Source organism: Zootoca vivipara, chromosome 13 (assembly GCF_963506605.1).
Source record: "Zootoca vivipara chromosome 13, rZooViv1.1, whole genome shotgun sequence".
NCBI classification, from domain to species: domain Eukaryota; kingdom Metazoa; phylum Chordata; class Lepidosauria; order Squamata; family Lacertidae; genus Zootoca; species Zootoca vivipara.
In genome coordinates, this window is record NC_083288.1 from 36,374,489 (window position 1) to 36,475,577 (window position 101,089).

Sequence of the window (101,089 nt, forward strand, 5' to 3'; positions counted from 1 at the left end):
GGGCATGCGTAAACCAGGTTTCCTAACAGCGCAATCCAAACCCAAGATCCAACAGCACGAGATTTGGCAGGTGTTGGTCTTTCCTGGCTGAGACTGGGCAGGCACAGCTGGGGCTATGCTGGCATAAGTCCCTAAACTTAGCTCTGCTGGAGATATACCAGCTTAACTCCCTAAATTGGGGCACAGCTGGCAGAATTTAAAACTGGTGTAACTTATACCAGCATGTCCCCAAAAAGGAGTATTCCAGGGGCAGGGCAAGGATTTGCACCTATTCCAAACACCTTTCAACTCTGGGACAATTTAGCAATCCAGCAAAACATAGCCAGAGAATGGATGGTGTAAGAAAAATTCATCCTGGATGGAGTTTGGGATAGGGGTAATTCAGGCATATAATTTACAGTTTTCTATATTTAGGATTGCTCTGTTAAGCCGGAACAAGGCTGTGATCCTACCCATGTTCACTGGGGATGGGAGCAAGCCCCTCTAAGCTTATGAGGATTTACTACTCAGAGTGTGTTGGGTAGCCTGCACCCAACTCCACTTTAACTGTGTTGTGAATCATAGCCTGAACTTTTCTCCAAAATGTGGCAGGGATGATCCAAATTCTCTCTGCTCAACCAACATTTGAAGTTCTGTTCAAGTGGAGATCAGCTAAACCACACGGGGTTGCATCAATTTAGACTACATTCCTGGACAAGATCCGGACATGGAAACTTTGTAGGAATCTCTGGTGGATTCATCTGGGCAAAAGTGGCTAAAAACGAGGCTGCTGCTGGACTGTCACTATTTTGGTCTGAGAGTCAATCACATTTCAGTCAATTCGGGCTGTGTTTCTAAAGATTTGACACCCTGATGCAACAAATGTGCTTCTCACCGGCACCACCAAATTGGACCTTTTGTTGCTTCCTGATGACCTGTTCACTGAATATTCGTCCTGATTTATTTGCACAGAGTTTGCAGGGTGTTAGATGCCATTTGCTATTTATAATGTGAAGAGGTCCTGCTATTCACCTGGCTGCAGTTTGGTCGAGTTGCTGCTGCTTGGCAGGAGGTAGAAGGGGAGGAGCGAAGCAGCAGCAAAGTAGGCTCAGTGCAAATGCATCAGCAGAACCAATCTCACGCTCCTGCTGCCATGTTTGCACACCAGACCATGCTCCCTGCTGCCTCTCCCCTGCACCTCTCAGCAAACAGGGTGAAGGGTGTCACCCCACCGTCCGCTTCCCTTCTTACTCCCTGGTCATGATGCTTAGGGAATGCAGCCCAAATCCCTTTCATCCAGTATGACAACACAACATCGCGCCAACCAACACAGAGACAGAAAGGCAAGGCACACTGTGGGTTGGATAAATATCTTTTATATTGAAATGCATAGGTGAGTCCATTAATCTATGGTACTGGATACAGGGAACCACAAGCTGAAGGGAAGGAGGTGTGGGCGGGTTATTCCCAAGCTGCGGGAGTGGGAGGAATTTCAGCAAAGAGAAAAAAAGACCGAGGCTGGAAACTGGCGGAAGACTGGTGTGCTGGAAGGATCAGGCAAACCAAAGGGGAAAGAGCTCTGGAAATGACTCAGGAGAACAATTCCGGTCCTATCAGCAATCTTACTCATCTTTCATGAGCGCAGCAGTTCTGGATCCCAACATCTTCTGGTCTAAAGACAGGCTATCTCTTCCTTAGGTAGGTTCAAGGTACTTGCGGTCTAGCTCCCATGCTCACTCTTAGCCCCATGCCCTTGCTGAGTTAGGGATGGGCTGAAGAGGGCTACCCACTTGATGCCCATTTGCCCCAGCTTATAGCCTGCTGGGTGCTTGATAAAAAACCCTCTGCCAGAGAAGGAGGAATGAGGTCCACATAGAATGGGCAGGCATGAGGTGACAAGAGGCCAAATCTAGCTTCCCCCAATTTCAAAGTGAGAGGAGACAGGTAAAGAGGGGCTGCTGGCCCAGATGCACCAAAATCTGCAGCCTGATGCATGAAGGGAAGAGAATGGCATTGAAATTTTTCGCTTAGCTCATCATGTCCTGCCAGCAGAATATAATTATTTCTCCGCTCATCAACCAGTCGCCAACTAAGACCAGTTTTTGTAACTTTTGGCACGCACCCATTTAACATGGCGACCACTCGCTCTTATGGAAATCATCCGCACTGGGCAAATCAGGACAAAGACTAGTTTTCGATGGGTTTCCCCCATGAGGTAAAAACAAATACCAGTCTTTTGCCACATAATGAAAAATATTCACAACACAAGCTTGATAGGGTGTCTTTCCCACATAAAAAAGCAACAGGGTATTCATATGATAAATGAAACGATCTGTTAAGAGGAGTCCCCAGAGAAATTTGGGGGGGGGCGTTGCATGGGGGGGAGGTGCCATCTTCAGTTTACCACACACCTCGAGTTTTAAAGCTGGAAAGAGGCCGCCAGGTGTTAACTTGGGAGAGCAGATGCAGAGGGTTGGCGGTGTCCACTGAGCAGGATGGAAACGCGGAAGATAGGTATAAATAAATAAATAAATAAATAAATATACTATAATGTCCATGTAATATAGTCCATGCACCAGAGAAAGAGAGAGAGAGAGAAAGAACGAAAGAAAAGTCGCATTTGGACATGCTGTGTGTTACTATAAAGGAGGGCGATATTTTCTCCTTGGAGTCTAGCGTGCCACCTCTGTTGCTGTCATCGCTTCCTTTCCAAAGTCTGGTTTTCAACAGCTTGAGTGGGAGATGCAAGCAGCCATGTTGAAGGAAGCAAGGCAAAGGTGTCAGTGCTGGGGGCCGGGGGTGATGGAGGACCGAGCCATCGGGGCTCAACAAGGGCAGAACTGTGTCACAAAGAGTGAGGTTAGGGGGTGTAGAGGAAGGGCCTATTTGGGATTCTACACTCTTTTTGTGCAGGCAGGCATCCTAGCTATGCGTGAAATCGAAGGGCTCCAACTAGTTTGGGTAAGATCTATCGAGTTCAAGGTTACGTCGTCACACTGTAGCAGGTAAGGAAAGCACCCCGGGGATGAAATTTAGGACTAGGATCTGGGAACAGGGCAAGGGGCGAAGACTGGAAGGGTTTTCGGAAATTATCTGAGCAGTCAATCAGCAGGGGAGGCAGGGGGAGAGAGGGAAGGAAGGTGGTGCTTCCTGACATTTCCCCAAATTTAAAAACTACTTCCAGGGCAAACAGATACACAGGATCATTAAAATGTAGATTAGGCATCCCTTCGTATTTTAAGCCTGTACGTAGGGACTGAGGAAGCTGCCATATACTGAGTCAGACCGCTGGGCCAATCTAGCTTTTGTCCTGTCTGCACTGACTGGCAGTGGCTCTCCTTAGGGTTTTCAGACTGGGAAAATTTCACAGCCCTAGAGAAGCTAGAAATTGAACCCATGGCCTTTGCTCTACCACTCAGCCATGGCCCTGTGAAGGAAAGCACATCCTTTAGAATGCATGATCAGGACAGACAGCAGTGAAAGGGTGGGCTCTCCTCCCCCACCCCCACCCCACTTTAGTGCAAAGCAACACATGGAATAATAATTCTTCAAAAGGCTGCTATTTTGGTCAGCGATCACATGCTCACCTTATGGTTGCTTCTTCGATTCCAGAGTATAATTATGCCCGCTGCATTCCCCTTATCCATTAGAGAAACAAAACTCATCAAAGAAAAATCTGCAGGGGCCAAATAAATAAATAAATAATCGCATGGCCTTTTGTAAGGGATGAAAAAAAAATACACGTTGAGCTAAGGACTTGCACGACTGCTTCCTGTTTGGATCTCTGTGTTTGCAACACACCTTCATTTCACTGCCTACTCAACCCATTTGTCAGAACTTTGCAGCCATGTGGCCAACCTGGATTTAGGGCAGAGGGCATGTCTTCTGGGCAGATTTCAGCCACAATTTCCATCGTTTTGTCACAAAGTGCGTGCAGTCCTGTCTATTGCCCCCTTGCCTGCTTAGGCCATCCCATGTTTTGGCCAATTTAGAGGAATTTCTGATGGTGTGAAAGCTATCCACCGCTCTGATTATAGGAGGAAAAACCTTGTAAACACAGTACTGAAAGGGCCATTTTTACAGAAACGCCTGGCAGTTTTCTCTTTGTGCCAACGCAAACTCCATTTAATTGGGTGATGCTCAAAAAAGATTAGCCTTGACCTAGGGAATATTCCTATTTCATTGGGGCGGTGGAGTTTAAAAGTCCCTCTATAGATATATGTGTGCTTTCTTAACCTCACTGATCTGGGTTTCACCTAGTGGAGGTAAGGAAGGAGGGAAGCAACTCACTGGAGACAATTAACAAAAAAAAAGAGTGTTTTCTAGGGGAGGCAGGGGTCATAAGGTCAAGCGTAGGGTTTATAGGGCTGGGCTCTGAGCAGGAGTCATGCTCCCGGGAGCAGAATTCTAAGGGCGAGGCTTGAATTGGGGTTCTTAGGGTCAAGAGTCATCCGGGAGACACTCTCACACCAGGGAGGTTGGGGGAGGGATCATCCCGGTCGGAGAGAGGGGCATGCTGGTTGGAGAGAGGGGCATGCTGGTCGGAGAGAGGGGCATGCTGGTCGGAGAGAGGGGCAGGGCTGTTGGGGAGAGGCTCCCCTGCCGCAACGTGGACGGGTGCACAAACTCAGGGTTGATGTAGGTGAAACCCTGGAACTCGCTCTGATCAATGCTTGCGAGGACCAGCTGGTCTGGGGGTGTCAGCGCTGGAGGTGCCCGTGTGAAAAACTTGTCAAAGTTTTCGCCGCTCCGGCCGCACTGGATGGGGTGACGGGGGCAGAGAGAAAGAAAAGGGGAATAGGAGGGATGAGGGGAACAAGGAAAATGGAAAGAGAAAGGGAATAAGAATTATCTCTGTTGGTTTCTTTAACACAACCCCTCCCTCTCCACTTTTTAATCTTTCTTGAACTTGCTACATCTTCATAACGTTTCCGGAATTAAAAACCTAACACAACATCTGAATTTTTAACCTTAAAAAACCCCACCGCTCTGTTAGCCTTTGGAGTTTTGTTTGACATTTCTTTCCATCTCAGGGAGACAGTTTGAAATGGATCTACGGGTATGACTAACATTGGATACAGCCCTGAATCTTGATCACCGTTTTATATCTTCCTGGTGCATGTCATTATATTGTGCTGTGTGAAGATCCCTGCATGCTGTAGCTCATATATCCAGAGCTGGTGTCTGTGAGTGTTTACTGATATTAATAGATATGAAATGCAGTGTTGTGTAGTAGTTTAAGAGTGTTGGAATAAGTCTGGGGAAACTCAGGTTTGAATCCTCATTTTGCCATGAAGGTGACCTCGGCCAGTCACACACTCTCGGGCTGATCTACCTCGCAGGGTTGCCGTGAGGATAAAATGGGAGGGGGCACAATGTACACTGCCTTGACTCCTTGGAGGAAGGCATACAGAAAGTAAATATACTAATAAACTGATCTATGCACATATGCACATTGCAATGAATGTGTGAAGAGGTTCAGATTTGTAGATAGGCAAAGTTCTGCCTGAGTAATGTACAGCAATGCATGTGTTCTTAATGGAGGTATGTGACACTGTGGTCTGTAGGACAACATGAGTGTGCCCATCCACATGCACAAAGACAGGTGTGTGCCTATTCACACCTGGTGACAGGAGCCTGCACAGCTGGATGTGGCTGAGCTCATTTGGGGACCCAAAGCTACTCACTGGACGGGGGATGAATGGCGGGGGGATTTCCAGCTGCTCCAGCCTCTCCCAGTCCATCCAGCGGAAAAAGCCGTGCTCCCGGATATCCCGTTCCCCTTCTGGTCCTGAGCCCAGGCGCTTCAGTGGATGCTTGGTCAAGAACTGGGGAAAGAGAAAGAGATCTGCTAGGAACACCCTCCTCTTCTAAGGGGTGCGGACCACAATCCGAGATTGGCTATTGCTGGATGAAATTTGGACTTTGTCTCATGTCTACCAATCTGCATGTACCAAGACAGGGAGGAGAGGTGAGAGCAGTGCCGCATTTACATACTGTCAGAGGTTCTTGTGACTACTCTAGAGTAACGACGCTCCGCATGCTTGTCTTTCAGCAGTTTTTATTTAGTGCAGGCTAATTACAGTGAGCTGGGTATGTACAACATGTCCGCTCAGTCCGATGCAGAATCCAGCACTAGACCGCCCCTGGACCTCCTCCAACATAAGAGTCTCGGGACAGCAAATCTCTTTCCCCGCCTTCTCCTGCGTAATTCTGGAACCGGAGGGGGAAAGGGTCTACGCTCCATGTTTTCCTTCTCCCCCCCTTTACCCCTCTCTCTCTTCCTCCCTCCTGTGTAGCAGGGGCTCTCCCATGCTGCCAGAGCCCTGGCCCTCTCTCTCCACTTCCTGACTGGACTCCTGAGCGTCCTTGCTGCTATCGCTACTTGTGGAGGAGCTGCTTCTGATGCGGGGAGGAGGATCCCTATATTCTCTTCCCCTTACACATACAATGGTACCTCTGGTTGCGAACAGGATCCATTCCGGAGGTCTGGCCGCATCCCGAGGAATTCGCAAGCAGGTCAGCGCTTCTGCGCATGCGCACGCGGCGAAACCCGGAAAAATACTTCAGGGTTGGCCACGTTCGCATCCCGAAGTTTACGTATCCAGAGGGATACACAAGCAGAGGTACAACTGTATAAGCTAAACAAGCTATAGCTGAGGGCCCCCCAAAAAATTAAAGGGAAAACGTACATTTCCAAAATATAAGATAAGTTCAACAATTAATTTGATAAAGTACATATTTTGTTATGTGCAAATGGCTTTAGATACCTATTAGGTCCATAAATTACCATATAGCATATATTCAACACAAAAAATGGTGACAACTCGTTGTTGACAAAGGACAGCTGGGCATATAAAGGGCCCCATTACCTTCAGTAGCTTAGGGCCTCATCAAACCTAAATCCAGCCCCGGGTGAGAGAGAGAAGCGTTTAACCCTTTACAACCCTGCCGATTCTCCCCTGCGGATCCCTGCTCCCCCATTACCAATTGCTGTCCTTCAAAAATGTCCAGGGGCAGAACAATCAGCTTGTGAATTCAGAGTTAAGCACCCCCCCCAACACACACACACCTTTTGGCCAATTTCCCCCTGAAAGTCCCTCTATTCCCAATGAGAGTCACCCATTGTTTCACTCACAACCACCTGGTTTCAACCTTCAGGGCAGCAAAAAGGAAATGTGGCACGAAGCCTTTCCCCTCTTTGATGTGCCAGGACTCACCCCTTTGCAGATGGAGACAGCCTCACGCGAAAGAGATTTGGGATAGGACACCGTGTGCTCCATGATCGACTGGAAGAGTTCGTCCTCGTCCTCTCCATCAAATGGTGGCTGTGGACCAGGAGCACAGGTAAAGCTAGTGTGAGAACTATGGCAGGTGGAATCTTTAGACTAAGAAATTAATGCATTGAGGTCTCTTGGCAACAGCCACAAACCATCCCCTGATACCACAAATGTATCCCTTGAACTGGACTGAATCATGGAAAAAACCCACCTCAACATACTTACCTGCCCAGCTAACATTTCATACAGAAGGACACCAAATGACCACCAGTCCACTGACTTCCCGTATGGCTGATAGGCAATAATCTAAGATGGGTAGAAATGGGAGGTTAGGTCCTTTAAACCTACAGACCTTTTCCATTCCATTTTTTTACCCAACATAGCTGCCAAGTTTTCCCTTTTCTCACGAGGAAGCCTATTCAGCATAAGGGAAAATCCCTTTAAAAAAGGGATAACTTGGCAGCTATGTTACCCAAACAGGTCCAACAAAGCAGCTTACAAAAATAAACTCTAAAACCATAAGCAACATAGTAAATTACAACCAATAACAGAAATCCAAACCATATAAACCAAGAAGTTCCAAGAGAAGCAACAAACAAGATTCAATTGATCCCAAATTAGAAATTAAGCTGCCTTTGCCCAATGTCTGAAAAACTAGTAGAGAAGTAGCAAAGCGAGCCTGTCTGGGGCGTAACCTCATCTATAAGTCACCAAGGCATGCATTGGAGAGCTAAGATCCAAGATTCCTGGCAATGGGGTGAATTGGGATAGGATATTCATTCATTCAACAACCTGCTTCGTCCCGAATGCTCTGAGGGTCAAACGGGATATGAAAGGGGCACAGCAAATTAAGGCAGGGGAGGAGGTCAACTATTCCACTCACAACCCCACATATTTAACTGTAAAATTAGACCCCAGGCACAGGATAATGGGTGTGCCTGTCACATACAGTTGTTTTGGATCCGAGCATAAGAGGTAGGGATTTGAAACCAGGACTCTGGAGTTTTTAGAGGGCAACAAGTCTAACCTATCAGGTTAAATTCCTGGGGAGAGTTTAGATTAGAGCAGAAGGAACCTGGTGTTTCTTTGGAAGGGTGGTGAGTTGTGTGATTGGGGATGGGAGACTTAGGAGCATTCTGTACCTCTGGAGCGATGTAGTCCGGTGTTCCACAAAAGGTCCGTGTGGTGATGCCAGGAAAAATGTTTTCTTTACACATCCCAAAGTCAGTAATCTTAATGTGACCATCAGCATCCAACATTACATTGTCCAGTTTCAGATCCCTGGGCAGGAAAGACAAAGCAAGCAATAGGAGTGCTGTCCTCCCAGCAGAGGGTGCCAAATTACAGCTGGGAATTACGTCCTTCAAGTAAGGAAGGGATGGGCAGATTCATCAATTTCAGCTTCTCACAGTTTCTCATTTTTCCAGTTTGAAATTCAGGCTTCCACATTAGTTTGTGATTTTTGTCTTGTGAAAATTCACCAGCAGTCTAGTATGATTTTTTTTTCTTGATGTGCACATTTCTGCAAAGCAATTTCCCCTAATATAATGCATTTTTGTAAGTTATTTTCATGTGTATGTCTGCATCTTTGTGCATACTTTATCTTAGAATATGCATCTTTGTGCACATTACTTGGCTGGAGAACATTAGGAGAAGCCTGCATTTCAACCACTATGTTTCAGTTCGTGCAGTGTTATAGAAAGTGCAAATAAGGCAAGTCCACCTTTAAATGCAAACTGAACTCCTCCCCCATTCCTAGTTCCAAGAGGACAATCCAGAATGAAAGATGATTTGCCTATTAGAATATCTCTTAAAAAAAATAAATCCCCGTTTTACAATTTCAAATAAACATTTTACATACAGAATATCCAATGACTTCCCTCCTTCTCTTTCCATGGTTCATTTTGCATATCTTATATCCCTGCATTTTTTTACAATAACTATTCAAATTGGTTTTCCACTGTTACATCCATCAAAACTTATTTACTCTGTTGAATTTATTGTAATGCTGCCAGCATTTTTTGCCTGCTAGAATCTTGATAGTGGAAGGAAGGAGTCCTGTAGAGATTTGTTGAAGAGGGGGCAGGGGGGCAGAAGAGATGGAGCCAGAACCCCTGGATTCTTAGGGGGGGAAGTGGGGTTTTGCAGGCAAGTCTGGGACCTATATAGAGAACAGAATAGACTCACCTGTAAATAATTCCTTTGTTATGCAAAAAGAACAGGCCAATTGCAATTTCTGCAGCATAAAACCTGTAACAGAGAAGAGGAAAAGGGTGAGGAGGGTTAAGGGGGGGGGAGAGGGAGGAAGGGAGAGAGATAACATGGCAAAGATTTCATTGGCAGTGGCACTGAAGTCATCCTGGTGGCTCCGATGGCCACTTTTCACATGATGTTTGAAAAATACAAGCAGGCATACTCACTAGCCATGCCATTCCTGTACCATACAGCTCCTCCACCACAGTACTTACCACCTCCCACACTCTCCACCTTTGGAATAATACTCATACAGTATCAGAAAGGTAATATGTTATTTTGTACATGATCACTAGAGAGCTTTTTATTCTACGTACAAGTGGCTGGAAGTTACTGTGTGTAGGCCTGCCTCCTGCTGCATTAAGTTAGGATTAAAGCATAGTCCACGTACAGGTACCAACCTTTACATGTTACCAGGGACGTGGGTTGGCAGGCACACAGGTTAGTATTCATTCTTGTGAATTTAAAGGTTTTCCGTTATCTATATGGCACCAGCAACATGCATGGTGCTGTACAGAGCAGTAAGAAGGTAGGTCCCCGTGCCGAGGAACTTACAATCTGAAATCAGACCCAGTGGAGGCAATAGGGGGTGATGCAGGCAAGGATAAATAGGAAGAACAATGTATGTATGTATGTATGTATGTATGTATGTATGTATGTATGTATGCGGGGAGACGGGGACACGGGTGGCGCTGTGGGTTAAACCACAGAGCCTAGGGCTTGTCGATCTGAAGGTCGGCGGTTCGAAGCCCCACAACAGGGTGAGCTCCCGTTGCTTGGTCCCTGCTCCTGCCAACCTAGCAGTTTGAAAGCACATCAAAGTGCAAGTAGATAAATAAGTACCGCTCTGGCGGGAAGGTAAATGGTGTTTCCATGCACTGCTTTGGTTTGCCAGAAGCGGTTTAGTCATGCCGGCCACATGACCTGAAAGCTGTACGCCAGCTCCCTCGGCCAATAACACGAGATGAGTGCCGCAACCCCAGAGTCGGTCACGACTGGACCTAATGGTCAGGGGTCCCTTTACCTTTACGTGGGGAGACTGTGCAGAATGTAGTGGTTGGAGCAAATATGGAGAACCTCCAGCCCACAAGCCTATTTAGGTCCAGCAGTGATCTGGAGAGGCTATTTTCTCCAGCTGCACTCACCAGCCCTACACCTATGTTGGCTTTGTTTTAGAAGGAGATAGGAACACAAGAAACTGCCTTCTATCAACTCAAACCAATGGTCCGCCTAGCTCAGTGTTGTCCACCTAACAGTGGCTCGCCATCGTTTAAGGCAGGACTCCTTTAACATGGGACCTTCTGCATGCAAGGCAGAGCTAAGATAAGGTTAGAGGTATGAAGTGGTCCCAGAAATGCATACAGGAGAATGGCCACTCCACACCCCAACATCACCAGGAACAGCAGGGCTGCTACATACATCATACATCTAAAGCACATGACTTCCCTCAAACGATCGTGGGAACTATTGTTTGTTAAGGGTGCTGCCAATTGTAACTCTCTAAGGGGGTAAACTACAACGTGCATTAAATGAATGATGTGCAGGCAGCCTAAGACTCTGGCTTTTCAGACAAAAGGGATCATATCTCCAACATAGCTACCTGCCTTGTCATTCTCACATTCCATATGCATGACATTTTAAGACAGGGGAGCCTCTTGCAAGAATTGGTAGCCTAAGCTTACTTCCCATGGTTCTTCTCAGCGGCTTGGACAGAGGGTGGGTGAGTGGGTGTTTTAAACTCCTTGTCAATTATGTTTCTTTTTAGAACAAGTGGACGCTTGTTGATTTCACATTCAGGTCACTCAATTACACAACTTCACTGGAGTGTAATAATTTCCCATGAAACTGAGCTCTGGCATATGTAAGCATGCAGAATAAAGCAGTAGAATCCCGAGGCCGTAGAGCAGACTGTACCACTTCAGACTGCTGTGAGAGGGTGGTGTGTGTTTGTGTGTCACATTTTTAAACACTCATCCAGTTAAAAACTCTCCACAAGGAGAAATCTAGTACGTCAGGGAGAAAAATCCTTGCCCAGCTAACTCCCTGCCGTGCTCGTTTGCACGTGCAGGAAGTGGGTGCTCCTTGCTTTCCTTACATAGAAAGGTATTTAAATATGAGGTCTCACCTGCAGTTTGAAGTGGTACAGACCACTCTACAACCTCAGAACTCTATTAATTACTTCACTCCCACTTCATTCTGCTGCGTATGTGGAGCACTCCTGATTCACCTGACACAGAGGTGGATCTTCAAACACATGGCTCTTAGGACCAAAGTACACATGTCAGAGGGCCTGGTATGGCTACTCTAGAGTAACGACTCCAGCATGGTCTTTTAAGGCTTTTATTAAGTGCTGATTATTTACAGTGTTCAGAGCAATGAAAATGCATCCTTAAGGTGAGGTGTCAGAACCTCCGAATGGCGATTGGCGCGTTTTCTTCCAGCACCACAACTTTGGCAGACCCAACCTCTTCCCCCTACGTTTGCGTCGCAATTCGGGAGTTGGGGGGATTGGCCTCCCCCCCGCGCGTCCAACTTCCTGTCCCACCTGAGGCATGGGCTCCACAACCCTGCCTGAGCCTCGGACACCACTTCCTGACTCTCCGCTGGAGGCAGAGCTCTCCTTACTCTCTCCAGCGCTTGGTGATGGGCTGGAACTTAAGATGGGAGGGACTTCCCTGTATCCCTTGTCCCTCACATCCACCCCCCTCCCAGGCTCCTCTCTCCCCCTCCCTAGTGGCTCTCTGCTTGCTGGGGACGAGTGAAATCCCAAGAAGTCAGTGGCATCCGAGCCTGTGGGTGTGAAAATTTCCCCCCAATCCTGCGATCTCTCTCCTTCCCCCTGAGAAGACGGAAATCCCAAGAAGTCAGTGGCATCAGAGCTGGTGGGAGTAAAAATGTTCTGCCAGTCCTCTCCTGCCTCTGACGTCGTTGACCTCGGTGAAACCCACACCTCTTCTTCCGTGTCCTCAAATTCCGCTTCCCATCTCCATGGGGAGCTGCTGCCTGCTATCCCTTCCTCCTGCTCCTCCCCCTCTCCCTCCCTTTCCATGTGCCAGGGCTTGGGCCTGTGGGGGAACAGGGCGTGGAATTCTTCCACTAAAAATTCCTCAGGTACTTCCGTGGCCGGTATCCACTCATTGTGGGATGGCGGAGTGTCCTCCCATGCTATCAGGTACTCCAGTCCTCTCACCCCTCTCCTTGAGTCTAAAATCTCAGTTGCCTCATTGAGCTGTCGGGCGTTTCCCGTCTCCCCCCCTCCCTCTGGAGGTTGATCGCTGTCCCTGAACCTGGTACTTTCCCTGTACGGCGACAGCAGTGATCTATGAAACACTGGGTGCACTCTCATGTCCTCCGGCAGTGCTAGCCTGAAGGCTACCGGGTTGACCTGTTGCGTGACCGTGAAGGGGCCCAGCCTCCTGTGTGCTAACTTTCTGCATCGCCCCCTGGTGGGAAGACCTTCCGAGGATAACCAAACCTTGTCCCCCACCCTGATGACCTCTCCCGGCCGCCTGTGGCGATCTGCCCCCTTCTTGTACGCTTCCTTGGCCCTCTCCAAGTGTTCTCTGAGCTGTTGGTGCACCGTCTCCAGGTCCTCTGCCCAATCCTCGGCCTGTGGGCCCTCTTCCTCCTCCTCCCCCTCCCTCTCCGGGAAAGATCTGAGGTCGCGCCCATAGTTGGCCTTAAAGGGCGACACCCCTGTGGAGACGTGCACCGCATTGTTGTAGGCAAATTCTGCCAGTGGCAGGCGATCCACCCAGTCCGTTTGCCTCTGGCTGACGTAACATCTCAGGTACTGCTGCAGAATGGCGTTGACCCGCTCCGCCTGTCCATTGGTCTGCGGGTGCCGAGCCGTCGACAAGCTGACCTCCACCTGCAGGAGGTTCATGAGCCGTCGCCAGAACCTGGAAACAAATTGGCGGCCACGATCCGAAATAACTCTTAAAGGCAATCCATGCAGTCGGAATACGTGGTCCACAAACAGTTTGGCCGTCTCTTCTGCCGAGACCGCCCTGGCACACGGTATAAAGTGGCACATTTTGGACATGAGGTCCACCACCACCAACACTGCGGTCTTGCCCCTGGACGACGGCAGGTCTGTGATGAAGTCCATGGACACTACTTCCCACGGCCTGTGCGGTGTGGCTACTGGCTCCAGCAAACCTGCTGGTGGCGCTCTGACCACCTTTGCTCGCTGGCAGGTGTCACATCCCCTGACATAATCCCGAACATCCTCCCGCACCCCTGGCCACCAGAAGTGTCTCATGACTAGGTGAGTGGTTTTGTCCCTTCCGAAATGACCCGCCGTTGGGTTGTCGTGCATCTGCTTGAGAACCTTACCTCTCAGCTGTTTGGTCGGGAGGTACAGGGCTCCCCTGTAAAAAAGCAAACCCCTCTTCTCCTCAAAGTCTTTGGCCTGCTCCCTCCCCCCTCTCAGGTCTCTGAAGATGCGGGTGGCAAATTCATCCGCTGCCGTCGGTGCTGTGAGTTCTGCCTCGCTCACCACTGCTGCACCGCATGACCATGCAGATGGGGGGAAAACGTGCCTGGGTGCTGGTGGCAACTCCTCCTCCATGTACTCTGGCTTGCGGGAGAGGGCATCCGCCCTGACGTTCTGCTCCCCCGGGATGTAGTGGATGGAGAAGTTGAAGTTCGAGAAGAACTCTGCCCACCGTATCTGCCGCTGGTTGAGCACCCTGGCCGTTCTCCAGAACTCCAGGTTCTTGTGGTCTGTGCACACCTGGATGGGGTGCTTGGCGCCCACCAGGAAGTGTCGCCAGTGCTGGAACGCCGCGTGGATCGCGAGAAGTTCCCTATCAAACACTGTGTAGTTGCGTTCAGGCTGGGTCAGCTTCCTGGAGAAGAAGGCACAGGGTCTCCACTCTCTGTTGGCGTCCAGTTGCAACAGAATCGCTCCCACAGCTTTATCAGAAGCATCTGTCTCCAGGCGTAGGGGCGCATCCTGCACCACGTGGAACAGGTGCTGGTCTGACGCGAACACCCTCTTGAGGCTTTCGAACGCTGCTTGTGCCTCTGGTGTCCACCTGAACTTCTGCTTGCCTCTCAGGCAGTCGGTGATGGGAGCCGTGACCCGAGAGAAGTTCTGGATGAACTTCCTGTAGAAGTTAGCGAAGCCTAGTAGTCGTTGGGCATCTTTGCGCGTCCTGGGGCTGTGCCAGTCCAGGATGGTCTGCACCTTGTCCTTGTCCATTGCCAGCCCCTTGTCTGACAGCTTGTAGCCCAAGAAGTCCACCTCCTTGGTGTGAAACTTGCACTTCTCCAGCTTCACATACAGGTGGTTGTCCTTCAGGCGCTGCAACACCTCCCTGACATCCTTCACATGCTGCACTGGGTCATTGGAATAGATAAGGATGTCATCCAGAAAGACCAAGCAGTTCTTGAAGAGGAGGGACCCCAGGACGTGGTGCATGAAGGCCTGGAAGCAGGCTGAGCCCCCTTGCAACCCGAAGGGCATCACCAGATATTCAAAAGAGCCCAGAGGCGTGAACATCGTGGTCTTCCATTCATCGCCTTCCCGGATCCTGATCAAGTTGTACGCCCCCCTCAGGTCTAGCTTGGTGAAAATCTTGCCCCTGCGTGCCGCTGTCAGGAGATCATCCACTCTGGGCATGGGGAAAGCCACTGGCTCTGTCACCGAATTCAGCCGTCTAAAATCCACCACCAGGTGGCGCTGTTGCGTGTCTTTCTTGTCCACCCAGAAGACCGGGCTGCCCCCTGCTGCCTTGCTTTCCCTGATGAACCCCCGCTTGAGGTTCTTGTCGATGAAAGCGCGCAGATCCTCCAGTTCCTGGTCTGACATGGCGTACAGCTTGGCTGGGGGTATAGTTGCCCCTGGCACCAGGTTGATCTGGCAGTCAAAAGGCCTGTGCGGGGGTAGGTGGTCGGACTCCGCTTCGCTGAAGACCTCCTGCAGGTCCCAGTACGGCTTGGGTATCGCCTCACCCCCTTTGACGTGCATGGTGGCCACCGTGGCTATCGGAGGCCCCTCCCCTGGTTGGTGCTGCATGCAATGTTCCAGACAAAAGTCCGACCCAAACGTGATGCATCTCTGGTGCCAACTTATGGAAGGGTCGTGGCGCGCCAGCCAGCTCATTCCCAAAACGATGGGGGGGTCTGAGATGGTCGTGACGTTGAAAGCCAGTGTCTCTGAGTGCCTTCCCACAGTCATTCTCATTGGGGGGGTTTGATGAGTGATGGCCCCTCCCAGCAACTCTCTGCCATCAATGGTGGCCACATGCAGGGGAAAATCCAGCTGCAGAAGTTGGATTTGGTGCTCTTCTGCAAAGTTTCTCGAGAAGAAGTTGGCAGATGCCCCACTGTCAATTAAGGCGAGGACTGTCAGGGGGTAGCCATTTGGGAGCGTCAGCGTGACTTCTAGAACCACTCCTGCTCTGGGAGGGGTGGGCTGGCTCTGCTCCTCTCTGTGCGGGTGGGCGGGCTGGGGCTGTTCACTGCTGACTGTGCCTGGCTGCTGCCCCTTGTCTCCTGCAGCCAGGCTGTCTCGTTTCCCTGCTGTGGTGCTACGTCAGTGGGGGAAGGTACAACCGTTCCCGCCTTTCCTTGCCACTCCCTGCGATGAGGGCAGTCTCTGACGCGATGCCGGGGGGAGTTGCAGAGAAAGCAATTCCCGCCTCTTCCCTCCTTGCGTTTTGGCGCCGCCGGGGTTTGAAAAGCCCGCGCGCGCGCTCCCCCGATCTCCATCGGTTCCGGCTCTGGGCTTGGTCTGGGCGGGTCTGGGGGCGGTCCCTGGGGTGGGTTTTGGTGATGTGGTCTGTCCTGAGAGCGTGGGAACCAAGGTTTTGCTGCGCGCGTCGCTTGTTTGTCATACCATCTGGATTCCTGCCTCACCCCCACCGCTAGCGCCGCTTTGCTGAGCTGATCCATAGTCTGCGGTCTAGGACCTCTTGCCAGCTCATCCTTAACGTCTGCATGCAAACCCAGGTAGAAGGCTGATTTCACTGGCTCACTGTTCAGATCCCACCCCAGTTTGTGCACCAGCATGGTGAATTTCGCCCAGTAGTCTCTAACTGTCGATTTTCCTTGTGTTAGGTCATGAAGCTCCTGTTTAGTGGCCTCCATTTCACTGTCGCTAGCGTACATTAATTTTAAAGCTTCTAGAAATAAAGTTGCGTTCTTCATGCAAGGATTTTTTTGCGCGATGAGCGGTCTTACCCATTCCCGGGCGGCCCCCGTCAAATGCTCTATGATAAAGTAGACTCTGTGCGCGTCATCTGGGAATTCTGCTGCATGCAATTCCAGCGCATAATTTATCTCAGTCTCGAATCCGAGGTACTCCCTCGGGTCTCCGCTGAACTTGGTGACTAGGCTCTGTCCCCTTCTCACTTGGACTAGCTGCGGCTGGGGTGCCCCCCCACCTCTAGCGGCTTTCTCCTCTTCCAACTTTTTCTGCAGGTCTAATACCATCACCCTTAGCTGTTTCTCAGTCTCCTCTTTTGTCCTCACCTGGTCCACCAGCTTGTTCAGCTCCTCCTGCGCCCCTCGCGCTTCCTCCTGAGCGGCATGCAATTGCTGCTGTGCGTGCGCTGTGAGGTTCTGTAGCTCCTGCTTCGCTGCTTCGGCCTCCAGCCTCCAATGCTCAGCCTCTTGAGCGCTCATCGCTGCACTCCAAAGTAGCCAAAAAAAGATTCGGGAGTTGCTGTCAGAGGGCCTGGTATGGCTACTCTAGAGTAACGACTCCAGCATGGTCTTTTAAGGCTTTTATTAAGTGCTGATTATTTACAGTGTTCAGAGCAATGAAAATGCATCCTTAAGGTGAGGTGTCAGAACTCCCGAATGGCGATTGGCGCGTTTTCTTCCAGCACCACAACTTTGGCAGACCCAACCTCTTCCCCCTACGTTTGCGTCGCAATTCGGGAGTTGGGGGGATTGGCCTCCCCCCCCCCGTGCGTCCAACTTCCTGTCCCACCTGAGGCATGGGCTCCACAACCCTGCCTGAGCCTCGGACACCACTTCCTGACTCTCCGCTGGAGGCAGAGCTCTCCTTACTCTCTCCAGCGCTTGGGGATGGGCTGGAACTTAAGATGGGAGGGACTTCCCTGTATCCCTTGTCCCTCACAACACACTTCACCAGGAATCCGCCTTTGAATTCCAGACATTTTATTTTATGCTTTTACTAGTGCATTCGCAGTGAGACTGCATGCACCATGCTGGAATGCTTTCAGCCACAGAGCAAACAGCGAGTGTGCATGTGTTCGGGCAAGGGAGGATTTAGATCAGGAAAACAGCACAGGAGGTGTAAGCATTAAACATCTACACCCCCAAGCTATTTCTCTGATCCAGCTAGCACCCCATAACAGCCTTTAGTTACGCAAAGGATTTAGACACCGGTCATATGTAGTTTGTCTCTTAAACAGTGTTAAAACTATGTTCGAGAGATTTTGATGATATGACATAACAGGCACGTCCAACAGGTAGATCCTGATCTACCAGTAGATCACTGGACGTCTGTGGTAGAGCACTGGTAGATCACTTGTTCCCCCCAAATAAGCTCAACAACTTTGGCTCCCCTAAACAAAGCTCAATTTTTTGCCTGCACCCCCAAAAAACAGAGCTTTCCCCCGCCCTAAAAAAGGTCAACAACTTTGACCTGAACCCCAAAAAAGGGGGTAGATCACTGCCAGTTTTTAACTCTGTAAGTAGATCACAGTCTCTTGGGAGTTGGCCACCCCTGACATATAAGATCCCTGTTGAGAGAATGCCAAAAGTAGGTAGTAAACATATAGAATATTCGTAAGAATACTAACTAGGCTTCTGGCAACAGGAGAAGCAGGGACAATTACATGATTTCTCTTTGTATGAAAGTCATTGTGTTCATTTAATGTACGTATACTATTGCAAAATCAATAAAAATATTGGGGGGGGGGGTTTGGCAGTGCAGGTTCCAGGATTTGGGGAATCCCTAAATTAAGCATCTTCAGTGGGTCCCCTTGAACTGAAAGAGGTTGGGTGTGCTGTGACATTTGGGGCTGTGGGCCCATTAGCCAAATGCGAGGCCTTTGCAAATGCCCAACCTGACCACCCTTTGAAGCCACTCCCGGTCTTTAGATATGTAAGAAAAGCCGTTCTCAGGTGTCATCATGTTTTGGACTGGAGTGACTATGCAAGTAAAGGCAGGCAGGCAGAGGGTACTTCTGGACAAGGACAATTTAGCAACGCGCACTCATCGCTGTCCTGCTTTAAGCCGGAAGTGGAATAGCAGCTCTGGCTTACAGACCTCTGGCATTCTGTAGCCAACTGGGCAGTCCCTCTTTCGCCCGTTCCAAATGTTGCCTTGCAACTTTCATTGGGATCATTATGCAGGAAGAAAAGGTTAAAGACTCCTTCTCCACCACTCCCCTTCCAATAATGGTAGCGCCCACACGCACACGCACACATACCCCTCTGCAATTTAGGGAGGAGGAATAAAGATATAGAAAGCCAAAGCTATTTGGAAATGCAAGGAATGAAGTGGCAGAGCTGATTCTTAGAGAGGGAAGACAAATGATTGAGAAGGAAATGGCTGGAGGACATCCCAGGAAACAGCTAGAGCAATCTAGCAGGATGGAATAGCAGCACATAAGCTGTCTACAGTGGGGGGAATTGTTCACTGAGTTGTCTACAAAAAAAAGGTTGGGTTTTACGAGCCCCAAGAGGAAAAATGTAGGGAAACATGAGATGTGTTTAGTTAATGATAAATGCCCTGTAAGAAAGAACTGAGTGAAAAAGCAGAGCTGTTCCAGTGTGAGAGCAGAGAGAGAGAGAGAGAGAGAGACCCATTCCCAATCGAGTTCCCCAATAGACTCACGTACATAGCATGAGGTTCCTTGAATTTCCCAACCTGCTGGATATGATACATCAGGTCTCCTCCATTGACATACTCCATGACAAAATAGAGCCGGTCCTTGAAGGAAAAAAAAACCCAAGATGTGTGTCTGTTATTGCCACAGGCAAAGTGAAAGATCCAGATACCACAGGATGCCCCCTTCCCTCTCTGCAACGCTTAGTCAGTTAAATCAATTAAGACAGGGATTCCCAAACTTTTTTTCCTCATGGGCCACTTGAAAATTGCTAAGGGTCAGGCTTCCTGTTTCCGGCGGTGAGAAATGGCTGACTCCCACAAGATCAGACCTCAGCCGTGCCGGTAATTCAGGCTCCCCAGGGTGCGGGAGGACTGTCTCGTAGAACCACAGACCGTCCGAGATTGGCAGCTTGCATCAAGGTGCAAGTGGCAGGACTCTGGGTCCAGATGCTATATAATTCTAAATTGTATTTTTATTGCTTCTTTTTTTTTCCCTTTATTGTATTACAGTTTGGGAATGCCACAGAATTCATATTGTGTGTGTTCCTCACGGACATGCCGCAGACCGCCTGAATGGAGCACAGTGACCCATTTGGGAACCCCTAAATTAAGATACATTTTGATTGAATGTGACTCAATTAATTGGACAGCAAACTTTTGAAACTTATTTTATCCATTAGTTCTAAAAAGATATGGCTGCCATTTTATAAGAAAACATTCCCTCCTATGCAAGAGAGATGAGGGGAAATGCCTCTTCCGAGATAATGGTGTGTCATATGCATCCATCCATCAAGAAACAAAAGTTTTCTCTTGCATGCAAATTTAAGTGGATGCAATGAATTACTTAATCAACAAAACAGCATACAGTTAAATAGCTATGGTTGCTTTAATCAAGTAAATAACCACACGCAATTACTGCGGTTTGGAAGGTAGAGTGCAGTTGGGTTAGGAAATGTGGGCGCTCCCCCATGGCCAAAACTCTCTTTTCCACCATAGTACATTCAACGTCGTCATCTTGGATGATCACGTCTTTCTTGAGGATCTTGATGGCAAACAACTCGTCCGTTCCACGGCGCTCTGCCAGCATCACCTATGGGGAGAGAACCCCAAAAGCTTTGGGTCTTGCCCACACCTACCCAAAAGGAACTCATGGCAACCTGGGCTCCTCTAACCCTTCAGGGAACACACACACCCCAACCCTTGCACAGAACTTACTTCCCAGGTAGGGATAGTAGTTGTTTTTTGTTTTTTTACGGAATTCAAGGTGGCATGATAAAAACACTGTTTTCCTATGAGCAGAGACAGTAAGTGGTGCTAAATGAAAACAGCACACAAACACCCCTAACACAAATTGAAAGCCTCATTGGCAGGTGGTGGATTTCTGTAGGGAACATTCTAGGATGTTTCATAGGCCAAAATTGCCAAATGATTTATGGAAGGGACATTTCCATGGGGAGGCGGATGAGGTTTAGTTATTCCTTCCCCACCCCTCCTTAAACTTCTTTTAACATTTTGCAAAGTGCTCTTTTGCACCTGGAAGCTTCCATTTACTTATTTGTTCTTTTCCTGAAATACATTTTGCCTTTCCACTTTAAAAAACAACAACCACCAACCAATATAACTTTTTACAATACAACAGACAACCGCCACATGGCACAATTAAAAACTTTAAACAATTTAAAGGCAGAGAAAAGATGGAAGATAAAAAAATTCACAAAAATTCCTGGGAGCAAAAGCACCATCAGCTTGATGACAGGCCCAAAGTCTGTCAAAATGAAGCAGTTTTCTTGAGATGGTGAAAGACCATCAGAGAGAGAGAGAGAGAGAAAGACAGGCTTCCCTAGGCTGTGAGTTTTACAACATAGGTGTGGGCACAAAGGAAGCCCTCCCATGCTCCCCAATCAATTGCACGTCTGATGCTGGCACACAGAGCACCTCCATACATCCTGTTTGTCTAGCCTTCCTCCTGATTATTATACGTGGTGTCTCTTAAAAGCTTTAAAGTAGCACAAGCTTCAATATGATTAGGAAGGAAGGAAGGAAGGAAGGAAGGAAGGAAGGAAGGAAGGAAGGAAGGAAGGAAGGAAGGGTGGTAGGTAGGTAGGTAGGTAGGTAGGTAGGTAGGTTGAAGAAGAAGAGTTTGGATTTGATACCCCGCTTTATCACTACCCGAAGGAGTCTCAAAGCAGCTAACAATTTCCTTTCCCTTCCTCCTCCACAACAAACACTCTGTGAGGTGAGTGGGGCTGAGAGACTTCAGAGAAGTGTGACTAGCCCAAGGTCACCCAGCAGCTGCATGTGGAGGAGCGGAGACGCGAACTCAGTTCCCCAGATTAGGAGTCTACTGCTCTTAACCACTACACCACACTGGCTCTCACACTAGTAGGTAGGTAGATGATAGATAGATAGATAGATAGATAGATAGATAGATAGATAGATAGATAGGCAGATAGATAGATAGATAGATAGATAGATAGATAGATGATAGATAGATGATAGATAGATAGATAGATAGATAGATAGATAGATAGATAGATAGATAGATAGATAGATAGATAGATAGATAGAGATAGATGATAGATAGATAGATAGATAGATAGATAGATAGATAGATAGATAGATAGATAGATAGATAGATAGATAGATGATAGATGATAGACAGATAATCTATAATCCTCTGGGTGAATGAGAGTTCCAGCACTGCAGAAGGGTGTGCTCAGCCTTCAAAGAACCAGAGGAGCAGGTTCTCCAAATCCCGCAACAATTCTGCAGGGGAAGCAGGTGGCTTTACACACTTTCTTGGAGGTGAAATATTTTGCACACATACATCCTTTTCTCACCATCACACTTCCTCAAACGGGAACATGTTCAATGCATTGCTGTGCCTGCAGTTGCAATACATTCCCTGCTCCTCTGCGCAGATCCCTACCTGGCTGCTTTAAAAAAAAAAAAAAGCAGGCCTACCTTGCCAAAACTGCCCTTGCCCAGCACCATCAGGAAGTTGAAGTCGGAGATGTGGAAGCGGTTAATGCCAAAGAACCCACCACGCTTGGGGTCTGTGGGGCTGGGGGATGGTGATGGGATTGGGCCGTGGCGAACCTTCTGCAGGGCGTGCCGTGGTTCGAGGCGGGGAGGAAAGGAAAACACAGACATGGATATGCATGAGTACCACCTCCTCCTTAAGCTCAGAACAAGGGGCAGGACAGCCAGCGATACAAGTACTCCAGTATCTATGCCAATAGTAGCACACTGGCTGATTTTAGTGAATATGTCCCCTGCCCCATGTTTACCCACTTGTTACCTTATTACACACTCTGTATGTTAGCAAGAGTTTCTGAAACTTGTGCAAAAGCTGTAAAGTAGCTTGGTTGTAAGTGTAGTTCCTTATAAACATTTATAAAGCAGGGGTTGTGCTCAGTTTGCGGAGTGCGTGCAACAAAGAGGGGATGTGCAATGGCTCAGTGATTTGCATGCAGGTCTCGGGTTCAACCCCAAGCATCTCCGGTTAGCGGGATCTCAAGCCTGGGAAAGCACCTCTGAAACCTTGGAGAGCCACTGCTAGCTAGAATGACCCTCACTGGACCAACGGCACCTGGCACAGTGTGAGGCAGCATGCTATGTTCAAAGGCCTATCCTATACGGGAGGCCCAGGAATAGCCAGTCCTGTCTCAGAGCCTTCTGCCTTTCTTTCTTTCTTTCTTTCTTTCTTTCTTTCTTTCTTTCTTTCTTTCTTTCTTATCTTTAATCCTTTTGCCCCACAAGTACTTTTCTACCTTCTGCTCACCTCCTTTAGGAGGTTCCGGGCAGTCAAAAGGAAATATTTCTTCTCTGTGCAAGTGTGGATTCAAACAGCAGCTCAGGGTGGCCAACTCATAATAGAGGGTTTGTATCAACAAAAGGGCCTTCTCGGTGGTGGCGCCCATCCAGTGGAACGCCCTCCCATCAGATGTCAAAGAGAAAAACAGCTACCAGATTTTTAGAAGACATCTGAAGGCAGCCCTGTTTAGGGAGGCTTTTAATGTTTAATAGATTATTTTATTTCATTTTTCTGTTGTAAGCTGCCCAGAGTGGCTGGGGAAACCCAGCCAGATGGGCGGGGTATAAATAATAAATTATTATTATTATTATTATTATTATTATTATTATTATTATTATTATTATTTATTACTATTATTATTATCATCTGTGGCTATGAGCCATGATACGTAGAGAATGCAATGTCTGTGTTCAGAGGGATGATATATATAAATATTCTGGGGAAAACAATAAGGGGGTGGCTTTCTCCACTAGGCACCTGCTTCTGTGGCTCAACTGCTTTAACATTTCTGCTATGTTAGAGGGGGGACAGGGGGGACACAGAAATAAAACAGAATTTGCATCTGCTGCCCTACCACTAAATACACTGACTTGGGAATAAGCACCACTTTGTTGCAGAAAAGGATAATTGAGTGATTGATTGATTGATTGGTGTCTGCAACCATGTGCATTTATAGCCAGCTGCCCCCTATATAGAGTGCTATTATGTGTTTGTTTGTTTTTTTAAATAGTAATAAAAGGAAAGGATCCCCATGCCAGCACAAGTGCAGATGCAGGGCCTGTTTGCTGCTGCGCTCAACATCAGTACCCTGAGATCCAAATCTGTGTCACTGCTTGGAGCTGCCCAGGAATGGCTCGCACTGGGCACAGCTGGTCTTGAGGGACTTTCCCCCCATCCAAGCGTAGCTGTTCCTCTTACATTGCTACCCTCCCACTCTATAAAGCCCTTGAAATCAGCTCCAAGACTGACTGGTGTCCTTACGGGCAGCAAATGGGAAACCAACTTCGCCCCCTCCCCATCTCATTGCACCAGGAAAAAGGTAGAAGAAACTAAGGGAATCGCAGGTACCTCATAGAGCTCCAATGGGAAGTTGCAAGCCTGGAAGACCAAAAATAAAAATAAATCAGGGTTTAGGACAGATGCACAAGTAACCTCTGCCTTATTCCTATCTCCTGGCTAGGAATACCATTTCAGGTCAATTGCCAGTTATCCAGTCCGACCACCCTCTCTCCCTCCCTTGGAGTCCTAAGAGAATAAGTGATTGAGAGGTATTCCCTCCAACCTGGCTCCTTTCATCACAGCAGTAGCCCTACCACACCACCCCCAGCTAGGGGTGTGGTTTGTGTTTTTGGGCTGGATATGGCACATGGTTGGCAGGGGCAGACCAGGGGGGTGCCAATCCAAGCGGGGCCGGAGAACCACAAGGTTACCTCAAATTTCTGCAGCAGCCCACAGTTTTCTGCATCGGCCACAGGGACACTATAATATTCGCCCTCCTCCTGATTGAGCAATTTGTACCTGGGACAGCAACGCAGACAGGGACACCAGGCAGGGAGGAGGAGGAAGAGGATGAACAAGAGGAGGGGGTGATTAAGGAGAGAGGTGGGTGGGGAGAAATGCAGAAGGAAATGGAAACAGAAGAGTAGGGTGAGGGGTGGGAGGAGAAATGAGGGGTATTTGGTGGATTAGATAAGAAGATAGATCAGTAGTTAAGGTAGATAGATAAAATAGATAAGATAGATAAGGCAGAGAAGATAGGTAGATAGATAGACAGATTGGATTAGATAATGGAGCCATCCAGGCAAACAGATAAAACCCAAAGAGACGCCAAGACGGACGGGGAAAGAGAAAGAAAATGAGCCAGTGGTGGTCCCCCGAGTTGCCCCATCATTCTCTTCCATCTTTGCTTCTCTCCACCACCACCACCCCACCACCACCCTGCTCCCCCACAGATTTCCCCTTACCAGCCTTCCAGAGGACCCTTGAAAAGCTCAGACACCCCAAAGGACATGGCTCCCATGAAATCATTGCGGGTGGTCCGGTCCCAGTCCCACACCTCGATGGAGAGGCGCCGCTCCATGTCCCCCGGCTGCAGCATGCTGGGGAGGTGTATATAGAAGGTCAGAGTCTCCCTCCCTCTCTCTCTCTCTCTCTCTCTCTCTCTCTCTCTCTCTCTCTCTCTCTCTCTCTCTCTCACACACACACACACACACACACACACACACACACACACACACACCAGGGCTCTGGCCTCTAGGTCCTCCATCACATCCGCAGGACTTACAAAGTGAAGGTTTCATTCCACACTGGGTTGAGGGTGGATCTAACGGTCCGAGTCTTTTGCTTTGTTAGGTTCTTAGGGTCAGGGATCAGCTTGAGTTTCACATAGGGGTCCGAGAGGCCATTGGGATCCATCGGGATCAGGTTAAGGGCTTCACCAACTAACAAAGAAAAGGAGGGGGGGAGAAGGGGAGACACACATATTAGCTTCCAGCAGAGGATTAGCTTCCAGCAGAGTAAGTACCGGAGGAGAGGGCGAGTGGGCGGGAAGACAGACCTCCTGCGTTCCCTAGTGGGCGGAGGGAGGAGGATCCACTGGCTTCCATCCCAGGCCACCTGCTGCGGGCCAAGGAAGTTGCTGTGGCAGCAATTGCTACCACCCTCATATGTAGCTTGTGTGTGCGTTGGGGGTGGAGAACGTGAAGGAGATAGTAGAGGGGTGGGTGAGGAAATCCCTTTCCGTCAAGAAAACTGCAGCAATGGCTTTCTTCTCACCACCTACATGCAGGGTTCCAGGAGGGGGGGGGAGGGAAACGAGAGCGGGGAAGAAAGTGTGCAGAGAAAGAAGGTGTGAAAAGCAGAGGCGGGGGATGTCAAGTTCTGCAGCTAGGAATAGAACCCAGGCGTCCTGGCTCTCAGCCTTCACAAGCTCAATCCATCCCACTCGCCGCCCCAGCCAGAGCCACAGCCAGGCCTCCTGCTCCCATGCTGTTCGCCACCCGCCTCAACCCCAAAAGGTTTTCTTCCCTGCTGAAGGTCCCAGGGCATCTTCTTGATGTTCCAGCAGCCCCATTATCTGGCCTGGCTGTTCTCAATAGCAATGCCGTCCCTTATTGTCACTATTATCAGAGAGCAAGTGTGGTGTAGCAGGTAAAAGTGTGGAACTAGGACCTGGGAGACTGGGGTTCAAATCCCCCGTCGTGAACCTAGCTAGGTGACCTTGAGCCAGTCACCACCTCTCAGCCTAACCTACCTCACAGGGTTGTTGTGTGAATACAATAAAGAAGAGGATGACTTTGTGCACCACCTTGAGCTCCTTGGATGCTACATGGGATATAGATGCAATCAATCGATCAATATATTGTATTATAATAATAGCGATTACTGTTATTTTGAGGTAGATATAAAGAAAGGAAGAGAAATAAATAAAGAGTTACATACTCGTGTTGGGCTGTGACTGAGGGACACAGGGTGCCTTTGACTGAGTCAGACCATTGGTCCATGTGGCTCAGTATTTCCTACACTGACTGGCAGCAGCTCCCTAGGGGACAGAGGGTGTTTCCCCCCCCCCCAACCCTAGCTGACTGTGCCAGGGGACTGATCCTGATAATTTCTACAGGCAGAGCAGGTGCTTTACCACTGAGCTACCGCCCTTCCCTGTGCACAAGAACGCACATTCAAAGATTTGGCACCAAGGCAGTTTTCAGTCCAAGAAGCTCCTGTGATCTGTATGAATCAAGCAAACGTTGCATGAATTATGCAAATCAAGCAATTGTGCATGCATTTGCATAATTTATTCCATCCCTGCCTGCCTGCGACGGTGAGCCAGAAAAGGCTACACGGAGCTCTGAATCACGGCTCCAGACCCCTGGAAGTCTACGACAGCCCACTTTCCTGTCTATCATTCTCAATTCACCTGACACCAGATGTATGCAGAGCAGCATGCCTGGAGTTTGCGTCTACATCAGCTAAGACTTAAAAAAAATAAAGAAATAAAGAAGCTTTTTAATTTGTGGCATGACAGTTTCCGTTTAAAAAGTGTGGGCTTGCTTTTAGAATACTGTATGAAGATTTCCAGTTAAAAGATATCCCTGATGGCTGGTACCTGCCAAAAAAACAAGTAGTACTGGTGGCCCAAACTGCACCCCTCTGCAAGAGATGCAGAGAGATGAGGCTGCCTTGCCTCTCCATCAAGCTCTGCTGAAAGACCAGGAACTTTTGGCTCCCACCCCAATTTTTCCATTCCTGCTGTTCACTACAAGATCCCTGTAACTAAGAATTAGTGCCTGGGCTTGCTTTTTCCCTACTCCCTCCCAACTCCCTTTTTTCTTTTGTGTCGTGTCTCTTAGAATGCAAGTGCAAAGGGTGGGATTTGTCAGCCACTGTGGGAGACTTTTTCAGCTGAAGAAATGACGTTGTTATGCAGTTGTACCTCCTCCCCAACCTCTCAAAATCACTTGGGCAATGGGGCTGCCTTACATGTGTCGATGGTCCCTTACAGGCAAAAATCAAGCACCCTGAACATCTCAGCTTTTGTTTTAATTTTATTTAATAACAACAATTCTAGTCCTCGTCTGCTATAGCAATAAGCTTTGCACAATGGCTATATGAAATGTCAGTCGCTAAAGAAGGGCTGAGCAGGATTTTTCCCTGGCCAAAGGGCAGAGCCTCTGATCTAGCTACCCCATCACATCTTGTTTGCTCCCTTAAATATGAGACAACTGAGAGAACTGAGAGCAGCGTAAGAGGAAAGGAAGGGTTCTCATCCTAGTTCATCACACGACCAGGCAAAAAGAGCTACTGCAGTTTGCCATTGAGAAGAGATGGAGCCAAACACTGGTTTTCTCTTAAGAAGGCAATCCACAACTGGAGCACCATGCCAGAGAAAGCGTAATTCTGTATTGTTGTCACCCACCAATGAAGATGTTAACAAAGAGTCGGCTTCAGGTGAGAGCAGGCCGACCTATTCCTCTTCTTCTTCCCCACTTGCCCCAGTTGCCACCATTCTCTTCTTACCAGTCACATGGATCTCGTCACTCCCAAATGTCTCAATGTGGAGCTGCAGGCGTCCTCTGCGTTCTGTGTGGTCCACACCGCACAAGCTGGGCACACAGTGGACGCAGCGCTTGTGTACATTCATTTCACAGCCTGCAGGGGGTAACAGAGGTGGGCAAGGTAAGCCAGGACCAGATAACCATAGACAGCAACGCTACCATTCCCTCTGCAGCATTTAGGCTGCCATCCTAACCCCGCTTACCCGGGAGTAAGCTCCATTTAATTCAGTAGAACCTACTTCTGAGCAGACATAGGAGTGTGCAGGCAAATAATTGGTTAGTTGTTGTTTTTTTACAAAACAAACAGAAAAACCAAGGACTTCCGATTCACTACAATTGTGTTCTATTAATCCAACAGATTTTTAAGAAATGTTTTGATATAGGATACACAATATACTTGGCTTACATAAAAATTGGCAATTTCAATGTATAGGTGGTGGTGATTCAAATTTGATCCATTTGGCAGTTTCACGTGCACAAATTTGCAAACTTCACAAGAGCCTGTCCATGTATGTTCAGGACAATCTGTAGGTGCTACCTTGCGATAGTGATGTGTGTGAAACTGCATCAGACTCCTCTTACTCCAAATATAAATGTGGGTATCGATCCAGCTGTTGTTAATAATGACTAGCTCCCACTGAAATCCATGAAGCTTAATTTAGTGGTTAAGCTAGACCTACACATGCAGAAGATGAAGGTAGGATAGGAGGAAGCTAGTCCATATGGGCGAATGGGACACTTCCCTCCGCCTGCCTGCCTGCTTTCTTTCTTACAACTGGTTTAAGAGGTGGCACTGCTTGCCAGCTTCCCCCTCCTGATTTCAGTACTGCCCTTGTAGAGCAGAGAGGAGAACAACACTGCCTGTCGTTGCCTCTAGCTCCACTTGCTGGTGGTCTTTTTGTCTTCCAACCTACCGGTACCAATCCCAATGGGGATCGGCCCACACTGGGTGGGAATGATGTGATATAACAGCCTATATACCAATTCAGACTGCAAGCGGGTGAATCTCTCCTAGGTTTTCTGACTGGGTATTGTTTACTTGAGGAAATCTCCCCCCTGCTGTTGTCTTCCTAAGAGGCGCAGTCTATTTTCTTTCATCTCAGGGCACCATCATCTTGTCCTGCTGCATATGTAGATCCAGCCTCAATCACAGCTAATTTTCACTACACTGTGGCCATGGATAATATACCCTCTGCATTATCGGTCCACTTTGTAAGACTAGTTGACATGTATGCATGGGCGTAGCCAAGAAGGGGCAGAGAGGGGCAACTGCCCCCCAATCATTAAAAATCAATTAAAAATACATAGCTAACTGAGGTTCTGCCCTCACCACCAAAAGGCCCGCCCACCCCCCGCCACAAAAATCCTGCCTACACCCATGCATGTATGGACCACATCTCCTACATCATTGAAAAGATGGACATATGCAACCTCAGCCACTGTTGAGGCAACTCTGGAACATAGTCTTAATAGTAGCACCACGACAACTACCTCCACATTGCAGGTGTAGAGCGGAGGTTGAAGAATACCACCTTACCTACCCAGTGCACTCATGATGCAGCCAGTTCTGAATTGAGGATTTCCTGTTCATAGCACACACTCTTAACCCCAACGCTAAAACAGCCCTCTGACAAAAGAGGCTTTTGTTCTGGAGATCCCATGACACAGTTAGCCTTTACAGCACCACAGGATTGATTGATTTCTTTTTTGCAGAAGGCAAATGGTTACTCACAGGTGCATTTCATCCCCTGGTGCACCAGCCCATAGAGGAGTGAGCCGCAGTGATCACAGAAGGTTGGGCTGCTGTAGCTGTGAATTTTGAACTTGTGCTTGCTCCGAGGATCCTGTCAAAGGGGAAACGCGCAGAAGCACATCATCTATGACGAAGGGAACCTACACATGATTCTCTAAAACTCTTGCGTCTTTTGTCCTAGTCCCATCCATACCAACACCACCCATAAAAACCTCTGGCATGCAGGTTGTTAGGGGAGACTCAGCCCCTCCCCCCCCCGCCCGCCTTTTAGAGGTTGGAAGTGAGAATGCAGAGTTGTTAAGAAGCATGTGGAAAGAAAAGGTAAGTGAAAAGTATGTTTTATGAGAGTGCTCATGGAGTGCAAAGGACGTTTTATGAGAGTGCTCATGGAGTGCAAACAAGTACATGAGAAAAAGGGAGTGCACAATGTACATTGTGACACCCGGGGTAGCACTAGAAGCTGCAAGTATTATTTTTCTTTTACTCCAATATCAGCCCAGTGACTGGGGCAACCCGCCACATGGACAGAGTATAAATAACAAATTTATTATTATTATTATTATTATTAGCCATGTTGGAAGGGCAATAAAGATCAGAGTCATGGTGTATGGAGGGCTTAACCTCATCTTTCCTCTCCCTACAAAGGTACAATTCATCCCAGGAGGAAAGCTCACATTGAAGCTCCCCTCCCAGATGTAATAGCAACTTGGGAGGATTTTAATTGGGACCACATCACAAAGGTAAAGGTTAACCTCATGAGCAGCTGCTATTTAAATGGTGGGGGTGAACATGTTGGGAATACATGTTGCTTCCAATGACACATTTAGCATCATGTGTAGTTTGGCCCTAAGAGCCTTAAAAAATAAATGCTAGGGATTGATTCTGGGACATCAAATATAGATGCTACGTGTCCTCCTACCACACAATTATGCATTATGAACATGAATTGGGGGTCTATGGGTGTGGATTTCCATGACTATTCTATGAATATGTACACAGTACATTCCACAAGCATATGGCACTGCTTAGATATTTCAGTAAATAAGCAGTATATAAATAGCTGCAATAAATAAACAAATAGGTCTACATGATAGCACAAAAGCATACTCAACAATGTCACAATTAGGGTGGCAGCAACATGTAATTTCAAACAAAACCACACAGTACTAAATGCTAGATTTTTAAACACGTGTGCTTAACAACTCTGCCTTTAGGGCCTGGGTGCCACCAATGCATCTTCTTCTCACGTAAGAACATGCAGGTCTGGGCATGTAATGGGCATGCATGTTACAAGCTTGGATGCAAGTGAAGTTGCATGACACATGCCTCAGTGCATGCAACTGAGAAGGCACTCGGGGAACAGGTAATTCTGTGTGAAGCAGTTCTGCAAGGCAATTTGCTTGCAATTGAAGGAGCGAGTCAGGCAAGCCCTCCCATCCTTCCTTATTCCTTCCCTGGGATTTCCAGGCCAAGGACAACAGAAATGGGACAGGGTCAGCCTCATGAAGACATCCACTCCCCACTCCCCCTCTCTGCAATATAAATAGCAAGGAAACCGGGACACTCACCTGGAGTGGAGGAGTGAGGCCTGAAGTCCTGGCTGCCAAGCCCTCCCCACAGTACTCTGCCCACCAAAGTCACGGAAACAGAAGTGGTTAACTTATCCATTTCCCCTGCCCCCCAACCCAATTTTTATACACACACACCCCCGACAAATCCCCATCAATTTTGGAGGCAGCAGCAAAAAGAATTATAAGTAGCCACTTACAATTTGACAGTATGAAGGGGTTCACTTACATCTGTCTGGGGTCCTTTCCCAGCTCCTGGGCACTCAAAAGTGACAAATTCATGACATCTCTTGTGTAAGACAAAGCTGCACACTAAGAAAGGGGACGGAGAAAGAGAGAAAAGTTTACTGGGGAAAGGGTGGGGTGGGGGGGATTAAGTGCTGAGTAGAAAACCAAACATGGCAGAAAGGGGGGGGGAGAATGAATGCTTGTTGTTCTTTATTGGAGGAAACTGCATCATGAAACCATACCTGTCCCAGGTGTCTAGCAGCACAAAAACCTGACCATGTGAAGTTACCATATGATGAGGGCAGACCATTGGTCCTTCATTCCAGGTTGCATACGAACCACAATTAAAGCACATGACTTCCCTTCCCCCAAAGAATCCTGGGAGCTGTAGTTTTGCTTTGCTTTTTGAATTGTGATGGGTAAGCTACCGTTCCCATGGTTCTTTGGGGGGGGGTGTACACAGCCCCCGTGTTATCTATTCTGACCGGCGGCAGCCTGCTAGAGTCCCTTTCCTATCCCTGCTACTAGATCATGATGCACAAAATAAAACCTGGACCAAACACGAGACCTTTTGCTCGCAAAACATGAGGCCCACCACTGAGCTATGGGATCTCCTCCCGACGCTGTAACTTAGTACTCTGTGTTTAATGCTGTGGCGAAAACTATCACCTCACTGGCTTCTGGCACCCTCAATGGCAGATTAGAATTGTTTTCTTCCCCTTTCCGCTTTCATGGAAATGGTGAAGCCAGGGAGGGCGGACCCTAACCTTTTACCACCTCTGTGTTAGTATGCCAGGCTGCCTAAATGGGCCAATATTGTTGTTGTTGTTGTTGTTTAGTCGTTTAGTCGTGTCCGACTCTTCGTGACCCCATGGACCATAGCACGCCAGGCACTCCTGTCTTGCACTGCCTCCCGCAGTTTGGTCAAACTCAATATTAATATGTGTTAATTGATTTCGACTTTGTACTCATGGGATTTTCCATTAAAGCCAAGCAGAGAAAGTGCAAGGAGTGGGCTTTCTGGGGGGAAAGGAGAGACTGGATATTTATTAGTCTGCGAATGCAGGTGCAGGGTGAGGAGGGGGGTGACTTTTCTCTCCTCTCCCCCCCCCCCGTTCCCCCCCCAACGCCTTCAGCATCTTCAGACCTGAGATTTGGAAGATGGGTCTCCATGGCAACAGGCGGGGGACGAATCCACAAGTACCCGCACACAGCGGGGGAGGGGGATCGGACGGAGTCAGAGGAAGGGGGCAGGGAAGACTTTTGCTCAGACACACACACACACTGACATCCTCCGAGACAAATAGGATACAGTCCCTCTCCCAGAGAACCTACCCTGCTTTCCACTTATCCATTCAGCGCCCCCTCCCCACAATATAGCTGCCCATGTTTCATTTGCAGCTGGGCCGAGTTAACAGGCATTTAACCTACAGCAAACAGAAGGGGATCATGTGCAGTCCAGCCACTGAAACCTTTGCCTGCTATTTCCTGTTCATCTCTAAGATGCCATTGTTGTTTTGCTGCTATTTCCTGGATATCGAGCCGGTGTAAAAGACACAAGGGCAGCCCAAGCCCACAACTTTCTAGCCAGTTGGCAACCCCTATCCCTGATCCATATATCTTGTTCACTCACTTTTGTCATTGCCTTGGGTTCCCATAGCAACGGGGCCATTGCCCTGTGTGTGTGTGTGTGTGTTGTCCAGCATACATATGGGGAATTACAACATGAAGTGGAGGTGGTGGGTGCTGAGACCTAGAATACCTAAGGGTGGGATGGGAAGGGGCAGGAATGTTACCCAGAGGGCTATGATGGAGCATGCCTGGAGCCAGACTTCCTAAATTCTCCAGGAAAGGAGTGGCGGCTGATGAGTTAAGAGGGCAAACTGGGTGCGGGAACGAGGATGTTTGGGTCCTCTCAGCTGGGTAGAGGGATGCATAGTTGGAAAAGCAGGGTATGATATGGGACATCAGTTGATTGGCAGGTGTTGACAGAGCTGGCAAGTGAGGAGGGGGGTTGCTTAGCAGCCGTAGTGTGGTTTCTTAGCAACCGGCAGGTCTGGACACAGAGAGCTGAAGATGTGTTTTGCAGAATGTAATAAAGTTGCAGGGCGGGGGGGGGGGCAGTTGGGGGGAGGCATGCAGGCAGGCAGGGGGAGATCCTTAGGCCTACAAACTTCCCCTCCATGGGGAAGGGAAACCTGAAGCTAGAAAATGCACTGTGGAAAGAAGCAGCACGGGGAAGCCATAAATATTAAACTGGACGGGAGTTGACATGAATCTTTGTGAAAAGCAGGGTAGGGGCATCTCCAGGTGTTAAGTGCTGGCTTGCCAGCATGACTCTTCTTCACAAGTGCAACTGGTAGAGGAGGAAATTCCAAACAAGCATAGGGGCCTGTGAAAATGTGCATGGATGGGAGGCCCGAAATGTATGTCCATGGGAGAATTTCTGCACGTGCTCACATGCATGAGGGTGAACATCAGAGAGGGGGGGGGGTTGGATACCTGTCGGAGAAAGGTGTCTGTGGGGGGGCCACGCATCTCATGGCAAGCGAAAAGGCATGAGCACATGGCAGGGCATGTGCTTTTACATTTTCACTGGGTGTGCAGTAGAGCACATCCGTGCGGTCTAATTAAGCACAATTGTGTCTACGGCCCAGTTCACATGTCATGAAGGGGCCTAGAAGGGCTCTTTTCCCTGCTGACACTTTTGTCTGAACCAGGAATCATCTGTTTTGCTCCAATGAACCACAGTCAGTATGCCAAGAACAAATCTTGTCGATAGGTTGTGGTTTGTTGGCAGTGAAACAAGACACAGTCCCTGGTTAAGACATAACGCTAAGCCAGGGCTCGTGAATTTCTTTCTTCCATATGCTTGCAGGGAGGAGCAAAACAGACCAGAAAGGCACAACCCAGTAAGCAATTAACTTATGTTTTTCTGTGACATGTGAGCAAGGCCTATGGATAAATGAGTGTCTAACTGGGCATGGCACATGTTTATCAATTTAGCTTTCTATTTATTTTGTTTTTAAAAACGCAGCATGTGCTTTTTCATAGAAGCCTGAAGTTACTAACCACTTACCCTCCAGTTTGTCTGCTGAAGGGTGAAAAAAAACATTCCTCAAGCTGCTTCCCCTACTCCCAGCAGAGGAAAATATATAGGTGACTTTATCTTTTCCCTTTTGAATTATGCTTTTGAATTATGGTGCTGGAGGAGACTCTTGAGAGTCCCATGGACTGCAAGAAGATCAAACCTATCCATTCTGAAGGAAATCAGCCCCGAGTGCTCACTGGAAGGACAGATCCTGAAGCTGAGGCTCCAATACTTTGGCCACCTCATGAGAAGAGAAGAATCCTTGGAAAAGACCCTGATGTTGGGAAAGATTGAGGGCACTAGGAGAAGGGGATGACAGAGGACGAGATGGTTGGACAGTGTTCTCGAAGCTACGAACATGAGTTTGGCCAAACTGCGGGAGGCAGTGCAAGACAGGAGTGCCTGGCGTGCTAGGGTCCATGGGGTCACGAAGAGTCGGACATGACTAAACGACAACAACATCTTTTCCCTTGTGGCATGAAAACCAGATTGTGTGTGATTTTCCACAGGAATATACTGGAGGAGAAAGAGATAAGGAGCCACTCTCTTCTGGTGTTTTGTGGAAGGCTGCATGCTTCACAGTGCTGGAGAGCTGGTGTGATCAAATACAGTGCTACCTCGGGTTACAGAGAAGAAGAAAAAGAGTTTGGATATGATATCCCACTTTATCACTACCCTAAGGAGCCTCAAAGCGGCTAACATTCTCCTTTCCCTTCCTCCCCCACAACAAACACTCTGTGAGATGAGTGGGGCTGAGAGACTTCAGAGAAGTGTGACAAGCCCAAGGTCACCCAGCAGCTGCATGTGGAGGAGCAGAGATGCAAACCCAGTTCCCCAGATTATGAGTCTACCGCCCTTAACCACTACACCACACTGGCTCTCGGGTTACAGACACTTCAGGTTACAGACACCGCTAACCCGAAAATAGTACCTCGGGTTAAGAACTTTACCTCAGGATAAGAACAGAAATAGCGCACTAGTGGCGCAGCAGCAGCGGGAGGCCCCATTAGCTAAAGTGGTACCTCAGGTTAAGAACACTCTCAGCTTAAGAACGGACCTCCAGAATGAATTAAGTTCTTAACCAAAGGTACCACTGTAGTGGCTAGAGTGCCAGGTTAGGCCCACTGGGTGACCGTAAACCAGTAACTCTGTATTGTAGATTGTGTTTACATTATCATTTACTCTGCCTCCAGTGCAGTCTCACCACAGGCTTTTGAATCTGTGCACGCACAATGTTATCCACATTGCAGAGTTATTTTGTGCTTCCTTGAGAAATACTGCTGCTTTGAAGTCACATTCACTTCACAGTTAAACTGAGGAGTGTACACTTGAGGCAGCCTTTGCACATGGGCAGATGGCAGCTTCATGAATATGAGTCAGAGGGGTTGCAGGGGCTTGCAGGGGCAGTGAAAGCAAATAGGTCATCGGGTGCAGACATCGGGTGTGCACAACAGCATACAAATGCAACTTTTGAAACAAAGGGGTGGGGGTGGAGACAGATGGTCTTGCTGCATTGTCAGCCATTAACATGTACATGGCCTGAGTCTAGCCTGTGTTGTGAGATTGTTGTCAGAATAAAGCGGAGAGGGAACCGTGAATGCAGTCCTGAGCTTTTTGAAGAAGGAGAAATAGATAGAAATGTAGTCAATAAATGTATATATGTATTTAAAATAAGGAGAGTAGGGAGTTGCAAGGTAAACACATATGACGGCTTCATGTGGAGGCTGATCCGAAAAATTAGTGCCTCTTCATAGTTATAATTTCCTAAAAATAACAACAACAAACCACCATTTCTATATGGGGGGGAGGGGAGAATGCGCATACAGCAATGGCATAAAGTGCAGGGGGATTCTGACATGAACACACACGGTGGAAGAAAACACTCGTGATAAATGCACAAAATGTGAAGTGGATACACACAACTCCAAACATACTTTGAACATGTTTTGAGGAGTTGTGGTGGATTTTGTTGGCCCTCCAAACATATTGAAACCAATGGAGGCAGGATCGTCTAAGTATGAGGTGGAGATTTATGGCTAACTTTACAAGTATCTTGGTGGACAGCGTAATTGCCATCTTCCACACTACTGTGCATATGTATACTGGCATATATATACATATATATATATATATATATATATATATATATATATATATGCGCCAGTATACACATACACACACACACACACCCCTGACCGGGGTGGGGGAAGAGCACAAAGAAGCTGGAGGCAGGTGCAAATGTGAAGGTAAATTTGGACTGAAGTGTCAGGTACAAGGGGAGCGGAAGAGACAGAAGTGTATATAAAATACAAGAAGAATGAGAGAAAGATTTCACAGCCCTAAAATAGACGAAGAAATCTAGTTCAGCGAAACAATAAAACCTGGCTCAGGGGCCATGTGTGTGTGAACTGCCTGATTAAAAAGGGAATTAGGGAAATTAGAAGCAGCCCAGCCCAGCCCAGCACCCACACAAATCCAGCTCTCCCTTCCTACTAAGAGCCTGTGAGTCCTGAATCCCAGCTCTTCTGTCCCCTACATGCCAGCCTATACTCCATAAGAAGTTACTCTTCTCCCAAAGAACCCAGGTGCCCTCACTCTTATTTACGGAGTATGTGGCATGCATGCTTCTTCACACCTTGCATGTCCTCACAACCACCCTGTGAGGTAGGCTAGGCTGAGGACACAGGGGCACAGGGGGCATGGAAGGAGGGAGGAAAGTTCCAATGCAACTTGTGAGGGACAGGGGATATCGCGAAGTCCCTCCCCTCCTGAGTTCAAGCCCATCCCCGAGCACAGGGGAAAGCAGAGAGAGTTCCGATTCCAATGGGGAAGCAGGAAGTCGTGTCCGAGGCTCAGGCAAGGTAGAGGAGCCAGGGTCTCAGGTGGGACAGGAAGGGACGAATAAGGGGGGGAGACCCATCCCCCCAACTCCTGAATTACGCAGGAAGAGGAGGGGAAAGAGGATGGGTCTGCCAAAGCTTTTGTGTTGGAGAAAGACGCGCCAAAAGCCATTCGGAGGTTCTGGAACCGACTGACCACATCACTTCGTGTAAATAGCAATGACTTCAGCACTGTAAATACGCAGCACCAATAAAAGAATAAAATGCAGAGCTGCGTAGCGTCGTTACTCTGAAGTAGCCCACTCCGGCCACTGTGACAGCAACCTCCGAATCCTTTTTTGGGCTACTTTGGAGTTGCCGGGATGAGCGTGTCAGAGGCGGAGAGATGGCGGCAGATCGCGGAGCAAGCCCAGCAAGAACTGCAGCAGCTGTCGCTGCAGGCGCAGGGGGAATTGAAGGCAGCTAAAGAAGAGACTAAGAAGGTCCAGGACGACCGGCTACAACTTGCGGAACAGGTGAGAGCGCTACAGGAAAGAGAGCAGGAATTAAGGGCAGTGGCGGTAGACCTCCAAAACAAGCTGGATGCAGAGAAAAACAAGGCGGGAGGGGCACCCCAATTCCAAGTGCTGCCAGGAAGGAGAGCCGGGACCCTAGTAAGCAAGTTCAATGGAGACCCGAGGGAATATCAGGGCTTTGAGACTGAGATTGTGTATGCTCTTGAGCTGCACCACGATGAGTTCCCTGATGATGAGCACAGGGTAGCGTTTATTGTGGAGCACCTTACCGGGGCAGCCAGGGAGTGGCTAAGACCGTTAATCGCAACAAAGAATCCTTGCATGAAGAATGTCAAACTATTTCTAGAAGGTTTGAAAACGATGTATTCGTCCGATAGTCATATGGACCAGACTAAGGAGGAACTTCATAATTTACGCCAAGGAAATATGACAGTTCGCGCGTATTGGGCGAAATTCACCATGCTGGTGCACAGATTGGGGTGGGAACTAGAGTCACCCCCAATGCAAGCGGCGTTCTACTTGGGGTTGCATGAGGAGGTGAAGGATGAGCTCTCGAGAGGTCCAAAGCCCAGTAATATGGATCAGCTGAGCAAAGCGGCTCTGGCGGTGGGGGTGAGACAGGAATCCCGGTGGAGCGACAAGCAAGCAACGCGCGCAAAGCGGGCTTGGTTCCCACGGTCGCAGGAGAAGCCACTCCCCCAACAACCCTTTCAAGCCACGCCTGGGGCCAGCCAGGACCAGGAACCCATGCAGATTGATAGCGCGCGCGGGGGGGCTTTTCAAACCCCAGCGGCGCCAAGACGCAAGGAGGGAAGGGGTGGGAATTGCTTTCTCTGCAACTCCCCCCAGCATCTCGTCAGAGACTGCCCACATCGCAGGGAGTGGCAAGGAAAGGCGGGAACGGTTGTGCCCTCCCCCACTGACGCAGCACCACAGCAGGGAAATGGGAAAGCCTGGCTGCAGGAGACAAGGGGCAGCAGCCAGGCACAGTCAGCAGACAACAGCCCCAGCCCACCCACCCGCACAGAGAGGAGCAGAGCCAGCCCACCCCTCCCAGAGCAGGAGTGGTTCTAGAAGTGACGCTCACGCTCCCAAATGGCTATCCCCTGACGGTCCTCGCCCTAATTGACAGTGGGGCGTCAGCGAACTTCTTCTCGAGAAACTTTGCAGAAGAGCACCAGATCCAGCTTCTGCAGCTGGATTTTCCTCTGCACGTGGCGACCATTGACGGCAGAGAGCTGCTGGGAGGGGCCATCACTCATCAACCCCCCCCATGAAAATGACGGTGGGAAGGCACTCAGAGACACTGGCATTCAACGTCACCACCATCTCAGACCCCCCCATCGTCTTGGGCATGAGCTGGCTGGCGCGCCACGACCCCTCCATCAGTTGGCACCAGAGATGCATCACTTTTGGATCGGACTTTTGCCTGGAACATTGCATGCAGCACCAACCAGGGGAGGGGCCTCCGATAGCCACGGTGGCCACCATGCACGTCAAAGGGGGTGAGGCGATACCCAAGCCGTACTGGGACCTGCAGGAGGTCTTCAGCGAAGCGGAGTCCGACCACCTACCCCCACACAGGCCTTTTGACTGCCAGATCAACCTGGTGCCAGGGGCAACTATACCCCCAGCCAAGCTGTACGCCATGTCAGACCAGGAACTGGAGGATCTGCGCGCTTTCATCGACAAGAACCTCAAGCGGGGGTTCATCAGAGAAAGCAAGGCAGCAGGGGGCAGCCCGGTCTTCTGGGTGGACAAGAAAGACACGCAACAGCGCCGTCTTGTGGTGGATTTTAGACGGCTGAATTCAGTGACGGAGCCAGTGGCGTTCCCCATGCCCAGAGTGGATGATCTCCTGACAGCGGCACGCAGGGGCAAGATTTTCACCAAGCTAGACCTGAGGGGGGCGTACAACTTGATCAGGATCCGGGAAGGCGATGAATGGAAAACCACGATGTTCACGCCTCTGGGCTCTTTTGAATATCTGGTGATGCCCTTCGGGTTGCAAGGGGGCTCAGCATGCTTCCAGGCCTTCATGCACCACGTCCTGGGGTCCCTCCTCTTCCGGAAATGCTTGGTCTTCCTGGATGACATCCTTATCTATTCCGATGACCCAGTGCAGCATGTGAAAGATGTCAGGGAGGTGTTGCAGCGCCTGAAGGAGAACCACCTGTATGTGAAGCTGGAGAAGTGCAAGTTTCACACCAAGGAGGTGGACTTCCTGGGCTACAAGCTGTCAGACAAGGGGCTGGCGATGGACAAGGACAAGGTGCAGGCCATCCTGGACTGGCACAGCCCCAGGACGCGCAAAGATGCCCAACGCCTACTAGGCTTCGCCAACTTCTACAGGAAGTTCATCAAGAACTTCTCTCGCGTTACGGCTCCCATCACTGACTGCCTGAGAGGCAAGCAGAAGTTCAGGTGGACACCAGAGGCGCAAGCAGCGTTCGAAAGCCTCAAGAGGGTGTTCGCCTCTGACCAGAACCTGTTCCACGTGGTTCAGGACGCGCCCCTACGCGTGGAGACAGATGCTTCTGATAAAGCTGTGGGCGCCATTTTGTTGCAACTGGACGCCAACAGAGAGTGGAGACCCTGTGCCTTCTTCTCCAGGAAGTTGACCCAGCCAGAGCGAAACTACACAGTGTTTGATCGGGAACTTCTTGCGATCCACGCTGCGTTCCAGCACTGGAGACACTTCCTGGTGGGCGCCAAGCACCCCATCCAGGTGTGCACAGACCACAAGAACCTGGAGTTCTGGAGAACTGCCAGGGTGCTCAACCAGCGGCAGATACGGTGGGCAGAGTTCTTCTCGAACTTCAACTTCTCCATCCACTACATCCCGGGGGAGCAGAATGTCAGGGCGGATGCCCTCTCCCGCAAGCCAGAGTACATGGAGGAGGAGGCGCCACCGGCACCCAGGCACATTTTCCCCCCGTCAGCATGGTCCTGCGGAGCAGCAGTGGTGAGCGAGGCGGAACTCACAGCACTGACGGCAGCGGATGAATTTGCCAACCGCATCTTCAGAGAACTGAGAGGGGGGGAGCAGGCAAAAGACTTTGCAGAACGCAGGGGGCTGCTTTTCTACAAGGGTGCACTGTACCTGCCCACCACCCAGCTTAGACGTACGGTCCTCAAGCAGATGCACGACAACCCAACGGCGGGTCATTTTGGGAGGGACAAAACCGCTCACCTAGTCATGAGACACTTCTGGTGGCCAGGGGTGCGGGAGGATGTGAGGGATTATGTAAGGGGCTGTGACACCTGCCAGCGAGCAAAGGTGGTCAGAGCGCCACCAGCAGGTTTGCTGGAGCCCTTAGCCACACCGCACAGGCCGTGGGAAGTAGTGTCCATGGACTTCATCACAGACCTGCCGTCGTCCAGGGGCAAGACCGCAGTGTTGGTGGTGGTGGACCTCATGTCCAAAATGTGCCACTTTATACCGTGTGCCAGGGCGGTCTCTGCAGAAGAGACAGCCAAACTGTTTGTGGATCACGTATTCAGACTGCATGGATTACCTTTAAGGGTTATTTCGGATCGTGGCCGCCAATTTGTTTCCAGGTTCTGGCGGCGGCTCATGAACCTCCTGCAGGTGGAGGTCAGCTTGTCGACGGCTCGGCACCCGCAGACCAATGGACAGGCGGAGAGGGTCAACGCCATTCTGCAGCAGTACCTGAGATGCTACGTCAGCCAGCGGCAAACGGACTGGGTGGATCGCCTGCCACTGGCAGAATTTGCCTACAACAATGCGGTGCACGTCTCCACAGGGGTGTCGCCCTTTAAGGCCAATTACGGGCGCGACCTCAGATCTTTCCCAGAGAGGGAGGGGGAGGAGGAGGAGGAGGGCCCACAGGCTGAGGATTGGGCAGAGGAACTGGAGACGGTGCACCAGCAGCTCAGAGAACACTTGGAGAGAGCCAAGGAAGCGTACAAGAAGGGGGCAGATCGCCACAGGCGACCGGGGGAGGTCATTAGGGTGGGGGACAAAGTTTGGTTGTCCTCGGAGGGCCTTCCCATCAGAGGGAGGTGCAAAAAGCTGGCGCCCAGAAGGTTGGGCCCCTTCACGGTCACGCAACAGGTCAACCCGGTGGCATACAGGCTGGCACTGCCAGAGGACATGAGGGTGCACCCAGTGTTTCATAGATCGCTGCTGTCGCCGTACAGGGAAAGCAGCAGGCTCCGAGACAGCGAACAAACCCCCGAGGGAGGGGGGGAGAGGGAAGGCCGGGAGCAACTCAATGAGGCCACGGCCATCCTGGACTCAAGGAGGGGGGTGGGGGGCCTGGAGTACCTCATGGCATGGGAGGATGCTCCACCGTCCCAGAATGGATGGGTCCCAGCCACTCAGATACAGGAGGAATTCCTGGTAGAAGAATTTCACGCCCTCTTTCCCCATAGACCCAAGCCATGGCGCATGGAAAGGGAGGGGGAGGGGGAGGAAGCACGGGAGAGCAGTTCACCATGGCGCTGGGAAGCGGAGTTTGAGGAACCAGAGGATGAGGTATGGGTGTCACCGAGATCCACCCAGTCAGAGGAAGGAGCAGATTGGCAGAACATTTTTACCCCTACCAGCTCTGACGCCACGGACTTTTTGGGATTCCCGTCCTCCCAGGCGGAAGGGGGGGGCTCGCAGGACTGGGGGGAGGTGTTCACACCTACGGGCTCGGAAAGCACTGAGTTCTTGGGCTTCCAGTCGTCACCAACACCTGGGGGGGACCTGGGGAGGGGTGAAGGAGAGCTTGGGAGGGGGGTGGATGTGAGGGACAGGGGATATCGCGAAGTCCCTCCCCTCCTGAGTTCAAGCCCATCCCCGAGCACAGGGGAAAGCAGAGAGAGTTCCGATTCCAATGGGGAAGCAGGAAGTCGTGTCCGAGGCTCAGGCAAGGTAGAGGAGCCAGGGTCTCAGGTGGGACAGGAAGGGACGAATAAGGGGGGGAGACCCATCCCCCCAACTCCTGAATTACGCAGGAAGAGGAGGGGAAAGAGGATGGGTCTGCCAAAGCTTTTGTGTTGGAGAAAGACGCGCCAAAAGCCATTCGGAGGTTCTGGAACCGACTGACCACATCACTTCGTGTAAATAGCAATGACTTCAGCACTGTAAATACGCAGCACCAATAAAAGAATAAAATGCAGAGCTGCGTAGCGTCGTTACTCTGAAGTAGCCCACTACGGCCACTGTGACACAACTATTTATTATTCCTACCCTGCCTATCTGGCTGGGTTTCCCCAGCCACTCTGGGCGGCTTCCAACAAAAGATTAAAAATACATTAAAACATCATTCATTAAAAACCTCCCCAAACAGGGCTGCCTTCAGGTGTCTTCTAAATGCCATATAGTTTATTTCTTTGACATCTGATGGGAGGGCGTTCCACAGGGCGGGTGCCACTACCGAGAAGGCCCTCTGCCTGGTTCCCTGTAACTTCACTTCTCGCAGTGAGGGAACCACCAGAAGGCCCTTGGCGCTGGACCTCAGGGTCCAGGTTGAAGGATGGGGGCAGAGACGCTCCTTCAGGTATACTGGGTGAATCCTACCCTTTGTTCCCAGCTTTCCTGTTCCAACTAGATCTGCTGCATTGTCTTCCCACAGAGGTTCTGTAAATTGAAAAGCTACCCAACAGAAACAAATTCAACTGGTATATCTTCCCCCTAACTCCATGTCAAAAGAACACTGTTCCTGTTACAATCTATTGTAAAAGTCATAGAACCAACATCCAAGAAGAATGATTTCAATTTACAGCAGCCCTTTTTCCTCCCCGAGAGCAAACTCCTGACCCAGAATTTGTCTTTATGCACATGCAAACTGAGGGGAGAGAGTGCCTCTGAGTACATGAAGAGTGCACTTCTTCCCTGAGCACTGACATGCTACAAACAATCCACCACATTATCTGAGCTGAGGGATGCATGTGGCTTCTGATCCCACAACCTCTCTTTTATAAAATTGCAATTCCTTCCCTGCTGTGACCCTGCTGGGGTGCTTCATATGCATAATTGTGCTTTCACAACATGTGGTGCTCTCCTCATGAAAGGAGGACCAACCCACAGAGGAAAGCCAAAATAAAGTTCTTACCTAAGCACTGGAGCCCCTGCTTTCCAATCCCCCTGCACGGAAAGTTAAAAAAAAAGGAAGAAAAGAAACAGGTTGTTAGCTTACACAAAGCGTAGGATGCCAGCTTTAAGGAGCACTCAGCTAGCAAATCCCTTAGATGTGACCTTAGCAGCACATTCATGTGCCAGGGAGAGGTGGGGGATAAGACAGACTTCTAGGGAGTCATGCTGAGTGGTTAGAATGCCAGGAAACAGTGTGGATTTCAAAAACGCAAAGTCTCTTGTACCATGCCCATACAAATTAGGGCTGCCATACGTTTTAGGCAAGTCACTCCGGGGGGGGGGGGATGATTGTCCTGGTTTATACTTTTTGAAATATGGTAACCCAAATACAAATTTATGGCCATTAACTGGATCATTTAACCTACAATAACAATAATCCACCTGCTTACATACTCATAATCCCTAACATGGGTTACAATCTCCATAAACAGAGGGTCCTCCATTCTATTACACTGACGATAATTATTGCTGGGTGATTGAAAGCATAATCTGATTAATTTTACTTACCAGTAGTCCCACTGTGTTTGGGCGGGGGGCATACCCCCAGGTAAGTGTGTGCAGGATTGCAGCCTCCACGCATTATTATTTATTTAATTTATCAATCACCTCTCTCTCTCTCTCTCTCTCTCTCTCTCTCTCTCTCTCATCAAAAAGTAACTCAAAGCTACACACAACAGAAAAGTAACACATACATTAAAACCAGCATAAAACTAAAACACAATGAAATCTAAAACTCATTCGTATTTTAAAAATTAATTCCAGCCACTGAAGGAGGCCACAGATGATTAAAAGCAAACAGCCTGGAGAAAAATAAATCTCCCCCTCCCCCCATCGTGCCTAAAGATGAGTAGCAACGGCACCAGGCATGCCTCCCTGGGAGAGTGTTCCGTAAGTGGGGAGCCACCACCGAGAAGGCCTGCACTTGTGTTGATGTTCTCCATACCTCCCTCAGAGGGGGAACATGGAGAAGGGTCTCAGATGATAAGCACAGGGGTCAGGTTGGTTCATGCGGGGAGAAACGGTCTTTAAATTAGTATCAGATACAGTTTTAGCTCATTTTACTGCCTGAGGCAAAGGACAAGATAGCACCCCCCTCTCCCCACATTTCCATGTGCAAGAAGCCAATGCTAGACTAACAGGTAAATCATATTTCAACACTGACAATGGGCAATTGTGTTCTCCTGTGGGCAGCAGGCTAGCTTAAATGGGCCCTGCACATCTTTTGTCCAACGATTTGCTGCTGCTCCTTATCCTCCTCACCTGGACAGGTTGACCACAGCCAGAGCCACGCTACACATTGTAGGCACATGGCTTCCCCCAAAGAATCCTGAGCAGTGTCGCTTACACATCCACACAGTGACAATTCCCAGCACCCTTAACCAACTACAGTGCCTAGGATTCTCCTGTGGTATGAACCTTTAGACCAGAGGTAGGTAACCTAAGGCCAGGGGGCCGGATGCGGCCCAATCGCCTCCTCAAGCCGGCCAGCGGACGGTCCAGGAATCAGTGTGTTTTTACATGAGTAGAATGTGTCCTTTTATTTAAAATGCATCTCTGGGCTATTTGTGTGGCCTACCTGGTGTTTTGACATGAGTAGAATGTGTCATTTTATTTAAAATGCATCTCTGGGCTATTTGTGGGGCATAGGAATTCGTTCATTCCCCCCCAAAAAAATTTTTAGTCCAGCCCACCACATGGTCTGAGGGGCGGTGGACCGCCCCACAGCTTAAAAAGGTTGCTGACCCCTGCTTTAGACTGAAGCAAAGGGGGGTGGGGTGGGGGGTGGGAAGTGGAACAGCCAGGATTCTTAGTTAAATATGTCAGCTAGTTAAATCCACACATACGCACGCGCCATGGTAATAGTCTCCCAAAATTGACAGCCAGTATCTCAATGTTCCCCCAGCTCTAACAGACAGTGGAGATGGCAAAGCCTCATTCAGCATGTAAAAGGGAAAGGGAAAGGGACCCCTGACCATTAGGTCCAGTCGTGACCGACTCTGAGGTTGCGCGCTCATCTCGCATTATTGGCCGAAGGAGCCGGCGTATAGTTTCCAGGTCATGTGGCCAGCATGACAAAGCCACTTCTGGCGAACCAGAGCAACACACGGAAACGCCGTTTACCTTCCCGCTGTAGCGGTTCCTATTTATCTACTTGCATTTTGACGTGCTTTCGAACTGCTAGGTTGGCAGGAGCTGGGACCGAGCAACGGGAGCTCACCCCGCCACAGGGATTCGAACCGCTGACCTTCTGATCAGCAAGCCCTAGGCTCAGTGGTTTAACCCACAGAGCCACCTGGGTCCCCTCATTCAGCATGTAGGGATATATATATATATATATATATATATATATATATATATATAATCTGTACTTCTCTTTGTAGTCATTAGAATACTGATGATGTCGCTTTTTTATTTTAAGGTTCAGCATTTGGCTTTAATTAAAAATGCACAAAAGGAATAAACTAGCCAAGCAGGAGGTTATGATGACAAGAGCAACTGGGAACACGAGGAGGGGGGCGGGAAACAAGGTGCTAGAAAAGCGAGCTGCAAACATCTCCTCTCTGCCACATACACAAATGCACACATATTATAACCCATGGTAAGTTTTTAATTGGGCACTAGAAAGCTGCCTTGTACTGAGTAAGGCCATTGGTCCATCTAGGTCAGTATTGTCCACACTGACTGGCAGCAGCTGTCCAGGGTTTCAGGCAGGTGTCTCTCCTAACCCTCCCTAGAGATGCCAAGGATTGAAAGTGGGGTGCTAATCAGGATAGCCAGAAGCATAAGAGGGCAGAGCTCCCCGACCTTTTAAAGGGGGATTTCGGCAGGTGTGGAGTCTGGTTACTCCGGGTCCAAATATAAATGAGAAATAATAGGAAGGGGGGGGCATGGGGGAGGAGCCTGAGAAATGTAGGACTCTGGCTGTTTGTGACAGAAAGGGGTTAAGGGGCAAGAATTAGGATTCAGCAGTCCTGAGTTATGAGCAATCAGGAAGAAAGGAATTCTGGGTCAGGAATGGTGGTCACAAATTTTGTTCCTCATGCCCACCCCTCCACGCAAAAATAAAAACAGGGCATGTCTAGTTCCACATAATAGTTTTTGTAGACCTTGTTCATGCATGCAGGGTTTTTCCCAGCATCCATGCGACACTGTCCTCACCAAACTGCTATTCTGCATTATTTCCCCATTGCATCCAGTTTTACTATATCTGCAGAAATTCTGATACGCAAACAAAAAAAGGTAGAAATGGAAAATCCAGAATTAAGGGGGGTGGGACCTGGAGGAAGAAGATGTCATGTGGAAGCTGTAGAAGATTTCGTGCCATTAGAAACACATAGACATGCTGTGTACACATTACTGCCTTAAAGGTAATGTTCTTTTTCTCAGTTTGAACCAAAGCTGGTTTGGTGGGAAGATGCGTTAAAAATCAAAATGCTGTGTTTCACAAGAAAGAACCTTATGGATACAGGATATGGATTGTGGCTGGAGCCATGTGTATACCATTTCTCAAACCAGCAGTGAGATTTCACTGGATGCAGAGCAAACAGGAGCAAACAGGAGTGTGTGCATATCATGCTCTCACCTGGCTTGAGAGCAGTACATGTGAAAAGGATCTAGGAGTCTTGGTAGACCACAAACTTGACATGAGTCAGCAGTGTGATGCAGCAGCTAAAAAAGCCAATGCAATTATGGGCTGCATCAATAGGAGTATAGCATCTAGATCTAGGGAAGTAATAGTACCACTGTATTCTGCTCTGGTCAGACCTCACCTGGAGTACTGTGTCCAGTTCTGGGCACCACAGTTCAAGAAGGATACTGACAAGCTGGAACGTGTCCAGAAGAGGGCAACCAAAATGGTCAAAGGCCTGGAAACGATGCCTTATGAGAAACGGCTTAGGGAGCTGGGTATGCTTAGCCTGGAGAAGAGAAGGTTAAGGGGTGATATGATAGCCATGTTCAAATATATGAAAGGATGTCATATGGAGGAGGGAGAAAGATTGTTTTCTGCTGCTCCAGAGAAGCGGACACGGAGCAATGGATTCAAACTTCAAGGAAGAAGATTCCACCTAAACATTAGGAAGAACTTCCTGACAGTAAGAACTGTTTGGCAGTGGAATTTGCTACCAAGGAGTGTGGTGGAGTCTCCTTCTTTGGAGGTCTTTAAGCAGAGGCTTGACAGGCATATGTCAAGAATGCTTTGATGGTGTTTCCTGCTCGGCAGGGGGTTGGACTGGATGGCCCTTGTGATCTCTTCCAACTTTACGATTCTATGATTCTATGTGCAACTTTCCCCATCCCTGCATATCCTTGTGGGGGAATGCTCTACCTGTTGAATTTCTGCAAGGCAGGAAAGTGTGTGTTAAAAGCAGAGAATTTCTGCCATAAAGGAAAGACAGCAATCTTACAAGAGGAGTGTGAATGGGGGGGGGGGGCATAAAGGTGGCTGGCATTCAGGAGATCACCCTTTTATTCCATATTAAGGAGGCAGTCCTATTTGCATTTCACCTGGGAGTAAGTGCCACTGAACTCAATAGGACTTACTTCTGAATAGGAACAGATAGGATTGCACTGTAATCCAAATTACCACTTGCTTGAGCAATTCCCGTTGCTCGGTCCCAGCTCCTGCCAACCTAGCAGTTCGAAAGCACGTCAAAGTGCAAGTACTGTACATAAATAGGTACAGCTACAGCGGGAAGGTAAACGGTGTTTCCGTGCGCTGCTCTGGTTCACTAGAAGCAGCTTTGTCATGCTGGCCACATGACCTGGAAGCTGTACGCCAGCTCCCTCGGCCAATAACGCGAGATGAGCGCCGCAACCCCAGAGTCGGTCACGACTGGACCTAATGGTCAGGGGTCCCTTTACCTTTACACTTACACACACACACACACACAATGTATATTGTGCTCTTACAAGTTGGAAGCTTATGAGGGCTTGGCCCTAAAAGGGAACCTAAAAATATCTTAAATAAATAATAGAACAGTGACTCATGCAGAGGCACAAAAGGTGGGCTCTTCCTTCTAAGATAAATCTTCTTCTTGGGGTAAATGATACATAATCACAGCGGACATGTGTTTTAAAACTGGATTCCTATAGGGAAGGGTAGAGATGTAGGACCAACATAAAGCATAGTATGCGAGGGAGGGGAGGGCTGAATCCTCCCCACACCCATGTCTCCCCCAGGCACAAAAACAGCACTATTTCCCAAGCAACTTTTTCTCCAATGGAGTTCTAGGAACTGTAAATAGATGGAAAAGTTTGCTGAAGGAGACTTGGGAAGATTCATACCCCTTTCCCTCTCTTCAGTTTTCTATCTCCACCCCCCTTTATAGGAATTCACCCCTCCCACATTCTAACATATGAGTACAACAGGGGAGTGTGTCTCCCATTTATCACAAAAAAAACGCAAAGAGGAAAAACAAACTTATTTTTAAATACACACACACACACCTCCCTACCCGACTATGGATAAGAAATGTGAGCTGAAATATGTTTCGTAGCAATTATTCTACAAGGAGAGACCCTGAAGATATATATGCCTGAGGGGCGTTCTCTTCCCAGGCCTGAGTGGGGGAATACAACCAGAGAAATCGACCCAGCTATTTTAAGAAAAAAAGGGGTGTAGAAAGAAAAACAGCTCATATCTCTAGGTCTGACAAATGTTCGGAAAAGGAAAGCTGGTGGGGTGATGAAGACCCTGAAACATTTGATCCCACCTCTTTTTTGGGGGGGAGACTAATGGGTGCAGTGAAAGGGTTTGATTTCTCTGTTTCTGACTGGTGTTTTTCTTTATTTCTCCCCCCCCCCCCCCACTACGGACCTATGTCTTTGAGTTTTCAGATCCCTTGGTGTTCCAGAGATGGATCAAAGCCACTCTACATCTTTGCAGCTTTTAAAATGTGAGGACAAAGACGGAGCAGGAGGTGGCCATGGAGGATGCTGAGATATAACCCAGAATTGTAGGCTTTGAATTCTGGGCAAAGAATAGATTCTGCCCCACAGTTCAGGTTGCCAGCCTTTTCCCTCTCCCTGTCAGAGCATCTCTGCCTTTCACAGCTGCCTCATGGCAAGCGGACATTTGACAGGTGATGCTTTTCTCTCAGTGGAGGACCAGTGAGGGGGGAGCCTAGAGGTCCCTTAATGGGGATCACAACAAACAAGGCTGACAAGCTGAAGATGGCTCCTGTCCTAGTTCCTTATCTGCAGTTCCTAGTTCCCTATTTTTTTAAATTAAAAAAAAACAGGTTCAGAACAGTACAGGAAAGTGGGAAGGGGGTTAAACACAGTTGTACACCAAAATAGGATTTGGACCACCCCAAGCCATATATCCCTATAATGGGGACATTGTCACACGTGTGTGTGTGTGTGAGTGTGTGTGTGTGTGTGTGTGTGTGTAAAATCTACTGACTGGTGCAAGAGTCCACACCCTTTCAAATGGGTTGTATGTATCATCCCTCATGCTAAAACCACAACTATAAAGGACTCCAGGATCAAGAAGTACCTCATGAAGATTTACCAAGGGTTATTTGGGAGTGCAGTGCCCCAACCCTTTATTATAATTGTTATTTTAATGTGAGGGTTGAAGAAAACCCACTTATAAAATTGGACAGCTACTTACAGCAGCACATATGAGTCAGTTTCTCTGTTGTGTGGAAATCTGATCTAAGGTAGTCCGTTGATTATCTGAAGGGGCAGACATATTTGAAACTTCATCCAAGATTCACCCTTGCTCCTTTAAGTCAAGTAGGGAGCCGGGGCCTGCAAGTAAACAATCAGGAACGACCCTGGGAGCTCATCCACACTTCCACTTGTCCTGTGCCTAGAAAGCACGGGTCCAAGCAGTTTTTCCCCTTGCCTCATTCCTTTCCGAGGCAAAACCCACTCTTTAATGATATATCAGAAGAAATGGTGACCCGAGGAAAACTCGAACTGCTGTTTGTTCTGATTGAGCGCCAAAGAGCAGTTTTCCCTGGGGGAAACTAATGGGACAAGAGGAAGTATGGATAAGCCTTTAGTCTCGTGCTTGTTATACCCCATAACCAGCTCAATAACTCCACTTGTTAGGGGGTGCTTAGCAAAAGAGCATAAGCTTGTTTGGATTAGGCCACCAGATGCCTCAGAGAAGCCTACAAGCAGCATTTCTCCCCATCTTCCGCCTTGCTGAGTTCCATAAGGGTTAACACTGAGACTAAGGGCATAAGAAGTCCTCGCTGGATCAAGCCAATGACCCATCTAACCCATCATCCTGTTCTCAAAGTGGGCTAACTAGATGTCTATGGGAATCCTGCAAGCAGGACCTAAGAACTAGAGCACTCTTCCCTCCTGAAATTTCCAACAACTGGTGTTCAGAAGCATACTACCTCTGACAGAGGAGCTAGAGAAGAGACATTAGAATTAGTAGACACTGAGGAACAGGGAAAGACTGGGTTTATATAGATATGTTTCTATGATTGCTGGATTATTCTTTGCAGAACATGTGTTTTAATCATTCCAAAACTGCACACAGTTCAATGCTTGCTCCACGTAGACACTTCTGATTTTGCTGGGGCGTGCATAATCTTGGAAAGTGATGCCAAAATAAGCAGGCACTGTGTGGTGTGTGGTTCACACCGGCCCCCTGCTCCTCTGCTCTGCATTTAACAGCAGCTTGCTCTGAAAACATTAGGAGGTAAAAACTTTGCCACCAGGCCTTGAAAAGTTTTACTGAATTTGCTGATGTTTGCAGATCAAAGTGTTGTTAATGGTACAGGAGGAGGTCAGGGGTTTTTCCCCACTGATAAATCTGGAAACTGAAGGGAGTTGGGGAATAAAGTTCAAGAGAGAGTTCTGTCTGCATAGAACGGAGAACAGGTAAACATCTGCGGATGCCCACCATAGTAGGTGAATGTCAGCAGAATCTGTAACCATAAACTATAAGCCTTGTTGATTTAAAAGGAACTTGGTGCCGCCTAAATACATACAGACCTAAGGAGAAACAAAAGTTTAATTGTCAACCTCTTTGAAGGTAAGCAAGGAGGGGCAAGGTGGCAGGTGGGTAGAGGAATGACCACATGGGTTGTCCAACCCATAGCCTGAGTAAAGGGGTTTCACAGTACAATTTGTGTATGGGTGTGGGTGCGCACACACACAGTACTTAAAATCCAACAAAGCACAAACTGTTAAACAGATATGTCAGCAATTCTTATTCTAATATCACAAACCAACCAATAGGCTGGCTGGCTTTGCTTCCTTGCTCCACGCCACTTATTTTATTACGTTGTGGCAATTAACACTCGTGTTTTTCAACACTTGGGTGCAGCTCTACTAAACATACAGGGTGAAAGGAAAAGGCATCTAGGTAGCAAAGGGCACGGACTGGAAATGGCATGAAGCATTCACAGCTCTAGCAACATCTAGCAATACTCCCCTAACCCACCCTTCGCTCTGTATGCTGCAGTTCAGTAGCACTAGAATCTAGGAGTTGCATTTTGATGCAGTACTCAATCTCTCCTGGCTCTGGAAAAAGGCCTTCTGTTTTTGCGATTGTGGTCTCAGTGGTAACCTGAAATTGAACTGCAGACCTTGTTTTAAGGACCAAACCATAGGTTATACAGGAAATCCATGATGTTTTTCCAGTTTAAATTTCTTGAATTTCATCTGGAGATGCTAGGGACTGCACTTGGGGCCTTCTACTTGCAAAGCATTAACATTAACACTCTTTCAAGAGCTATGTTTACAGCCTTAAGGACTAGAAACTTGGTTCATTTTACTTGAAAGCTAAGATTCTCAGGATGCTAACTTCTGCACACCATGTCAAAATGCACACATGGCCCCGTGCTTTAGTAGAATCTCAGAACTCACATGGTATGTTCATGGCTGTGGTTTTTCTTATGGACCACGCAAGCATGCTTATTAGAGAAATGACTGGTGTGGAGAACATAGCATTTGCAATTGTGCTTATGGAACCAGAAGATGGTAATCATTCCAACTTCACTGTTAGTTGTTCTTGGGGAGCTACTTAACCAAGGTGGGGGGACCTGTCTTGTGTCTCTGTCTTTAACTGAGGTTTAGGACACTTCCAGACTGTTAATGTTTTCATGTGGGATTCAACCACATACTGGCAAATTAAAGTAGCATAATCAAAGTTGACTTGGTACTCTTGCAACAAATCCACTGCCTCAAAACCCACACATTTTGTGGGTAACAATTGCATTGTGAAGCCTCCCCATATAAAAGATCAGAATGAATTATCCACGAATAGCTTGTGTTGTCTAACCTTTTTGCAAACAGTGTGCAAAAAAATAAGGATGAATGTTCAATAAACAGGCTGTCTGGAAGCGAGACCTTGTTCTACGAAAACCAGCAAGCAAAGCTTTTCATGACACAGAGCTAAACACCTAGTATCAATTGCCTGGTAACATCTGCAGACCAAACCGCACTTTAAAGCACGGGAGTAAGTGTTGGTTCAAAAAGGGGCTACCCTACTCCTCAGTCCTGTTTTGCAGGTAGTTATCTAGGTGAAGGTCCGTATAGTTAAAGCTATGGGTTTTCCCAGTAGTGATGTATGGAAGTGAGAGCTGGACCATAAAGAAGGCTGATGGCCGAAGAGTCTGACTAAACGACTAAACAACAACAATCCAGGTGAAGGTCACAGTCAAGAGCACCTTGCATGAGCTTTGGCCAACAAACCAGCTGAAATCCCTCCTTTCTGACTAGGAGATGCAGTACGCTCTCACGTACGCAACAGTAATCTCTCATTTTAACTGCTATGGCAATGCATTGGCACTGGGCTGCCCTTGAAAATGGCTCGGGAGCTTCAGGTTCTGTAGAACGCAGCAAGCCTGCTCACTAGCCAGCTTGAGTAGAAAGGAGTGTTTTTACTCTGGTGCATGACCCATCTGCACTGGCTTCTAGCTTGCTTCCTTGCCCAGTTCAAGGCAGTGGTCCTAGGTCCTGTTGCTCAAAGAATCATAGAATTGTAGAGTTGGAAGGGACCACAAGGACCATTAAGTCCAACCCCCTGCAATGCAGGAATCCTTTGTCTAACGTGGAGCTCAAACCCACAACCCTGAGATCAAGAGTCTCCTGCTCTACCAACTGAGCTATCCCTTATGAGCATCTTCTCCCTTATGCCACTCCACCTGCTCTGTAAGATCAGCAGGTGAAATATTTCAGCCTGTTTCAGAAGGACTGTATTTATGGTGATAACTTCCATTTAAGACCTTCTTCCCAAGAGATATTGGGCTGATTGGCCCCTTTCCCGAACGAGCATTTGACACTCTAGTGGAAAATGTTTGGCTTCTTCAGCCTTTGCCAGCATTCTGTTTTACAGCCCAAGCAAATGCACATTTACTCAAAGTAAGTTTCACTGAATACAGCGGAGTCTTACTTTCAACAAACTACAACTTTGCTTCTTGCCTTATGAGCTGGGAACTGGATTTGTTCCTCTGTTGTTTCTTCTCTGCCTTAAATTCTATCAGAGTTTAGGGTTGACAGTTTTCTTTTCTTCCCCCCCCCTGCTTTTACTGTGTTTAATGCGTTTTAAATAGATGCTCTGTATGTTTGTGTTATGTCACTTGGAGCACCCAATCTGGGCTAAAAATGTTGACTCACAAGATTTTATAAATAAATAAATAATGAAATAAATACGAGGGTAAGATCTGGGTGTCTATGTGGCAAGTCCCCAGCTGTCACATCCCCCAAATGGGGATGGAAATGTTTGTATGTCTTCGGAGTTAGTGGTTATTATAAAGACTTCTGTGCCCTCTGCTATGAGTCATTAACAGAGATGAGGGGTTTAGCATATTTTGTCTCCGCCTGACACTAACTCCCGAGGCTGCGGGGGTGCTGGTGCCGAAGCTCCAGGTTTTTCCACAAGCTGACACACAGCTGCCTTTCGGCTAACTTCAAACAGAATTTCATACCTCTTCCAACAGCCTTTTCTCCTCATCACATCCTTATCGGTCTTTGGGAAGGATCCTCTTATCCATACAGTGCCGTTACTGTATGTGGCAGTCACACAATCGTAACAGAACTCCCTGCCCTGTGGAGCTTAAAAATCTAGATAGTATGGAGGATAACAGAACAGAGCAAAGGAAATGGTTAACAGGGGAGAAATATTGTGCGGAGTACTGGACCTAGGAATGGAGAGACATAGGTTCAGATCCTTGCTCAGCTGTAAAACTTACTGAGTGAGCTTGAGCCACTCATCGCCAATCTGCCTAAACTGTTTCACACAGAATTGTTGAGTGGGACAAAAGGGGGAGCCATGTTTACACCCTTGAGCTGCCTGAAGGAAGATGTAGCTGCATAAAATACACACATAACGGGTGGCGCTGTGGGTTAAACCACAGAGCCTAGGGCTTGCCGATCAGAAGATTGGCGGTTCTGATCCCCACGATGGGCTGAGCTCCCGTTGCTCGGTGCCAGCTCCTGCCAACCTAGCAGTTTGAAAGCACGCCACAGTGCAAGTAGAGAAATAGGTACAGCTACAGTGGGAAGGCAAACGGCATTTCCGTGTGCTGCTCTGGTTCGCCAGAAACGGCTTTGTCATGCTGGCCACATGACCTGGAAGCTGTACGCCGGCTCCCTCGGCCAATAACGCGAGATGAGCACCGCAACCCCAGAGTCGGTCACAACTGGACCTAATGGTCAGGGGTCCCTTTACCTTTTAACCAGATGGTGTGGCCAATACTGTAACTTCATGAACTTTCTGCTGTCATTTGTAAACTCCAGGTTCTCCTTAAATGTGACAGACCCTGTCCCTCTAATAATGAACTCAGCTGGTGAGCGCCAACAGGACGCTACCTAAAACGGCGCTAGTAAGAAATAGCAAGGTAGCATCAGAACCTTTGGGTGAATGCTAACCTGCAAAAAGTACAAAGAATATACAGTATAGGGAAAACAACCTAATGGGCACCCCCACACCCTCAAAAAGAGCAGCCCAAAGCAGGACTTAGCATGCTCAGTGGCCACAGACTGTCCCTTGGGGGTGGAGAGCATGAAATAGGAATCTTAGAGGAAGTCATGGCTAACTGACAGACCCACTGAACCAGAGCACTTCAACATTTTGCTGCAGGTTCCCATTTGGGATCTTTGACATCATTTTGCTTTCCCCCTACCCATGATGTCTTTTTCAAAAGCAGGGGAGGAGTTTGCTGCCACACCATAGCGAGCTAAAGCAAGTACAAACCTTGGTTAGCCTAGAGAGAGCTAAATTGCAAGCACCCAAGTTCGGGGAACACACTAAGCCAAGCCATAGATTTTCTCAGCATGCCACAGCAGCAAAAGGATAAGGAAGAAACAAAGCGGCTGCAATCTCTATGGTTTGGGCTCAGTGTGATGTGTGAACTAGGCCAGTGTACATGTAGCACACGAGAATAGAAGAATACAGGGACTGCCTTGCTGGATTAGACCAGATTCATCTACACCAGAGATCCCGTGGCCTTCCAGATGTTGTTGGACTACTAATCCCAGCATTACTGACCCCTGGCTATGCTGGCTACAGCCATTGGGAACTGGAGTCCGACAACATCTGGAGGGCCACACGTTCCCCACCCCTGATCTACTCCAGTGTTTTCTCTTTCCAAAAGCTACCACAATGCTGCCTCTGAGAAGCTCAGAAACAGGGCACAGAGGTTATGCTTGTCCCCCCACACTTCATCTTCTGAGGTTTAGCTGTATTGTTTTTAAGGTATCTTATGCGTTTTGCACATGTGAATTTTGTTGTACACCACCATGGTATTTTATGAGGAGCCGTCTATAAATATTTTTACAAATCAAATAACTGCCTCTGCAGTGGAGGTTCTATTTAGTTCTCATGGCCAAGAATGGTTGGTAATCTCCTTCATGAATCGGTCCAAACCCTTTTTCTTGGTCTTCTTCGGGTAGTAAATTTTGTAACCCATATGCTGTGTAAATACTGAGTATGTTGTTTGTAGTGGCAGAATCTAGTTCTAATGAGCCATTCCTGTGGGGAGAGGAATAGGGGGGGTAGGGGTCTGACTTACTATACAGGCACAGGATTCCCTACATGCCAAGGGGGGAAGTGTCCTGCTGTGTTAACGCCTGACTTCTATGTCATTTTCCCTGTTTCTTTAAGCACGCGCTGTTTGTTGAGAATTCATTTGTTTGCACAGAGGTGATACAACTTCCCATTACTCAATTATCATTCCACCCCATTTCATCTCCCCATCACTTTCCTTACTACAAAAAGTTTGAATTGTTTTGAAGTGGGTTTGTTGCAGAAGAGCTCTTTGATCTACTTTTAGTTGTGCAATCGTAATTTTGCCAGTACTGTATGCCGCTGAATCCCTCCTGCAAAACAGTGACAGTCTGGTGGGGACCCTGATTTCTTCTTTTGTCCTTCTGCCCTGTTCCCTCCACGCCCATTGATTTTGTGCAACATTCTGCCCAAGAAACAGTTCTAGAGAACTCAAAAGCTTGCAACAACTCTGTGACAGTTTGGTTGGGCCTAACAAAGTTAATACCCTATGGTGGATATTGGAGGGGTTTTTTTTGTTTTTCTTATGGACCAACACATTTGCTCTTTTATCTGATTTTTTTTGTTTGTTTCTGTTCATATAGAGCAGGCAGCCCCAAACTTCGTCCCTCCAGATGTTTTGGACTACAATCCCCATCATCCCTGACCACTGGTCCTGTTAGCTAGGGGTCATGGGAGTTGTAGGCCAAAACATCTGGAGGGCCGCAGTCTGGGGATGCCTGATATAGAGCTGTCAAAGTTTTGCAGCAGCTTACAAAGAACAAGAAGACAGGTCCCTACTGCAAGGAGCTTACCATCTAAAATTTGACATGAGGCACCTGTTATGCTTCTTCTTTTGCTTGTTGTTTTTAAAAAAATCAATAAAATCCACAGCTCTTAAAAAAATGACCTGGGGGAGGCAAAACAGAGGGGGAGAGATGGAGGCTAAGAATTTTCATGTGCTTTATTTTCAGCAGGGGTCAAGGACTAAGGCAGGGGTGTGGAAGCTGTTGCCCTCCTGATGTTGTTGGACTCCAGCTCCCATTAGCCCTGGCCAGCATAGACAATGACTAGGACTCATGGGAGTTGTAGTTCAACATCACATTCAAGGGCACAGTGCTAGATGAAACCACCACAGAGAAGTGCGGAAAGGCATACAACCGTAACTGCAATAAGAAGCTTACAATGAGGTGGGCAAAATATCGTTGCAATATGTACATTTCAGCAAGTCTTGCAAAGAAGCATAGGGCGCAACAATGATTATTATTGCATTGAAGAATGCTCCAAGCAGTTGACAACAGACGGGCTTCTGGATAAGGTCCTGCTTCGAAGACCTTCCTCAGATGACAACACGAGGCCCCGGCTGCAGTTTTCACAACCAGAATGTTTATCTCTCAAAAGAAGCTGCTTGATTCCAAGAGGATAACACCACTGCCAGGGGTGCAAAGTTATAGGCAGCTGCATTACAGAGCCTTCTTCAATGCAATAATAATTGTTGTTGAGCCATATGGTTCTTTGTAAGCTTTGCTGAAATGTATATGCTGCAGTTGTGTTGGTATTTTGTCTACTTCAATATAAAATTACTATTATATTATTATTATTATTATTATTATTATTATTATTATTATTATATCATTGCTATAGCTGTGTGCCTTTTGGTACTATTCTGTGGTAGTTGTAGTTCAACAACATCTGAAGGGCCACAGCTTCCGCATCCCTGGACTAAGGGGTTACAGAAAAGGTTGAGGGGAAGGGTTGAGATGGAATTTGAAGGAAGTGAGAGAAGCAGCATCAGGCAGGGGTTCTGCAAGGCCTAAATACAGTATTTCCAATAGCAGGGTTTCCCAAACTTGGGTTTGCAGCTGTTTTTGGACTACAACTCCCATCATCCCTAGCTAACAAGAGCAGTGATCAGGGATGATGGGGACTGTAGTTCAAAAACAGCTGCAGACCCAAGTTTGGGAAACTGGTCTATGGTCTGATTGGCAGGGTTCCAGGTGGTCTTTGCCAGCCCTACCTGGGGATGGCAGGGGCTGAGGCTGAGATCCATTCCTTGCAGAGCATGTCCTCTGCCATCGAGCCATGTCCCATACTGAGTGCAGTGTGGGAGAAAGGCTGGAGTCATTTGTGGGAACAGGAGACATTTGGATGACTGAGGTCACACCCACAGCATCCATTTAAAGCACTCTTATATAGGGTTGCCAGACTCAATAGAGGACAGGACTTCTGTGCCTTTAATTGCCCTGCTCTCTTTTGAGTCTGGAAACCTTAAAGAGAAACCACCACACCCTTTGTTTAATTTCCAAGCAACGGGTCTGCTGGTTTCTCTTTAAGGTTTCCAGACTCAAAAGAGAGCAGGGCAATTAAAGGCACAGAAGTCCTGTCCTCTATTGAGTCTGGCAACCCTACTCTTATAGCTTTAACAGTCCCAGGGAAGCCTAGAAGCTGTAGGTTTTTTTTAAGGATGCAGGCCTCACAGAGCTGCAGTTCCCAGCACACACTCTCTTTTGGGTGGGTCGGGAAGCCGTGACTGTTAAAAAGCACTATAAAAGTCCTTTGAATGGATGGTGTGGCTTCAGCTTGACGGTGGTGAAGCTGCTGAAGGAGCAATAGTCTTGGGGAGGAGATCTGTATTGGGATCTGAGTGCAGAGTGATAAAGGGGGCAGCTTAACCATGAGAAAGATCTCATCACCATGATATATTTAACACAAAACACTTTCTTTCCATCCTCCTGTTTTTCTCCTTTCAGCTGCAGAGGAATATGGCTTACTCTCCTTGTCTATTCATAGCAATCCAACCTTTCTGCATACTTGAAAAACAGTTGTTACCTGAGCCTTACAACCGTTGCTTTGCCTCCCACCTGTTGATTATATTTTTACGGATCCTTCATGTTCTCTGCCCATAATAAGCAGAAAATGTATTATGTGCTGTTTGGTGTGTGCGCGTGGTTTTGTTTGTGTGTGTGAGAGAGAGAGAGACCACAGAACCATGTGTCAGAAGAAATTTCCATCACTTCTGCAGCCTTCAGGAATACGTCTGAGAGATAGATAGATGATAGATAGATGATAGATAGATAGATAGATAGATAGAGATAGAGATAGAGATAGAGATAGATAGATAGATAGATAGATAGATAGATAGATAGATAGATAGATGATAGATAGATAGATAGATAGATAGATAGATAGATAGATAGATAGATAGATAATAGATAGATTTGAGAAAAGGCGCTTCTGGGGGCAGCAAAGAGGAACCCCATATAAGAAAGGTTGTGGAGGGGGAATCATATATAATTGTGGCACATTGCTATCTAGAAATATAGGACATCACATTGTTATTTTGTCTTGCTACACCCGCTCTGAAAGCTGAAATTGCCATTTGGAATATAAAGGACTGTATTAGGCAGCAGGGACCTATATCCCATACTTAATAACATATGTACCTTTTAAAGATGACAAGAAGCCCATGAGAGTTCTGTGATTTCAGCAAGTCCCCTGATGTCCTACTATATAAAACTTAAATGTTCTTCCCTACTAAATGGGTTTAATGGAGGGATAGTCCACCATTTGAGAATTCACAAACACAGCAACCCTACCACAAATTGTGCACCTGTCAGAACTACAGGCTGTAGGAAAGCAATCCCAAAATGAGGACGACCACTAACAAAACACACTGAAACCAAAGGCATGGCCAGGGATATCTCTGACCAGCAATATCTCTTCAGAATACCTGAGTGTTCCTGGGCAATTGTTTTATAAACTCAGAACCTATTTCCAAACTTCCAAAATATGGGTCAGGTTTATGGATCCTGTAGATGATGACTATATAAACAGTTATTTCTAGTGTGGGTTTTGACATCCAAAGGATCGCATCCTTTAAAAAAATATATCCAAGTTTCTAGTCCTGGTTATTATGCGTTGAAACATCTCCTTGCCCTTCCCTCACTTCTATTCATCTCCATCATCATCATCTTTACCACAAATAAATCCTACTTATTTCCACAGCTGAATCACAGAAAGTAAGATGAATTATGCAAAACTAGACACATTACGCAAATACACTTAATTTGCATAATATATTTTGATACACTCAATTCGACCAACACATTCTGATTGCAGAATTAGATTTCCGGAAGCAGAAATGTGGGCAAAAGAGAGAAGTACAGAATACACACAGATAGTCATGGAGGCTCTCGGCTGAAACTAAAGGTTCTGCAGGGTCAAACTGAATTATAAAGGGCCATGGGTTATGGGAGAGATGGAGGGACAGAGGATATGGCAAGATGTAGAGATATATTGGAAAGAACTGACTAGATCGATTGTGCCAAAGACTTGGTATTACATGCAAATTACAATAAATATAAATAAGAGGCTGCATGAATGGAAGTATGGATTTATAGATTGAGGAATATAGGACTCAAGAAACAAAACTAGGGTGGTAAAAGGTGATCAGACCATGTAGATCTATGGGGCTTCAGAGACACATAGAGGAGTAATGGGAAGGCGAGAGAGAGAGAAAATCACTTTGCATGTATGAAATCCTCCGTTTGAACCTTGGCATCATCTTGGGTGGCAGAGTAAAAGTAGATACCTTAGTTAGAAAAACTTGAAATAAAAGCCATTAATGGTAGGGGAGGACAGGACCATCGGTCAACTCAACTTCAGGACCAAGATTGCCCAAATTCTTCAGCAAGGAATTGTATGACCTATCCAAATTTTACATAAATCAGCATCACTTTTTTGTTACAGAGATGAGCAAGGACTTACACAGGACACTGAAGCCTTACCCCCTAACCACTAGAATTCCTACTTAGTCACCTCTTAGTTTTAGAGATTTCACCAAGCATGGCCCAAGACTAATCTGCACAACCACAATGAGGACTAGAAAGGTACCTAAAAATAATAATAACAGAACAATCAGGTTATCAGGGTGCTAAATTCTGTGCCTGCTAATGTTTCTGCATCTAGACAGAACTGCAGAACACAGGCAGCCCTGAATAAGGTAGCCCTTTATGGAGAAGAGTGATAGGACCACAGAGTTATGGGATGTGGGGCGCAGGGTTGCACAAGCAGCAGTAAAAGGGTGGCAAGATCAAACACAAGGGTTACAGGGGGTCAATGCAAATAGGGTCACATTACAGGGTCAGGTTCTCTCACCAGATAAAGTCTGTGCAATGGCTGCAGAAGGTGGGTTGCTTGAAGAAGCGAGCAGTGAACTTGTGGCTCTTCACCTCGTGGATGACCTTCTGGCGTAGCGCCCCCTTGCGGCAGAAAAGCGGCTTAGTCAAGCATTCAGTCTCCGTTGGGGAGCTCAGCAGCGCCATGGTGCCACCTGGGGGAAGCCCCAGCAACTTAACCCACAAAAAAAACCCCGCAAGGGTCTTCAAGAGGGAGGGGTAGGAAAGAACCAGAGGGAAGAGGCAATTAAAAGCAGGCAAGAAAGATACGGGAGCTGGAGGCAGCAGAAAGATGGATGAGGAAGAGGAAACCAGTGGATCATGCAATGAATGAGAGAAGAGGTGGAAAGTGGAGGACGGAAAAGGACTGGAGGGATGTAGAAGGATGGATGGGGAGAAAAGGGAATGGGGAGGGATGGGAGATGAAGGAGGGATGGGCAACGAAGAAGTGAATGGAGTAAAAAAAAGAGAGAGAGAGAAAGAAAGAGAGAACAGAAAGAGAAGATAGTGATAGGGAGAATGGCAAAACTGCTGATGGAAAAAAAGAGGAGAGGCAGAGGTGAAAGCTCCCAGTAACAGCCCCACAGGATGAGAGACAGAGAGAGATGGAGAGAGAGAGAGAAACAAACAGGTTGTGGATTTGGGCTGTGTCTGTTTCTCGCCCAGGAATAGGAGATTTGGACGGGGGAGGCTGAGGCTGAGCAAGGGGGGAGGAGGGGGAGGAGTCAGAGTTTAAAGAGGAATCGCTGGGAAGGCTTTTCTCTCCCCCCACAGAAGCAGCCGGGGATCTCTTCCCTCTAACCCTTTTTCTACATTGTGCTGCCCACTAAGAAAACCCACCAGGTGCCTTGATATCCACCCTTCTCTCGCCCACACAACCAGGTACACACACCCATCAGATTTCTTTCTCCCTCCCTGAAGAAACCAGAATTTCTGAGCAAGAATAAGGAAAATCTAAACAGATTGGCGAAAGCAGCTGAGGGGAGAAGCTGAGATACTAAAAGGATCGCTTCCTGAATGGGATTGTGGAAGAATAAAGCGGTGCTATTAAAGAAGACTCACAACAGGGAGCCAGCTTTTCTGGATTCTCTGGGGGAGCAGAGAAATCCAGAGTGGGGAGAGTTAGGGTTCTCCTCTTAGGTGATCCCTTTTGGAGAAGAGTAGGGCTTAGGCAGGTGTGGGATTTGTGGAGGTTTAGGACTCCTGGGTTCCTCTCTCCATATGCTGACCCCCCCCACACACACACACACAAACAGATGTCTGTTTTCTTGCTTTGGAGTTCAGAGTTCCCTGTGACAAATGTGGAAGGCAGGTTGCCCTTTGGCAGGGTCCCATCCAGGCCTTGTTAATGAATAACTTCAGACACACAGTGGGAGAAATGGACATATATTTCAGAGGGGTGCTCAAATCCCAGTTACTTATAAGGTTGTCCCGTTAGCCTGCAAGACAAAATCCAGGAGCTTCGGCTGCCACCCCACCACCCTGGCACCCATTAATTTTGGTTCCTTTCCCAGAGCACCCAGGAATCTTGTCTCTCTGCACCCTTGTCTCAAACTGTATTATCTAGGAGGCGCTAATACCTACTCCCAAAAACTTTCCTCGGACCAACTAACCACTGCCTCTCTCCCAGAGAACGCAGGAGAGAACCTGTCTCCCCAAAACGCAGGTGTAACCAAGAGACGCGGGTTGCGTCCTCCTCGCATCATGTCCTCGCTCCTTTTCCTGGCACTGCTGGCGTTTCTCTGGTTCTCACAAGGCTCTGGACAAGTGGGAGGTGAGTCCCCACAGCTGCTTCACCCCGTTTCTGCTTTCAGTCCCTCTACCTGACTTTTCACCTCCCCTTCCTCATATTCCTTCTTCAGTCATCCCTTACAAGCTGCTATATTAGGAACATCAGTAGGTGGCATATACCAGCTCAGACTATTTATCCATCTAGTTGTCTGACAGGCAGAAGCTCTCCAGAGTCTGTCCCAGGCAGAAAGAGGTCTTTCCCATCAGCTCCTAGCTGGAGATGGCAGGGGTTTAACCTGGGACGTCCAGCACCTTAAGCAGTGAGCAATGCTGGGCCGGCTCTACCATTAGGAAGTGTGAGGCAGTCATGATTTGGGGTATCATGAAAGGGCAACAGAATTGTGTGATTAGTTTTTTTATATTTGGCAAACTGCTTAGGAGACTTTTATTTTTCATTAAGGATTATATAAATTAATAAATAATGATGATTTGAAATAATAACAGCGATTTAGATTATTATTGTGGGTTTTTTGTTTGTTTTTTTCATTTCCTGGGAGAGGCGTGTGTGAGAGATTTTCTGCCTCATGTGCCAAAGCAAGCCTTGGGTACTACTATGTGCCTTCACTTTGGCAGGGCATGTGTGTTATATGCCACCTGCCGCTCCTCCTCAGGCAGCAAAATGTCTTGGGCCAGTTCCGCTCTACCTTCCAGCCACTGACAAAACTCAAAGCTCTTGACTTGCTGAGGGAGGGACAAGGGAAGGCAGCATTTGCTATTCTACCTCAGGGAGGAAAATATCTTGGACCGGCCCTAGAGCTGTGCTCCATCTCTACATATTGTGGGAAGATTGCATTTTACATTCTGCCCATTTGCAACTCGAGCTACCACCTTATATAAATCCAGGCTGCTGGGCACAAGCAAGCCAAACATAGCTAGAGCAACCATTTTTGTTAGGCCCATCAGTGAAATGACATTTCCTGGCATCAGCTGCAACGTTGCAGGGGGTCCTTGCGTATTCTGGGGCTCCGACTGTAGTCCTCGGCCACTTGAAGCAGAAAACCCCCAGCTGTACCAGCTGTGTGCCTCAAAGAGGACACAGGAGAAAATAATATACTGTACTCTCCCCTGCCCCCAAAGACGAGTAAGTTGGAAGGGCCATAAGCTCAGTGGTAGAGCAGCTGCTTTGCAGGCAGACGATCCCAAGTTCAATCTCTGCATTTCTGGGTAAGGCTGGGAGAGAAAGCAGTCTGAAATCCTGGAGACTTGCTGCCAGTCAGTGCAGACAGTGTTGAACTAGATGAACCATGGTCTGACTTGGTATATGACAGCTTCCCATGTAGGGTGACTTTATTATCTGTTCATTTTCTCTTATCCCTCTGTACTTTTCCTAAAGCATTTTTTCACTAAAGACTCAGGGTGCCAGATTTTTCTGGTCTTGTTCTGTGTTTGGAGAAGATCACAGGATACAAGCAGCCCGAAGTATAAAGCACCACTTTGTGAGAAAGAACTGTAGAGCCACAGAGTTGTAGAATTTATATATCCTGAACTGTCTGTTGGTTTTGACACATACTTTAAGATGCCAGGATTCTTAACCTTCTCAGACCTGTCCTATGTCCAAATAGTTTTCCATTTACCTAACATGCTCTACCCTCATAAAGACACTTACATATATTTAGATTTCTAGTCTTAAAACTGAGGATGTATAACCAGGATCCCTTCCCTCGCACTCATTTTCAACACATTTTATAGAAAGAAAATTGAAGCAAAAGCCAAGCCTAGAAAGAGAGAGATTGGAATTGGGCTGAGCTGCCATAGGAATCTGGTTAGCTCACTGAAGTCTGAGCCCCTTACTCATAAGAACTTTAAAAGAGCCTCTTGGATCAGGCCAGTGGCCCATTTAGCATTTAGTCCAGCATCCTGTTCTCACAGTGGCCAACCAGAAACCTAGAATCATAGAATAGAATCATAGAGTTGGAAGAGACCACAAGGGCTAGCCTACTGTGTAAGATTGCCAGGTAGACTTTCTTTCTTTCTGCTGTTTTCCTAACTTCCATTCACTTTTCTTCTTCCTATTCCCACACATATTATCTCTCTCTCTCTCTCTCTCTCTCTCTCCATCCATCCAGTGTACAACTTCTAAAATGGGAAGTATCAAGGTTTTATGCCTAATTTTATCTCTGTCTATTATTAAATCAATGTATCTATCCATCCACTCATGGTGCAAATCGTCAAAATTAAAAAAAAAATGCACACAGTTATTACTAATGTGTTGCCAAGGATTAATGGGTTTGAGAAAGATCCAGACATCTTTCTTTAAGCTCACGCTTCTATTTCAAGGATATCACATTTTCCCTGCAATTAAAAACATATATATATATATATATATATATATATCCTACCAATCCAATAGGTTTCCTGTCCCTCCCCAAGTTAGGTCTTGAATTTAGAGGGCTATGTGAAGTAACGTGACTCCAGAATGGATGTAGCACTATTGCAATTTAGCTGTGGGCTTATACAAAGCAAGCAAGGCAACTGAGGCTCGCTTTGCAGATCATCAGGGTAAGTACATTGACTGCTACCTACCTAGGTTCTTACCTGCACAAATAAACCATCCTCATGATGGACTGCATAAGTCATGTTATTAAATGTAAGCTGTTTAACAATAGTATCATTTTATATATTTGATTGATTATACTGTGCATTTTATTTTAATTTTGTTAGCTCACAGGACCATTAAAATTTGTGCATCGGTGCAATATAATTTGGGAACTGAGTTTACAAGCTGATGTTAGAGCTATAACATCCAATCTAATTCTTGTACTTTTCCTTGTACTTTTCCCTTGTCCCTTTGCCTGTTGCAGAGCTCTGGAGAATGTAAAAGCTTGCCATTATTTTTTGATTTGGTTGGTCCTAATAAAAGTGGATCTTTTGGGTATGTGTTTTTTGCCAAAATCCAGTTATGGATTTTGGAGGTTTTTTCCTTTCTGGGTTAGCTATAATTAGGTGTGTTACTTTTGGATGTATTGCTACTCACATGGCGCCTTCAAGTGTTGCAGTCTAAACATTAAAATAAATATTTTTTAAAAAAAACAACAACCATGTATGGACATGAACAGGTAGACAGCATTTCTTGTTTAAGGCAGCTTTTCAAGCCAAGTATATATTTCTCCACCTGGTGGCCATTGGCAGCATCACAACTTTTCTCATTCAAGTTTGGAAAGGAAGGAAATGTTCATTTTGCTTAAGATACAAAGCTCTAAATATCCCTCTTTTTAACCCTCAAGCCCTTCCATACAGAATATATTTAAAGCAAAGTCTCAAGATCTCTTCAAATGAGTGTTACCTCCCATTAACTCCTTACCAACTGCTGTCATGCTCACAATTAATTTTGCAGGAGATGATGTTTATTATCTCCATATCGTGCAAAGTTCCACTGGCTGATTTCACTGGCACATGCAAAAAAAGGCTGTTGAAACTATGGGAACAGCAGGCCAAAGCAGTTTCTTTCTGGTCCATTTGTAACCCTTCCCGTAATCAAGACCGGTGACAAAGCAGCCTTTCAACCTTCGCATATGTAGAATTTCAGCCCCACATTTGAGACTGCAAGTACACAGTCAAGGCTCATGGCTATTTTTTTTATAAAAAAAAATATGGTAGCCTAGCAGACAGGGAACACAACTCCGGGACTTTTGTCCAGACCACCAGTGATTCATCTGTAGGAGCACAAGGGTAACTGATGGACCCAACTCGCTTCGGAAAGTGAATGATGTGATAATGAGTTTTAGAGGGAGTACAACCCTGCCCGGAACATGTTGTCTACCTTGGACTGGGATAACTACAGCCAGTGGAACTACAACCCATTAGAATGAATGGGGCATTGCCCCACCAACCTCAAGTTGCCTTCGGCCAGCCCCCATGTGCCTGCCTTCCAAGGGGTAGCACCGGCTGCCAGCCTCCTACTCCTCCTCCTACTCCTCCTCCTCCTGCTAAGAATCATTTGGAAAGGAACTGAAAGTGCCAATATTATAAAGTGGTTACACAAATCCATGGGGCAATCCTATTTGGAACGCTGTGTACAGTTCTGGATGCCTTACCTCAAAAAGGATATTGTAGAGTTGGAAGAGGTTAAGAAAAGCACAACCAAAATGATCAAGGGATGGAACAACTCCCTGATGCGGGAAGGTTGCTGCATTTGGGGCTTTTCGGTTTAGAGAAGAGGCGAGTTAAAGGCTAGACGTTTATGAAATTACACATGGCATGGAGAATGTGGGTAGAGGGAAGGGCGGGGTGGAATCTTTCTGCCATATCACTAGAATTCATGGACATCCAATGAAACTGAATTTTGGAGGATTCAGGACAGGCAAAAGAACATACTTCCTCACACAGTACATACATAGTAAAACTACAGAATTTGCCGCCACACGAGGCAGTGATAGCCGCCAACATTAGATGGCTTTAAAAGAGGATTAGGCAAGTCCACTGAGGTAGAGGCTTTCAATGGCTACAAGCCACTCGGCCTCCCCAGTCAGAGGCAGTATGCTTCTGAATACCAGTTTTTGGCAACCAAAGGAGGGGAGAGGGCCCTTGCTCTCAGGTCCTGCTTGCAGGCTTCCCAAAGGCATCTGGGAGCCTGTGTCTCTCACTGTAGCTTCTCTCCCACCTCAGTGGACATTCCCTGCTGTCAGCCTTTCTCTTCACTGAGCAGCCCCCAAATTTCTTTTCAAAAATCTCCAGATATTATTTTGTTTTTATGTGCTCATCATGATTCATTCTGGTTGGAGCCAGTGGGGTTAGCACAACATGCTGTTTTTAGGGTGGGGTGGGGGTTGGTTTTTATGTTCTGTTGTACATCACTTAAATATTGTTTTAATAATAAGCAGTTTACGAACGTTTTGAATTTTTAAAAATAATAAAAACAAAAGATTTGGCCTTTAAAAAAAAAGCTAGGTTCATATTCTAACAGGTAACCCAATTGTTGTTGATTCCTGTCAGCAGATTCAACGGATAATAATTCTTATTCTGTTACAATTCGGTTAGGAGGGTAATGAAGGTTCCTTGTATTATTATTTTTTGGTTCAGATTTAGGTTCAGTCTGACATCCTGCTTGTACACAAACCTAAACAAACAAGCACACGGCAGGAGTCGGAGACATTGCGAGAGTAATGAGGCACAGCTTAAAAATTAGGTTCAGCTGAGGGACATTTGAGAAGCTTCCTAGGAGGAAATGAGCCACGATGCCGAAATTATCTCATGCACCACAGGGAAAAGCAGGACCAGGCCTACCATGAGGCAGCCCACTCAATGGGAGATTTTGAAACAACGTTAAAGGACGGCCGATTGCCAATTATTTAGTTTACTGTGATATTCTGTATCGCCTCAAGAGGAGGAGACACTCTTTGAATTTTTTGTTTGAGGCAACAAAGCACCTTGGAGCTTCTTGTAAGGGAAGCGAAGGAAGGTATTTCTTTACCTTCAACTCCCCCGTTACAGACACACAGACTTGGCTCTTAAATACGATTGCATATCACTCGCCTCCTTCCCCAGATCTCATTCGCTCATATCAGTGTAACCACTTATCTTTCCTTCTATTTGCAGTCAGGAATCTGACCGACCCCAAATGTCCACTGCGGAAAAAGAATTTTACAATGCTGACAGGGCAGACGTGCCAGAAGAACTGTGAGCGCCGCAGGTGCTCTAAAAGCAGGAAGTGTGAATGTGACGGGGAATGTGGAATGAGCTGCATTTCTACAGGTAGAAACTTGACCACCTAGTCCACACACAGGAATATTCAGAGAGAATCCAGGCATTTTTGCATGCTTCCCAGTCTTTCCTACCTAACTCCGCCCTAGCCTGATACAATAGCCACTTTATAGAGATTTCAGAAGTGCTCGGTTACCAGAGAAAAAAATCCTTTAAACCTGTTTAGAGAACTTGAGACGTCTGATTCCCAAACTCCAAACTTCAGCCATATAGTCTTCATCCCCCATTCCAGAAGAACCTAAGATTTGTAGTTTTATGTCAGTTTCAAGATATGTATGTGTTTGTTTATATATTGAAAGTTGCTTTGAGTTACTTTGGTAAAAAAAATAAAAATCAATAAATTTAATAGATAATAGTTCCCAGATCCTTCTCTCCTCCCTGCATATCTCCAATCACATTCTACTTGCAATGAACCCAAGATGCTTGGCCATAGCCTCTCATTTTTCCTTATGAACCAGGTTTAATTCCTCTTCTGGCTCCCAAAACTCCAAAACACCACCTAGCCCACATTCACCATCCCATTAGGTGGGAAGAACTGTTTTCTACTATTCCCAGCCCTGCTCTAGCATCTAGCCTTCCATTTATTCCTTTTCCAGAGGAGTCCTTGCTTCCAGATTCCTTAACCCTTCCTTTGCCCCATTCCTTTGCCCCAAAATTCAATATTCCTGATTGCCAGTTCCCTGTTTTTGCTTCAACCTACCACACCCCAAAAGATCAGAACTCCTGGTTTCCATCTCTTTCTGTCCATTAGACCTTTTGTTTCCTCACAAGAATCCAGGCTCAACTCTTTCCCACAAAATTCAGGGTTCTCATCAGCCACCATCTTTCTTTCTGTATTCTTCCAAGGCTTGAGGTGTGCATGGCCGGTGACAATTGACAATGCTGAGACACAACTGCTCCAGGAATCCAGTATGTTTGGGGACTTAATGGAGGTGACATGCAAGCCTGGATTTATAAAGGCTGATGGGCAGGAAGTGGCAATAAGTCGCTGCCAAGGAGATGCGAAGTGGAGCTTCACTTTACCCTGTGAAGGTAAACGACCATTTCCTACCGTTGTCATCAATATAATTAACCCTCCACCACTACAGTGCCTCCACCAGAAGACAAATAAAATCCAACTACCGTGTTTCTCATATTATAAGACACGTCTTATATTTATTTTTTCCTCAAAAAAACACACTATGGCTTATTTTCAAGGGATGTCTTATTTTTTTCCTCCTCCTCCTGCCGCGGCCGGCATTGCTGCTGCTCCTATCACTATGTCTTATTTTCGGGGTATGGCTTATATTCCTTGAATGCTTAAAAATCCTGCTATGGCTTATTTTATGGGGATGCCTTAAAATATGAGAAACAGGGTATTGGTCTAACGCACCAAGGATACAGACTTACCAAGCATTTTTTTCTCCCTGTTCCTCTTCTTTATCAGATATTCTTAACCCACCATCCCACTGCAAATCTCCACCAGAGATCGAAAATGGATCCCATGAAGGGGGCCCTTACAACACAGGCAGGGAAGTGCACTACTGGTGTGACTATGGGTAAGTCAGTTGTTTAGGTTGCGAGCCTGAGGGCAGGGACTGTCTTAGAACTGATTTGTGTAAGTGGCTCAGAGAATCTTTCTGGGCTAAAAAGCGTGTTAGACATGATGTAAATAAAACGATCCTCAACTCCATCACTTACTCCCACACACTGATCAGCATACACATCCCATTTTGTTTTATTTAAACATCTATATCACACCGTTCTAGTGCAGAAACACCACTGAGAGTGGCTGAAAACACACACACACACACACACACACACACACACATTTTGTTAACATTTCATAAAACGAGGTAGAACAATTACCAAAAAAGTCAGCTGTTTTTAAAAAGCATAAAAACATTGTCAGCCTCAAAATATAAATATGATAAATACTATCTCATATCTGGCCTCAAGAGGAAAGCTACTGAATTCTCCCTTCTGATTTCTTCTTCTTCTTCTTCCTACCTCACAGATATCGCCTAGAGGGACGCAGCTCTCTTTTATGCCAAGAGAATGAGGAGTGGTCACATGCAGCCCCAACCTGCCACCGTAAGTAGTCAATATTACTTCTGGGAGTGGGGGAGGGGAGAGACCGAGCTTCTTTCTGGCCGCTTGACTGGTATTCAGTAGAAACATTCTATTCCTTGGTAACACAGATCCGCACATTTTACCATGTATACCTCAAATAAACCAGAAGAAACTCCACCTGGAAGTACATTATAAGTTCTGAGTCAAAGGCCAAGCAACTTCTGCCTTTGCCAACCAATAGGCTGATATATCCATCCATTCACACATACACACATGCTGACCTACCCAATAAAGCATCCATCATCCTTCTATACATCATTCCATATTTATTTCTCTGTTCATAAACCCAAATAAACACCCATCCAGGAATTCTTTATCTGTACATCCTTTCCATCCATTTACACACACACACACACACACACACACACACACACACATACTTAGAATACTTTTCTTTTTCTCTCCCTAGCTGTGACCTGTTCCCGACCCCCCAATATTGCTGAAGCAACCCTGGTTGCTGTGCACCAGTCTGAATACCCCGTGGGAACTGTCATCTATTACTTGTGTAACAAGGACTTCCTCTTAGATGGCTCTAACAGAGTGGTTTGCCTGGAGAATGGAAACTGGTCCCAACTACCCTACTGCAGAGGTACTTTCCTCCTAATCCCCACTGCTTTTTACATACAGTCATACCTCGGTTTAAGTACGCCTCGGTTTGAGTACTTTCAGTTTAAGTACTCCGCGGACCAGACTGGAACAGATTAATCCACTTTCCATTACTTTCAATGGGAAAGTTTGCTTCAGGTTAAGTACGCTTCAGGTTAAGTACAGACTTCCAGAACCAATTGTGTACTTAAACCGAGGTACCACTGTACTGGCAATTATTTTACCAACCCATCCATTATATTCCATACCAGCATCCCCATTGTCTTTGCTGTTCCAGATAGTGAAAAACCAATGGATCTGTCAACCGTGCTTAACAGGCTTTGTTTCTTACCCTTTCCAGCCCGTTGTCCCATCACTGCCAAGAGGAGCCGGATGATATACCAAGGGCGTAAGCTCTGGGTCTATGAGATCCCTGGGGGTCTGGTCCATCATGGAGAAATTGTCACGTTTTTCTGCCGTAGTGAGAACAAGACCTGCAGTTTTACGGCTGACAGCCAGTGTTTCGATGGTGTGTTGAAGATGCCTGACTGCTATGATGGTGAGACAGAAAACAACCCTGCACAAAACAACATTGGGTGTTAAGTTTTGGTAGACTGGGGACAGGAGACTGGAACTGTTATGAATATTGTTGCTTTATGAAGGCAGATCTCCACATGCTAGTATTTCCTGCGATATATCTCAGAACAGTGAGCTCATGACTGGTGCGGTATGTGCAGTATTCCAGGCACTGTCCCCGATTTGGGGTTCCACTTCCAGATTTCATTGTGGAGAAGTTCAGTTCCTCATTAAAACAAACTCAAAGTCTGTACAAGTATATATATATATATATATATATATATATATATATATATATATACTCCCTCCAACACCAAAATTGTGCAATCAGCATGCAAAGGAACCTAAGTACACTTGAGTAATTAACCGCAATTACAGAACTGTTCGTTTCTGATCAAAGAGCTTGAGATGGGATTGGGAAATGCATAGCATAAAATCTTAGTTTTCCTATTTCAGGTATTCTATTCTGCTAGCTTCACAGAGGATTTGCACCACTCCCCCTTTGAGGGATGGGGGACACCATACATAGCCAAGAGGGTCCATTTTTATTATATTCCAACCCTCATTGCAAACAGCTTTGCTGATTCCCTTCTCTTTCTTCTTACAGAGCCTACCTATCTGCAATACCACCTGTTCCCCAAAAGAGTTGTATCTGAAATACCTGCTTGTTGAGCACGCCTTCAACCCATACATTCCCCAATGAGATGCTTGCTTCTCTTCTTGTTCTGGCTCAGGAGGCCTCTTGGAAGTGCGGAAAAGACAGATGGAAAAGAGGCAATCAACACAAGCAAATAGGAAATCATCCACATTTGAAACAGAGATCGGGCCTGGGAATCTAAGTATCCTGATGGCCAACAGCTAGCTATTTTATTGTACTCTATTTATTTTCTATCTTTGTTGCTCCCCAGATGAGCACAGAGATCCCTTTTAGGTCATAAAAACATGCAAGTCAATTTCCTATGTACCCCTTGTTTTTCTCCATTCGTCAAGCTGTATGGCTGGATTGACAAATCAGTGCCAACATGATACCACTGGAGGGCTTTTTAAACATGAAGGCAGTTTCATGCAGTAGTTTTATATAGTGTGTCAAGCATTCAGTACACACAAATTAATTGCAGGGACCCTACCAATAGCCCTGGAAGATGAGATTTGAATTATCCATATACCGTATACGAGGGAACGGCTGAGTCTGAGTAAACAGTGAATTGCTAAATTTACCCAAAGGGTATATGTGGCTCAAGGAAGTTAATTTGTACCAAGGACTTCTGCTCTTATATTGCAGTTCATATCTTACGAATTATGCTACACCAGCTTTCTGTATGCTTAGAAAATATTCCTCCACCACAAAAGGGATTGTATTCAAGTAAATTAAAAAGGGGGAAGGAAAAGAGTTTAAAGTTGCAATCTTATGCGTTCTTACTTGGAGTAAACATAAATTAACTTGATGAGGAAGGCTTACAATGCAGTCCTATACATCTCATCAGAAGTATGTCCCATTGAGTTGCATGGAGCTTACTCCCAGGGAAGCTGGTGTAGAACTGCAGCCTTCTTTCTTACAACTCATTCACAGAATTGAGCTGTGCAACAGGCAAAGATACTGAACATAGCCTCAGATTGGTGGTGCTACAGGAAGCAAGCTGGAGCCAATCGTAACAATGGGCAGGTGCAACATTCGTCCCAGGCCCCCAAGGCCTTGTGACATGGGGCTGTGTATGAAGAGAATGGAAACATAAGGCAGCTGAAAAACAAGCCTGGAATGAGGTTTACAGCTTATGCTACTGGATACTCGTGTAAATTGATTTGTACATAATAAACTGCACTTGTTATACAACAGTGTGAACTTGTGCTCACCATGCAACAGAGAGAAACAAAACAGATGGTTTTAGAGTTGTCACTCTTTCTAGCAGGGTTTTTCCACAGATGAAATTAGGGGCATCCCCATCACTTGGGTGGTTGGCACTGAAACTCCTTAATGTAAGCAAACCTTGGCTCCCATCCACAGTGGCTTCCCACCATGTTTTGTTAACCTGGGGTGTCATTAACTGGGACCCCAGTGAATGTCATGACTTGAGACCCACTGGGGTCAACACGGCAGGCATTTCTGATCATACATTGCTTTCACAGCACTAATATGTCTGCTCTAAATCAGTTTCTAATTCAATAGTTTACAGTCTGCTATCAGCAGCTAGCAGGACACCCAGAAGAGCTTGTGCCGGTTCGGAATGCAGGGAATTCACAACAAATTCAGATTTTACCATTCTACCGGACTACAAATGTAGCCCATACCGCTCTAACTAGGGCAAGGCCTACAGGTAGCACTGTCCTGAGGGCCCCCTGAACTGAGGGCTCTGGCTGCATCTGCATACCCTCCAACATTTCTCCAATGAAAACAGGGACATCCCATTCCATAACGATAATTTTACTATTTATACGCCACACACATACACACCTTCCTGAATTGCCCCAGCCACTCTGGGCAGCTTCCAACATATATAAAAATCTAATAAAACATGAAACATTTTTAAAACAACTTTCCTATACAGGATTGCCTTCAGATGGCTTGGGGGCCAGATAACTCCCTACCCTCCAGAGTGTTTGTTGTGGGGGGGGGGGGGAGGTTGTGAGCCGCTTTGAGACTCCTTAAGGTAGTGATCAAGCGGGATATCAAATCCAAACTCCTCCTCCTCCTCCTCCTCTCCTCCTCCTTCTCCAACATTTCTCCAATGAAAATAGGGACACCCTAAGGAAAAGCGGGACATTCTGGGATCAAATCAGAAACCGGGATGGCTTATCTAAATGAGGGACGTCCCTGGAAAATAGGAACATTTGGAGGGTCTACATCTGTTGAATTTCTGCATTTCATGTAGCTCTTCAAAGACAAAGGAGCACTACTTGACGAGGACGCAGCAATCTGCGGTTACTGACTAGCATTCACATATGCCCTCTTCTCTCCACCCCATGCTTTCTGGCCAGTCATTTTGCCAGTTCAAGGGGAGAGAGCCTAGGCCGAGATTTAGACTGACTGGGGCCAAGCATATTTGAGCCTGATGAAAATGTGGAAGGGAAAGCCATATGACTTGTGCCTCCATTTTTAAGCTCCTCATGGGAAGTACTAATAGAGATGGGAAACATTTAGCTGTCCCCTTTCTATCACCAAGTGCTCCCTAACCACTTCCTGGCTTGTTGCTAGGTAACAGGCCTATTTCCCCCTGGAGTCTTAGCACCGGTGGCAGGGGTTGGGGTATGACACCAGCGCCTAAACTGAGAGAAATAAAAAGAACATGGGGCCTGGAGGGGGGGAGACGTGAGTCTCTGAGGAGGGCCTTAAAGTTCCCACAAAGATATGCAAGTGAGGTCAACTCATCCCCTTAGATTAACAAAGAGGTGACAAGATGTTGGGTGGGAACTGGATTTTACATCACTACGTAATGTGTAGAAAAGGGAGGCAGCAAATCTGAAGGCTACACAAATCCAAAAGCAACACAAAACCAGGAAATTTAGTATTGAGTATGATGCCCTTCAGTGAGTCCTACCCAGTACACTTTGAGCTAGAGTGGCTCTAGTTTCAAGCCCATGTCACTGGTTATCAAAGTTACTATTACAGACTTGAAAAGACATCAGAACTGTTTGACTGAGAAAATCATGCACAACCACAGAATGAAGCCATTGGGACTAAATTTGAAGAAACATTTCAATAAATACCATCTTCAAATATGTTCATTATTGCTCACAAACCAGACAAAGACAACTTAGGGCTCATCCAGTCAACCTATCTGTTGAGCATTCGTCCTGATTTGCTTGGATGAATTGGTGCTTCCAGACTCTCATCATTTTTGGGAAGGATGCAAATGCAGGTTGCACAATTATAGTTGATTAGGAGGTCTTACAGAGCAAACCTTCTTCCCCCAAAGATCAGACTTTTTTGCAATGAGGAAAGCAATGGGAAAATGCACCAGAAAGTGAGGGATGACACTTGCTTTGATGCAATGTCATCTAACCTCACTTGCAAACAATTCAGAATGAATGCTGATTAAATAGCCACTGTCTACTAAACCTCCCTGTCCCTGCAAACGAATCAAAATGAATGCTCAATCAACAGGCTGCCCAAAGCTTAAGTGGAGCTTAGATTATATCCAGTCTTTATTGAGCATTTGTTCTGATCTGGTTGTGGGGAGGTTATATGACACTGAGCATTCATTCCAATTTGCTTATGGGGTGTGCATTTGTCTTCCCATTAATTCCCATCTCACACTTTTCAAGGTCACTTTCCTAGCTGCAAAAAGTTGGTTTATTTTTTTAAAAAGTGCAAACCAAACTTCCCTGGTACGCACATGAATCCCTCTCTCAAAATACTGAAAGTCTGGACGTGCTTTAAAACAAAAACAAAAGAGAGGAGAGAGGCATACGAACGGAAGATTTACAAACTGCAAACTGCATGCAAGCTGAAGATTACAAAAGATAAAACGAGGCAAAAGGTGAACAAAATGGCTGGGCACAGGATTGCCCTTTGTGTTAATCATCACTTTTCTAAAATAAAATAAAAACCTTCAGTTTTTGGATATGGAAAGTATAGCTGCCAGCTGCTAGCAAAGGTCATGTACACCAGCATTTATTCCAGAAAAAAAATCCCTGATGTATCCCTGTGTATGCAATGTGTGACCATGTATGTAAGAAAAAGAGGTGAAGGTCACTATTGACGACAAAACAATCTCTCTCTCTCTCTCTCTCTCTCTCTCTCTTTGCCTGCCAAACCACCAGGCTGAGTATAAGTAATGGTTGCCACTGGGATAAAAGCAAAAACACAGCCTCCACATCCCTCCAAGTTCCTGGAAGCCACCTGAAAAGGGTGAGTGACCTAGTGAGTAACTAGGATGCTATATGCTCCAACTGCCCCTGTTTCCCAGGGACAGCCCCTATTATCCAGTCTCTGGTAAATATAGCCAATCCTCTTTTCTTGTCCCTAATTTTTGCTTTTAAATGAGATGCCTTGTTTAAATGTTAATGGAGTATGGGCTATGTGGTATTCACAGCAGGACTTGGAGGGGGGGGGAATCCAGGACCCCAACAATCGGAATAAACAGACCCCTTCAAAAAATGCAGCATTGCTACCTTACTTTATTAAGTAAACCAAGTAATACCCATTGCCATCTAAAAATGCACACCCCCATAAAAAGTCCAGAGTCTAAAAATTACCTAAGTGCATCACTGTGTGTGTGTTGAGTTGCTAGCATTGCAAATATTCAGTGTTTCAGGGTCAATCCAGAAATATGTGAAATGTGTGTTTGCATTTCATGTATCTGTTGGAAGGAACGAAGGAAGGCAAGATGTAGAAGAAGCAACCAAAGTTAGGACCACAGTCGATGAGGACAGGGGGGGTACCTCTTTTTCCTGTACTAGCAACAAAAATCCCCGCCCTCCGGATCTTATTCCTCCAGCATGAAAGCTGCCAGGGCAGCCATCATTTCTAAGTGGGGAATGGGTGCGCATTCCCCTGCCAGATGCTCTGGCCTACAATTCCCACCATCCCTGATCATTGATCTTCAGCTGGGACTGATAGGGGTTGTAGTAGTGCAAAACTTGGTGGCAGAGCACAACATTGGCAACCGCTGCTCCACAGCACCGAAGGCACATGCACAAACACTATGGTATCAAGCCTTAGGCATGAACACAAAAGCGTGAGCATAGCCCGCTGCCTCCACTGCCGAGTTGACAAGATATTCTAGGACAATTATGTTTTCTGTAAAAGCACCATCAGTTACTCTCATGGTTTCTAGGAGCACCCACTGGGCAATTTCAGAATAAATAAATGCAGCATACTGCAGGCAAAGAGCCTTTAACCATGTGGAATAATGGAGGGGCTGGGACTGGACAAGCAATAACCGAGGGGGGTGGGGCAAAAGCATGGCCTTATTTTCAGCTATGAAATGTTGGAGGGTGTGGGGTGGGGAATTGAAGCTCCTCTCCAGGGAACGGCCATTTTCAGCAGTGTCCCTTTCATTTCATTTCTGCTGCAATTGTCTGGTCTTTAAGGAAAAAGGAACTGTGCCATTTATTTTTCCAGATAATGCTGGCATACATCTCTTGAACTCCCTGCAGAATGGTTGCATGAACTACATTCCTGGATGACATGTTAGCAGAAGCAGAACAGAAGGATGCTACGAAGATCTGGTTGCAAAGCAGAACCCACCTTCTCTTTGCTCCTCTTGCCAACCACAGTCAACGGCAGTCCACTCCAGACAAGAGAAGGAACAGGAAAATTGCAGATGGTGCTGTGGGTTAAACCACAGAGTCTAGGGCTTGCTGATCAGAAGGTCGGCGGTTCGAATCCCTGCAACGGGGTGAGCTCCCGTTGCTCGGTCCCAGCTCCTGCCCACCTAGCAGTTTGAAAGCACATCGAAGTGCAAGTAGATAAATAGGGACCACTCCAGCGGGAAGGTAAACGGCGTTTCCGTGCGCTGCTCTGGTTCGCCAGAAGCAGCTTTGTCATGCTGGCCACATGACCCGGAAGCTGTCTGCGGACAAACGTCGGCTCCCTCGGCCTATAGAGCGAGATGAGCGCTGCAACCCCAGAGTCGGACACGACTGGACCTGATGGTCAAGGGCCCTTTACCTTACCTTCCCAGTAGATTCCGAAGCTATTGCTCTATAACTCTTGTACAAAACCCCAGAGTCGGACACGACTGGACCTGATGCTCAGGGGCCCCTTTACCCTTTACCTTACCTGCAAAGCAGAGATGGTTTAAGCCAATAAGTGGAGCCACACACTGCAAGGGGAGAGAAAAGCCCAAACAAAACCAAGGTCACTTGCTAGCTAAGCTGACCTAGAGCAACATGTTCTCCCAGCCCAAAATCTGAATTTCAGAAGGGCTGAATCTGTCAATTTCTATTCCTTAGTTTCTCATTTTTCTAGCCTTAAATTTAGTCCTCCACATGTCAGAATGAAATTGATTTTTAAAGTCCTTTTGAAAAATCATCTACATTTTTGTGTGAAATTACCCCAATATATACATTTTTCTATGCAATTTTGCCAAATATACCTCTTTCACAAAGCAATTTTCCCAGACGGAAAGTATTTCTGTATGATATTCTTTCACTAATATATGAGTTTCTACGGATACTTTACCCTAGTAGATGCATTTTTGTAACCATTACTCGGTTTACTTGGCTGGAGAACTGCGCCGTAAAATCTGGAGAAGTACAGAGTATTGTTTTTGGAAATTGCAAATTAGGTAGTTCCACCTTTAAATGCAAACTTAAACAAACCTCTCCCCCATCCCTACTTGGAATATATAGCTTCACAAAAAGGAAGTTTTAATGGACAATTCCCTGTTGCATAACATCCTAAGAATTCCTAGCACCAGGCAGGTGATTTGCATTGTTAGGTCACTTCCTGTCTCATTTAACAGTAATAGATTTCAACTGAGGCTTTTTTCCACCTCAGCCTTTCTAGAGTCCTATTAGGTACCCTTTCCACCCTGATTATTTTCCCCCCACAGCATTTGGAACATTTAAGACAGGCATAGGCAAACTCCGGCCCTCCAGATTTTGGGACTACAATTCCCATCATCCCTGATCACTGGTCTTGTTAGCTAGGGATGATGGGAATTGTAGTCCCAAATGTCTGGAGGGCCACAGTTTGCCGACGCCTGAGTTAGGATGTAGCTTGTGAGCATTCCATTGTTGACACTTTCCCCATCAACAGAATACTAAGCTATTTGGGGCAGTGAGTGAGGTCCATTGTTTAGTGGCAGGGCCTTCTAAGCTCAACAGCACTGATAAATGCTGACAGCAGGCAGAATCTCCTAGCTAGGGATGGAAAGATCTGTCCGTTTTGGTTCTCTCCTTTTTCTCATCCGGAATTCAGTTCTCCATATTTCTGCAATTTCTTTTAAAATCCTCACAAAAAAATTTTTCTAGTATTATAGCACATATTTATCCTACTAAACACAATATTGTACAGTATGTAATTTTGACTAGCATACATATTGTTGCAAGCATTTTCTCCTAATATAGGGCGTTTTTAATACTATTTTTTTATTTAAAAAATGCACACTTTCCCCTTCCATATGCATTGTTGTAAACACTGGTTGGTCAGAGAACCGCATCACAAAATGCAGATTAGCCAAAATTTCAAAGGACGGCTGAGATTCAGTTCTCATATTGTTTCAGAAAGTGCAAAACTGATAGTTTCGGCTTTCAATGTGAACCGAGTCGGGTTTTTCCTCTATTGCTGCTCCTGGCTCTTGTTGAATTGTCATACGATGGCTGATTCTGAACCTTCCAACAGTTGTCCTATCTGTCCTGTCCTTGGACCTATTAATGATTTGCAAGCCATGAGCAAAGGAACAGTGTGTGAAGTCAATGGCAGGGTGGAGTGGGTAGGAAAGAGGAAAGTCTTGCCCAAGAGCAGAGAACACAGTTCCCTGTCGGCAGTCTTCCTAAAAGGTACAGGCTGGCCTCTAGTGAGGGATTCCTGGAAAAACTGCCATCCTCCACTTTGGCAGCAGGTATGTTCCTAGATTGTCTGATCAGAAGAGCCCACAGCACTCAGTGGTGAGAGAATGTCCTTGCAGAGTCAGTAAGAAAAGCTAATTCCAGTTACACATAAACACAGAGGAAACACAGCTTAGCCTGAAAGCAGATTCAGTCAATTATGGAGATGACTTTTATGCACAACATTAAAAGCGCTCTTTGCCTTTCCCTGTGTTTGTAATAGAAATGGAAAATTGCATTTGTAAATAGCACTTGCTTGGTCACCACAGGCAAATACACCAAGCGGCTAGATAGGTAAGCGTCACTAGTATTGGGTTTCCCCCACAAAAACCCTGGGAACTAGTTTGTGAGTGCTGAGAAGTCTTTGTTTTAGGATCCCTTATTATAGCCTCTGTGTACATCTTTGTACATTTGATTGAGTTCAAGAGCCTGAAACTGGTTTAAATGTGCAGTGGAAATTTAAGTTGCAGTGATTTAAGTTGCAGATTCAGGGCAGGAAAGAAGGTGGTAAACTGCAACAAAATGTATGGAGTGCACCTGTTTGGTGTTCCAGGCATGCCTTCTTCCATGATCTGCCACTCCATTCCCCTCCACTTCTCATCCCCCCCCCTCAACAGCTACCCAGCATTCCATAGTCCAGTGGTTCCCAACAGGTGGTCCGGGGACCCCCAGGGGTCCGCGAGCTATGCCAGAGGGGTCCTCAAGATGCTATTAGATGCCAAGCCTCTGGCCCGCCGGAACCGGCGGAACTGCCGCCGCCGGTGCGCGGGCGCCAAGCGAGCCTGGTGGATCAACCGGGGAGCCGCTGAAGGCCCCCCGGCGACCGCCCCGGACCGAGGCTGAGTGCGCCCGGCCGGAGACTCGGCGGAACCCCTGGGCCTAGAGGCCCGAAACCGGCTTCCAGGCCACGGACCCCACAGCGACCGTGTGGGCGTCGGAAACATCCCCCCGAAGCCGAGGGCGCCCGGCCGACGGCCGAGCGGAGCTCCGTAGCCCGAGACCTCCCACCGCGCAACGATCCTGGGGGGCCTGCCTCGCGACTGCAGTCGCCATCACCCCTAGCTGCCCAAGAGGGGGAAGGAGCCCCCCCAAGCGAAGGCCCCCGATCCCGCAGCTCCTGCGCGCCACACGGGGAGCCTCGTGGGGACCCGAAGAACAAAGGCTGCACCGAACCTGCTGGCGCTGCTACCGCCACAAATACAGCCACCCCCAGAGGAGGAGAAAAGAAGAGGGGACGACAGGGAAGAGAGGGCCCCACCACCACCCTCAACCCAGGTGAAAGGGTAGAAACCTCCCCCCCTCCAAAGGGAAACCCCCCGACCCCCAGACGGCCATCACACCGCCACCACCACAGCCACCACCACACCAAAGTGCCCCCCCCCAAGAAGGATAAAGAAAAGAGGAAAACAACTGAAAAATAAATAAAACCACTTTTTAATTTTAGGATTAGGAATTAATGGGGGTCCTTGTCACAATAGCGGCTCGATGAGGGGTCCTCGAGAAAATTTTGTTGGGAACCCCTGCCATAGTCACTGAGCATATGCAATTCCCTCTAGACTGTTTTGAGGGTTTCCTCTGCTTAGGGATTTTTAAAACTAAAAATCTTCAGCAAACCTTGCAGTTTCCTCAAGCCTACCAGTGCTTCTCCCTTGTGCATGGGTGATGTTGTTTTGGCTATTTAAGGATAAAGAGTTTTCTATTAGTAAACAGGACAAGCAGGGCCTGCAACAAAAATTGGAATGTATTCTCACTTTTGAATAGGAGTGTTCTTATTTCAGGTTCCCACTAGCAATGCTGTCTTCCCAGCAGGCAATGCCATTCCATTTCCCCTCGCTAAATACACTTAAAGCTCTTCCAAACTGTTACTATTTTCAGGTGGGATTCAATCACCAGCAAATTCAGGTTGTGCAATTAAACATTATTTGGAATTCTGGCACACACACAAAAAACAACCATGTCCCCTCAAAACCGGATGTTTTTGAAACAAGGAAAGTGTCAAGAAGATGCAATGGGAAGTGTGGCATAACAATTGCTTGCAATGGAGTTGGAGTACCAACCTGCAAACAAATCAGAGTGATTGTTCAATAGTACATAGCAAATCAAGTTGCTCAATAGGCAGGTCTTGTGGAAGTGACACAGAGAGTACTTCCCCCACCCCAAACCTGGATTTGGCATCCAGGGAATTATCCTTTCTATATACCTATTTTTCGCCCTTGCACCGACACAATCCTCGTGGTTCCATTTAATGTGCTGATACCTCCCTAACTTCTTTCTCAGCAGCCCCATTTTAAAGCTTCATTTCTGTCGATAGCACTTACCACTTGTGTTCGCTATTAAAGGGAGTGATGAGAGAATGGAATTCTGACATTGTAGGTGACCTGCCGAGTTACATTGGCTCCTCTCCTTAATGGGATTGTGCAATAAACTAAGGTACTAGTTGTCCCGAGACTGCAGAGCTGAAGAGAACAGACTCTGCCCTTGGCCACTGACCAGTGGACTAAGGGCTGCTAGGTTATATGCATGTTTCATCCTTTGTCAGCCTGGTGCCAACAGCTTTGCCAATCATCTGGGGGGCATCAGGTCAGTGAGGACTGGTGCACTTAAAAGCTGGGAGGCCCACTCGTCTAGGTCAGATCATAATGCTGATCAATTATGCAACTTCAAGAATTGGCGCTTGAATTTGTTTATCTTACTTGTTCCCTGCCTTCCTCTTGTACCCAGGTGGCGTTGTGGGTTAAACCACAGAGTCTAGGGCTTGCTGATCAGAAGGTCGGTGGTTCGAATCCCTGCAATGGGGTGAGCTCCCGTTGCTCGGTCCCAGCTCCTGCCCACCTAGCAGTTTGAAAGCACATCAAAGTACAAGTAGATAAATAGGGACCGCTCCAGCGGGAAGGTCAACGGCGTTTCCGTGCGCTGCTCTAGTTTGCCAGAAGCAGCTTTGTCATGCTGGCCACATGACCCAGAAGCTGTCTGCGGACAAACGCTGGCTCCCTCGGCCTATAGAGCGAGATGAGCGCCGCAACCCCAGAGTCGGACACGACTGGACCTGATGGTCAGGGGCCCCTTTACCTTTACCTTTACTTGTTCCCTGCCTTCTTCTTGTAAGCCAGCCTTTTAGATACTGAGCCTGTGGGCAAGGACTCTCTTTTATCTCCATACGGTGGTTAGAAAAGATCGAAGTTATAGATAAATAAATGATAGTAGTAATAATAGTTCATAAATGGGTCTCTCTGAAGTAATACAGTCCAATAAGTCTTCTTCCATCTCATTCTGCGGCATCAATAAACTAGGCCTAAGGATGTGGCATAGGAGAGATTTCTCTTGTCAAATGCAAGGCCCATGCAAATGGCTTCCACATCCACACATACAGTGGTACCTTGGTTCTCAAACTTCTCTCAATTCCGGGAGTCTGTTCCAAAACCAAAGCGTTCCAAACCCAAGGCGCGCTTTCCCCTAGAAAGTAATGCAAAATGGATTGATCCGTTCCAGACTTTTAAACCTAAAACAGCAATTTAACATGAATTTTACTGTCTAACGAGACCATTGATCCATAAAATGAAAGCAATAAACAATGCCCTGCAGTCACACAATCAATCAATCAGTAGGTGAACTGGGTTCCACGGTCACAAAAGCAAAACAAAAAAGAGCCACAAACACAAAAGTGCAAAATAAATAGCAAAAACTGACAGACCTCAGTGTAACACTCAAAACGGAAGCATAACACTCAAAACGGAGCATGCCCGGCTTCCAAAAAAAGTTTGCAAACCGGAACACTTACTTCCGGGTTTGCAGTGTTTGGGTTCCAAGTTGTTTGAGTACCAAGGCGTTTGAGAACCAAGGTACCACTGTATACATAAACACACCACCATTCAGTGAATGCCTGACTGGAATTACAGCTACCCCATAGCTGATGCACCTACTGGCCACACTTCTAGCAGCAGAGTAAAACGAGTTTACATGTAGGTATGCAGATGTCTGCATACAGGGCTCATCTATACCCTGGAAACCCAAATCTGAATTTGCAGAGATCTTGTTTCAAACCACCAGCAAATGAACGTCCACTCGGCTTGGCTTGCAAAAATTACAGCAGACTCCTCCAGACAAGCTGTTCTTTTAGCATTCATCCTGAATTGCTTGCCAAAACTTACACAAAGCTTAGGCTGTGCCCAGCCTTCCTTGAGTATTGAGCCTCTGATTTGTTTGTGGGGAGTTTGGACGACAATGAGAAGGAACAAACTTTGCCTTCTGACTTGTTGGCAAAAATTCAAAGTTGCAATTTACAAGATACTACAGTATCCACCAGATGGGGCTACTGCCACAAGTTTCAAGGTGTTGGCTGGATAGTAAGTACCGGTATGTACTGGGGGTAGGGTTGCAAGACGCCCGGATTTTCACTTTGTGAAATATGGCAACCCTTGTACTGGGGGAGGATTCTTTTTAATTTATATTGTAGTGTTGTCATATTATTTCAGCTGGATAACAGATTTTGGGGGGTGGGGCAAGGACCTCAACATCTCAGTGAGGAAGTTCCATCGTTTTGCAGAACATAAATAATAATAATAATAATAATAATAATAATAATAATAATAATTTATTTATTCCCCAGCCACTCTGGGCTGCTTCCAACAGAATATTAAAAACAATACAGCATCAAACATTAAAAACAGGGCTGCCTTCAGTTGTCTTTTAAAAGTAAAATAGTTGCTTATTGCCTTGACATCTGATGGGAGGGCATTCCACAGGGCAGGCACCACTACCAAGAAGGCCCTCTGCCTGGTTCCCTGTGACCTCACTTCTTGCAGCGAGGGAACCACCAGAAGACCCTCACCGCTGGACGATGGGGGTGGAGACGCTCCTTCAGGTATACAGGACTGAGGCCATTTAGGACTTTAAAAGTCAGCACCAACACTTTGAATTGTGCTTAGAAACGTACTGGGAGCTAATTAAGATCTTTCAGGACCGGTGTTATATGGTCTCAGTGGCCACTCCCAGTCACCAGTCTAGCTGCCGCATTCTGGATTAATTGCAGTTTCCAAGTCACCTTCAAAGGTAGCCCCACGTAGAGCGCATTGCAGTAGTCCAAGGAGGAGATAACTAGATCATGCACCACTCTGGCAAGACAGTCTGCAGGCAGGTAGGGTCTCAGCCTGCATACCAGATGGAGCTGGTAGACAGCTGCCCTGGACACAGAATTAAACCTGTGCCTCCATGGACAGCTGTGAGTCCAAAATGACTCCCAGGCTGCGCACCTGGTCCTTCAGGGGCACAGTTACCCCATTCAGGATCAGGGAGTCCTCCATACCAGCCCGCCCCCTGTCTCCCAACAACAGTACTTCTGTCTTGTCAGGATTCAACCTCAATCCGTTAGCCACCATCCATTCTCCAACCACCTCCAGACACTCACACAGGACCTTCACCGCCTTCACTGGTTCTGATTTAAAAGAGAGGTAGAGCTGGGTATCATCCACATATTGATGAACACCCAAACCAAACCCCCTGATGAGCTCTCCCAGCGGCTTCATGTAGATGTTAAAAAGCATGGAGGAGAGGATGGAACCCTGAGGCACCCCACAAGTGAGAGCCCAGGGGTCTGAACACTCATCCCCCACCACCACTTTCTGAACACGGCCCAGGAGAAAGGAGCAGAACCACTGTATAACAGTGCCCCCAGCTCCTCAAGACGGTCTAGAAGGATGTCATGGTCGATGGTATCAAAAACCGCTGAGAGATCCAGCAGAACTAGGAAACAGCTCTCACCTTTGTCCCTAGCCCGCCGGAGATCATCAACCAGTGCGACCAGGGCCGTTTCAGTCCCATGATGAGGCCTGAATCCCGACTGGAAGGGATCCAAATGGTCCACTTCTTCCAGGCGTGCCTGGAGTTGTTCAGCAACCACTCGCTCAATCACCTTGCCCAAGAATGGAAGATTTGAAACTGGGCGATAGCTGGCCATATTGGCCAGGTCTAAAGATGTTTTTTTTAAGAAGCGATTTAATGACTGCCTCTTTCAGTGGGCCTGGGAAGGCTCCCCCACAGAGGGAAGCATTCACCACCCCACAGAGCCCATTGCCCAGCCCTTCCTGGCTTGCTTTTATCAGCTAGGATGGACAAGGATCAAGAAGACAGGTGGTTGGTTTCACTCGTCCAAGCAGCCTGTCCACATCCTCGGAGGTAACAGATTGAAACTGATCCTATATAATATGACTAGACAGGGCTCTGGCACTCTCCCGCCCCAGCCCTGCTCCCACGGTGGAGTCTACCTCCTTCCGAATCCGCCACCAACACTCTAGCCGTCTCAGGAATTGTTTCATCACCCTCAGCTCCGTGGGAAACCACAGGGCTGTCTGGGCTCCATGCAATCGGAGAGGACGCTTCGGAGCCAGACAGTCAATAGCCCTGGTAAACTCCATATTCCAACAGGTCACCAGGGAATCAGCTGAAAGGCCATCAACATGGGATAAAACACCCCCTACCACTCTTTGGAAACCATTTGGGTCCATTAAGTGGTGGGGGTGGACCATCCAAATCGGTCCCACCTCCCTGCAGAGGGGAAGGGTCGCGGAGAAGTCCAGTTGCACCAGGAAGTGATCTGACCATGGCACTTCTTTTGTTTCACTTTTGCTTAATGTCAGATCACCAACATCCATAGAGGTAAACACCAGGTCCAAGGCATGTCCGCGGCTATGAGTTGGGCCAAACTTATTCTGGGACAGCCCCATGGAGGCCATTCTTTCCACGAAGTCCAAAGAGGCTCCTTGTAAGGTTGTGTCAGCATGGATGTTAAAATCCCCTAGGACAACCAAACTAGGTGTCTCCGGGAGCACACCCGCCATGACCTGAAGCAGCTTGGGCAGGGAATCCTTGCCGCAGCGGGGAGGTCAGTACACCAAAAGGAATCTTGTACTGCCCCTATTGCCCAACTTCTAGAACATGCACTCGGAAAACTGGGTCTTCCCAACAGGACGCCTGGTGCAAACTAATAACTTCCTACAAATCACTGCAACCCCCCCCCCCCCCAAGCAAGGGCTTGATATAACATGTTGTAATGTAATATATAAGAACATATGAGAAATAATAGCAGGACGTTTAAGAGCACCATGATGTATTGAAGCCAAGATTGTGTACAGCGTATTGTTTATTTGATGCAATTCTCCTAAACTTTTATTTTTTAAAAATAAACCAAAACAATTGTATTAAAAAGTAGGCATCATCCATCATGTTCTGGAACAGCAACTTTCAAGATCATGCTTACCCATCAATATTTTTCTCTAGGTCTTAAGATGTTTGTTTTTTTAATAGAACACCTTTCTTTTTCTCTTTTTGATCTAGCCAAATCCCAGGCATTGATGTGAATGGGAAATTTTGTTCCAAAGGCAAATTGCAGACACCAGGGCCCAATCTGGATCAGGAACCCAGCAAGGCATGGGCGTACCCAGCGAGGGGCAGGGGGGCAGCTGCCCCCCCGAAGTAAAAAAAATTGCCATATTTTACGGACCATAACCCGCACTTTTTCCCTCCGAAAACTGAAGGGGGAAGTTGCTGTGGGTTATGGAAATCGGACTGTTTCTGCCCCCTACGCGGTTGCAGCCAGCGACAGGAACGTGGGAGGGGGGAGGAGCAGCCTGAGCTGGGGAGGGGCAGACGGGAGCTCCATCCTTCCTTCCATCCTTCCTTTCCCCCTCTTTCTTTCTTTCTTTTTTTCTCTCTCTCCCTCCCTTCTCTCTCTCTCTCTCTCTCTCTCTCTCTCTCTCTCTCTCTCTCTCATCCCTTCTTTCCTTCCTTCCTTCCTTCTTTCTTTCTTTCTTTCCTTCCTTCTCTCTCTCTCTCTCTCTCTCTCACCCACCCACCCCTTCCATCCTTCCTTCCTTCTCTCTCTTCCCTCCCTCCCTCCCTCCTTTCTTCCCTCTCTCTTCCCCTCTCTTGCCCCTCCCCTAGTTTTGTGAAGGATTCAATCCAGAATCTTATAGCATGGGGCAGGGACTTGGTCCAGTGATTGTGAGTTCAGGCCACAATTCCCTTGAGGTACTGAGGGAAATAGTGTCTAATTAGCGGTATGAAGCCTTTGGATTGACTAGGCTTCAAATAAATACTAGAAGGGAGGCCCAGGAGCTGCAGTCAGCTGCAGTGACCCCAAAAGTCAAGTAGGGGCCACCAGTATCAACGCCTCTCCAGCCCCACCATACTGGACGGTTGAGTACATGCCCTTCAGAGACATTCCCAGAATTACAGAAGCCACCCCAGCTTCTGATTTGATCCCTTCCCGCCCACACGCACCCCAGCGCCACCACCACCAAGCTCAGGGAGAAGGATGAGCCAATTCAGCTGGCTCCCATAAGTGCGATACCCCAAAAACACACATCCCAATTTTCATCAGAGGAATGCTGGGCAGTATGTGAATATGGCAGGCCGCCATTTAAATTTCCCACAATGCCCCAGAGTGGGAATACATTCAAACAACATTCAAAGCCCCTTTGTCATCCTCGGGAGAATTCTGGGCACGGCCGTTCATCCCACACAAATTACAGCAACCCTTAACAAACTACACGGCCCAGAATCCTTTGGGGAGGGCGGGAAATGTGCTTTGAATGTAGTTTTGAAGTGTGGAGAGTACACAACCTACATCTGGTGCTTGTTGTCCATTTTAAATGGCGGTTTCCGAGGCACCCAGCATCAGGAAGGATGTTCAATGAGGAGGAAGTGGGCCTCTAGGTGGCAATTTTCCAAAGGTGGCAATTTTCCACACTGGAGATAACCCAGCTTCCCGCTGGGTTTTCTGCCTTTGTCTGGCTAACAAAGCAGATATTTCTTCGGCTATTCCAGCGCTGTGGCTCAAGCCCCAGACACCAGCATGGTGTCAGAGATCATCAGTTGCAGAACATACCCTTCTGGGCCTGGCTTTTGTGCATCTGGCCACAGCACTGGCATGACATATCACGCTTGATCTCTTGGCACTTAATTTCCCTGCCACTGTGTGCGAAGATAGAAGCTTACAAAGGGCTGCTGCTACATACAGGAACATGCAGTCCATGAGGAACGACTCAACATTCGGACCTGGCCTGCCCATGCAGCAGAATGAGGGGGCTGAATGTCAGAGGGGGCTGTCGCAATCTGACCACAAGGGTATGCACCACATTTTTAAATGCCCCCTTGTGAAAACTACGCCACAAGTTTAAATAATAAGAATTAAACCATAACTGGGGGAATGTTCTGTCCAAGCATACTCCCAACCATACTAGATACCTTAATCTCTATGGCTCTACGTAGACAGAGAGACTGCTAACATTACAATCCCCACTTTTGAAACATGAACCCACCATCGCCTCAATGGTTTAACCTCTTAATTCCTAGCTCAGTATGTTGCACCTATAGATCAGGACTGGGGGCCATGGGTGTAACATTTACTGTAATCAGTAGATTTACTAAAAATGTGTCTCTGCATATATTACTACAAATACTTATAAAAACTGCAGGTGGCAAGACACCATCGTCAAGGAGTTTGGGTTGTAGTGTGGGAACTGATTCAAAACTCACAACGGTTCATTTTATCCTGGAGTAGATGGTTCCAGCTTGAAGCAGAACCGACAAGACATTTTTAAAAAGTCAGAGTAGAGATTACGCAGAGATGTTTGTAACATTGAACCCCTGTTGGTGTTTTTAAGCAGGGAAAGCCAATTGTAGGAGGGTGGTCCAAATGGCTTCTAAGAAACCATTTTGCGAAGTTCAGAAATGTGGCCAGTTTCTCGTTTTTTGAAAAAGCACCTGGGGACAGTTCGAGGAAATTTGGGAAAGGGTTAAGCGCCCTCCCCCTTCCACACTTTCAATCCTAGCTGCTTCTCCAGAAATAACCTGTTCTGGTTAAATACGGTAGCGGAAATCTTACCTGCATCTTTGTGTAATGTTTACTTTTGCCCTCCGGCAAACCAGACACGCATTGTATTCATTTAGTACACAATGCTTATCTCTTTACCCTCCTGGTGGTTTTATTTCTTACTCCTAATTTAAGGTTGGGCTGACCGCAGTCTTGCATTGCCAACTTCTTTAATGATAATCCCCCCTGGTCCACCTGTTGTTTTTAAATGTGCAAAGGAATAAAAAGTGAGGAAAACAAAAAATACACATACAAATCAAGGAGCCTTTACAAATCAAGATTTGTTCAGAGTTCAGGCACAACTAATCTGGGTTAAGAGATCCTGTTGTCTTGCCTAGAAATATATAGACCTGCCCCCACAGGGTCAGACCAAAGTACACCCATCTGACATTCTTTGCAAGAATCCCCAATAACCAACAGACGCTCTGTGGTTCAGCAGAAATTGGTCAGCGGTCTACCACAATCTACTTTAGATTCACCCCTGTGCAGACTTGTGGAGACATCTGTCCCTACTGTAGTGGCTCCCTAAACCCAAGCTAGACTTCTGGTCATAAAGGTTGTTTTTTTCTCTCTTCTGTTTCTCATTCCATTAGCAGCTCTCTCGGAAATGACTTCTGAATGATTCATCGGAGAGAAGGAGGGAACCACCCTCTTAGCTCATGGCCGGACCATCCTCACCCCACCTCTCCAGGGATCGAAAAGCAATCCTATTAACCCATATTTACAGAACAAGGCAGGAGCCTGTGAAGGAAGCGATTTATTATTGTAGGGAGGGAAAAGCTGGAAGAAACAAAGAAATGGAGACACTTTCTGCACAATCTAGACAAACTACATGTCTACATGAAGTTTATTCCCTAGTAGTTCCTAGTAGGCTAATTTATCATTGCAGCCTGGGGGAAAGCAGGGGGACCTTCCATTGTGAGACATTCATAATGAATGCATTTTATTTTACCATATCCATGTGACACTGTTGCATAAAAATCGCAGCCCATATTTCCCCCTCCCGCATCTCATCCAGATTTACTCTTTCCAGGAAAAATCATAGTACAGTAAAAAAAAAAGGAAAAGAAATAAGGGAAAAAATAATCCCTGTTACCTTTCTTGCAACATTTGAACAACCCATTTACAATACTGTATTAAGCTCCACCTTGAAGCACCCAAAGAGAATAATTCCTGCATTTTCATTACATTTCACATCAATCGATAATGCAGGGTGGGGGAGAGGGAAGAAAAAACGAGTAGCCCCAATTTTATACATTGAGTCTTAAACTGGTGTAGCAAAGACTAGTCAGTCAAAAGTTCAAAACATCCCCACCCCACCCCTTTCTACCACTAGTTTATTTTTCAGATTAAAAGAACAGATAGAATCAGAAACAGGAAATATGACACATTGTACAGGGCAGCCTGTGCAGTATCGGTATATTACACACATTTTTTTTTAAAAAAAAACAGTATGCAAGATAAATCAGCAACTACTTCGTACAAATTTGCTCATTTGGCTGAGTGTGCGGGGGTGGGGCGTGTGTGTGTGTGTGTGTTTGCATTGCATTGCATCTTTTTAAATTCAGAGCTCAGCTTCTGGGATTGGAACCAAATAGCAATGTCTCATTCAGCACCAGCTTCCCATCAGAATTTACATAAAACTCAATATTTTGGTCTTCACTAGAACCATCGCAGGACTTGCTTGAAGGAGTGTCTCCACCCCCATCGTTCTGCCCGGACACTGAGGTCCAGTACCGACGGCCTTCTGGCGGTTCCCTCGTTGCGAGAAGCCAAGTTGCAGTGAACCGGGCAGAGGGCCTTCTCGGTGGTGGCCCCTACCCTGTGGAACGCCCTCCTATCAGATGTCAAAGAGAAAAATAGCTACCAGATATTTAGAAGACATCTGAAGGCAGCCCTGTTTAGGGAGGCTTTTAATGTTTAATAGATTATTTTATGTCATTTTTCTGTTGGAAGCTGCCCAGAGTGGCTGGGGAAACCCAGCCAGATGGGTCTGGTATAAATAATAAGTTGTTGTTGTTGTTGCTGCTGCTGCTTGCTGTTTGTAGCCATAATCATTACACATTACTTTTGTCCACCTGAACTGGAACCTGGTAAAATGGCAGGATCCTACACATGGGCAGAAAAATGTATTGCACAAGAAGAGCCTTTGCTGGATCGAACAAATTGATCCATCTAGTTCCGTATCTTGCTTCCCTCAATTACTCAACTTCCTCCAGGAAGCCTCTGCTACGACAGCAACACCTTCTGTGGTATACAGCACTGCTTCTGAATCCAGAGGTTCCAATTTGCCATCACCATCATCTTTTTTCTTGTTATTTATCACTTACAAAGTATCTAGAATTTTCTAAGTGCTGTACGAAGATTTAAAAATGAGACAATCATGGCTGATAGCCATTGATTAAGACTACTCTCTGTAAAGTTATCTAATCCCATTTTTTAAAAATTGCCTAAGGCTATTATCACATCTTGCGGCAGGGAACATAAATTAACTGATGTCCTATGAAGAATTTTTTTATTTTGCCTGCCCTGAATGACCTGCCCATCAATTTCATTTGGTGACCCAGAGTTTTAACTTAGAATTTTGAGACTGGGGGTGGGGGTGGGGGGCAGGACTTCCCTCTATCCACTTTCTCTATACTGTACTCCATACCTAATTTTATAAACCTCTAGCTCATGGCTCCCATACATCATTTTATTATATGAACAGGCCATTGGATGACTTGACATTTACCAAATAAACGCCATCCGCTAACTTTAGCCAGGAGAAAAGGGCATCTTTAACATCTTCACTTAATCTTTACTGGGGAATGGATAAGGAACAGAAATAGCTTTTTAAAAAAACCAAGTTCAAAATGCGGCTGTGTGATGAAAAGACCAATATTTTATAGATGCAAGGGTGTTAATTTTAAGTGGAAAGTGACAAAGACACAGGACAGAGAAAAGTACAGTAAGTACTTCTCCATGCAGTGCTGTTCATTGTCCCCTGTTACAGAGGCCAAGCTGCCAAAATAAAGGGGAATGAGATAGCAGAATGGGCTTCAGACTGCAGGTATCAGACAGATACCATACTTGAAAGCTGCCCCATGAAAGTCAGCCAGGACAACAGGGAGAAGTATTTTAGTCTAGTTTGCATACTGTGCTATTTTTTTACTCCGCTCTGGAGCTGAAAAGTGGATTTTGTTTCCCAAGCTGACCCCATTATAAAGCTATTCCCTCTCACCCAATTTAGCAGAAAGGACCTCACAGCTACAGAGCACATATTTTATTTTTGTAACCCTCCAAATCATTAAAACAAAGATGATGTTCAACAAAATCATCACAAAATTGTGGTACAGCAATAAAACAGGCAGCACATTTACAAAGTTTCAACTTGGGTGGGGAACTGTATGTTGAGATTCCTGCATTGTAGGGGGTTGGACTAGATGGCCCTCGGTGTCCCTTCCAACTTTACAGTTCTCTGATTCTGAGTCACATGCTCAGGCATCACATGCAAAACCACACAGAGAAGCTTATACTGTGGGCTCTCTACTTCCTAAAAAATTCTTTTATAAATAATCTTCGTAACCGCTAACATTTGACAGATGGAGAAGAAGCAAGGGCACTGTGCAAGGAACATCACACCAAGTTCGGCCCTCAGGGCCTTTAACGTCTATAGACCTAGCTAAAGAACCATGCAGGTATTGGCGAAATATAACTCCCAGCATCCCTGACCCTGGTGCTGTTGGCAGCTGGAGTCAAACAAGAACTGCAGGGCCACACATTCCCTAAACTTGTTGAAGAATGAGAACACAGCTGACTGAAGCATTTGAGGAAGATGTACGCAGGAGGCGAAACTAGAGATAGTAAATAACCAAAGACGGGACTAAGTCCAGAGAGTTGGGAGTTGCCCTGGGAAATAAGGACAACGAGGCCTTTTCCTCGTTGCAAGCAAAAACGTTACAACATCTTGCTTAAATGTTGGCAGGTCATGTCACTCCCCACCCATTGCAAGGGTTGGCTAGAACTACTTTGGGGCTTGATACAACTCATAGGCTTGTAGTAGTTGCCTATCCCTGCTCTCAGGCCTTGTTTAGCAACTAGTTTTGGTGATGGGTCACTTTGTAGACAAGAGCTAAGGACTCACTGGACATATGTACACACATGCTCTCTTCCAAATTGCCACCTTGTCGTTCTTCTTTCCTTCTGAGCTGGAGACATGGGAGTCAGGCTCAGCCCAGAGACTATGAGTAGACTATCCCTACCCCAAAGCATTTACCACCTGCTCCACAATTTAGTGCAGCGCTTCCCAAACTTGGATCTCCAGCTGTTTTGGACTACAACTCCCATCATCCCTATCTAGCAAGACCAGTGGGAAGGGATGATGGGAACTGTGATCCCAAAACAGCTGGAGATCCAAGTTTGGGAAACGCTGGCTTAGTGGAAGGACACATTTTAACCTGTAAGTAATGCTATAAATTAGATCTATTAAAGTGCATCCCTACATCCGGTGCAAGAGACCTTTGGCCCTCCAGATGTTACTAAACTGCAATTTCCACCATCCCTGACCATTGGCCATGCCTGCTAGGGCTCATGGGAGCTGTAGTTCAGGAACAAGTAGGAGACCAATTGGTTCCCCATTCCTGCCGTAGATCACAGGTGCAAACTGGACCACACTATTTGAGACCGTGCTGATGTTGCTGAATGTCCCTTCTCCGTTAATGGAATTTGGGAAGTCAAAATCTCTTCCGTATGAAAACAGGTCTGTGCATGAGAACTGGCTCGTCCTCAAAAATGTTGAGGAACACTGTCTTGCAAGCCCTTAATTTAGCAAAGCCAAAGGCGGAGATGCCGGTTTGCTTCAGGAGGAGAGCTAGGTTTCAGGGTTTCAAAAAAATAAATAAAATCAGAGTTGTTCTGGGTCAGAACATTATTATAAAGTACTGTTTTCTCCTGCCCTTCCTTCAAGGACAAACTCGGGGCAAAAGATTTGGTTTTCTTCTCACCACCTCTTTCATAACTATGAAAGATAGTGATCAGCTCATAAAATTAATGGTTGGAAAAGTCTTCCAAGTCTTTGGGTCCAGATCAGAAGGTGGGGGGGGGAAACACTATTCACCCCAAGGGCCTCCTTCCCTCATGGCTACTCTTTCAAGGTCTGCATGCCAGAGGTGGGCAGGCTGAAACAGAAGGGGGTAGGATCAACACAAAATGGGCAGGATTACCCCACACAGAATACAGGCATGTCCAACAGGTAGATCGCGATCTACCAGTAGATTGTGGGGGTGTCCCAGGTAGATTGTGGTATGAAGTTATGAAGTTTAGTGATTGCCTTTGGCCAACCCTCCCCCCCAAAAGCTCAAGAACTTCAGTAACCCCCCCCCCCCACAAAAAAGCTCAACAACTTTGGTCAACCCCCCCCCGCAAGCTCAACAACTCCTGGCAATGGGTAGATTACAGCCGGTTTTTTTATACTGTGAGTAGATCACAGTTTCTTGGGAGTTGGCTGGTCTAGTACACAGCCCTACATTTAAAACACATTTCCCCCACCCAGAATAAACCCGGCAAGTTTGTTAAGGGTGCTGTGAATTATAGTAAGCTACAGTTCCCAGGATTCTTGGGGTATGTGTGTACTTTAAAAAAATGTAGAGTGTCCATGCGACTGTAGTCTAGATGCACCAAAGAACTCTCCATACCAGCATTCTGTTCCTGAATTTAGTTGGTAAGATGCATGTGGGCTCTGAAAAGCCACTAGGCCTTCCCTAACTGGGTGCCCTCCAGACATTTTGAACTAGTATTCCCATCAGCCCCAGCTGACTAATAAAAAAATCTGTATGTGTATAACTGCTCTGGTGAGAGAGAGGGTGGGGTGGGGAGGGGGGTAATGCTGCCATACCCCTTTTGCTTTGGCCATGGCCACAGCTGGCATGTGCCACTCAGAGGGTTTCTGTTTTTATACCTCGCTTCATCCAAGGATCACAGGGTGGTTTGCAACATAAAAATACAAAAAGACAGGGTGAGTCCTTTAAAACAGGCCCCGTGGATACAGAGTACTGTACACATGTTCCACGGGGCACTTTTAAGAGACTCGCCCTGTACATACTATAGTAACGAGCAAAAACAATATTCCCAACCAGTGCTTTTTTCTGGGGGTACTCAAGGGTATGTAGTACCAGCACCCCCCCTTGGGCATAGCTAGGGAGGGGCAGCTCCCCCCCAATCAATAAAAATACATAGCAAACTGAGGTTATACCCCCCCAAACAAAAGGCCTGCCCCACCCAATAAAAATCCTGGCTGCGTCTATGCCCCCCCCCCACATGTCAAAAGCGTGGCGCTTACTGTACCAACTTCATGGTGAGTACCTTCACCTTTTTTCTATATTATAAAAAGGAAAACACTGCCTCCACCTCCCCATTAAAAGGGCCATAGATTGTTTAATTAGCCAAAGGCCTGGGATTAGAGGAATGTTTTTGCCTGGCACCTAAATATGCTTAATGAACACAGGGAATGCTGCCCTCCTGCTGAAACACATCAGACACCCCTACTCTCGGAGAAAACCTTAATCTGTTTCAGGAGGGCTCTTTTTTGTGTGTTATTGCCCAATTTTACTCTGCTTAAAAAAATATTTGTTTTGGGTTTTTTTCTTAATGGCAGTCTATACATTTTCTAAATAAGTATCAAGAATGAGCTAGAAATGGTGAGTGGGAAGTAATGCCTAATAATAGCTGCTGCACACACCCAGCCAGCCGGAGTTCGAGGGCTAAACATAGAAGACTCCTTATGTATTTATTATTCCACAATGGGAGCGATGAGGAGTCTCCCTCTCTCTCCCCCACACCCATAGACCTGGATGTGCTCTCAGCCTGGGCGTGGATTTGGCTTCAAGGCGAGCCACAGTATTGGGAAAACACATTCCTGCCAGATACACACACACACACACACACACACACACACACACACACACACACATCACAATGACCTCATCCCAAGGCTGAGGCACAGCTAGAACTCGCCACTGGAGTGGAAGCAGCTGCAAACGCAGGAATCCTTCGCACAATCCTCGGGGGGGGGGGGGGGAGGCGGACATTCACCCAGAGATCTCTCCTTGCTCAACAAAGCTGCCTCCAAGTTGTGGGCGGCCCCATACAAGGCTCTCGGACCTAGAACCAAGGAAAGGGGAGTGTGCATGTGCAGTTTTGGCCCAGGGTCAGAAAAATTGGGGGTTTCCTCCAGTCCCTGGGTGGGTTACATAGGCTGTCCAGGCACATTGGACAGCAGGCAGTTTGATCCAGATGTGTGAAAGTGGTTTTGCACAATTAACTACAGGCCCACCGTGCCAGTAGCTTTCTTCACTGCCCCTCAGCTAACTTTGTCCATGCTCCCAGCACATCCCGTGAACAACAGCTGAGTTCAGTCAGCTTTCCAAGGCGGAAACTCCTCAGCGAGTGAGTGAGAATTTCCATCGGGTGAAATTGTGCTCTGCTCCTTCTCTCTCTCTCCCAACTCAGCCGCCCTAACCTCAAGCTCCAGAGGCTTTTCGCTTCCCACTGCAAGCAAGATTGTTCCTTTTCCCTCCACCCTGCTCTGCTCGCAAGGTTAGCCAGCCAGACTGCGACCCAGCATAGAGGAAAACTGCTGCCCGGTCCCCTAAACAAGGGATGCACGTCTGTAAGGCCTGTTCATACCATCACCAGAACCAAGAGGTAAAGCTATGTATGGACCATACCACTTTCTGATTTAGGCCCAGAGACCAAAGGGGTTTTCTCAATGATGGGTTCCTAGAGTCCTCCTGCCGCCTTCCCGAAACCTAGTTGGCGCTTTCCCAGCTTTGGAGAGGAGATCGGAGGAGCTGTAGGACCCTGCTGGAGCCTTGCGCCTCCTTCCCAAAGACTGGTGCCTCACTTGGCCAGCTTTGGGAAGGCAGCATGGGGGGGGGCTTCAAATTTTGGCCTTGTGCGCTCTCTCCCCCCCCCCCGCCCCACGGAACAAGACAGTGTATGAAAAGTTGGGCCGCCCTGCTCTAGATGCTGCTGGACTCCAACTCCCCTCAGACCCAGCTAGCATGACTGATGGCCATGGATGATGGGAGCTGTAGTCCACCAACATCTGCCAGGCTACAGGTTCCCCACCCTTTGCTTTACTCCTTGTTTCTATTGAATGTGCAAAGTGTACAGTATTCCAGAAAGTGTGCTTGACAGGTGAACCCTGCCATGTTACTAAGCTGAAGGACTGAGGTGTACTCAGCTAAATTCCTCTTCTCTGTAACTTTCAGAACCTGGCCTTTCGCTCTTTCACACACACACACACAGCATTTCCAGGCAGAGTCTCTGATGGGCTCCTTCTCTGTCAGTGGTTCCTGGCAGATTTATCTGGCTATAGTGGCAGCACTTCCTGCTGCGCTGGGTGTCTAGGACATTTATTTAATTCCCCACAATGCCTTAGACTGGAATTGCGGGAAAGTGGAAGGTTGCTCAGATCCAGCTACCTGTTGCGGTGCAGAGTGCCAGGCCAGGGGGGTGGGTAGGGTAAGGCCCAAGGTAGGCCTGTGTCGTGTCCAAGCATTATCAGATGCCAGCATTGTTCCTACACATAACTACAGGTGCAGAATGACAGAAGATCACTCTGCTCAGAGCAGGAGCCCCAACCTGTTTTGTTTTGTTTTGTTGTCCAAGCACATCTGGAAACTGCAGTGAGCACCACAAAATACCCATTTCTCAGAATCCACCCGTGAGAGGCAAAGCACACAGATGCACACACCCACACAGAGACCAATAAATAAAATAAAATAAAATCGGACACAACTCCCACCCCCAACAACCACAGGCAACCCACTAAAGCGAGCAAGCAAACAACCCACGTAAAATAAAATAAAAAAACAAGAAAATTTAAGAGAGCAGAAGGGCATATAATGCAGGTGGGTGTCCCCTTGAGCACGCCAAGCTAAGAGCAATGAGATGCAAAGGAAGAAACGGCTCCCTTAGAAGAGGACATTTCGGCAGGTAAGTGTAGCTGATAATAATAATAATAATAATAATAATAATAATAATAATAATAATAATACCCCGCCCATCTGACTGGGTTTCCCCAGCCACTCTGGGAGGCATCCAACAAAAGATTAAAAATACATTAAAACAACAGTCATTAAAAACTTACCTAAACAGGGCTGCCTTCAGATGTCTTCTGAAAGTCAGGTAGTTGTTTATTTCTTTGACATCTGATGGGAGGGCATTCCACAGGGCAGGGGCCACTACCAAGAAGGCCCTCTGCCTGGTTCCCTGTAACCTCACTTCTCACAGGGAGGGAACTGCCAGAAGGCCCTCTGGGCTGAACGATGGAGGTGGAGACGCTCCTTCAGCTATACTAGGCCGAGGCCATTTAGGGCTTTAAAGGTCAGCACCAACACTTTGAATTGTGCTCAGAAATGTACTGGGAGCCAATGTATGTAAAGGTGTAGTGGGTTTAGGAAAATCCACACCTGATGAAATCTCTTAGCTTAGCCTGCCTCACAGGGTTGTTGTGAAGTTGAAAAGGGGAGGAGAGCCATG

General features: G+C 47.0%; 2 protein-coding genes across 2 annotated transcripts; one reads left to right on the forward strand and one right to left on the reverse strand.

Annotated features, from left to right (window-relative positions):
* Positions 1-2,701: 2,701 nt before the first annotated feature.
* PRKCG (protein kinase C gamma) lies at positions 2,702-63,055 on the reverse strand. Its single transcript, XM_035135804.2, has 18 exons — positions 62,420-63,055; positions 44,264-44,295; positions 31,751-31,833; positions 29,933-30,044; positions 28,163-28,294; positions 25,431-25,587; positions 25,111-25,245; positions 24,577-24,664; positions 24,215-24,244; positions 22,294-22,431; positions 20,246-20,419; positions 19,340-19,431; positions 9,447-9,509; positions 8,402-8,540; positions 7,485-7,565; positions 7,200-7,307; positions 5,667-5,807; positions 2,702-4,737 (listed from the first exon to the last, which is right to left on the reverse strand). The coding sequence occupies exons 1-18, from the start codon at positions 62,584-62,586 to the stop codon at positions 4,444-4,446; spliced, it is 2,166 nt and encodes a 721-aa protein (XP_034991695.1). The 5' UTR covers positions 62,587-63,055; the 3' UTR covers positions 2,702-4,443.
* Positions 63,056-63,837: 782 nt separating this feature from the next.
* On the forward strand, positions 63,838-75,505 carry LOC118094379 (protein lev-9-like). Its single transcript, XM_035134713.2, has 8 exons — positions 63,838-64,213; positions 69,766-69,921; positions 70,777-70,962; positions 71,357-71,468; positions 71,927-72,003; positions 72,452-72,631; positions 72,989-73,186; positions 73,811-75,505. Exons 1-8 carry the CDS (start codon positions 64,144-64,146, stop codon positions 73,873-73,875), a joined length of 1,044 nt encoding a protein of 347 aa, XP_034990604.2. The 5' UTR covers positions 63,838-64,143; the 3' UTR covers positions 73,876-75,505.
* The last annotated feature ends 25,584 nt before the right edge of the window (positions 75,506-101,089 follow it).

What these genes read in the sequence shown, in the direction of transcription:
- LOC118094379 (XM_035134713.2), top strand. Translation starts at nt 64,144, where the DNA reads ATGTCCTCGCTCCTTTTCCTGGCACTGCTGGCGTTTCTCTGGTTCTCA. An exon ending in CACTACTGGTGTGACTATGG is followed by an intron (nt 71,469 to 71,926) that starts GTAAGTCAGTTG and finishes CCTACCTCACAG; the next exon opens with ATATCGCCTAGAGGGACGCA. An exon ending in GATGCCTGACTGCTATGATG is followed by an intron (nt 73,187 to 73,810) that starts GTGAGACAGAAA and finishes TTCTTCTTACAG; the next exon opens with AGCCTACCTATCTGCAATAC.
- PRKCG (XM_035135804.2), bottom strand. Translation starts at nt 62,586, where the DNA reads ATGGCGCTGCTGAGCTCCCCAACGGAGACTGAATGCTTGACTAAGCCG. An exon ending in CATTGCACAGACTTTATCTG is followed by an intron (nt 44,296 to 62,419) that starts GTGAGAGAACCT and finishes CTTTCCGTGCAG; the next exon opens with GGGGATTGGAAAGCAGGGGC. An exon ending in AAGGGTCCTCTGGAAGGCTG is followed by an intron (nt 24,665 to 25,110) that starts GTAAGGGGAAAT and finishes TTGCTGTCCCAG; the next exon opens with GTACAAATTGCTCAATCAGG.